Source organism: Bos taurus, chromosome 10 (genome assembly GCF_002263795.3).
Source record: "Bos taurus isolate L1 Dominette 01449 registration number 42190680 breed Hereford chromosome 10, ARS-UCD2.0, whole genome shotgun sequence".
In the NCBI taxonomy this organism is placed as follows: Eukaryota; Metazoa; Chordata; class Mammalia; order Artiodactyla; family Bovidae; genus Bos; species Bos taurus.
The window spans coordinates 17,525,676-17,669,854 of NC_037337.1; the positions used below are offsets into that span (position 1 = coordinate 17,525,676).

Here is a 144,179-nt window from a genome sequence, read left to right on the forward strand (position 1 = left end):
AAGTAGCCGTCATTTTTATTTTGGCTTAACAGATTTTAGCAGGAAGATTCTGAATATGAATCGGCTTCATTTTTAAATCCTAAAGAGAATTTCTGAAGCAGCCCAGAAGGTGCCACTTTAGTTGGAGGCAATTAAAAAAAAAGCCTAGAATAGCTACCAAGAAAGAGAATCACACAATTTGTTTGGACGTTGTAGGGAAAAAAGTTACAAATTACATGAAGTCCTTTCCTCCATCCTCCCTGAGTGTATTTGCTCTTGTTTACACTCTTACATAAAATTCTTCCTCAGTGTTTGGAGGTGGGGATGGGACAGGAGGTATAATGTAAATAGTAAGAAGAGTTTATATTATTTAAGATACAGCTTGTCGCGTTTTAACTGCAACAAAGTCAAGTGTTGCGGGCACTTAACAAAAGGGCCAGTGCAGTGACTTTCCCGGTGATCCAGGGGCTAAGGCTCCACACTCCCAATGCAGGTTTCATCTCTAGTCCGGGAAACAGATCCACGTGCTGTAACCAAGAGTTCACGGGCTGCAACTCAAGGTTCCCCCATGCTGCAACAAAGACCCTGTGTGCCATAACTGAGACCCAGTGCAACCAGTTAATTAATTATAAAAGGGGGGGATGGTACACTTTTGGATGGTACAGAATCTCTTCCCATAGGGGAGTTGTTTTTCTCGAGTTGAATTCCAGCCTTTAGAAGGTAATGTGGGCATCAGTAGAGAAAAGTAGAAGCTGATTAAGTCATTTCTCTCTAGGTTCCCCCCGCCCCCCCACAGTTCTTAAGGACCACCAGAGAATGCATTTTCAAACTTAAATTCTTTATAATGTTGAGCTACCTGAAACTACTAGACATATGGTTCCTCAAAGTGAAATGTCTACAGAGAGTACCCAGCTCCTGGGATTCCCTGCAGGTACCACTTTTAAAGTGGCCTGTACCATGTTCCTTCAGTTTGTGAGAAAGCTACTTAATGATGCATAAAACTAATTATTATAAAATAAGACTGAATCTGTATGGTAGCTGTTCACAATGTGGAAAATCACACTTTTTCATGGCTTATTTTCTTTTAAAATGTATGTCCTTTTCCCATCCTTAATGTGTTCTGTATATGTAAAATAAATACTCTTCGCAGCAGGACCTGGGCTTGGAGGCCTTAAAACCCAATAAAAGAATCCTGTAGTTTAATGGTCCTTAAATGCTCGACATCTTTTTCACTTAATGTAAAATCCATCTGATCTAATAGCCGTGACTGAATTATAGATATATAATTTTTTTCTATTAAATGTTAATCTTCTGACTTGGCAGAGCAATAGAGGCTCTAAATTATTAAGAAGGCAATAACCTCTCTAAACTCTTTCCTGAATTCAGAATATTCCCAGGACTGCTATCTTGAAAAAAAAAGAAACTGCAAACCTATTTAAAATATAAAATAAAAATTGGGCCTATTAAGTACAATTTGATGCTAAATATCAGTTATAAGGAACATTATTTTTATAGATGTTTATCTCCTTTACTATTTCACTATATATGTGTTTGTAGGTATGTGTACACAGATACACACTTATAACTGGAGAAGCAACCCTCACAAGTCCTGGCTCTTTTTCATTTACATATGACATTTTTGTAACCTTGCCTTTTTGGTGGAATTCATTCATCATCGATGTTTGTTCATGCAGGCATAAATAATGAAAGTGCCCTCTAATGCGTAAGTGATGCCACGCGTCCAATTATGCTAAACACAGTCTTAATGCCCAGAGAATCTTACTGGAGTGCCATCTTTGCTGAAGTTTTTTTCTTTAAATCTCTACATTTATGATTCTCATGAGCCAAAGATCCATACATGCAGTAGGAAACAGAGCCACATTAAGAAGCAGGTTAGTATGTACCTGGAGAGGCTAGTATAGACACTCTTGTTTCAAATAGTCAAGCCCAAAACATAAGGAAGAATTTAATTTCCAACAACAAAGTCTTAAATCCAGTTTAGTTGGGAACAACACTGAATGAAGTGGGAGCTGAAATATCTATTTAGCATTTTGTGCACGACATATCTTCTGGTGCCGTTTGCTTTTTTTGTTTTTCTGAAAATTACTCACAGTAATTGTTTTTCCTCTCTGAAATTTATTCACAACATTCAGCAGCCAGGAGCAAGGTCCAGGTTCTTCTTCCCTTGCCATACGTGTGCAACCATAATTTGCACAATTATCACAGGCAATTCTCTTTCAATCCTTATTTTGGTGCCTTTACTTTGATATACAGAACTTGTAGGATGAAAAGGATCACCACAAGGTTGTAGAATACAGTGATGAGGAAGATAAAGACACTGCAAGAAAGTTTTCTTCACCATGGGGAAGCAGATGTCAAAAGAAGTCTGTAATCACTACTGTCAATACTGCCCACTTGCATTAGTGTAAGCAGGCACTGATGTATCTGGTCATCATGGACACCAAAAATTAATTGGAAACTCTTCCCTTTTCTGCTTTGAAACAAGCAAACTGAAAATATGAACCATGTTCTCTGTAGGTAAGAAGCGCGTGTATGAGACCAATATTCAGGTCTTTGTTAGAAGAACGGTGGTAACACTGGGGGAAGAAAAAGTGCTCATGTTCTAAAGCCGCAAGCTTTTTAAAGCACCAATGATCCAATGCATTCAGAATTACAGAAAAATTTAAACTGTATAATATTGGTTAGGGACAAGAGGAAAGGTTTAAATAAAAAACAAGCTATAAGAAAGATTAACCTTAATTCCAAGTGGTGCTAGTGTAAGGAATCCACCTGCAAATTAAAGAGATGCAAGAGGCCCAGGTTCAATCCTTCAGTTGGGAAGATCCCCTGGAGTAGGAATAGCAACCTACTCCAGGAATCTTGCCTTGAAAATCCCATGGACAGAGGAGCCTGGGGGGCTGCAATTCATGGGGTCACAAAGAGTCGGGCAAGACTGAGCACACGCGCGCACACACACACACACACGCACACGCACACACACACACACACACGCACACACACACACACACACACGCACACACACACACACACACACACACACCTGAAGTTTCACAATAGCACAGGTGTAGCTAGTGCTTGATGCTGCAAAAGTGCTGCATTCAATATGACTACCCCAAAGCCTTATGTTCTTTGCAGCCAAAGATGGAGAAGCTCTATATTGTCAACAAAAACAAGACCAGGAGCTGACTGTGGCTCAGATCATGAACTCCTTATTGCCAAATTCAGACTGAAATTGAAGAAAGTAGGGAAAACCACTAGACCATTCAGGTACGACCTAAATCAAATCCCTTATGATTATACAGTGGAACTGAGAAATAGATTTAAGGGCCTAGATCTGATAGATAGAGTGCCTGATGAACTATGAAATGAGGTTCATGACACTGTACAGGAGACAGGGATCAAGACCATCCCCATGAAAAAGAAATGCAAAAAAGCAAAATTGCTGTCTGGGGAGGCCTTACAAATAGCTGTGAAAAGAAGAGAAGCAAAAAGCAAAGGAGAAAAGGAAAGATATAAGCATCTGAATGCAGAGTTCCAAAGAGTAGCAAGAAGAGATAAGAAAGCCTTCCTCAGCGATCAATGCAAAGAAATAGAGGAAAACAACAGAATGGGAAAGACTAGAGATCTCTTCAAGAAAATTAGAGATACCAAGGGAACATTTCATGCAAAGATGGGCTCGATAAAGGACAGAAATGGTATGGACCTAACAGAAGCAGAAGATATTAAGAAGAGGTGGCAAGAATACACAGAACTGTACAAAAAAGATCTTCACGACCCAGATAATCACGATGATGTGATCACTGACCTAGAGCCAGACATCCTGGAATGTGAAGTCAAGTGGGCCTTAGAAAGCATCACTACGAACAAAGCTAGTGGAGGTGATGGAATTCCAGTTGAGCTACTTCAAATCCTGAAAGATGATGCTGTGAAAGTGCCGCACTCAATATGCCAGCAAATTTGGAAAACTCAGCAGTGGCCACAGGACTGGAAAAGATCAGTTTTCATTCCAATCCCAAAGAAAGGCAATGCCAAAAAATGCTCAAACTACCGCACAATTGCATTCATCTCACACACTAGTTAAGTAATGCTCAAAATTCTCCAAGCCAGGCTTCAGCAATACGTGAACCATGAACTTCCTGATGTTCAAGCTGGTTTTAGAAAAGGCAGAGGAACCAGAGATCAAATTGCCAACATCCAATGGATCATGGAAAAAGCAAGAGAGTTCCAGAAAAACATCTATTTCTGCTTTATTGACTATGCCAAAGCCTTTGACTGTGTGGATCACAAGAAACTGTGGAAAATTCTTAGAGATGGGAATACCAGACCACCTGACCTGCCTCTTGAGAAATTTGTATGCAGGTCAGGAAGCAACAGTTAGAACTGGACATGGAACAACAGACTGGTTCCAAATAGGAAAAGGAGTATGTCAAGGCTGTATATTGTCACCCTGCTTATTTAACTTATATGCAGAGTACATCATGAGAAACGCTGGGCTAGAAGAAGCACAAGCTGGAATCAAGATCGCCGGGAGAAATATCAATAACCTCAGATATGCAGATGACATCACCCTTATGGCAGAAAGTGAAGAGAAACTAAAAAGCCTCTTGATGAAAGTGAAAGTGGAGAATGAAAAAGTTGGCTTAAAGCTCAACATTCAGAAAATGAAGATCATGGCATCTGGTCCCATCACTTCATGGGAAATAGATGGGGAAACAGTGCAAACAGTGTCAGACTTTACTTTTTTGGGCTCCAAAATCACTGCAGATGGTGACTGCAGCCATGAAATAAAAAGACGCTTACTCCTTGGAAGGAAAGTTATGACCAACCTAGATAGCATATTCAAAAGCAGAGACATTACTTTGCCAACAAAGGTTCGTCTAGTCAAGGCTATGGTTTTTCCTGTGGTCATGTATGGATGTGAGAGTTGGGAGTGTGAAGAAAGCTGAGCGCCGAAGAATTGATGCTTTTGAACTGTGGTTGGAGAAGACTCTTGAGAGTCCCTTGGACTGCAAGGAGATCCAACCAGTCCATTCTGAAGGAGATCAGCCCTGGGATTGCTTTGGAAGGAATGATGCTAAAGCTGAAACTCCAGTACTTTGGCCACCTCATGCGAAGAGTTGACTCATTGGAAAAGACTCTGATGCTGGGAGGGATTGGGGGCAGGAGGAAAAGGGGACGCCAGAGGATGAGATGGCTGGATGGCATCACTGACTCGATGGACATTGAGTCTGAGTGAACTCCAGGAGTTGGAGATGGACAGGGAGGCTTGGCGTGCTGTGATTCATGGGGTCGCAAAGAGTCGGACACGACTGAGTGACTGAACTGAACTGAATCAAAGCTATAGTTCTTCCAATAGTCATGTATGGATGTGAGAGCTGGACTATAAAGAGAGCTGAACACCAAAAAATTGGTGCTTTTGAACTGTGGTGTTGGAGAAGACTCTTGAGAGTCCCTTGGACTGCAAGGAGATCCAACCAGTCAATCCTAAAGGAAGTCAGTCCTGAATATTCATTGGAAAGACTGATGCCGAAGCTGAAACTCCAATACTTTGGCCATCTGAGGCGACGAATTGACTCATTGGAAAAGACCAATGCTGGGATAGATTGAAGGCAGGAAGAGAAGGCCGATGCGATGGACATGAGTTTGAGTAGGGTCCAGGAGTTGGTGATGGACAGGGAAGCCTGGTGTGCTTCAGTCCATGGGGTCGCAAAGAGTCGGACATGACTGAGCAACTGAACTGAACTGAAACTGAGCCAGTGCTTAGAGTCACTGGATTATTAAATTTTAAGATGTTCATTGCATTAATATTTTATTTTAAAGGTTCTTTATAATACTAACCCTCTGTTAAAAGGAATGAGCTTTTCTGATGAAGTAAGAGTGATTTAAAAAAAAAAAACAACAAGCAACAAACAGTAATAAAGCTTTCAACGAAGGGCTGCACTCCCATAGGGATTCAGTGATTCTTTCAGAGAGCACTCGTATCTTAGACAACTGACATTCCTCTTGGCCTAAGTTCAGACTTCAGTCTTTCTGAATACAGAACAGCAAAGAGACCAGCATCACACATTGTATGTTTCATTTGTTAAGGCTTGTACGAGCTCTGCATTTGACATCCAGAGGTGAGTGAATGAGAAAATGAGGTTAATTCAAGGAGGTTACTTGATATTGCATTCTACATAGCTAAATGAAAATAGGTGTCATGTGATGAACATGGGTTTGAGTGAACTCCAGAAGTTGGTGATGGACAGGGGGGCCTGGCGTGCTGCGGTTCATGGGGTTGCAAAGAGTCAGATACAACTGAGCGACTGAACTGAAATGATCTGATCTGTACTTTGCACCCCATCATTCTCTACCCAAAATTCTCCAAAAATAGCAAATGGACTTGATCACCTTGTAAATCTCTTACAAGGATGTTCAAAACAATATTCCACAGAAAAAAAATTTTTTTTGATGGCTGAAGACAAAATAAAACATATATAAACCCATACAGGGGTTCCCTTACCATCCCTAATAAGGAAAGTATAACACTGAAAATTATTCAGTTAAGAACTTCTCTATTCCAGAGCTTCAATAGGTGACTTAAAACTCATGAAATAGAGCTCATGCTGAAGGACAACATTTAACATAAAATTTAAAGAATCTAAATATTGCTTATGAAAACTGTGTATACTTAACTAAAGAATTAAAAATAAATCCATTTCTGACTTTTCGCTGTTGTTTCTATATTGAAGAACTATGATAGTTTATCCTTTGGTGGGATAAGTTATTCTGATGGTCCTTTGTCCTTGTAATTGATAAAAATGGGATCAAAAACCTGGTTCAGGATGCTCAAAGATTATTGCTAAGGCACATTTTGCAATTTAAAAAAAAACTTGCATTGAAATGATTCATTTGTGTAGTTTATTTGCTAATAGTCAAATTAGTAATTTTTAATCTGAATTGTAAATAAAATATTAATAAAATAACAAAACATATAAACTTTCCTTAAGGAGACAGAAATAATAAAAATGGTTGGTTATAATATTTACTATAAACATGTCCAATTGCATTATTTTCTTGCTATCTATATTCTTAGAGTTTACTATGTTACTGCACTTTGTCTAAATCCTTAAAGATCTGTCCTCTAAAATCCATTCTCAAATGCTAATTTTGCAAGAAAACTGCCTTTTACATTATTAATCTCATTAGTGCAATTTTCCTATAAATAAGTACAAAACATTTGGAGGATGCATACATAATGAGTGCTTGGTTACTATAGTAGCAAATGTCAGAGTAATTACTAAAAAAAAAAGTCTAAAACTTTTGACACTTTGAAAAATCTAGTATACCATTAATCACAGTTTTCTACATACTCTGGCAAGAAAAGTCACCACAAGTGAAAATCAAGATACCATTATGGAGATTATGAGGCAATTTTATTATGAATTCCTGATATATTCCACCCTTGCCTGTTCTTAACCTAAATGTAATTTAGCACTGCAAACCATCTGTGAAATGAAATTTACTTTAAAAGGCATAAATGTTACTAGTGTAAAAAGAAAAAAAATGTGTATCTCCAAAAGAAGTCAAAGGCACTCATTAAGTTACTTGAATAAAAATGGAACTTGGCCAAATTACCATGTGTTCCTTGAAACTTCATGAGGTCTCATGGCTTGACTGAAGACCTGAAAGATCTTCTGATGCACTTAAAAGAATCTCCCAACCCAATTAATTTCTCTGGAAGAAACCTTTAAATAATTATTTCCGCCTAACCCCTCTTCAAATGGACCCACTCAGTTGGCTCAGGTTTTACTGGGTACTCAATCAATTCAAACAATCCAAGGCAAAGTGTTAATGTTGTTTGTCTAATTGTAAAATTAACATACACAGAATATAAGATTTGAACTCATATTGAAGAACTCAGCAACATATCTGTCTAAATTAAAAACCTACTGATGGATCAAAATACACTTTATTTTAATTATACTAGCACAGCGAGGCCCAGAAAGGCCATGAAGTTGCGCACAGAATGCTCAGCACCAGCAGGGAAAGCCACTGTGGGCTGGGGGGTGCCGACTAGCACACGAGCCCCTGCCGCATCTGTATGATCTGCAGTAAGGCGGCCTGCACATCCTCATCCATGTGACCCTGGGAGAAAGAGGAGAGGGGAGAAGTATTTTATGTCATCTTCATTCACACACAAATTCTTAAGACACAGGGCTTTATAACAGGACCTTATTGGTTGTGATTCACCAAATGCTAAATCCTCACCATCGTGGTGACATTTTAAACATTTTATTGGAAAACAGAGTAGAGCTCTATCATAGAAAGGACAGTCAATGTAAAAGTAGTGCACACCATCAGAGAACAGATGGACAAACTTCTTTCTCTCTTTTTATTAATGGCTCAGGTGATAGAGGCAGCGTAAGTTACAGATGAGCAAAGTAAACTACTACAAGGAAAAGTTTCTTTTGCTTCTGCCAAGTTTTTTTAACCAGAAAAGTAATTAATGAAAATTCCTATATTTATATTTTTTACACAAGTAGGATCATATATATTATTTTGCAATTTGCCTTTCCACCTAGTGTTACAGAAATCTTTTTCAAGTTACTGCTTATTTTTATTCATTTATTTATTGGACACACCACATGGCTTGTAGGATCCTAGTTCCCCAACCAGGAATCGAACCTGGGTCCATGGAAGTGAAAGCCAGAGTCTTAACCACTAGAATTCCCTGCCTTAATTATTTTAAATTATTGTATAATATTCTACTGTGTGTATGATAATTTCTTTATTCATTCTCTCAAAAATAGACATTTATGGAGTTTCCAATCTTTCACAGCAGATTCCTAGAGAAGAAATTGCTGGGTCAAAAAAGCAGCCTCAATTTTTAAATTTTGCCAAGTACTACAAAATTTCCCTCTACAGAGATAATGACAAGCTACACTCCTACCAACAGGGTATAAGTGTCCATTTCCCACAATGCCCTGGCCAGTGCTACAGATTATCCTTTTGTTTAATATTTGCCAATCCCAGCAGTGAAAAATGGTTACCTCCTTGTTTATTTCCCCTTTTACTAGTTATGTTGAGGTCTTTTAACATGAATGTTATCTGCTTATATTTAGAAAGAGCACTTTAAAGTTAAAATGATGGCAAGAGGTTGATTAAATGCAAGTCAATATGGTGGGCTTATAACAGCCACCCCCCTTCCCTTTTCCTTTGCTTGAGCACTTGAATGGATTTCAGCATAACACTTCCTATTAATATAAAAAGTTTAGCTTCCAAAATCTGTTTCTATAACAGCAGGATGTTTAAATTCCAAACATTAGCCATAGTTGACTAAACTGAATTTCTTAGTTAACTTTATGATGCCAGAAGGCAAGACTATTTCATATGCCAATTGCTTTTGTTATGTTTCATTAGGAGTCAGTAGAAAAAAATTTCGAATTTCTGAAGCATACATGATAAAAAGTTGATAGGCTTGTTAGGTTTGCTGTCTTTCAGTATGTTGCTCCCCGCCTTGGCCAGAAGCAGAGCCAAGCAAGTTCCCCCTCACTAACACAGAGCTTCCATACTTTTCTACTATTTTCCCTCCAAAGAACTCCCCACCCTGCTACCCATTAACAGTCTTCTCTAGTAATTACAATAATAACTTTCAAACCCCAGCTCATCTTCTATCTACTCAAAAGAAAGCAGCCAAAGAGACTTTTCCATATTATTCGTCCTTTTCCATTGGTTTCCCCTTTATCTCCTACAGAAAAGGCAGGCCTTTTTAAGAAATTGATACTGTAAAAATCTTTTTATTTTACCTAGTTCTTTTTCTAAAAATGACCTTCTTTTTTTTTTCCCCAGTGTGAACACTTCAAATCCTAAACAATTTCTATTACATCTCACCTCCTATTGCTATTCTAACATTGTCTTGACTGTCTTCCCAAAAAATCTACCCTGAGAATTTTGGAGATGCTGATGGTGTTTCTACAGAGTATTAAGTATAAAACACTTCATATGTTAAACATATTTCTTAGTGTGATTTTTTAAATAGTGTTCTCATTACACCCCTCAAGAAGGCAATCTGTGGTCTTCACTGAGATTAAGGCTCAAAAAATAACTACTACTGATATTCTAACAGAACCTCTCTTTCTTGTATTATTACAATTCTGTGCACACTTGTCACTTTTTTGGTATTCTCTACATTTCAAAGAAACACTTCTGAGCTACCAAGAAACAGTGAAGTTCTTCCTCCTCTCCTCTTTCAGCAACAGCCATGTGTGGATGTCAGGCACTCTCTCTAGCTAGCGATACTAGAACTGTGTGCTGCCGTCACATGTTGCCAAACTGTCTGCAAAATGAGTGACAAGCAGATGGAGACAACACTAAATTTAAGATGCTGTGTTGCCACACAGCTTTGTAAATTTCTCCGGAAGACATGCAACCCATGATTAAAAGAAACAATTATTTTAAAATAAGCATATGGGGGTACAACTACTTTAAACATCAGTGACTTTCACATAAATTTACTGGAAAATAAAGAATTATTTTCTCTAAAATGATATCCTATCCAAAGGAGTAGTTCTACTTTACCTGTGCAGCACTAAGAAGGTGTGTCCGATAAATTGCAATTACTTCTTGGTGCTGTCTGTCGGCATCCTACAAGTGTGGAAAGATGGGGAGGTCAGACTATCAGCATTCATGTTTTCAACACATGGAGGTTTGTAACAATGCTGTCCTCAGGCCTGATGCTTCTAAGCAGTAGTATTATTAAAGTGCTCCTGCTATATTCTGATAACAAACCACCTTGGACCCACCAGATGCAAAATTCCATACCAAAACAACAGTATAAACTTTTCTAAAGAAAGTGTGGGAACATTCACAGTGAAAGCAATGCCACTCATCCTAGGTAATATGAAATTATTGCCTTAGATTACATCTAATGCCAGGAAATTATCCAGACACTTACTAACGTATGCTTTAGATTATTGCAAAAACTTCCCGTCTCATCACCTGTCTCTAGACTTTATTCCTTTCATGCTACTGAGACTCAAGTAACTCTGTCCTCACATCACTTTTCACTCAAAAATCTTGGGTGATACCTCATCAGCTAATACCTAATATTTCATATCTGTAAGAGGGAACTGGAATGCATCAGCTTGATTCTCAACAGCCTCCACAACTGGGCCTCAGACGCAGCTCCCAGGACTGGCCAACCTAGAGGCCTTTCATTGCCCTGAGGCACGCACACCACTTGATTCCATTTCCAGGCCCTGCTTCACTCTGTTTCCTCTGCCTGAGGGAGGCTCTGCTTTCCTTTCACCTACCAAGATACCATCCGTATACAAGTGCAGCCCAGGTACTCCCTCCCTCGTTCAAACCAGCTCCACCACATCAGTAACCTTTCCTTCCTGGGAGTTCATATCCCTTAGATCCCGGGACTGTAGACTCAATTCTACATCTGATATTTTTGTCTCATTATTTTATTTTTTATGGAGATACACTTTGCCTAACTACCCGGAACCCTTGGGGACAGGGACTGTCTACTCTCTTTATCCCTGACAGTGCTTAGCACAGTGTCATGAACATAATAAATAATAAACAAATATTTCCGAATACTGAAAAATCTACCACATCCTTTTGGTAAGATCCAAATCAGCAATATGTCATCATTAATCTATAGGCCAAGAGTGTTATAAAATGAACACTTGAAAAAATAACTTTCTTCTATTCAAAAACAACTCACAACAAATTCCTATAGATTAGAAAAATAGTACCCAACAATTTACATTTGATTGGGCTACATTTTACTTAGCCTCACAGCTCATTCAACTAAAAAAAGGAAACAAGCAAGCAATCAGTTCATATTATCCTATTCTAAGGATGAGGAAGCCAAGGATTAAGGGGAATGTATCATGTCACTCTCTTTTAAGTGGCAGGGTTTGGAACTGAGCTCCCAACTTTACCTTCTTAATCCAGATGTTTTCTTTTAATATATAAAGGAGATACATAACCACACAGGTATTTATGAATGTATGTGTGTGTATATATATATATATATATATATACACACACATACAAACAGATATTTTCTTTTAATATATAAGGATATAATGTATAAAAACCATAAGAATGCCTACCTTTATTCATAAGGATAAAAGATTATTTTAAAAAGTGTGCCCTGTCATGTCTAACTTTTGTGATTCCATGAACTGTAGCCTGCCAGGCACCTCTGTCCCTGGAATTTTCCAGGCAAGAATACTACCGTAGGTTGCCATTTCCTACTCCAGAGGATCTCCCTGACCCGGGGATCAAACCCAGGTCTCCTGCATCTCCTGCATCGGCAGGCAGGTTCTTTGCCATTGTGCCACCTGGGAAGCTTCCTTTAGTTTGAAAGTGAAAGTCGCTCAGTCATGTCTGACTCTGTGACCCCATGGACTATACCATCCATGGAATTCTCCAGGCCAGAATACTGGAGTGGGTAGCCTTTCCCTTCTCCAGGAAATCTTCCCAACCCAAGGGTCAAACCCAGGTCTCCCACATTGCAGGCAGATTCTTTACCAGCTGAGCCACAAGGAAAGCCTAAGAATACTGGAGTAGGCAGCCTATCCCTTCTCCAGCGGATCTTCCTGACCCAAGAATTGAACAGGGGTCTCCTGCATTGCAGGCGGATTCTTTACCAATTGGGCTATCAGGGAAGAAGTGGACCAGTATTTTAGAGTCTGCAACAGTTGGAAAGCTATCAGATTTGGAGTAAATCCCAGGATTAAATCCTAGCTGTATGACCTCAGGCATATTTTCATCTTTGTTTCCTTAAGAATTAAATGGGGGGCTAAATGAAACCTTGTAGGACTGTGAAGAAGATCAAGTTTACAGATCCAGTACACAAAACGCTTAGTATAGTGCCTGGTACACAACAAGCACACCGAAATGATATCGCAGCACTGGTAGAAATAACTTCTGGCAAAAATGATTATATTCTTGGATCTGAACACAGCCACAAATTAATCTGATTTCTAAATAAGATTTTACAAACAAGCAAAGGTGACCCTGCACATCCCAGCATGAAGCCCTGCAGGTCCCAGGTACTCACCGCCAGCTGCTGCTGCAGGGACCTGACCTGCTGCTGCAGGCTGTCAATCAGCTGACTCTGCCTCTTGCTGGGACTCCCACTTCCATAGGTGAGCTGGGAAAGGCCATTGAGGGCCTGTTTTAATCTCTCCACATCATTGAGCAGTTCAGTTATCTTATGGAAAAAAAAAAAAGATTGTGGGAAAAACACGTATTAGTCATCTATTCACTTATAAGGAACATCTTTACACAGAGCTCATTCTCTGAGACACAAAATTTACCTTTATATACCAGAAAACTGAGGAATGAATACTGTTAAGATTGTTTCAACAGTATGTGCAGTATATGATTTCCTCCCAGTACGGGGAAAATCTTTCATAGTTAAGAAAATCAAGTAAAATCCTAATATATGTTTGGTGTATGGGTGTGCGTGCTAAGTCACTTCAGTCATGTCCGACACTATGAACAGTAGCCCGCCAGGCTCCTCTGTCCATGGGATTCTCCAGGCAAGAATACTGGAGTTGGTTGTGATGCCCTCCTCCAGGGGATCTTCCCAATCCAGGGATTGAAGCTATGTCTCTTACGTCTCTTGCATTGGCAGACAAGTTCTTTACCACTAGTGCCACCTGGGAAGCTCCTTGGTATGTAGAATGTGCTTAATAAGTGGCAACAATTATAAGTGGAAATTAATAATTTGTTATTATATTCATAACTGATTTCCAAACAAGGTGAGGGCACTAAAGTTCTAGGTCATATGAGCAGACATGTCAGAAGGTCAGGACTTGTACCACTCGACTGGGCTGAAGCTGTGGCTGTGTCCCTGTATTCCCAGCACTGAACACAGCACCTGGCAGGTAGAAGGCATTTAATAATTATTGAAATGGGTAAAATAAAACTGCATCCAATCTCCCTGATTTCTCATCTTCCTAGTACATACTTTATTCAACTACCAGTTTTGAAAATGTTATTGAGCACCTGTTCTGTAAATTGTACAATGAGGATGAACAGTAAGAAGGAAAGAAAAGTTATGAATCTGCTCTTAAAAACTGGCTGGAAGACCACCCATATCATTCTGACATGGTAATATATATGCTGTAAATAGATGTCAAACCCAAAACACAACATACATTTTAGGAGATGAACCGTTTACTGTAGGCTAGATTGGCCAATGAAGGCTTTAGGAAGGAGAGTTAAGTGATGATGTGGGCATTAGGGAATGTAGAGAATTTAAGCAGGTAGAAAGGAGGCACAAAGACATTCTGTCTAAAGGAAGATAAAATGTACAGTGAGTTGGAGGGCTCAATTTACTGGTATGAGTGAGTTTCAAGATTCTGGGAGGCTTCAAATTCTGGGAGGCTGTGCAGTGTCTTCAGCTTCTTGCAGCCCAGAAACATAGTTTAATTTTTTTTCCTTTCCCATTCTTTAGGTAGCCTAAAACTCCCTGGGTTTTGATAATTCATTTTTGAGGCAAGTGAATCTTGAGTCTCCCTATCCGTCCTGGTTCAGTTCTTGGCTGAACCAGATGAGAAAACAAAAAGAAAACTGCTTTTGATTTCTGTTTGTGTAACTTTACCTTCTTCTCAACTCTGTTTTGTTTTTGGCATATTCATAGCCAGACTAAAAAGGTGGCATTTAATGATCACTTTGTCAATGCTTTGGTAAACCTGTCTTGTGGAGGGCTACAGTAAAGAGTCCTATCGTACCCTGGCAGTTCTGCCCTAGGGTTGCCAACACCAAGCCACGCTTCCCTAAAGTATTATTATTACCTTATTATCTTTTGCTTCGATTTGTTTGGCAGATTCCTGTATTCTTCTCTGTAGCTCCGTGATGGTTGTTAAGGATTTGTCACATCGTTCCTGCTGATCTTTGATTTCTTGCTCTATGCTGAAATGGAGCAATTCCTTCTCATCTTTAGCAGACAGTTCCTTCTTTTTGGCATGCAAAACCTCCTCACATACTTCCTCATACTTCCTATTCAGATTGGCCAATTTTTCGTTTAAGTCGGAAATCTGTGTCTCCAAATCGCTTTTCGTTGCTTTATATTTCGACAAATCAACCACCTCCCGAGTCTCTAATTTTTTTAACGCTTGTTTAGTATTCTGAATCTCAGACTGGAGTTTGGAGACCTCTTCAGTTTTGTTTTGGCTTTCTTCTTCCTTTTCTCTCAAGCTAGCTTTTATGATTCCAACTTCTTTCTCAAATGCTTCCTTAACCTGCAAATGCTCAGCCAGGGGCACAGAGGAGTTCTTCTGATTCTCCAGCATCTGCCGCAGTTGGGTCACTGTCTGCTGCTCTTTCTCATAACATCTCTGCTTAGTTTTCAGTTCTTCCTTGAGTGTCTCGATTGTACCACTAAGAGATTTTTTCAGGGACTCAACCTGCTCCAGCGGAACATGCTGCTTCTGCAAAAGAGTTTGTGCTGCAAGGATCTCAGAAGTCTGCTTGGCATTTTCCTCCACGAGCTTCTCTTTCTCCTTCTTTGCCTCTGTGTATTTCTGCAACAGGTCTTTTAACTGTCTGTTCAGCTCTTCTGTTTTTCTGCTTAATGCTCTTTCTGTTTCATAAGAATTCTCAATGTGAACATTCTTATCCTTTAGATCCTTCTGAAGAGTGAGGATCTCCTTCTTTAACTTGTCATTCTCTTGCTTGCACTTCTTGGCCTCTTCTTCACTGGTATTATACTTCTGTGTCTGCTGGGATAGCTGTTCTTTTAGTTCTTTCTCAGTGGCTTTAAATTTTCTCTCACACTCTTCCAAGCTGATGATCGGAGCATATTTTAGCTTGATGCATTCCTGTATCGTGTCGAGTTCTCTCTTCTGGGCTGCAATCTCCTCATGCAGGGTGACAATCTCCTCCTGGCTTTTTTTGTAGTTAGCCAGTATTTCAGCGCTGTTGTCCTGGACCTTCTTCATGCTCTTCCTTAGGCCACTCATCTTTTCTTCATGCTCTCTTAGGCTGATGTACTCAGCTTTTACTTGGTTCTGAGTGTTCTCCAGATTTCTTTTTAATATTTCGTTCTCATCTTTTATTTTCACAAATTCTTGATTTATATCTTCACACTTCTTCTTCACATCTACTAATTCTCTATTGGTTTTATCCAATGTGCTACTCAAGGCAGTTTTAATCTCTTCATGGGTTTTCACGGGCACATACTGATGACTCATGGTCTTTTTCAAATCATTGTTTTCAGACATGAGTGAATATATTTTCTCTTGGTCTTCACCACATTTTTTATTAAGTTCAGACAGCTGCTTCTTAAGTTCAGTGATATTGGATTTCAGAGCCATCATTTCTTTTTCGTGTCTCTCGGGAGGTATGAACACAGTTTCCAGGCGGCTGACATTTTTACTTAAACTGGCATTTTCCATAAGCAACTTCTCCATTTCCAACTTCTTTTCTGTATATTTGTGTGTCACATCTGAAAGCTTTTTATTCAAATCATCAACAATTACATCATGTGACTTTTTCATTTCTTCACTTACTTTTAAAGGGACGTAATGATTTTTCATTTCAGTTGTTAAGTTATTTACTTGTTGTGTAAGGAGCTTATTATCCAGGCAGACCTTTTCGATTTCCTTTTGTAACGTCTGATTTTTCGATGTTAACTCAGTGATCCTCTTCCCAAGTTCTCCTGACTTCTGCTCTAATCTGCTCTTGAGCTGCTCATGTTCCTCTGGTTTGACGTGCTGAGCCAGTTTGGCCTTCAAATTCTCAAGTTCTCTCTTTAATGGTCTAGTTTCATTAAGTGATCTTTCATATTCTCTTTCCACATCTATTAATTTTTTTGCCTTCTCGTTCAGTTCATTTGATAACAAGCTCTTCATGTTTTCAAATTTCTCTGCTGGAATAGAAAGGGCCAGCTTGGCTGACAAGTCCTTTAACTGGCCTTCCATCTCAGTGAGCTTCCTTCCTCTCTTCTCTCGCTCCAGTTCACACATGCTCAACTCCTTCTGCAGTCGCTTATTCTCTTCCATCAGCTTGCCCTCATCTCTCTTAAACTCTTCAACTAACATTTCATTTTGTTTGATTTGGTTTCTCAATTTCCCCACTTCTGCGGACGCACCTTCGTATTTCACTTTCATGTCTTTCAACTGATCCTTCAGTTCCTCCATCAGCCTGTGGTTCCCAGTGGCCGCATCACTTGTCAGGTGCTCTTTCAAGGCAAGAAAATGTGTCTGCATTTGTTTCACTTTACCTTCCGACTCATACATTCTCTTCTGCACGTCTTTCAAGGCATCTTCTAGTTGCTTTATCTGCTCATCTGAATCCTCTTTCACCCTTTCACATTCCAATGCTAAGGCCTTGCACTCCGCCACCTTGTGAGCCAGTTCATTTTGGAGTTTGAGTCTGTCTTGTTTTGCTGAATCACAGAAAGTTCTCATTGCTTCTAATTCTTTCTTTAAAATTTCGTTTTCCGAATATGAGGCTTGATTAGGTAAGGCTAGCTCCAGTGGTCTTAACATAGATCGGCTTTGCATATGGACTGGCATGCCTGTGGAAGTACACTGCAAAAATAATAGTAACACAATAAAATATCAATCCCAAAAGCCTAAAGAAGACACTTATTTACCAAACTTTAAAGTTGCCACATCATCAGTAGCCAAAGGGTTTCCAGGCTAGTATATTAGAAAAATATAGTAGTACTGATTTTTGAGGTAAGAAAAACAGTTCTAGGTATGATTTCCTTGATGCAGTGACATTTTGAAAGCCTGTTCACTTTACATGTATTTCTGGCAGACTAAAGAAGGAAACAGTTGTGGCCTCTGGGGACTTTTTTCTCTTTCTCTTTTCATAATATCTACCAATGAATGTCAACTGATCAAAATACATTTACTATTTCTATGTTTTACAGAACATGATGTGCTTAGAACTTCAAATTCTGAAGAAAGTCATCAGAGCCCTTGAGTAAAAACAAGGGTTTTGCAATTTTAAATCTGCAAATAACTTTATACAATGATATATTATTATCTAATAACATATATTGACCTCTGAGTTCCCTCAATGATAACTCAAGTGTAATGTTTAAATTATAAAAATAATACCAAAATAAACCTAGCTAGTATAAGAATCAAGAGAATGATATTAATCAATTCACAAAATATAATCATGTTTTCTTCTTTCAAACAGAATGATAAATTAGAATTTAGCATACGCTCTTACTACAAAATTGAATCAACATCTTGTTTCTTCTATTAAATGCTGACAAAAAGAAGTATAATTTAAGTTCTCACTGAAATATTTCATAAGTACCAGAATACAGAACATATAACCATGAAATATTAAATTTAACTATTTCTATTTTTCCCTATCCACCATATTACAGCAAGGGCTCTTTTAAAGTACTGATAAAAGCCATGTGCTATGAGTGTGTCCCACTATTTTAATAGGCAGGTTTTACTGTTGTTCATTTCAATTAACACTGCCTTCCCATTGATGAAGAAGAAAACCATGCTGTGCTTAGTCACTCAGTCGTGTCTGATTCTTTGCAATTCTATGGACTATGACTTGCCAAGCTCTTCTATCTATGGGATTCTCCAGGCAAAAATACTAGAGTGGGTTGCCATTTCCTCCTGCAGGGGCTCTTCCCAACCCAGGGATCGAATCCATGTCTCCTGCGTTGGCAGGTGGATTCTTTACTACTGAGCCACCTGGGAAACCCAAAGAAGAAAATTAACAACATGGAATAATTTCTCAGCCTCAGTCTGCTTTCAACTTACCAGTTATCTTTAGACTAAGACTACTATAATTTACCAACTAATTACTTACACAGGTTCACAATTTCCATACTTATTTTACTATAATCAAATATTTATCTTATCTTCTTAAATATTATTCAGTTAATTGACATCCATTCTCTCAACTTAGAATCTTAGAAATTTCCAACTTAGAGTGATCCTAGACATCATAAAGGCTAACTCACTCTGCCCATGGATGATGAAGGTATATATATAAAACCTTTAAAAGACCAAATATTTATCAGTCCTGCAGTCCATAGAGGGTGCTAGGAAGGCAAACCTTGTATCCACTGGAAACTAAAAGTGAAGAGCAGTTAAGTAATAGAATCAGACAACACTCCCTCTCGGAAGCTTTATTTTGAGATAAATTTCCCAAATATAGAATACACATTTGAATTCAAGGAACAATACCTCTCAAAGTCAAAAGAATGCTTTTTGAATTGTTCATACCTGTCTCCCCTGTAAATGGGCAAATACTTAGAGTTGGCCAACTGCTGTTAAAGAATAGAGGCCTACTATCAAAGACAATGAAACTGTAATTCAAATCTTTTAAGTCACTGTCACCAAAAATACTCTAGAGGGCACTAAACACAGCGTATCTGCTTTTATTAAACTCAAGACCACAAAACCAATTTTTCTTTGATAATGAAAACTTAATTCAATGTATATACAGATGATAAATAAACAATGTGGCTTTCCTCTTTTTAAAAAGGCACAAATATTTTTATAAATATTTTCTAAAACAAAACATTACCTGTGAGTCTGTCATGTACATTTGACCTTGTTTAAGAAGCATATCTTCTTTCCCTAAATAAATCCAAATAAAGGATACCTTAAATATCCATACCAAAGAAGGCTAAGCATTAATTTGGTGTTATTATCTCCTTTATTATTCAAACAAAAAAGAAGCATGACTTACAAAATAAAATTATCCTGTTATAAAATGGCCATATTTTTACTTATTTTTCTATATACATAAGGAAAGTATGTATAGTCTTTTGACTAGATACAAAGTTGGCTTTTAGAATTATGTAAAACTGTTAGACTAAATAAGTTAAATGATTATAAAACATGTATATTATAGTCAAAATAAAAATGGTATCATTTGCAATTTATAGGATGAATATTACAACTGTACTTAGCTAAGGAATAATTTAATATTCAATAGGAAGCAAAAAATTAGATTTTATAGAGAAACTTTAAAATTGGAGAATAAACACAGTGAAGATTAATTATGTAAAGTCTTAAAATAATAAAGAAGTATTTATGGAACATCTAAACAATTCTAAAATGCTTACCTGCGTGAGGCTATATCCAAAGATTTTTCCAAATCAGAAAACTACGTTTATGTCTCTTTCAATAAAGAGCAAATCCCAAATATCACAGGTTAAATGTCTTAACAATCAATATGCAAATTTGGTAATTTGTACAATACACAATTTAAAAATTTAGGTCCTAAGGAAAATCAGAGCCTTAGTGATTACCAGATTTTCTGCTAAGAGACTATAGGAGTCATTTTAACCTCTTCCCTGTGCCATGCTGAGGTATAAGATACAAGCAGTTGATGAAGTTTTACAGCAGGAGTATCATATAGTCAGACAAAATAAAGAGGCATAAACATTCTTTTTTGCTTCAACTGGGTGAACTGTAATGATAATCTATACTTTCATACTTACTGAAATGACTTCCTGATCCTAAATGATCACTCTGAAACCAGAAGAATACATTAAAACATTTTAGATGAATCAATTTTGTTAAATTCTGTATCTATTTCAGCTCTAAATGATCCAGCCATAAAACCATATTTTCAACATTCCTTGTTTCTCCTGGGCATTATTCTACTCAAACTCACAAAAAGGCAAAGCACAATTAGCGAGATCAGTTGGGAATAAACTACTTCACTAAGCATTTTAATAAAAGCAGACAAGTATTTCAAGAAAAAACTTTGACTGTTCAAAAGAAAAGCAAGCTCCAAATGAACTGAAACAACTCTGAATACGTACTCTCTGCTGCTTCTTTACCTCAAAAGGAAGGAAATGCCACAATCGCACCAAGAAATCAATTGCTATATCACGGTTGGGGAGCAGAAACCTTACCTCATCAACTATGAAACATTAGCCTAACCCTTTCTTTCAGATTTATAAAACACCAAAGAGCTGAGGCAAAGAGCTGCATACAGTTTATAATAAGCCCACCAATGCATCAGTTAGGAAAAGGAGAATAATAGAGAAAATTTAGATACTCTGAGTTAAAGTATACTTGGATTGCTCCCTATCCCAAGTAAGCCAAGTACAAAGAACCTAACAGAAAGTAAAATACTATACTGTCAAGAGTAAAGATATGCAGATGTACATCATGTTTCTATATTTTTCTATATTCATACTAATGGCTGTGTGTCAAACTCTGATAAGTGACCATGATAAAAACGGCCCACAGTTCAATAACTAAATTAATGTCCCACTAATACTTATTGCCCCAAGGGTATGGAAAAAGATCTGTAAACTAAGGTAAGCTCTGTGTTCTAAATAATATTTAATACTAGAATCTGCAATAGGTAGTAAATGGACTTACACATGCATGGGTGAAGGGAGGCCATGGCACATAAGAAATTCAAAAAACTTAGTTTGGACATATTACCTTGCCTTGATGACTCAAATGACAACAAATGCATGAGTTACAACATAAAATTAGCATTGTTCTAAAATATCCATGTTTCCCAAACTTGTTCTATAAAAATAAGGAAAATGCCTACATAAAGTACCACACAATTGCACTCATCTCACATGCTAGTAAAGTAATGCTCAAAATTCTCCAAGCCAGGCTTCAACAATACATGAACCATGAACTTCCAGATGTTCAGGCTGGTTTTAGAAAAGGCAGAGGAACCAGAGATCAAATTGCCAACAGCCGTTGGATCATGGAAAAAGCAAGAGAGTTCCAGAAAAACATCTATTTCTGCTTTATTGACTACGCCAAAGTGTTTGACTGTGTGGATCACAACAAACTGTGGAAAATTCTGAAAGAGATGGGAATACCAGACCACCTGACCTGCCTTTTGAGAAATCTGTATGCAGGACAAGAAGAAACAGTCAGAACTGGACATGGAACAACAGGCTGGTTCCAAATAGGAAAACGAGTACGTCAAGGCTGTATATTGTTACTCTACTTATTTAACTTATATGCAGAGTACATCATGAGAAATGCTGGACTGCATGAAGCACAAGCTGGAATCAAGATTGCCGGGAGAAATATCAATAACCTCAGATTGCAGATGACACCACCCTTATGGCAGAAAGCGAAGAAGAACTAAAGAGCCTCTTGATGAAAGTGAAGGAGGAGAATGAAACAGTTGGCTTGAAGCTCAACATTCAGAAAACTAAGATCATGGCATCTGGTCCCATCACTTTATGGTAAATAGATGGGGAAACAATGGAAAGAGTATCAGACTTTATTTTGGGGGGCTCCAAAATCACTGCAGATGGTGACTGCAGCCATGAAATTAGAAAACACTTGCTCCTTGGAAGAAAAGCTATGACTAACCTAGATAGCATATTAAAAAGCAGAGACATTACTTTGCCAACAAACTTCTGTCTAGTCAAGGCTATGGCTTTTCCAGTAGTCATGTATGGATGACAGAATTGGACTATAAAGAAAGCTGAGTGCCGAAGAATTGATGCTTTTGAACTGTGGTGTTGGAAAAGACTCTTGAGAGTCCCTTGGACTGCAAGGAGATCCAACCAGTCCATCCTAAAGGAGATCGATCAGTCCTGGGTATTCATTGGAAGGACTGATGTTGAAGCTGAAACTCCAATACTTTGGCCACCTGATGCGAAGAGCCAACTCATTTGAAAAGACCCTGATGCTGGGAAAGATTGAAGGCTGGAGGAGAAGGGGATGACAGAGGATGAGATGGCTGGATAGCATCACTGACTCAATGGATATGAGTTTGGGTAAACTCCGGGAGTTGGTGATGGACAGGGAGGCCTGGGGTGCTGTAAACCATGGGGTCGCAAAGAGTCGGACATGACTGAGCAACTGAACTGAACTGAACTAAGTATTACACATAATACAGCAATGCTGGTGGCAGTTAATGAAGACTTTCAAGCGAGATGAGATAGCAGTGGATATTCCATACAAATTATGATTCCTTAGTTTTTAATAACGGCTTTCATAAACACTTTATAATTTTCTCTTGGATGGTTAAAAATCATTTCTAGCATAAAAATTCATTTGATTGGGGAAAATGTCCCCATTATACTGAATGCAAAAACTTATAAAATAGGATGTATAATAAGAATCCATCTGAAAAAAAAAAAAAAAAGAATCCATCTGATGAATTCATGTGTATAACACAAGTTATGTACAAAGAAGGGGCTTCCCAGGTGGCTCAGTGGTAGAGAATCCTCCAGTCAATGCTAGAGACACAGGACATACGGGTTTAACCCCTGGGTTGGAAAGATCCCCTGGAGGTGGAAATGGTACCTCACTCCAATATTCTTGCCTGGAAAACCCCATGAACAGGGGAGTCTGGTGGGTTGCAGTCCATGGGAGTCACAGAGTCAGACCCTACTTAGAGACTGAGCGCACACACACACACACACGTACAAAGAAAGGTTTGAAAGGATGGTCAGGTGCTAAGAATGCCGGATCAGCATAGATGAGCCTTGTATCAGCATAGATGGGCCTTGTATCGGCATAGATGAGCCTTGTGTCGGCATAGATGAGCCATGTGTTGGCATAGATGAGCCTTGTGTCGGCATAGATGAGCTGTGCCTAGTTCTGCACTTCATAAAAAAGGAATGATGCAGTATGTGCTCTTTGCGTCTGATTTCTTTCATGCAACATTATATCTGTGAGTTTCATCCCTGTCTTTATATTCTTCATAGCAAGTACCCGTTCTTTTTTTTATTTATTTACAAAGAAAAAACTGACTTTTGTTATGTATTTTGGAGTTGTATCTCACAATAAAAAGACTCACATCGAATCGGCTACTCTCTTCAGTGACCCCAGTGCTGAACAACATTTATAAAAATATGTATTATGGCCTCGAAAAATACATCTATACAGTTGCAGGTGTGGAGAGTGGTCACCCTTGGTGCAGGGAGCATGAGGAGGCTTCTGGATAAAGGTGATGTGCTATTTCCTGATCTGGGAGGTTTGATTTGTGAAATTTGTGAAAATCCTTCAACTTATCCATTTTAACATGTACTTTTTAACGTATATTGTATTTTGATTAAAAGTTTTTAGAAAAACATAGTCTTGGAAAAACTAAGAGCTAACTGAGTCAACAAAAGATAAGTATATGATCTGAACCTTATTAACACACTACCCTCACCAAACAAGTTTGTATATGCACAAGGCTCTTTCTGAGATAATCCTGGAATTACCACTATTCATTTAAATGATGCTTTTTATTAATACCATCAGAATCACTGTAATTTTACAGGTAAAAGTATGATGTTTTGAAATGGTAAAAATGGACAAAGAGGAAGGTTGGGGAAGAGAAACTGGAACTGAACTAAATGTTGGTTTAATCAATTTCAATTATTTCATTTAACCTTTACGACAACTCCCTGGGAAAAGGAACAATCACCCCAATTTTGCCAAAGCAGCAAAAAGCTCAGAGACTTTAAATGAATCACCTGAGGTCACACTATAAAAGAGAGAGTGATAATTCAAATTCAAGTCTGACTTCAAGCCCTTTACCACTTCCATTGTAAGTTACACAAAATACTTAAGCTTTCTGTACCTCAAAATACTTAAATCTACTTTTCAGAGCCTCAATAGTTCTTAGGCTTTCTTCATGCTGCTTTTCTTTGGCTGCCAAAAGGGACTTCAGCTTTTCTTTCTGAAATGAAAAGGAATAAACACAGCACAAAATCATACTGTGCTTGAAATACATGTGCGTGAAATGTATTACAGAAAATGTGCATTAGAATTACTTTGAGGACTATCATTAATGAATTCTCTAACCTGGTAGATTTTTTAACTATTAGTCAAACTTCATACCAATATACTAATAATATACAAAATATATAAACAACATTATGAAAAACTCAAATTTCTGTGGTTTGTTTTAAGTCATATTATTTTCAGACATTTTCTTTATAATGCTTAGAATTTTATATCTTTTCATGACAAGTCTCACGGAAAATGAGACAGAACAAAATGCCTATAATAACCCATGCCACTATTCTCAAAACATGATTTTACAGTGACACATAGGTTTTGTTTTTCCCTTTGAACAATTAACCAAAAGATAAATTCTGTCTCCATCTCAATTTAGGACTTAAAACTTCTACTGCAATATTCTCTTCAATTTACATAATATTTTATAGCTTTAAAGTAAAACTTAATCATCCTACCTCACTTTCCAGATCATCAGCCACCATTACTTCCTAAATTTAAAAAGAAGAAGAAATATATTTTCACTCTTGAAAGTTTAAGAAGCATGAGCTTAGCAAATATCTTCTAAAAAGATGTGCATGTCATTAAGCGTGGGGTCAAGGATGTGAGAAGAAAATGCCTGTGCCACCACGTCTGTGCTCTCCACTGTCATTCATTCATCTCACTAACCTTGTTCACAAGCACTTTACACTCGTCTGACAACCTATCAATTCCTTACAACTCTTACTTGCTCTTCCTCCTCACTTCTGCCCATTCCTTCCTCTCCAATCCCACAACTCCAGTGTTACGACCATAGACCAACAGTGTTCTCTGTTCTTAGATTTGACATTAAGTTTCACACAAAGGTCTCAATAAGATATAAGTTTCCTCAAGGGCAATGACCTGATTTTACCTCCTTTAGCATCTGGCACCGTGACTTGCTGGGAGGGTTTGATCGTTAACAATTTGTTATTGACAATGATGAACACTCACAGTAAAATAGTTCTGGATGTTTTTGGTATCATGCAGATTATTTACCTCATTCAGCTGTAGCTGTAAACCATTGACTTTATCCAATAATATTCTCTGTTCTTGCTGAATTTTTCTCAATCTCTCTTTCAGATCTTCATTTTCAATCTCCAGATCCTTCAACAGTAAAGATAACAGGCGCTAGACCAACTTTAAAGGAGCAACTCTTAAGGAAGAAATTTCTAAAAGCAGCTCACTATCATATACATATACAAACAGCTTTAAGTATAAAGATACAATAATTTCAATGACATTTAAATAACAAAATCTATACATGAGAAATAATGTAGAAAATTACAGTCCTATGATAACTAATAAACACAACTATATATATAAGATAGCAAATCATGATTCTAATAAATAAGAAATAAAAGCATCATCTAGAAATAGAAAATAGAAGAAGAATATGTCATTTTAACTTTTCTATAAAATCCTCCCAAATTGTTTTTGTTTCATTGTACAGAAATGGTTATTCAACTTATATTTTAATGGTATTTGTCACAAAGTAAACCATTTAATTATGGCTCATCTTCCAATGCAACCCAAATAATAATTATTTTCTGAACACTTTAATGAACATAAAAGGTAAAATTACTGTGTGGATAACAAAAAATTTTTTTAGTCAAAATTTTAAAATTTAAGAAAATGTTCAGATTTTGTTTTATTCACAGTGATAATCATTTTGTCATTACAATTAATTTTCTGAAATACAAATGTATGATTTATGGCCTAAAACAGACATATTTATATCAACAAAAAGTTATATAAAGTTATTTACTTCCTAATGTATATTAAAACAATACTTACTGTAAGATAATACTGACACAAACATTCATATCAAAAGTCAATTCATTTAGAAGGAATTATGCAAGAAACAGAATCACAAAACATAACAAGCTTTTCTTTCTGCCCTTACTTATCCACACCACTTCCCATTTTTGCTTCCTTTCTTGTCCCAAACCTCACTACAAACAACACTGGAATTCTCTGCAAAGGAAGATACCAATGTTTTTCTTTTTACCTGAATGTTTTGATGCTCCCTCTGATTTGACTTCGTATTTACTTCATCTAGCATCTGAGACAAATTTCGCTTTGGTAAAACATATGAAAACACAGGTTAGCAAGTGTGAGAATAAAGAAAAGTACATTTTCCTCAATAGGAAATATACCCAATTAGTGATTTTCAGCTTATCCAAGTTCTAATTTTCCTGTGCAAAACACAAGGTGGCAGTGTTTCCACTTAAACTCCAAATGGAAAAGATTTAACACAGGTTTTAAATGAATCAAATGTAGTCTGTTTTTAAATACTAAAAAATAACAGAATTTAGAAATCTCTATTATTAACTATTTATTTTCACCAAAGTCACAAAATTTTAAAAAGAAGACTTTATACTAGAGGCAAAACTCAAGTTATACTAAAAAGCATCAGCTACTATTCCCAAAACAAGGGAACTGGTATTTAAAAAGAGAAGGGAGAGTTATATTAATATTGAAAGAAAATATGGAAATTATTTCTTTGAGTACTGATGAAATAAAATATCAAAGGGTGTGATAAGAAAGAGACAGACAATGCACTGACGAAAGCTACATGAAAGACTTCTAAATGACGTGGCTGGTACATGATCTGTTTCTGTACACTTACTGCTTTGAAACTTTATTCCAGCTTAGAGACTTGCTTTAATAAAAACACAACACAATCATTAAACAAGAGAGAAAATAACCTTTTTTTGCCCAAATTGATCTGTAAATCTACACAATAATTTGAGAGCTAAAAAACCAAATACAAAAGTAAATGCGTTAATTCTCTAAAGTAATTATGTTTTGCATTATTTGTTGAGTTTTGTTTAATCAAGTGTTTAAACTATCATTCAAATGAACTTGGATTTGGAATTAGAGTGAAAAAAAGTTCCCATTAAGATGATACTTCGTATCCACCGTTTGGCCCAAACTACATTTCTAGCTTCATTGCTTCTACCAAAGGTCCGTTCTCATGTGGAATCTGACCAGTCTCATCATACCATGTCCTGCCCTCGCCTTCCCTTCTGGTCCCTAGTTCCTGTCCCTCTGTCCCTCTACTGCCCCTTGGATGTGTTAGACACGTTCCCTCGTCAGAGGCTTGGTACTTGCCATTCCCTCTGCCCTTGAGGCTTCACCCACAGAGCTCCTGGCTCCCTCTTCACTTCCTTCAGACCTCTGCTGGAATGTCACTTCCTGACCACACCATCTAAAATAGCTTCCTGCCCTCTGTCTCTGCCTCCCTTCATCCTGTTCTGCTGGTCTTCAAAGCATCTCCTAGGATACTAAATACCTATTTGTTTATTATTCATCTCTCTCACTAGGCTAGGAGCTCCATGAGAGCAGGACTTTGAACACTGATATTCCCAGCACTTAGAACAGTAATGGGCATAAAGTCAGTAACTGAATACATCTTATTTTTAAACTATAGGCTTCTTAATAACAAGGATTACATACCCTTTAGTTCAGAAACAAATCCTATTTATAACAGCTATTATAAAATGTATTGAATAAATAACTGAAATAAGTTTCGTTGTTCTTAGAATATTAATTCCATGAATTCATTTAGATAACTTATTCATTAAGATACCATTCCCATATTAATATTCAATAATTCTTTCTTTTAAATACCTGTATATTTCAGAATCATTTTTCTCTGAATCTGGGTGAGATGACTGGTACAGTTATAAGAGTATACATTTTATTTCCCTCTACCCCAACTTAGGTTATCTAAGGAGACAGCTGCTCCAGATGGAAAAAAAGTGACAGCAGACATGACCCATGCATGGACATATCACTTAATTCTGATGGACTGAAAGGGCAGCATGCTTTCATATAGCTTTCAGATTCAGGTGCAGGCTAGAGAAATGATGCAGAATGATGACAGGATGGCTGAGAAGGTACCTGATTACTTTCTCTTCAGGGTTTGGAAGTGTTCAGGTCCTTCTCACTAGAGAAAAGCTGAAAGCCTGGAAGGGAACAGCCAGCAGAAGAGGAGAGTTGCCTACACTAGCTTTGGGCAAGATGGTTAGAGTGCGTAAAGCAACCCCATTCGTTTTAACTCAGAGATCAGGGGAAATAATCAGACATCTACTGAGACACAAAACCAGGGTTAAGTAGTGATCTGATAATTAAGTTAGTGCAAGGGATGAATTACTTCATGTACTGTGTTTTTTTAAAAGTCAGTGTGAAAGTCGCTCAGTTGTGTCCGACTCTTTGCGACCCCATGGACTATACAGTCCATGGAATTCTCCAGGCCAGAATACTGGAGTGGGTAGCCTTTCCCTTCTCCAGGGGATCTTCCAATCCCAGGGATCAAACCCAGGTTTCCCACATCGCTGGCGGATTCTTTATCAGCTGAGCCACAAGGGAAGCCCCTTTTAAAGTCAAGTCCTCATTAAATTAAATACACACAGCAAAAAAGAAAACCAAAATGTTAACAGTGGCATTGAAATCACATACATAATCTTTGTTGAATTGTTTTCTTCACTTCTTGTTGCACTGACAGAATTTTCCCACATCAGGATATATTTGGTTCTGTTACTAAGCGAGAATAGGAAGCTGTCTACAGTCTGCCAGCCTAACATTCATCATCAAAGAATCTCAACAAGGCGCAACATTTCACACTTGAAAGTGCTGGATGTTCAGCGATCAGGAGGTTGCTTATTGCCCACTGGATATATTCACTGTAATTCAGACCCACTGTCTCAAGCTGAGTGACAGTATCTGTATAAAGCCTCAGGATCTCATGACCTAGGTTCTACATGGGCATGATTAACTGAGAAGAGAGAACAACATTAATTTAAACTCAAAACAGTTAAACATAACTATTAACCAGGTTTGCTAAGCACTTCACTTAAATTGTACAATATACATAATTTTTAACCTGTTGTAAAGATGGTCCTTTCTTCCAAAGTTCTCTCCCTGAAGATTTAAAGAGAGGGAAAGAGAGGAGAAAGAGGAACAGTGAGACAGAAGGTTAACTCAGGTAGATTTCCATTCCCTAATTATATAATTAAGTCAATATTAAAGAAATAAATTTCTAAGTTTCTTTATAGCTTACTACCTTACAGTTAAACAACAGTGAAACATCACTTTTGCCTATCTAATTGGTACAGTATTTTTTTCCTATGATAACATCCATGTAGATAATATGCAATGCTAGGGAGGGGAGGGAGGTGAAAAATGAAAAATTGAAAACACTCCTAAATGAGAAGGCAACTTGTTGATATATATCAAAAGCTTAAAGAAATGTGCATAACCTGAAACCACCTGACTCAATTTCTAGGAAGTGATTCTGCTGCTGCTGCTAAGTCACTTCAGTCATGTCCAACTCTGTGCGACCCCATAGACGGCAGCCTACCAGGCTCCCCCGTCCCTAGGATTCTCTAGGCAAGAATACTGGAGTGGGTTGCCATTTCCTTCTCCAAGAGATCTTCCCAACCCAGGGATTGAACCCGGGTCTCCCATATTGTAGGCAGGCGCTTTACCATCTGAGCTACCAGGCCAGTGGCAGAATGAGTGGCTAATTTTACTTGCTGTGTTTTTCTGTAATTTCCAATTTCTCTTTAATAAGCATAGAAATGTACTTGACACAAGTATTCAATAAATCTTGGTTGAATATTTTATATACACGTTTAAACAATGATTCTTTAAAACTTTTTAAGTATAAGACCTTAAATCCCTCACCCCTCATCAAAAAATATGTATTAGTAAAACCCTTTATTTGGGTCTTTCTTTTCAGTTCTTTAATTACTCCACAGTAGAGTAGGGTTGACTGGATAAGCTAGACAGTAAATGTAACACACACTGCCTCAAAATGAGTGACTAAAGTGTAAACCCGCACAGCTCAGGCAGAGAGGGAGATGAACCAGTACTGCTTAAGGTAAGGAGTGTTTTGCCCCTTACAAATACTGTAGCTCTACCATGTAAATCTTAAAAAGCTATTCTTTATTAGCACGCTTTATTAACTAGCACTTTTCTAATGACAGAAAACTGCTGGTACCTTTGTTGGAATTTTCTGATGCAGTCTTCAGTAAGGTTAGAATGTCCAGATTGTCACCAATTCTTGCATAGTAAGAACTGTCATGGCCAAGGGCGTCCAGCAAGGTCACGTCAGCGCCGTTTTTGATTAAGACTTCTACTGCATCTTTGCAACCATACTCGCATCCTAGCATGAGAGCAGTCCTACAAGGGAAGACGGAAGAATAAAAGACCATAAGGAGGATCCAAAAAACATTTCAGAAATCTCTTTCAGAGGCCCCATTCTTAAAGAACAGATATGACTTTAAAAAGCTATATTGTTACACACACAGATTTGACTTCATATTTTATATTTTAACTCCATTGCATTTATAAAAACATGTGCTTGTGTCTTAGTTTGCAGGGCTTCTCTTAGTTTACAGTGGCTCAGATGGTAAAGAATCCTCCTGCAATGCAGGAGACCCAGGTTCAATCCTTGGGGATCTTCCTGACCCCCTGAGAAGGGAATGGCTGCCCACTCCAGTGTTCTTGCCTGGAGAATTCCATGGACAGAGGAGCTCGGCGGGAGACAGTCCATCAGGTCACATAGAGTCGGACGTGACTAAGCACAACACAGCAATGAAAAAGAGACAAACATACTTGGAAAAACATCAGATCTATTAAATAAGACATTATATACATCGATCAGCCAGATCACACCTCTCTGATCTAAAGTTTATTTTTATATCAAATTTTATTAATCATGCTTGGAGCCAGATTATAGTATCACAAAAACAAAGTAATATAAATAAAGTCACTTTCTTAAAAATCACACTAATGATTTAACTGCTTAAGAATTTCCTCCTTTGGGATGCCTGAACAGTAAAAACGATCAGAGCTATAAAATCTGACATCCAAAGACTATTATACTTATCTACTTCCAGGGAACTGCAAACAATAGAATACATGTTTAAAAGAATAAAATTAACTGAAAAGAAACCAATAATTTTACTAGTAATCATCTATAAAAGTCTCAGAAACTTGTCATAAATTATTATAATGCTTCACCTGGTGAAATGGGCATATTTTAGATACTTTGTTGTCAGAAACTCTGTGACTGTAAACATCAGAATTACAATATAGCAAGTAGCATGATACACTAAGCCCAGAAAAGAAGACAGGGAGAAATACAGACAGAAATTGTTTGTGTACATCAATTAAAATAACATCAAATACAGATGCAGAAGTAAATGAATGGAATCTGTACTGGGGTACAGAAATGAACTCAGTTTCAGAGACGGAGGTGGCATGGTGCCCAGGTAGAAAGGAGAGAAAACAGCTTGAGAAAATCTACACTGAAACATGTCCATCTCCAGGACAGCCGAGAACTCCTTTACTCTCAAAAGATTCACTAATGAAGAAGTAGATTGTAGATGTAGCTTTTTATTCTTCTTCCTTATTTGAGCCCATTTCACTAAAGGTTATTTTAAAAGTTAAAAATAACTAGGATATAATTCCTCTTTCTTCAGTTCTTTGACTCAAACACAGGCCATAGTCACTGCATATATTTTGAGTTCATCCTCTCATCATCCCCTATTTCCCTCTCCCCTCTTCTTCAGCCAATTCTGAAGAAAAATAAGTAGTGAATGCTAATTCCAAGGAAGGGAGAACCACAGGGAGTGGAAAGGCCAGGTCACAGGATCACTGGGCATCCAGCTCGTGTCTAGGGAACCTTGATAAAACAATTACCTGTTTTGTTTGTCTCTGGAATTAATATCCGCCCCTCTATCTATCAGCAGTTGACATATTGTTGGCCTACACATCTGGGTAGCCAGAACAAGTGGTGTCCGCCCATCCTAAGCAACAAAAAAATAAGACAGCATTAAGACAACAGATCTCCCAAAATGTGAAAGTTAGAGCCCATGAGTTGAAATGACAATAAACATAAAGTGACTTACTACATCTTTGGCATTCACCGAGGCCCCATGGTCGCAGAGCAGCTGTATGCTAGAAGGACAGTCTGCCATAGCTTTGAGGGACAAAGGAAGATGATAAATGGTGAACATCTGCTGCTAACACGTGGTGTTTTGCAAGACCCTATAATATAAGGCCTAAATTCTTCAATCCCTAGAATACCAAGCTTTACATCCTCCACTCTCAGTTTAGCACTATAAGCATCGATTTTTCTATCTGAAAATGGATTAGACAAGATCATTTTGTAAGTTTTGTATAATTTATTAGAACCAAGGAATACTGTCATTCTTATAGAAGATAAGAATATACTGCTGTTCTAAGGGTAAACACTGACAATGAAAATCTAACTTAAATTTTCTATTTAGAGTATATTTTAAAATATGGCTATGACTGACTGGACCCTTGAAGTATTAGCTGAGGTTTCTTTTTTTTTTTTAAAGAATCATATCCTTTCTTTTTTTTTTTTAAATAGAAGAGCTACAGTTAATAGAGTATGACTCATACAGTTCACATGCCCTTTTCAAAGCAGAAACTGCAATGTCTGACCTTAATTATGCAAAAAGCAGGGTCATTTTGCTAAAAATTATATTACAAAGTCACATCATGCTTCTCTGATTGACACTGGAGTTCATTTTTGTATCAGGAAAAAATGGTCAAATTCATAAAATGTGTTTATACTTCCCATGAGTTTTTACAAATTTCTATGAGTTGATATTAGGTTATCTGTACAAAACAACTAAGTTAATTTTCTTTTTTTTTTTTGGTAAAATTCAATAAAGTAAAACCAAACATACATTAAAAAGATCAAGTAAATTTTTCATGTCTGATGTCTTTAATCCAGCAATCTTTTATATAAAATATACCATCAACCTTTTAAAAAAGATAAAACTGAAATCAAATACATTAATTCCAGAATTATGAAATGAACAACCATTCAGGTTCAAATAAAAATGAACAAATGTAATGGATAAAAAATTTGAGAGTTATACCATACTGCATAAGTCAAGTCAGTATTAGAGGTGCTATGATGGAGAATGTTAGCTGTTCTCCCTTCTTCCGTGGTAATAACTGTGCCGGTCACAGCGTGGTTCACCTAGACCATAGGTCCCAGTCTCCTCTGCATGTAGGCAAGACTACATGAGTTAGGTAGTGCCAGTTGAGTCTGACTGGAGGGATGTGTGCTACCTTCTGAGGCTAGGGCTGCAAAATGTGGTTATACATTCCTCCATAATCTTTCTCTTTCCTGTTAGCAGGAAAACAGATACCTGCAGTCAGCTTCAGCCTTAAAAGAGGACAACACCCCAGGCAATGGCAGAACTGCAAAATGGAAGAAATCTGGGTCCCTGCAGGACCATAAGGAGCAGAGGAACAAGCCAATCTGATCATCAGGGCTGGGACATGAAAGAAACTGTGTTTTTTTTAAAGCCAATGTTATTTTGTCACAGTGGTAGAATCTTGTCCCTAATAAAGACAAAAATTGCTACTGGGAGTCAGGTGCTGCTAATAACTAAACAAATAACTAAATTATATGTCACCGGTTTACTGGATGGATACTAGGTAGTCAGTAAAATGTATTTCAGGCTAGGAACCTTGTGATTTTTCTCATGCTGTAGCAAAACATTTGCTAGATTTATCTTGTGTTCCAATTTAAAAGGTACACCATGCGACTATGGAACCTTTCTAGGTGAAGCAAAAGAAAAGAGCCAAAATTTTAGTACATCTTGACAGCTGCTTACTGCTTTTAGTAAGGGATTTTAAGAAAGTGATGAGGTTAAGCAAGAATTAGTTATGCACACTGTTGGAAGCAAACAGAGTGCCTAGATATTTGGGACCTCACAGGTATAGGAAGCCAATTATTTCTCTATACCAAACAGCAAGATCTAAAATTATTGCTGGGCACAACTTTTCTCAAAGACTGCACAATAAGGAAAATAAAGAAAGGGGGGGAAAAAAAGGTCCAGTCCTGGAATAAAGATCAAATTGAGGATACTATATTCCTATACAAGACTGTTATTTCAGATGACTTTGAGACAGCAGTATTAAAATGAAGTAGAGAACAAATGAACTTATTTTCAAAACAGAAGCAGAGACACAGACATAGAGGACAAACTGACCGTTACCAGGGGACGGAGGAGAGGGATAAACTGAGGTTGGAATCAACATATACACACCGCTCTACACAAAATAGATAACTAATAAGAACCTACTCTATAGCACAGGGAACTCTACTTAATACTCCACAGTGGACTATATGGGAAAAAGTCTGAAAAAAAAAAAAAGAGTGGCAATATACATAACTGATTCACTCTGCTGTACACTTGTACACTATAAATCAACTATACTCCAATAACAATTTTTTAAAACCTTGTGAATTAATCTAATGTTCTACACTATATGGAACATTTGATAAATAAATAAATGTTCTAAATTTTGGCCAAAAAAATAAAATGAGGTAGAGAATCATGACTCTAGAAATAAAGACAAGAAATAAAGGAGGGTTAAAATTTTTATGTCTAGAAAATAAATGGTTTCTGGTATATGAAAGTGGCTGGCAACAAACAGGCGAGAAACTTACCAAGGTTTTGAGGGAATGAATATACTATCCCCAAATCCAAAAGCCCAGGCAGCTAAACCAATAACTCTTCCTGCACTTAAGCTACCTTTATAGAAGGCATACCTTCCAGCATTTATTTGTTTATCTGTGTCTTAGAGGACAATAGACAAGTAAGAACCTCCGAGATGGCAGCCCTAGGGCCCACAGATGACAATGACAAGGGATTTCTCACAGGAAACAGAACCAGGGGGGCACATGGAGCAGTTAACCAAGAAATTTACTCCAAGACCTCAGCTGAAAGCCTTTGCAAGTTTTGCTCAGCAGCATTTGATACCTGCTATTGATTAGTGATTGCTGTGTATTTCCCAGTTCTCCCTTTTCTGAAAGACACTTTAGTTTATTTATCCTGCTCTTGTTTCATCACTATATATTATGAAGAGTAGATTTCTTTTCTTTGAGTTTACAAATTGTTGGACCAGGAAGAGCCATTTCAGAGCCAACAAAAGCACAGCACCCAGAAGCCCGACGTTGAGGTGGCCTCAGTAACTGGATTGGTTATGTATCCTCTCCTTGGGGAGGGGGCAAAGGTTCTATATGTGGGAAGTAGGGCTGAGGGAATATTTGGAAGGCCAGAAGGCTGGACTGTGGCGACTGTTACCAATCTGTTCTCCCCTTCTTCTACAGTGGAGCAGCTGGGCCGTGACTAGTTATCTAGAGATTACATTTCCGGGCCTCCTTTGCAGGCCACCAACTGACTTTTCTCTTGTTGATGGATTATGAATAAAGGGCTATTTACCACTTCCAAATCTGGGCCTTAGATCACGGGCATTTGCTCCCCCAGTTCTCCTTCCCTTTGCTGCTAGCTGGAACATGGGTATGACTACAATCCAGCTGCAATGACGTAGCTGAGAAAGATACCAGAGGAAAGTGCAGCAACAAGATGGAAAGAATTCAGTGCATGAAAGACCTCAAACCACGTGCTAACCTATATACCAGTCAACATTTTTTTAATAAGCAGCTGGTACTGAAGTTCTTTTATTACATCAACTCAGTCTTCATTCTAACTTCATCAATATACCTAATGAATAAATATTTAGATTTCAATTGGTTAAGTTGTACCAGTTTTTTTTTTAATTTTATTTTATTTTTATACTTTACATAATTGTATAAGTTTTGCCAAATATCAAAATGAATCCGCCACAGGTATACACGTGCTCCCCACCCTGAACCCTCCTCCCTCCTCCCTTCCCAGACCATCCCTCTGGGTGGTCCCAGTGCACTAGCCCCAAGCATCCAGTATCGTGCATCGAACCTGGACTGGCATCTCGTTTCATACATGATATTTTACATGTTTCAATGCCATTCTCCCAAATCTTCCCACCCTCTCCCTCTCCCACAGAGTCCACAAGACTGTTCTATACATCAGTGTCTCTTTTGCTGTCTCATACACAGGGTTATTGTTACCATCTTTCTAAATTCCATATATATGCGTTAGTATACTGTATTGGCACAAAAATAAACTCAAAATGGATTAAAGATCTAAACGTAAGACCAGAAACTATAAAACTCCTAGAGGAGAACATAGGCAAAACACTCTCTGACATACATCACAGCAGGATCCTCTATGACCCACCTCCCAGAATATTGGAAATAAAAGCAAAAATAAACAAATGGGACCTAATTAACCTTAAAAGCTTCTGCACATCAAAGGAAACTATTAGCAAGGTGAAAAGACAGCCTTCAGAATGGGAGAAAATAATAGCAAATGAAGCAACTGACAAACAACTAATCTCAAAAATATACAAGCAACTCCTACAGCTCAACTTCAGAAAAATAAATGACCCAATCAAAAAATGGGCCAAAGAACTAAATAGACATTTCTCCAAAGAAGACATACAGATGGCTAACAAACACATGAAAAGATGCTCAACATCACTCATTATCAGAGAAATGCAAATCAAAACCACTATGAGGTACCATTTCACACCAGTCAGAATGGCTGCGATCCAAAAGTCTACAAGTAATAAATGCTGGAGAGGGTGTGGAGAAAAGGGAACCCTCTTACACTGTTGGTGGGAATGCAAACTAGTACAGCCACTATGGAGAACAGTGTGGAGATTCCTTAAAAAACTGGAAACAGAACTGCCTTATGATCCAGCAATCCCACTGCTAGGCATACACACTGAGGAAACCAGAAGGGAAAGAGACACGTGTACCCCAATGTTCATCACAGCACGGTTTATAATAGCCAGGACATGGAAGCAACCTAGATGTCCATCAGCAAATGAATGGATAAGAAAACTATGGTACATATACACAATGGAGTATTACTCAGCCATTAAAAAGAATACATTTGTACCAGTTTTAAAAACAGGATAATAAAATCTATAATATACACAAAATTATACACACTTAATGTATACATTTTGATGAGTTGGGACTAAAGCATACATTGTAATACCATCACCACAATCAAGATACTAAACATATGGATCACTTCCACAAGTTTCCTTGTGTCGTTTTGTGTGTATGTGTTTTTGGGGCTTGAGGGGCTTTTTTTTGGTGAGAATATTTATCAAAATATTCTGCCCTCTTAATATATTTTAAATTATACAATATTATGTCATTAATAATATGCAATACATTATTATAGTATATAATTATCTAAATTCTTGTATAATAATTATACCTCAGGTATTTAAAAAAGTAAAAATAACTGGGGAAAGCTGAACATTGAGATGATATTGAAACTATTTTCAAACACACCAAGTGTGATAATGATATTATATTTAGGTTACAAAATAGAATCATTATCTTTCAAAGATAAAAACTGAATTGTTTATGTTTTGGATTTGATTTAAAATATGTCAGGACAGTAGAATAATGGGTGGTGGTATAAATAAATCAAGATTGGCCACATGATCACAACTGTCTAAAGTGGATGAACAGTATAAGGTATTTTAATATGATAGTTAAACATTATGTTTGAAATTTTCCATAATAAAAATTTTTTAATAATTTAAAAAACATGATTATTAATAAGGTTGGATGGATTAAAAAATAACTATGAAAAGGTGGTAGAAGAAGACAAATATCACATGACACAAATTCATACTTCATTAAGCAGCAAAATCATTTTAATATTTCTATCAAGCACAATAAATTAGTGCTACAGAAATGAAGTGTATTTATTTTATGGTGTCAAATTTAAACAAATCTGGTGACTCCATTACTACACAAGCTGATAAGTATATTACATACGAATCTAGGCTTATTTTTTTTAATTACTTAATTATTTTTATACAAGTAGCAATACAAAATTATCATAAAAATAAAAAACTACAGAAACTCACAAGGGTCATTGTGAGGCTCAAATGATAATGTATGTAAAAATTCTTTGCAAATAATAGTACTCTGTTCCAAAATTTTTAAAAATGCACTGTGTAAGAGATTAAACTATCATAAAAATACATATTTTTTTAAAGGAAGAAAATCAAGTTATGAAAGTTTGAAGGAAATTTGAAGTATAATACATTTTTCAAGGGACCACTCTACCTACCACATTATTCCATATACATGAAAGGAAACAGTGTGGTTTTTTTTTTTCCTCCTTTTCTTTGAACTTCTATTTAACTAGGAATTTCAGTCTTAGAAGAGTCCAGCCAGGGGTCAGACTATCTTACATTCCAAAACTCCTTAAATATTTAACTTTTTCTATTCATTTTCTTTAAGACACCTAAAGAATAATGCAGATAAACTTTGATATTAATAAAATCCTTGAAATTACTAATATAAATCTCTCTTAAAATAGAGTACACTGCAATGATATCAGATTCAGCACTGATACCTCTAAACCAAAACAAGCACCACCACCATTAATTGAGAAGTTACTACACGCCAGGCACTATTCATGATTCAGTTATAACCACTACTGGGCTTCCCTAGTGGCTCAGACAGTAAAGAATCCGCCTGCAATGCGGGAGACCTGGGTTCGACCCCTGGGTTGGGAAGATCGCCTGGAGGAGGGCTTGGCAACCCACTCCGGTATTCTTGCCTGGAGAATCCCCATGGACAGAGGAGCCTGGTGGGCTAGTCCATGGGGTCACAAAGGGTCAGACACGACTGAGCGACTAAACACACAAGGCAGTAGCATTATTAACTTCATTCAGTAGATGAGGAAAATGAGGCACAGACATGTTCATGAGGTGAATACAGTTTTTAAGAAAGAGAAAAGTCTTCCTTCTTCCATTTCTCCTACCAGTCCCCAAGCACACACATGGTATTTACAGCTCCTTGAGAACAAGGTTATGGTTTGTTCATCTTTGGACTCTCAGTATCTAGCATCTTGGCCCGTAAATACTGTCTGAATGAATCTTTTTAAGCTGTACAATCTACCCAATTTCAAACTTGAGTAAATAAAAAATTCATAACATTCTGTTTCTCCATGGATTACAAAAACATATGTATGTTAAACTCTGAAGTCAGTTTAAATGCCCAGCCATTTTAACAAAGATTTATGTCCAACCGAAACCTTTGCTTACCTGCATCATGAAGTGCAGTTCTTCCCTGCAGGTCTACATGTTCAGTGGGACAATTGTACTGTTAAAACACAGAAATTTAGTCATGTAAGAAGTTTTATTTTCAAATTAAATATCGTGATTCAAATGAACAGCTGTTATTGCATCTCAAAAATACTGCATTTATCAAAAACTCTAAAGAGTACTAGACAAGTCATAAATAATTTGACATGTGACAAATACAATAACATTATACTATAAATTTAACAGTATTCCAGCAAACAGGAAAACATATGGTACATTACAATAGCATGGAATATAGAAACGGCTATTGTTTGGGTTTTGCTTTTTTTTCCTGTAACGGTTAAAACTTGAACAATTGAATCAGAAAAAAACAAATGAGCTCTGCTGTGAAACTCAATAGCAAACATGTTAAAGGAAACGTGTGACTAGACTCTTCAACTAAAAACTTAATCTAGCCCACTAGTTCATAGAACTTTGTGGTTGCCCAATTACAAGCTTAGCTAATGATGCTATTATACAGTCTGACTTACTGGTGTTTATACAGAAACATATAGATCCTACGCTGTGCCACTTCATCTCAAGTCATATACCAGACCACAGAAAATTCCAATCTCTAGCTAATGTCAACAGGAAGGTCAAGTCTTTGTTGTTTATTTTTAATACACTGAGTTATGCAATTCACTTCCCTCAGAGTTTTTGCTCTTTATTGTTCACATTCTTTCACAAACGATGGAAAAAATATTATGTAAGCTAACAGTCAAAGCTAGCCTACTATTTTCTTTGATCTCAAGTCCCAAAAATGCCTTGAAAACACATCTACTATTTGCAGTCCAAGTAATAAAGTCAAAGTATTAACCACTTTTACTACCTGTAGAAGTTTTTGTAGACACAGTGCATGCCCATACTTTGCAGCCAGGTGAAGAGCATTCCTTCCTAGAAAAGAGATCATTTTAAATATACGATAAGGGTTATTTTCTTCACATGTGAATTCCCCTTAAAAATGTGATTGATTTTTCCAAAATCAGTTGACAGACGACTTCATTTATAGGCATGCTTTGGGTTTGTGCTTTATTTGCACTGAAGGAAGGACGGCAAAAATCACTCAGAGTGTTCACTAGGCAAAACATCCAAAGCAGAAAGAACACAGACAAAAACAAGAAAGACATATGTCGGAGTTGGAATCAGCACAATACACATATAAAGTTTTATGAGTTCTGAAAAGGTATGGTTAGTCCAAAATTTCTAAAAATGAATATTCTGCATCAATGGAAAACACACACGTGTGTGTGTGTGTGTGTGTGTGTGTGTGTGCGTCTGTGTGTAATAAACAGTTTTTTCTTCATTCAAAGGTGGCAAGTAAATAAAGTTTGGTCTTCAATTAAGAGTTTGATGTACCTTTAGGTAAAGATTTACCTCACTAACTCATCTGTGATGTCTCTCTTTCTCTCCCTCCCTGCATTCCATTTCCAAACAGAGCTTTATTGTCCACATATGAAGTCACAGGATAAAACATTAAAGTTGTTAAGGAAACTCTCTGCTCTAGGTCAACTCCCATATTTCACTGAGTAACAAAGTATAAGTTCTAGTGATTGTCTATGTGAATGGAAAATTAAAACATTCACTAAAGAAAAGTGATAGCTATATTCAAACACTTAAAGTCTTCCTGTGATATGCAAACAAACTTATGCTATAGTATTTTAAAAGACAGACATAGGTATGACTAAGTTTAAGCAAGCGGCCTGTCTAAAAGAAATAATTTTTTATAAACATAGCTAGCTAAACAGACCAGGTCTCCTCATGAGACCTGATGGTTAAGAACACCGACTCTGACTGTGACTCATACACAGAAGGACCCTGGCATGTGACTTAACAACTCAGTGCCTTGCAGACTCATTGGCTTGATGTGAGGATAAAATGAATTAGTACATGTAAAGTGCTTAGCAGAATAGCATCATCTATTATCATGTTAAAAAAGCATCATCTATTCTTGTTATGATCACTATTGGTGATGCTGTTATGAGGCAATTAGTTCCCCAACAAGTCTAACCAAAGGCCTTAGGACAGCAAGAATTTATATACTGAATAGTACATGCATGTGTGGTGAGTTGCTTCAGTCATGCATGACTCTTTGTGACCCCATGGACTGTAGCCCGCCAGGCTCCTCTGTCCATAGAATCCTCCAGGCAAGAAAACTGGAGTGAGTCACCATGCCCTCCTCCAGGGGATCTTCCTGACCCAGGGATCGAACCCACATCTCCTACGGCTCCTGGGATTGCAGGTAGATTCTTTACCACTGAGCCATGAATAGTACATAAGTATAAATTAAATGGCCCCTATAGATTCTTTTAGAATCCTATAACACTACCAAGACAAACCCTAGACTTCAGGTCTCCATCTGCTAATCTGTTCAGTCATGCTTTCTGCTACACTGCCCTCTCCCCCACAATACCTAAACTAATTAGAAACAAAGTTACGGCCTTCGCTCGGTAAATCACATTTAAGTCTGACTGAGAGCGTTACCAGTGGACAGCGCTTGTCTTCTCTGTACTATGGAGGCAAACATACCTGCGGTGTCACTGGTTGTAATATCAACTCCATGTATGAGGATGGCATTCAAACACTCAAGATTTCCCTTTGAGGCCACAACATGAAAGCTAAACAAAAAGAAAATTTTGTTACGCCATGGAAACTACCCAAGGTCAACTTTAATGTTACATTCATGCCATCTTATATTCAATGCTCCTACATACACACACGTACACACATGCATTTTAAAGGCTGCACTAAACACCTACATATTTAATACAAGAAAAAAAGAAACTTATTTCACATTACTGAAAAACTCATTTTAATCCATATTTATATCACTACCCCTATAGTTTATCATTTCAATAGCAGAGGCACTGGTATTTAAACCTTAAATGCACTGAAAATTTTCTATCAGATTATTTTACTTAATTTCAAATATACGGAAACTGCCAAAACAAATGAAGATACCACAGAATGCTAAGGCCAAAGAGAGATCAAAACACTTATCCATCTCTTTAGAATTATTATATTAAAGCTGGCATAGAAAAGTTTTCAAAACAAGCTAAGCTATACTTGAAAGCCACAAAAGATCTGGCATCATCTTCTTCCCCCAAAGTACTACCACATAATTCCTCCTTTCACTCAAGAGATCTGTGTGACTGGTTGAAATTTCACACAAACAGGCAGAATTGAACACTTTTTCTAATAAGGCAAGGAAAGCCTACTTAAAAACATAACTTTAAGTCATCAAGTATTCAAGATACAGGATAAAATATCCCAGTGTTTCTTTGATCATCTAATACTTTTTCTTAATGAACAAACACAGAAATACTTTGTGTGCATTAAGAACTGATACTGTATGTAAATACAATAAGACTTATTGGCAAAGGACGTTGAACTCAGGCCATAAACAAGTACAGTAACCACTGTGAAGATGCCAGGAGGTAAAGGCTCAGCAAGGTGCCTGGATACAGACACACTCGGCACCATACCCTGCAGTAGGGGTCTTCCCTCACCATACCACTTAAAAATTTTATACTTTCCCACTCCCTAAAACCTTAGTACTCCTAGCTCCCTCATCCCTGCTTTCATTATTTTAAATGTAACTATGCATTTCCTAATATATATAAATTCAAATTTTATTTTCTTTATGGTCTATTAATCTCCTCTAAGAAAGCAGGGATTCTTGGCTGTTCTGCTTCCTATTATATTCCCAGAACCAATTAAAGTACCAAACAGATGTATTGTTTTTTATTCACTAAGTCGTGTCCGACTCTTTTGAATCCCCATGGACCACGTAGCCCACCAGGCTCCTCTGTCCATGGGATTTACCAGGCAAGAATACTGGAGTAGGTTGTCAATTTCTTCTCTAGGGGATCTTTCCAACCAAGGGATCAAACCCGTGTCTTCTGCATTGGCAGGTGGGTTCTTTACCACTGAGCCACTTGGGAAGCCCACCAGACAGATGATAGACCCTCAAATATTTGAATAACTGAATGCTTAGAGACAAAATGTAGAGATACCTTGCAAATTCATTTTCAGATATTCAATTATGCCTCCATTAGCATTATGATGAATATAAATGCAAACTAGAGACCAAGCACTAAGTAAAGTAAACCAGGTTTGTGTACAGTTTGAATGAGAGAGAGATACTTCTGATAAAAAGAATATACTGTTCTTAAAAGTCAGATAAGTTCTCCTTATAGTAGAATTAAACTGCAATAAGGCTGAGGGTATCAATTCTTTCTGCAGCACTGAAGTGGGGAATTATATTATGCAACGCACTGAGAGAACTTTTTGAGGAATGGTAATTTCCTTCAAGCAAAGGTTTTTCATCTTCAAACAACTTTGGAGATCTCATTCTTTGTCTACCTGTTTTCACTTCTTAGCTCACAAAATTGGAAAGACTTCTTTTTGCCAAAATAACTTCGCATTATACCAATGATGCACTACAAGGGCGGAAATCAGCAAATCTACAATGCATTATTAATATGGGTGTGCTATGAATAGTAGATGTGCTTCAGAAAGAAGATACATCAACCATTACACTGTATGCAGAGTTGCAAAGGAGATCTGGAAAACTGCTTTATAGAAATATGCTTTTTCAATTAAAAAATCAACTTTTTCTTTTTAAAAACAAGACAAGTATTACTACTATAATAGGAGAGCCCCGTAATTTGGACAGTCCCCAAATCTGAAGACAACCAGAAAAGCATACAAAATAAGAAATCTGCCTGAAGGTATCAGTGAGCTAACATGATAGTGAAAAATTACTAAGACAGTATGCAGGGAAGCACAGAGGCCCAGAGAGCTGAACCTGGAATACGGGGCTACTTTTTCTCTAGGAGCATTTGCTGGTTAGAGAGAAAAGAACTAAGAGGTTGAACAGTCCTTTGACAGCCTGAGGGGAAGGCGAGTCAGGAACTGGAACCCACAGCTCTCCAAGAGCCAATAGGGATTCTAGGTGAACTTGCCCCATTTTGTATTGGCAAAGGGCTACATCCCTGGGAAAGAGGTGACCAGGAATAAAATAGATTCTTGTAATGACTATCGCAAAGCCTCAAATATTTCATTTTTGAAACTGTATAGAGATCAAGAGCGGCTTTGCTGATGGCTCAGACGGTAAAGAATCTGTCTGCAATGCAGGAGACTGGGTTTTATCCCTGAGTCGGAAAGATCCCCTAGAGAAGAGATTGGCTACTCACTCCCATGTTCTTGCCTGGAGAATCCCACACACAGATGAGCCTCGAGGGCTGCAGTCCATGGGGTTGCAAAGAGTCAGACATGATGGAGTGACTTACACTTTCACTTCAGAGATCAAGAAGGACTTGTTAATTTTGCCTTACCTTTCAAAAATTAAAAACCAAAAAAAAAAAAAAAAAAAAATTCAAAATTAAACTATTTTTATAACTATAGAAAATATATTTGTAGTATGTCCTGTACTTAACTAAATATGAAATGCTTTAATTAAGAAACTCTTTGTGTATGAATAACAAAAGGAAAATATTTTATCCTGTGAATCCTAGAAAGACTTCTAATTCTATAGAGAATACCTCAAAAATTTACACTACTCAAGTATGTCATAAACTAAAGCTCACAGTTCATCATAAACTAAAGTTCACAGTTCATCATATTACACCAGATTTGCACAACTATGCAGGTCAGGAAGCAACAGTTAGAACTGGACATGGAACAACACACTGGTTCCAAATAGGAAAAGGAGTTCGTCAAGGCTGTATATTGTCACCCTGCTTATTTAACCTATATGCAGAGTACATCATGAGAAACGCTGGACTGGAAGAAACACAAGCTGGAATCAAGATTGCCGGGAGAAATATCAATAACCTCAGATATGCAGATGACACCACCCTTATGCCAGAAAGTGAAGAGGAACTCAAAAGCCTCTTGATGAAAGTGAAAGTGGAGAGAGAAAAAGTTGGCTTAAGGCTCAACATTCAGAAAACGAAGATCATGGCATCCGGTCCCATCAGTTCATGGGAAATAGATGGGGAAACAGTGGAAAAAGTGTCAGACTTTATTTTTTTGGGCTCCAATATCACTGCAGATGGTGACTGCAGCCATAAAATTAAAAGACACTTACTCCTTGGAAGGAAAGTTATGACCAACCTAGATAGCATATTGAAAAGCAGAGACATTACTTTGCCAACAAAGGTCCGTCTAGTCAAGGCTATGGTTTTTCCTGTGGTCATTTATGGATGTGAGAGTTGGACTGTGAAGAAGGCTGAGCGCCGAAGAATTGATGCTTTTGAACTGTGGTGTTGGAGAAGACTCTTGAGAGTCCCTTGGACTGCAAGGAGATCCAACCAGTCCATTCTGAAGGAGATCAGCCCTGGGATTTCTTTGGAAGGAATGATGCTAAAGCTGAAACTCCAGTACTATGGCCACCTCATGCGAAGAGTTGACTCATTGGAAAAGACTCTGATGCTGGGAGGGATTGGGGCAAGAGGAGAAGGGGACGACAGAGGATGAGATGGCTGGATGGCATCACTGACTCGATGGACGTGAGTCTGAGTGAACTCCGGGAGTTGGTGATGGACAGGGAGGCCTGGTGTGCTGTGATTCATGGGCTCGCAAAGAGTCGGACACGACTGAGCGACTGATCTGATCTGATCTGATCTGATTAATATAAGTAATTTCCCTCAAAACTGAACCTTCGATCAAAAAAGTCTGAACAAAATCTCAAGTAACCATTCATTCAAAACATGCAAAGCATGGGCAGACAAAACTGTAGAAATAAGGTTTCACTGAAGATTTTCATCACAAAGAAGATCCTTTGAACTCTTAACATCATGGCACTTGGGGGAAAAAATACAAAAAACAGTTTTGATATTAAATTTTTACTATTTATACTGTGAGCCCTATAAATGGCTTAAAATTTAGCAAAAATAGAAGCAGGACTCAAAATAACCAGTTTCTGCAGCCATCAAATTGCCTACTTTACAAAACTGAAACAGTACAAAAAATTGGGACTTCTCAAACTTCAATGCTCTTATAAGTAACTTAAAGTCATGCTCTGCTATTTTTATTATATTTATGTATCTAAGCATTCTACATCAAACATTAACTATTCACTTCCTAATATTCATTTCTATATTTAGTATCTGGTTTCTAGAATTCTAAAAAAAAAAAAAAAAAAACTCTCTAAAAAAAAAACTCATGCAAGTATAAGGCAGAGAGGAATTTAAGGAAATGAGACTTTTCACCTCTAACTTTGGAAGGTTTCCCAGATAAGGTTTGAATTGCTGTATTTATAGAGGATAGGAACAGAATCTAGATCTACCCTTTAACCCAACCGCTCCCTATCCTCAACATCAAGGGAAATAATGAAGACTAGGAAGCGGTGGGAGAAAAGATACCTGGTTTATAAGCATATAGACAAGCCAGCAGCCTTCAGTAACACAAAAGGGCAGGATCACTGCCTGTATCTCCCTAAGTCACACCAGTTATTCTGCCTCTCTATTGTCCTAGACGTCTTCATTTAAATTAATTACCCCAATAGAAAAATGGATTGGGGTTAAGGGGGAAAGGCAAAGTAATTTATAGAACTCTTCCAAAATAGAAAACTTGGGTTTATACCCCAGGCTGTGAATTTTAATGAGACTAGACACCAAGTTATTTAGCCTCTGTAAACTTCTTTCAGAAGACCACTGTGAGGATCAAACATGATAAGGAATATTAAAAAAAAGCTTATAAACAAAACTGCACCAAATAACCCAAGCTGTGATTTGCCATAGGGCCCGAACAACTAGACCGCTGGGTAGTATTCTAGTAGTCTCTCTCTCACTTTGAAAATCTTTCATATTGAGGACAATTATTAGTCCAAATTGATGAAAGTCATGTCTGAAAGATTTTAGAGTGTGGGTTTTGATAAAGACTTTTTAAACTGCATGTTGATAACCGTAATCCACAAATTTCATTTGTATGCCAAGGGTGTCCCCTGGAGAGAATTACCACCAGTAATACTCACGCAGATCTGCCTTCTACATCTAGCTTGCCTGGATTGACTCCCTTTTTAGCAAGGATTGAGGACACTTTTTCTACATCTCCCCTTTCTGCTGCTTTCATCAATCGGTCATCGTATTTGTTCCAATCTGCTGCTTGCTACAACAAAGGAGAAAAAAGTAAACATAGCACACTACATACTGTATTAGAAAGGCTCTCCAAAGAGGGAACGAGAAGGGAAACAGTGCTGTCTAATGCATCATTCGGTTGTCAAATGTGTCTCAAATTCCTTTCTCCTCGCTATTCTAACTTGATGAAAAGAGCCTTTCCAAAACACACAATATACAAGAAATATTTTATATATTATATATTTGAGAAAAAGGGGGTTTCTCATGTTTTCTGCCCTGTTTTCTTTGCCTTCGGAGCAAAGAAAGGAAAGGAATTAACTGTTGAATACCTACCATGTGCCAGGTATAAATTACTGGAACAACCCTAGTCAACTCGATTTATCACCTCCATTTAACAGGTGAGAAAAATCAAGGCTCCAGGGATATTAAACGACTTAAGAGGCCAAGCCCAATTCTGACTTCTCATGACTTCCCAAAGCAGTGCGCTTGTTTCCTACTCTGTAATTCATGCTTTTGAAACTGGCCCTGGTTACCTATCGCCCAAGACCTTTAGCGGCAGTGGAATTCTGTACACATTTAAGAACACTCACCCCTCTCCCCTCAGCATCAGTTGCTTAAAAGGTACTACTGCAAATATAATTATAGAAGCAAACTGTACACACATACATGCAATTAGAAAAGCAATCCATTATGCTTATATATTAGGATAAAAAGAAACATATACACAGATTATTTTTTAAAAAGCTCTAAAAATATTAACTACTTAAAAACCCTAAAATTATAGGATCAGAGATGACTTTCATTTTCTTGCTTCTTTACATTCAACATATACTGCTTTTTATTAAAAAAAAAAAGTTTGATTTCAACCAAAACAGTGCATATGTATTTCAAAGGAACATTAAAGGCAATTTTTTTAAAAATAGAAAAACATATCAAATGATATATATTTTAATTATATCAAAGTTATCAAGTTTTAATTGAAGAAAATACATTCAAGATATTAGATATTCTGAAGCCAATAACTTTAACCTTTTCTTAGTAAGTAGAAATGTATTACTCAGAACTAAAATATACATTATTTAAACAAGTAAGGTTTTAGCCTTTTAAAATTCTGTACAGTAAACTTATTGCTAAATTCTTCTTTGCTAAGTTCAATATCATTTTTAGAACAAAAAACAATGTACACATCTTTCACTTAACTTACAAAGCAATTCCTATGTCCACAAATACAATAACAAATCTCTGGAGGAAAAAAATGAATCACCTTATATAAAGCAAATGTTTGATCAACAGGATTATTTTATATCCACTCTTCTCTAAAACAAAACAAAAAAGTAACCAATCTTCTAGCTAAATAAGTAATGTATTCATTAAATACTTGAAGTGAAAAATATAAAAACTGAATATGAAAAAAGACAGATATATTAAAATTTTAACCCACCAATGAAATGTAACATTTCAATGGAATCTGGTTCAAGTATCTACACAGACTTCAGAATTGTTGTCTGCAGTCAAATTTGGAGATGAACTACTTCCTTCTAACTTGAAAAGTTCAAACTATCAACTATGATATGAGTCCTAGGAGCCCTACTTACTGCCTCAGTCTAAACAACATTTTCAGCTTCCCCTTTCTTTAGCTTTAAAACAAAACGATCAGTGTACTGGCTCTAATTTGGGGAGTGGTAGTAGATGCAGGCTTTTGTGTTTTCAAATGCCTAAGGGATTAAGTCACGTTTAGCAAACAAACCCTTGCTCTAAATTGATTAGTTTACCCTTGCAGTTAGAACAATCCCAATTTTATTTCCAAGTAAACTAGTCGGTGGAGAAAGGAGCTATCTAAAACACTAGAGCAATTGCAAAATCCCAAGGTAAGGCTCTTTAAAAGATAACTAAATGAGATTAAAGTCTGGTATTAATCCTGTGATTTTCAGTTCTTCTCTACCAAGCACTTTGGTCCACTGTCAGTTAACAGAAATACTGCTCAATTACTAAAATTCTATTATGAGCTTTTTCAATCCAGAAAAAGAAACAAGCACTTTTGTTTTCGATCACTAGCCCCAGCCTGCTAATCAAATAAACTAGAGAGAACAGAGTAAGACAAAGAAACCAAATTTTTAAAAAAGTAGTACGTTTTAAAAGAATACAGTTCAGAAAGCCTGGCCAAGACGCTTTTGTTTCACTGACTACAGGGATACCTACTCTGTTCTTAGGAGCACAAGAAAACCAACAGCTCATCATAGACAGGATTTAGTTTCTTGTTGCTAACAGCAAATTAGTTCGCATTAAGTTACAAATCACTGTGGCTCACAAAGCCAGCCCTCAGAGAGACTCCTAACTAGTGACTCAGTCCTTCTTCTTAGAACTCTTCCTGTTCTGCAATCTTCATGCTGCACTACACTTAGCTTGGATCTCTAAGGATATTTTCTTCGTCTTCGGAATCCTTCTCCGCCTTCATAACGCTTGAAAATTATCTTCCTTGCAGCGGCAGCACTTGATTAAGAGCAGCCCCAAGTCAGGTACTGTAACTCCTCCTATTTGTTATTTAGAAGATGTCTTTCTCTGCCTTCCCTTTTCGGGGACTCCACTGGAAAGCTTGAACAGCACTCTACATCCTGCCGCCTCAACACTGCGGCACAGACCAGCGTCTGTGCACAATAAAGCTGTCCACATCCGAATCATCCCGTAAACAGCGTGTAGACTGTCTCCCATTGGTCAGGATCTATTTTAGATTCCATAGGCCTTGACAGCTGAGTGATGGATAGAGAAGAGCAGCTAAGAATATACTGTAAATGCATGCTTCTCCTCTGAGTAATAAACCTAAGGTCTGCGAGGGAAAAATGACTCAAACACATTGTAAAACATGCTTTTTATATCAAAGCAACTTGCGTGACATTACAACAATATTGTTAACAGACAAATTTGGTTATTCCCACAAAAAAACATTTTAAACCCGTTTCAGTCTTAGGATTGTCTAAACAGAAGTTATAATAACCTTGATAAACAGAATATAAAATTCTATTTTTGGCAAATAGAATCACACTTTAAGGAAACACACACACAAAGAAACATTTTCAGATTTTTCTCCATTTTCCTTGTACCCCCTCAGTCTCATTCTGCATGCAACCAGGTTTCAGCTTACAACTGCTGCCAGTCTGTCTCCTAACATGTTAAATGAGAAGAGCGAGGCACTGCCAAGACATTAAATAGTCTGCATTATGATGAATACTTTTCAACAAATTTTAAATTTAACTCACTGCTCTTAATTTCCAAGTTTAGCACCCTGCCTGATATAGCAAGTAAATATTTTATCAGTGGAAAATCAAATTATCAGGATTCAGGGATTTTAAAAAACAAGTAAGATGATTAAATATTAAAGGAAGCAAATGCATATTAACCACTGAGCTAGACTGTAAATAAAACTCCACTTGGGGACAAAGTAACCCACCTCTTCACGTCCTCCTCCTGCTGTTTTACCTGCTTGTACTACAACATCCCTTACATTATCAAGGACGGTGACAAATCCCCACAAGCTCCAGGGATTGCTTCTGGTCTAGTTCCCGCACTGGCACAAGAGTAATTTACACTTCCTCCAAAAAGTCAGATTTGGGAAAACCACTCCACGGGAATGAAAACCCGCCCAATACAACTGTGTACAGGAAGGAGGCAAGGGCTACACTGCAGAGCATGCCGCCAGCTAAACTCTGTTACGGATATCATCAAGAAAGCCATTTTCTACCATGCGAAATATTAGGCACATATTCTGAGATACATAAGATCATATGCCATCATGTATTATTTTTGAAACAACTTTTTTTTCCCCCCAAATCACGTTAGACATCACAACGGATTCTTGGCTGGACCCAGAGACTCTGCCCACTCCATTTCACCCTTCTTCAGAGGAAATCTGGGTGGGATAGAACTCAGGCCCCATCCTTTGGTTAACAAAGCAAGCACATCCTTTCTAGAAATAGGACAGCAAAGGCAAAGCAAATAGAAAGAAAGGGGGAAATCTGCAAGGAGTAATAACAGCTATATATGGAGCTGTCTTCTGTAATAACTAAGGCTCAGGAGACAGGATGATGGACCCTCCTACACTGTGGATATCCTGAACCTCCTCTGTTTCTCAATCTCCTTTTCCTACTCTCTCTCTCTCCTTCTCAGCTATTTCCCAAGAGCTCAAGACAAATTCCCACCTCTGCTGTCCCCTGTGCCAATAAGGTTCTTCCCTTACCGTCATTCTAGTTCTTAAACATCACTTCCTCAGAGAACTTCTCAAATACTGTATCTACAGCACTAGCCCCATGCTACCCTTGCCCTCTTTATCTTTCGGCCCTGGTTCATCCATCTTCATAATACTTATCAGTGTCTGCCAGCATATCATATGTTTACCCATTTATTAGCCTACTTCCTATTTCTGGTATTTACTTCAAAAATAATCAAAATAATCAGGGGGACAGACTGAATTCAACAGCACATGGAAAGGATTATACACCATGACACCACATATACCAATGCAGGAGACATGGATTCAATCCCTGGTCTGGGAAAATCCCACATGGCCATGAAGCAACTAAGCCTATACGCCACAACTATTGAGCCCATGCTCTAGAGCCCAGGAGCCACAACTACTGAATCCTGCATGCCCGTGCTCACAAGAGAAGCCATGGCGATGAGAAGCCCTTGCACTGCAACTAGAGAAAAGCCCATACAGCAATGAAGACCCAGCAAAGCCAAAGATAACTAAATCATAAAAAAAGAAGGAAATTACCTCAACATAATAATAGTTATATGTGAAAAGCACATAGGTATCATCATATCCAATGATGAAACACTTCCTCTACCATCAGGAACAAAATAAGGATGCTCACTCTCACTATTTTTATTCAACAAAGTATTAGAAGTTCTACCCAGAACAATTAGACAAAAAAAGGAAACAAAAGGCATTCAAATTGGAAAGGGAGAAGTAAAATTATTCTGTTTGCAGACGACATGATGGTATATGTTGTTGTTGTTTAGTTGTTAAGTTATATCTGACTCTTTTGCAACCCCATGGACTGTAGCCCGCCAGGCTCCTCTGTCCATGGGATTTCCCAGGAATGAACCCTGGAGTGGGTTGCCATTTCCTTCTCCAGGGGATCTTCCTGACCAAGGATTGAACCCAGGTCTCCTGTATTGGCAGGCAGATTCTTTATCATTGAGCCACCTGGGAACTTGATGTTATACGCAGAAAATCCTAAAAATTCCACAAGAATAAAAAATTTAGACCTAATCAATGAATTCAGCACAATTACAGGATAAAAAAGCAACACACAACAATTATGCTTCTGTATACACTAACAAGGAGTAATCCAGAAATGAAACTAAGAAAACAATTCCACTTACAATAGCATCAAAAATAATACAATAATTAGGACTAAACCAATAAAGTGAAAGACTTGTATACCAAAAACTACAAAACATTGCTGAAAGAAATTAGAGAAGATAACAAATAAATGAAAAGACAGTTCATGTTAGACTGGAAGATTCACTATCATTAATGTCAATACTACTGAAAGCAATTCACAGATTCAATATAATCTCTATCAAAATTCCAAAGGCATTTTTTTTTTCAGAAATAGAAAAATTTATCTTAAAATTCATATTGACTTTCAAGGGAACCAAAATAGCCAAATAATCTTGAAAAAGTTTGAGGTCTCACATGTTCTGATTTCAAAGCATGCTACAAGGTTACAGTAATCAAAACAGTATGGTACTGTCATGAGAACAGATACATAGCTCATTGGGCTTCCCTGGGGGTTCAGACAGTAAAGAATCCGCCTGCAATGCAGGAGACCTGGGTTTGATCCCTGGGTTGGGAAGATCCCCTGGAGGAGGACATGGCAACCCACTCCAGTATTCTTGCCTGCAGATCCCCATGAACAGAGGAGCCTGGTGGGCTACAGTCCATGGGGTCGCTAAGAGTCAGACACAACTGAGCGACTAAGAACGCACACAGCACAGATCTATGAAGTAGAATAAAGGACCAGAAATAAACCCTAATATATAAGGTCAAATGATCTTCAACAAGGGTGTAAGACCAGTTGACGGTGAAAGGACAGTCTCTTCAACAATTTCTGTTGAGAAAACTGGATATCCACGTGCAAAAGAATGAAGATGGACCCTTACCTTACACCATATAGAAAACTTAATTCAAAATGATTAAAGACTAAATTTAAAGACCTAAATTTAACATTCAAACATAAAACTCCTAAAAGAAAATACAGGGAAAAGCTTTATGACTCTGGATTTAACAGTAATTTCTTATACATGACAACAAAAGCAAAACTGGAACTAGATCCAACTTAGAAACTCCCGTATGAAAGACAAAGAATGAGAGACTATTTCCAAATCATGTATCTGATAAACAGTTAATAAGGAGACTATATAAAGAACTGTAACTCAATTATAAAGAAACAAATAACCCAATTAAAAATGGGCAAAGGAGTTAAATTAGACCTTTCTCCAAAGATGATATATGAATGACCAATAAGCATATAAAAAGATGTTAAACATCCTTAAATTAGAAATACAAATCAAATCGTAATAAGATATCACTTCACGCCCATTGGAATGGCTACGATAAAAAAATTAGAAAATGATAAGTTCTGCTAAGAATGTGGAGAAATCTGAACCCTTCCCATAGATGGTAGAGAAATCTGAACCCTTCCCACAGTTGGTGGGAATGAACACAGAGTAACCACTACAGAAAACGAGATGAAGATTCCTCAAAAAATTAAAAATAGAACCACACAATCCACTAATCCTTTTTCTGGGTATATATCTGAATGGATTGAAAGTAGAGTCTCAAAGAGGTATCTGCACGCCCATGTTCACTGCAGCATTATTCACAATAGCCAAGAGGTGGAAGCAACCCAAATGTCCATTGATGGATGAACTGATAAACAAAATGTGGTATATACATGCAATGGAATAGGAATCAGGCATAAAAAGGAAGGAAATTCTTCACATATTACACCACAGATGAATCTTGACATTATGCTAAGTGAAATAAACTTCAGCCCTCCAAAGACAAATACTCTATGATTCCACTTATGAGGTATCCAAAGTGGTCAAATTCAGAGAAACAAAACATAGAATGGATCTGGGGAAAGAGGGAAATGGGGAGTTGTTATTTAATGGATGTATTTTAGATTTATAAGGTGAAAATTTTCTGATGATAATTTGCACAACAGTGTGAATATACTTAATATGACTGACATGTTCACTTAAAAATGGTTAAGATGGTAAACTGTCTGTGCTTTTTACCACAATTCAAAAGAAAACAAAAGGAATGCAGTCTCACAATATCATTAGCATGATTTACATTAATTAATAAACTTTTAAAAACAAAATTAAGAGGGTGAAGATAGAGATGAAATGAGATTGACCACAGGTCAATAATTGTTAAAGCTGAGTTACAGGTTCATCAGGGGTTCACTAGGCTAAACTATTCTCTCAACTTCTGGTTCATGCACTTTTGACACTTGGTCCAATAAATGTGGTTGATGTATAAATTTTTTAACATGCCTCTCACCAAGGCCCTTCACTGATTCATTAATTTGGCAGGAAACACAGTATATCCTTTCCACTCAGTCCTCTCTGGATTAAAATGAAGCCATTTTCATTCACAGCCATATACTTACAAGATGAGTCCTGTGCTACTGAATGAAAGGATTCTGAAAAGAAGCAGTTTTTTTTTTAAAGCATTAAGTATTTACCACATATATAATAAATATGTTTCTGTACTTCAGTACTGTACTGTTTGAAAAGAAGCTATTCATTAAACTCAGAATGTACCAAGCCAACACATCTATGGTAAAAATCAAAATACAGTTGTTTCTAGAGAATAAATAAAACATTCTAACACAAAGATTCTAGGTAGACCTAAATAGATGATACCTTTAAACACTAAATCACCATAAAGAAAATCACTTAAAAGTTTCAACAGTGATTTCCTCATACTAGCATCAACTGCAAATTCATAACTTTTCAGAAATTAAATGAAATTTTAAAAATGTTTACATAATACATATCTAATGTAGAAAATTTGTAATACATTTAACTTTACATATAAAAATAGAAATTCCACCACACAGAAAAAAAATTACTAAAAATTTTGTATACTAACCTCTAATTTCTTCTCTGTTAAAAGGTCTGGTTAAGATTTTTAAATATAAATGAGTCCAACAGTTGCTTCATTTATTCAATATTTAGGAAAGAAGGTCTCTTGAGAAGAACTTTATAGAAGCAAATAAGCAAGTAGACTTTAAAATATATGCAAATTCATATAAAGTATTTATATATTTAAGGGATAGACTCAATAGGTCACAGGTAATATTATTTAAAGACCAGTTTTAGCCTAAAGGCCATTTTAGATGCATTATCCAAAAGAGAAACATACAGAAAACTTTCACAGATTACCACAAAACTTTCATAGAAACTGCTTAAAACCAAGAAAAAGACATGCTAAACTAATTCACAGTTGTTGATCATTCTAGTGTCGCAGACCCCTTCAAGAATGAGATGAAAGGAATGGACACTCTTTTTAAATGTATATATAAGCACATAATCAAAATAATTTACATTTATTTTTGGAGGATCACTGATCTCTCTACAAATATGGAATCCAAGAACTCCAAGTCAAAAACCGCTAACACAGATAAGGAGAAGCAGCAAAGGAGTTTTGTCTTTCGTTTCTAAAATACTGAATAACTGTCAGAAGATGGGATAATTTATTTTGTTCAGTAAAAATTTACCAAGCATTATGTGTAAAGGGATATATTTAAATACTCGACTCAGGATTTAAATACACATTATCATTTGGTATGTGCTATGCCACAAGTCAGGTGCAGGATATAAAATAGGGAACAAAATATACATGAGACCTGGCCTCAGGCAATTCACAGGAATAAAACCCAGTTATTTTCTTCAATTGCTCTCACAATATGAAAAAGACAGATACATATGTAAACATGCAAATAATCATAATACACTGCCATCTATGTTCTATGCTCAGATGCTCAGTTGTGTCTGACTCTTTATGACCCCATGGACTGTTGCCTGCCAGGTTCCTCTGTCTATGGGATTCTCCCTGCTGTAATACTACATTAATTACATGGAAGGTATAGAAATAGTTCCAAAGAGAGAAAATCAGAAAAAAAAAATTGTAGGAAAAAAAGTAGATAGTTTAGTAAACTACCTACTAAAAGATGAGTAGGGAGACAAGATCAGAGGCCGAACTCAGGATCTAACAAGATGGCCGGGCTGCCCCACAAGATTATCAAGGAAACCCAGCACCTGCTGGCAGAACCAGTTCCTGGCATAAAGCAGAACCAGAGAAAAGCAATGCCTGTTATTTTCATGTGGTCGCTGCTGGCCCACAGGATTCCCCCTTTGAGGGAGGGACTTTTAAACTTGAACTATTCCTTCCAGAAGAGTACCCAATGACAGCCCCTAAAGTACATTTTATAACCAAAATTTATCATCCTAATGTAGACAAGCTGGGAAGAATATGTTTAGATATTTTGAATAGGTGGTCCCCAGCACTGCCATATGAACAGTTCTGCCATGGATCCTGGCTTTGTTAAGTGCTTCCAAACCAGATAATCCATTAGCAAACAGTATAAGAGCACTGGAAGGCCAACGAAGCCCAAGCCATAGAAACAGCTAGAGCATGGACTAGGCTATATGCCATGAATAATATTTACATTGATCCGATCATCAAGTCTGCATGACTTCTGTTCTGCCAAGACGTCTTCCTTTTTTGTTTGCATTTAATGGACACAGTCTTAAAAACATTACAGAATAAAAGCCTAGACAGGTTCAGTCCTTTGGTGATTAAATACACATTAGCAAGTCTATGTCTTGCCCTGATTCACTGTTGTAAAGCCTGAGTAGAGGCTTCAAGTATTATCTGGATGTTGTGAAACATTCAAAAGCAGTGACCCCTCTCTGCTTTTACTCATTTCCCCCATCACGGTTTAAATAGAAAGCACTGTGAATAAAGGTGGTGGTCAGGGTTAGCAGCAGGGGTGCGGGTGTTATACTTTTTTTTGGTGAGGGAGAAGGTAGTTTTAGTTTATTTAATGAGTTCCTTTCTCCCGTCTTATGGTGATCTAACTGCATTGGGTAAAAACAGCTAGCCAGTTTTTTAGAATATGCTCTCCAGCCAAGTCTAACTTTATTTAGACACTGTAGATGGACAAGCTCTATCATTTGAACTAAAATGGAAACATTAAACAAATATCACAGCCCTTATTAGTAACACTGTGACCTTCCTGTCAAGTGTAGAATTCTCCCTTCAAGAAAAACCTTGTGATCATTTTGTGTGGCTTGTCTGGAAACTTTTGTAAATCTTATGTTTTAGTAAAATATTTTCTGTCATTCTAAAAAAATTAAAATTAAAAAAAAAAAGATGAGTAGAAAAATCACCAGGTTTGAAATAACACCACAAATTAGAAAATTAAACACAACTTGTAGACAAAGCACTTCATCATATTGTAATTAAAAAATCTGTTCACATACGACTGCCATATACACATCTGCAACCCAGGCTTCTCTAAGCTTCAGGCCCACATATTCAAATTTCTTCTTGACAATCCCTCTTCAGTGTCTTAAAAGTACCTCAATGTTTCAAACTATAAACATGTTCTTCCTCTTGAAACTTGATCTTACTCCAACTTTCACTAACACAGTAAATGATACTATTATCCATCTAGTTGTACAAGACAGAAATATAGAGATGAGTCTTGACACCAGACCCTCCTTGTTCCCCTGGCACCAAATCTCAGAGACTTTCAGTTCAGTTCAGTCGCTCAGCCGTGTCCAACTCTTTGCGACCCCATGGATTGTAGCACGCCAGGCCTCCCTGTCCATCACCAACTCCCGGAGTTCACTCAGACTCACGTCCATCGAGTCGGTGATGCCATCCAGCCATCTCATCCTCTGTTGTCCCCTTCTCCTGCCCCCAATCCCTCCCAGCATCAGAGTCTTTTCCAATGAGTCAACTCTTCGCATGAGGTGGCCAAAGTACTGGAGTTTCAACTTTAGCATCATTCCTTCCAAAGAACACCCAGGACTGATCACCTTTAGAATGGACTGGTTGGATCTCCTTGAAGTTCAAGGGACTCTCAAGAGTCTTCTCCAACACCACAGTTCAAAAGCACCAATTCTTCGGCGCTCAGCTTTCTTCACAGTCCAACTCTCACATCCATACATGACCACTGGAAAAACCATAGCCTTGACTAGACGGACCTTTGTTGGCAAAATAACGTCTCTGCTTTTCAAAATGCTATCTAGGTTGGTCATAACTTTCCTTCCAAGGAGTAAGCGTCTTTTAATTTCATGGCTGCAGTCACCATCTGCAGTGATTTTGGAGCCCAAAAAAATAAAGTCTGACACTGTTTCCACTGTTTCCCCATCTATTTCCCATGAAGTGATGGGGCCAGATACCATGATCTTAGTTTTCTGAATGTTGAGCCTTAAGCCAACTTTTTCACTCTCTTCTTTCACTTTTATCAAGAGGCTTTTGAGTTCCTCTTCACTTTCTGCCATAAGGGTGGTGTCATCTGCATATCTGAGGTTATTGATATTTCTCCCAGCCATCTTGATTCCAGCTTGTGCTTCTTCCAGCCCAGAGTTTCTTACGATGTACTCTGCATATAAGTTAAATAAGCAGGGTGACAGTATACAGCCTTGACGTACTCCTTTTCCTGTTTGGAACCAGTCTGTTATTCCGTGTCCAGTTCTAACTGTTGCTTCCTGACCTGCATATAGGTTTCTCAAGAGGCTGGTCAGGTGGTCTGGTATTCCCATCTCTTTCAGAATTTTCCACAGTTTCTTGTGATCCACACAGTCAAAGGCTTTGGCATAGTCAATAAAGCAGAAATAGATGTTTTTCTGGAACTCTCTTGCTTTTTTGATGATCCAGGGGATGTTGGCAATTTGATCTCAGGTTTCTCTGCCTTTTCTAAAACCAGCTTGAACATCAGGAAGTTCACGATTCACGTATTGCTGAAGCCTGGCTTGGAGAATTTTGAGCATTACTTTACCAGCGTGTGAGATGAGTACCTCCCCATTATTCAAATCCAACTGCTCAGCTCCATGTCAATCAACATCACCCTACTTCAAGTCAGCACCATCCTTCACCAGGATTACTGCATTAATTTCCTAAACAGTCTGTCCAGATTCATTCCAGCCCCTTCCCTTGTATTCTCCACACTGTAGCCAAAGGGATTTTCAGAATGCACACCAAATCACACCACCACCACTCCCTTTCAAACGCCCTCTGCCACCTCACTGAAAATCTTTCAGTAGTTTCCTATTCTTGGAGGAGAAAAACAAATTCCTTCATGTCCTGTTGTTGTTCAGTTGCTTAGTCATGTCTGACTCTTTGCAACCTCATGGACTGTAGCACACCAAGCTATGCTCATGTCTACAAATCCCTGAATAGTGTTATCCCCACTACCTCCTTCAGCCTCCTCATATTGAAATGCTAACTGATTCTCATATTATATATGCAGAAACTGAGTCACTGGGAGATTATGGGATTCTGTATAAGGCAATTGCAGTTAGCTGCAGAATGATTAGAGAATTCTTTTGTTAGACCTGTCCACTGGTTTCTACTAATTAAGAAATTTCAACTTCTCAAATCATCTGAAAATAAATCTTTGATGTAAAAAGCAAGTATCTTTTAAAAATTTAAGCCTCAGAAACTTAGATGTCCTTTACATCAAAAAAATAAAAACTTCCATATTTGCATGCACAAACTTCAACGAAGCACCTAATATATGTCAGGCATGGCACCAGAGATATAGAAGTGAATAAGACAGCCAAATTCTCTCTTTTTTAAACCACTTTATTAAAGTATAATTGACATGTAAAAAGCAGTACATATTTAAAGTACATAACTCAATGAGTTTAAGGCTTCCACAGTACACTACAATTATTACCATTCTCATTACTAAACCCAAGACAAGCCCCAACTGAAAATGGAGCGAACAGCAGAAAGCAAAGCTCATGAAGCATAAACATTCCTTGAAGATTAGGCTGCACAATTAAGAACTGTTCTACAGTTCACTGGATTGATGATAGTTAGAAATATTTCCCCCATTCCATTTAGTCCAAAGGTTATTTACTCTTCTTTCTTATATAACAGCAAGTTAGATCTTACATAACAGAAAAAGAAAAAAAAAAAGAGAATGTTAAAATAAAACAGGAAAACAAAAGCTGTGCATCCACTATCTTTCTCCTAGATGCCAGGCTCTCTTCCCTTTCTGATTTTTCCTTTTCCTTATTTAATTAGGCCCCATCTTATCTACTCAAGTCTTCCACTATGTCATCTGAAAGCACTATTTAGTCAGGACTCACTGGAACAATTAGAGGAAGGGGAAAATTTATCCTGTCAACCATTTTTCTGACCAAGACATTAACAGGCTAAATCCTGCTTTCCTGAATTTCTCTACATAAAAATGTCAAGAAAAATCAACAATAATTATTATTATTACTTAAATAACAAATCTAACATCTTAAATACTGAAGATGCTATAAAATTTTAAAAATAAATAAATAAATAAAATAACTTTAAACAAACTACAGTCTAAAAGACTCAGCACTGCCTTGATAAGATTTCCTGACCACTCCGTTTGATTCTATTCTAGTCTGTCGTATAAATACCAGACTGTCTACCACGAACTATTGCAGGTATTTGCTCCTTTATTAGAGCTGTCTAGGGGCCCAAAACAGGTTGTTTAAAATAGATAGGAAATTGCCTCTCCAATTTTAATATGTATCATTTTTTTCATAATATTACATATTTCACCCTTCCTGTTTTATTTTAACATTCTTCTGGTAACAGAAGAAGCGTCAAATTCTAAAGTAAATATATACACAGATCTTGAACACAACAAATTATAAATGTGTATCATACAAGAATAGAGCTCTTAGGCTGGATATAAAAGATCTTATTTAAGATCCCCTTTAAAATGCTAAGCAACTGGTTATTTGGGAGAAAAATTTCTCCCGAGAAAATTTTAGAGAAAAATGTATTCAAATTAGTTCTAACATCTAAGTGTCATGAGTGAATTTTATTCAGTATAAAGGTAAAAACCAAGAAGGGTCTATTATGCCTCCTACCCCACCTTACACACACCAAAGAACACAGTAATACTTCTGGTAAGTTTTAACAAACATTTCTGCTAATGTCTGAAAACAGGACAGATTTAGGAAACATTCTATGTTTATTCTTGATGAAGTAAAAAGCAAAACAGATACACTTATAAAAGAGCCTCTGATGCTACTTGACTACAGTGAAAAATAAAGAGATATTTTTGTTTCTTTGGTTTTCTATTTATTCTTGGCTTTGCAGAGAAACAGCTAAATAAAAATATGTTTGCTAGAACTAAAAAGACCCTTCGAGAATTAAACTGATAATAAATCTTACCCTACTAGCCAGTATTTTTAAAATTGAAAGTTGGAAATACAAAGATATGTAGACAGAGGGTCATAAGAAAATACATGTTTTTACAAACACATTAGAAGTTAACTGCTTTTCTTTTTAACTATGAAAAAGATAATAGTTCTACACATATGCCTAACTCTTCCTGCACAGTTATTTTACACAGGATTTGTTCCCAATGAGTCTTAATATGTTTCTCTTCATTAAAAATACATGACAAAATTAATAATGAGGACGAATGACTACTCTGATGATATTTAAGCATACAATAATAAAACACAGCATTTAAAATAAAGATTCAATTTCAAAAATCTTTAAGAAATACTTCGAAGTGCTTTACAGACATAATTGTTACACTATAAGAAAAACTCTCTAAGTCACATTGTTATTTCTACTTTCCAAACGGGGCATAAAGGAACTAAGCAACTGATGGTGTTAGCTTGGGCAGCTACTATTAATTCCCTCCTCTCCTGTAAACCCATCCTTTGCAATATGACTTTGCCATGATTCTCATCAAAAGATGGCATTTATTTCCTCATCCCTTAAATCTGGGCTGGACTTGACAAGTTGAACTGTGGCAGAAGTGATCTTGTAGAACTTTGAATCTAAGTCTCAAGAGACCTTGCAGCTTCCCCTCTGGGGCTGCTGCTGACACAGTGTAAGCAAGCTAGCCTCCTAGAGCATGAGAGATCTTACGAGAGGAAGAGCCCAACCACCCAGTCATGCAATCTAGCAAAAACTGCCAGACACATTAGCGTGGCCAACTTAGACCACCCAGCCTTAGAGGCACTACCAGATGACTTGGCAGCCACATGAGTAATCCCAGACAAGACCAGTGGAACAACCAAGCAGCGGAACCCAGCCCAAACTGCTGACCTATGGAGTCAGCAGCAAGTAAAATAGCTGTTGTTTCAAACCACTACATTTAAACCAAGGGCTGTCTGAATCCAGGACCTAGACTCTCTCTACCTACTAAAGCTGCAACTTATTATTTGGCTGGCAAACAAATGTATCTTGTAGTCTGATTCCATTTTATAGATAAAGAAGCAAATTAAAAAATAGCTTACTTTTTTTTAATCCATTATCTAAAAAAAGGGGGATGAGCTGGGCATAGAAATATACCTTTTTACCATCTTAAAAGAAGGAAAATAGAGACAAACAATGAATTCTGCAACTGTAATAATATGAAGCTGACCAAATTTTGTACAAAAAGTACTTTCTCTTCATTCCCAAAGATACACAAGTGTTCATTTAAAAACTAACAGCATTCATATATATTTTATCCATAAAAACTGAATTCAGCAAGTGATCTAAGAGAAAATTTGAATGTCCATGCAAAGAAAAATTAAGAAATTATTAAATTTTATGAAACTAGTAAAATCTGTGGCTTTCAACAACAAAACATTGCTACTGTAACGTTTAGTAAGTATACATTCATACTTGAAGGGAAATATTGAACTAGGAATGAACCATAACAGAGAAGAACCACAAGCAGCATTTCTATGTACTCTTTAAGCACTGGCAAGCACTTTCTATACAGGGCTAGATGGTAAGTACTTCAGGGTTTGCAAGCCATGCAGTTTCTCTTATAACTGTTCAACTGTCACTGCAGAATGAAAACAGCCACAGACAATATACAAAAAATAAGTATTGCTGTGTTACAATAAAACTTCATTTATAAAAAAACAAGCAGTGGGCCACAGTTGCCAACCACTGTTTTAGATGCTCAAACATCTTCAGCCAAAATACATCTAGTTTATTAGTTGTGATCAAACTAATTTGTTTGCTGCCTTATCATGAGATTTATTAGAATGTACTTTCTGTATTCATATTCCACTCTCTTCAAAACAGCACATGAGTCTAGATGTTGCTATGAAGGTATTTTGTAGATGTAATTAACATCTGAAATCAGGTAAAGGAGGTAAAGGAGATAACCCTTGATAATGTGGGGTAGGGCCTCATCCAATCACTTGAAAACCTAAAGAGCAAAATCTGAAAATTTCCAGAGAATAAGCAATCCTGCCTCATGGCTGTAACACAGAAGTCCTGCCTGAGTTCCCAGTCTGCTGGCCTGCCTTACATCAGATTTTTCAATCCCATATTCACGTAGGCTAATTCCTTAAAGTAAATAAGTATCTCTCTCTTAGATACAGATATCTTTGAGATAGAGATATATAAGTATCTTCTATTCTATTTCTCTGGAGAACCCTACCTGATTCAATAATGGGGTTTTCCTGGTGGCTCAGTGGTAAAGAATCCACCTGTAATGCAGGAGACCCGGATTTGATCCCTGGGTTGAGAAGATCCCCAGGAGAAGGGAATAGCTACCCACTCCAGTATTCTTGCCTGGAGAATCCTCTGGACAGAGCCTGGCTGGCTACAGCCCATGGGTCGCAACGAGTTGAACATTACTGAGCAACTAACACTTTACTTTTACATACTCCCACTTTAGATGCCAATCACAATTCCAGTCTTTTCACTAAGTTGTCTAATATTTTACACCTAACCTTTTTGTTTACCACTACATTATGTGGTTTGCACTTACAGTTTCCTTGCTGTCCCACCCCCTGGCCTCCATGCCTACATCACATATTTTTATTATTTTTGGTGGTACTGGTACTGAAGGTAGCACCCTACTTCTGGTTCCAGTTCCTGCAGTGTTCATTTTGTTGTAATAATTACCTCCGAATTTCAGTGGTTTCTCAAAATAACAAACTTGTATATCCTATTAACATTATGTTGTAGACTGTGGGTCAGCTCTGTAGAAATAGCCTGAGACGCCCCTCCAAAACCAAGGCTGAAAGAACAACCCTTATAGGAAGGGCATTCTTTTGATAAAGTATTGAAACAAGAAGGCTGGCCCAAATTTGGCCAAAGCATATGACATGAGCAGTCCCCAAATCAATAACCGTGGGAGGTCTAGTCTTTGTGAGATATGCAAAAGTCATACACGTGGGGATATATATTATACACACACACACACAGACACATATATGATCATCTTCAAGGAAGCAGGGGATTGGATAATCTGAAATAATTATACTGTCTACCACAACTTTCTTACAGAGTTTTGGATAACATACAAAAATCAGAGTATCCTTTTTAAAATTTAAGGTCATTATTACCTTAATGTTGCTGTTGTTTAGCTGCTAAGTTGTGTCTGACTCTTCTGCGACCCCGTGAACTAACCAGAGCCACCAAGTGGGAGAGGAGCATCTATAGTTCCATGACTGATCCCTGAAACTGTGAGGTCTGAGCTAGTTCTGGGTAGTGCCAACACTGAGTTATAGTATAGGACACCCAGCTGGTATCCAGAGAGAACTGCGTGGTGTGGGAAAAACCCACACATACTTGGGAATACAAAACTATTCAGTGAGTTGTGAGTAAAGGAAACAAATGTTTTCCTTTCACCCAGTAAACTCTTTCAGTGGAACAAAATGGCTTGGAGGGTAACTCCCCACAGGAAGAGACTAAGGATGTGGTGCCAGAGAAGCCTGATAAGCTCAAGATAATTGTACTGATGTCTAGAGAAAAATGCATTTCTCAAGGAATTGAGGATTAGTTCATAGCACATGGATCTGACTGAAATCAAATAGATAAAAAGACAAAAGACAACTTCCAAAACAATCCCTAGCCTGAGTTAACAGACCTATTACTCTCCTAGATCATCATGGGTCCCCACATTTCTACAGGTGAGAAGCTGGCCAGGAAAGCTGCTCACCATTTACCCATTCCCCAGCTGAGAAGGGTATACCCTCCAACACTCTGTTCCAATATGGATGAGTATATTAAAGGAAACACTTCACAGACGGCACAGCCAACGGCCACAGAAAATGATGACCTAGGGAGCCTCACACAGGAGCACAACCAGGGCCTAGTCAAGGAGCATCCCCTAGTGTGAAGAAAAGGAGGCCTCACTGTATTTACCCAAGAATATTCTTATAACTGGGGCTGCCCAGGTGGTACAGTGGTAAAGAATCCACCTGCCAATGCAGGAGACACAAGAGATGTGGGTTCAATCCCTGGGTCAGGAAGATCCCCTAGAGAAGGAAATGGCAACCCACTCCAGTACTCTTTCTGGGAAATCCCATGGGCAGAAGAGCCCGGTGGGCTATAGTCCATGAGGTCTCAGAGAGTCAGACATGACTGAGCTACTGAGCATGCGTGACACACGCAAGCAAGCGCGCGCGCACACACACACACACACGCACACACACACACATACACACACTCACATTCTTACAATTGCTAGGATCCAGTGATTGCTGTACCCTGGCAATTCTAAGAATGTGTTGCTATGGCTTCCTGGTAGCTCAGTTGGTAAAGAATTTGCCTGCAATGCAGGAAACCCCGGTTTGATTCCTGGGTTGGGAAGATCCCTTGGAGAAGGCATAGGCTACCCACTCCAGTATTCTTGGGCTTCCCTGGTGGCTCAGACAGTAAAGAATCTGCCTGGAATGCAGGAGACCTGGGTTTGATTCCTGGATTGGGAAAATTCCCTGGAGGAGGGCATGGCAACCCACTCTAGTATTCTTGTCTGGAGAATCCCCATGGACAGAGGAGCCTGGCAGGTTGCAGTCCATGGGGTTGCAAAGAGTTGGACACAACTGAGCGACTAAGCACAGCACAGTGATTGCTGTGTGCCTCCATTCTCCCCCTTTCTTAACAAATGGGTTTACTGTGGACAGCCTATCCCTGCTCCATCATTGTACACTGGGGAGACAGAGGGTAGAAGATGACTTGTCTCTGGATCAAGAAAATCTACATACAGAAATGATGTAGAAATTTTAATGTGCTTCAAGACTTTAATATGATTGGAAGAAATTCATGAGCTATTTTTCCTGAGGAAAGGATAAATAAATCTAGTACGCAGAAAGGAAGAAAGTTAATATTTGTAATCAAGAGGCGAGATTGTGGCAGATTACATTACTGTTCACTCTTTACCATACCCATCCTTGGAAAAGGCTCTATATCCCTGCTCATTAATTCTAACTTGCCTATACCCTCCAGTGGGAACAATATTTGTCCCTGTGCCTCACTGACTTTGAACCTAATCATGTGACATGTTTTGGCAGTCATGAGGCACTCCACACCTGAACCGAAGCTTTAAGGGCTATCACAAGTTTCAGTCAGCCCTCTGAGCTCTCAATACCATGCAAATTGCAAGTCCAGACAGAGGCTGCTCCTTCAGTCTGGGTCTTAGACTGAAAACACATGGAACAGGGCCACTCTGCACAGGCAGCCCGAAGTCTTTGTGTAAGATAATTTGATTATAAGCCACCGAAATCTGGGAGTTATCTATTTCTATAGCCAAGTTGATTAACAAAGAAATCAAATGAAGCAAAAGGTAAAAAAAAAAAAAGGTGGAGGGATTCTGTGATGCGAAGCTATTACTTTAGTAGCTGAATACAGGGCAGGATACCTATGATTATAGGCTAGCACAGTTAGTGAAAGATGTGTATTTCTCTAGCAGCTGGGGGTATGAGTAAATATAGAGTCCATAAAGAATAAATCAGTTCAGTTCAGTTGTTGGAAGTGAGGTTGCAGCAAAAAAAGAATTAAAGTTGCAAACCCGATAAGTTAACATTTATTATTAATAATAAGCACTTCACATTCCCTTCACATAATCCTCAACTTGAGCAAAAAGACTTTTATTTACCATCTTCATTTTCCATGTAAAGAGAAAGAAAATTAGAGACATTCAGTAACTTGCCAACGTAAAACAGCTACCAAATGACAGAGTAAAAATTCAAATTCAAGACTCTCTAATTCTAAATTTCAATGTTTTTGTATACCAATCTGTCAAAAAAAGGGCAAAGATTATCTAGTCATCAGTCCATAGAAGAGTTATCTTGGTTTTAAACTTTTTACATTTCTACAAAATGGATGCAAGAGAAAGGTGATGCCATGAGCTCAGTTCTAAATCCAAATCATATTAAACATATTATTCAGAATGAATTTTTTCTTTTATATTCTAAGATGTCCCTATTAATATGACAACCAAGAATCTAAAATAATACATCTTTTATTTCTACTGAATATATTTTCTTAAATGTAGATTATAGTAACTCAAAATTTTGAAGATTCAGGTTAAGTAATGGCCTAAATTTACCTAGTTAATATGAAAAAGATTTCCCAAGCAAATCAACAATGCAAGAAAATGACTGGCGATGCATTTTAGATTAGAAGAGCATTTAAAACACTTGATGAACCATTTAATAGCTCTTATCTCACCCATATAAACAAAAAATGACAGCTATTTTTATCATATAACACACAAGTTATACAAAACTAATATAAACTCAAGAAAAGGGTAGACAAATTATACAAGACTGATATAAATTCAAGAAAAGCAGAAAAGACAACCTAGCAAAACCACAATTAAAGAGATAATAACAACTTTACATTTTGTTACACATCCTTCCTCATTTTCAATACATAAACATTTACTTTTAAATCAAAATACACATATTTCATTTACATGGTTATTTTTAATATGAGTTCAACAGAATTGCTTGTAAATGAATATTCCTAACTTGGAGAACTCCACTGTATTCAAATACCAGTCTTTCTGGCTCCCTCTGCTGGACACTAAGAGAAGCTTTTTATTATTATTCATTTTGTTTAAAAACTAACTCAGTCTCAGAGAAGCACTCATTTATCATTATTAAAAACATCTTTGACAACTTGTTTGAATGTATAATTTGGCCAGAAAGAGTACAATGGCCTATTACTGAGTGTGCTCCTATTAGCCAACAGGGATTTAGCATCAGAAAATCCTCGACTGAGTTCCCAGCAAGTTCCCAGCTTGATAACTTATTTGCTAATGACCTTGGTCAAATTATTTATCCCTTCAGAGTTTCAGTATCCTCATCTGTAAAATGAAGCTAATATCATTTAGCATTTATAACCACCCAATTAGTTATAAAAATTAGAATCAATAGACTAAACGCAAGATACATGGCAGTTAAGTATTACTGCTATTACCATCACCACCACCACCAAGGGGTTAAGTCGGGATTAGACAACATACCCTCTAAAGAACTATTAATACTATACAGTTATCAAATTCAAATAGATTAACTTTTAAAATGTAAACGTACTGTACTTACTCTCCGCTACTTCCCACTGCTCTCAAGATCAAATTCCTTAAAATGATCGCTAAGATTCTTCATGGTCTGGCCCCTTCTAACTTCTGGAGTGTAATCTTGAACTTGGATACTCTCCCTTCAGTCCTCCAATCTCTTTTCATAGTGAAGTTCTTCAAAAGTACCAGGTTCCTTCACAGAGTACCTAATTACAGCATTTCCTTCCTCGATGCTGCTTAACAATAACTCATTTTTTTAGATCTCAGTTCAGCTTTTGCAGAGACACTTGCTCTGCCTTCCCAGACCAAGTCAGACCTTCCCTATTATGTATTATCCCTATTACGTATTACCACACAGAGCTGTAACTGTATATTTAAATGTGTTAGCCCTGTAATACTGCCTCCTGACCCGCCCTTGTCTGTCTACAAGTTCCTCAAGATCAGGGAGTAGTATTCTGCACCCTCACAGCCTTGCCACTTGGCTGCATAGAGTAGGCACTTAAGTATCTGTTGAGTGACTGAATAAACTTAATTAACAAATACTGAAATCAAAGAATTCTTTCTCAGCCTGACTACTTCACACAGAAAGGTGGCCATATAAATGTAAAACAACATTATGGATATTTTCCTTTGTATAACTTCTCAGGCAGGCTGCTCATAAAGCCTGTTCATGAAGTTAGACAATAATACACAGAAATATCTTTAACTAAGGTGTACACTTCAAAGAGAAGAATTTTTAAGAACACAGAAACCTAAATATATGATAATCCTTTAATACTTATGATTTTTCAATTAATGTCTGTGGCTTGCTTTTGTAACAAATATTCAATTGAAAATCTGTCTAAAATTGAGTGTTTTACACTGTATTAGAGTTTTACTTTTCAAGGGGATTTGTGCTTGGCAAATTAGTTGAGCTAGCAATAACCAGCTAAAAGCTGTGCTTCATGGTTTCTTCCAGAAATATGTATATTGCTGCTGCTGCTGCTGCTGCTGCTAAGTCGCTTCAGTCATGTCCGACTCTGTGCGACCCCATAGACGGAAGCCCACCAGGCTCCCCCGTCCCTGGGGTTCTCCAGGCAAGAACACTGGAGTGGGTTGCCATTTCCTTCTCCAATGCATGAAAGTGAAAAGTGAAAGTGAGGTCGCTCAGTCGTGTCCGACTCTTAGCGACCCCATGGATGGCAGCCTACCAGGCTCCTCTGTCCGTGGGGTTTTCCAGGCAAGAATACTGGAGTGGGGTGCCATTGCCTTCTCCGAGTATGTATATTGCACTATTTTAAACCAACACCTACCTCCAATTGCCTTAAAGAGTGTGACCTTTCCATAGATTTAACTCCTTCCTTATATAGTAAACGTTCCCAAGTATATAAGTTTTGCCCCAAACGGCTTTTCCTCAACAAGGAAAGCCCCAACCAAACAAAGCAATGTTTGCAACACACCTCCTAGACTCAAATCTTATTTGACAGAATATCTGATAAACTCATTTGACAGATGTGTTGGATAGATTTTTCTCTTTATTGATGATTTTAGCAGATCCTATGACTCCAAAATAGGCTTCCCTGGTGGTTTGATCCCAGGGTTGGGAAGATCCCCTGGAGAAGGGAACAGCTACCCACTCCAGTATTCTGGCCTGGAGAATTCCATGGACTGTAAAGAGTCGCACATGACAGAGCAACTTTCACTTTTCACTTTTATGACTCCAAAGCTGCATTATGACATATAGAAAATTAAAAATTATTTCCTTGTTACGTTAGGGAAAATCAAATTTTAAAATAAGCTCATATATATAAAATAGAATCAAGCTGTTGGGGGATCATCCAGTTCAGGAATGGTAAATAATTAGCATTATATGTGGCCACTCCCATGGCAAATATAGATAAGTCAGTCTTGGCCCTCTTTCCTTTAGACCAAAGATGTCCACAGACCTCCCTGAAAATAAAGCAGTAGTCCAAAATGTGAGAAAAACATGTGATTTTAATTGTTACAGGGAACATTTGCTGCTGATGGTTGTGACAGGAGGGAGATAGCCAACAAATTCTGGTAAATCTCCCTCCTCCATGTTTGAAAAGGAAATCCTTCAACTTTCTTGATGGACTTTCAGCCTTGAGGAGGATCTCTGGTGATAGATCTCTTAATGCACCACAGTCTCCACAGAGGTGGATGGGCCGTGATCAGGCTCAACCATGCCTTTCCTATGTTGTCATTTAACCAAAAAATAGGAATCAAGAGTGAGAGGCACAACTAAAGTCACTGTGAACAAACTGGAACAAAAGGAGAGGTGCATTAAGAGGGAAAGTTTCAGAAATTCAGGTACTGACCTTGCAAGAACAAACCAGGGAAGATGACAGGACACCAAGTCATCAAAACACAATGGTGGCTTCAAACATTGGAACGGTATGACTCATTCCCACTCTTCTGATACTGCCTTCACCAAGAAAGCTTCTGATCAACTTGCTTCCCTATAGGGAAAGACTGGATGAAGTATCCAGCCCACTAGTCAGCTGCTTACTTCTTATAATACAATAAGATGACATTTAATACTTCAGTGAACTTTCAGTGTAACTCAGCATCTTCGAATCCAATCAAGATTGAGCTTCTGCTCAAACAAGCCTAATGTGAATTTATCAAGGTGACAAAAAGGCTTCCCCTGACAAGAGGAAACTGGGTCTCCCTTAACAAAACTTGAAATTCAAACTTTTACAAGACATGTATGAGCAACACTGAGGAAATCTGTAAAAACTGAAAATAGCAACGATTTTCTCACTAGCTTAGAAGCATCCTCTTTGCTGCTCTTTTAAAAATAAAACTAAATCTCTCCAAAATTCAGGTTTTAAAAGTACATACCTACTAGTCTCTCCAATTCTCGTTTCACTTGGCTTTAATTTTCATCTGAAGTAGAAATAAGATCAGAGAGCTCAGTACACTGAAAAGGCATGCAAACATTAATCTAGGTTGTAAGACCACAATTTTAAGGAATAAACATTCAGAAAAATAATGAAAGGAAATAGCAAAACAGTTAACAACTATGGAATGTGGGATTAGAGAAGACCTGAATTCTTTATATTTTCTGTATTTTCTACAATGAATATTGTTTTATTCAAGCTTCTTTACTTGCAAGAAAAAAACACCCATTCAGTAGCCTTAAGAAAAACTGGATTTATCATAAAGCTATATAAACAAAGAGCTGGAAGAGCAATCTCACAGAAAATGACAGCTGAGCTGAGCTCTACAAGTCTGGAACTAGGGTGAACCTGGCATCAATTCTGCTCCAGAAAACTCAAGAAGAGGTCTGAGTGAAGCTGCCTACCAAAGCTCTGCCACGTACATTGTTCAATTCTAGTCCATGCATGTCTTCCACTCAGTCAGCCATGGACATGCTTTCTTTGCTTCCACCTTAAAGTCCAAATTTCCTTCATTTTAAGCAGAAGACTGTGTGTTTAGGTATAAGAAGGTTAGGAAAATAAGCAGCTTTTGCTTACGGACTGAATTGTACTTTTTTAGATTATGTGTTGAATACACACACATGGTTTTTAGACAGAGCCAACATTACAACTTTCCTGGTGGCTCAGTGGTGAAGAATCCACCCGCTGATGCAGGAAACAGAAGTTCAATCCCTGGGTTGGGAAGATCCCCCTGGAGAAGGAAACAGCAACCCACTCCAGTATTCTTGCCTGGGAAATCCCATGGATAGAGCAGCCTGACAAGCTACAGTCCATGGGGTGGCGAGAGCCAGACACGACTTAGTGACTAAAGAACAACAAGCCAGTATAGAGAAAGGACTACAAAAAGAAGAGGTCTCCCTCTCCTCCCCAACGTTTGGAGGTGGGGGGGAACAACCAACAAAAGGAAAGTTAATATTTATGTTTCTAAAATGGTAAAAATACTATTTAAGAAAGCACAATATCCTTAGTTTCTCCTTTTACTACATAAACAATGATTATACAACAATTAGAAAATGCACATAATCAAAACAGATTACTTTGAAATTATCTGATACTGCATCACATATAAATAATATGAAGTACTATAAAACTGATTGGTTCCCTTTTAAATAGATATTTCTTCTGAACTTTACTGTCCACAGAGCAGATTAATTTATATTGGCAATCTATTTATAAATTATGTGAAATATTTCATCATGGTAGAAACATCTTCTTTTCTAACACACTTTCCCATCCTGCTCAGATTAAATTGATTAAAATGAAAATAACAGAAAATGTTCTCAAAAACTAAAAACTCCAAATATATGTAAGGTAGAAACATTTAAGTTTTAATTACTAAATACCCTCAAACTGTTCTAGAACTTCTACTTGATGTGGACAGCAATCTCAGATGGTGGTTCAGAAAAATTTTTCAAAGAAGTCCTGAAGTGAATCAAGAAGAGGAGTTTCTCTTTGAAAATAGGGTCCCTTTGCTGACTGTTTTTTTTCCTTTGTCCTCTACCACCTAAGATACTCACTCCATAGAGCAGTTCAGCCCTGCAAGCTGAGCTGTATGTAGCAGGTAAGCCATCAGCATCAAAATAACCTGGTACGTGAGTTTATTCAACACACAGAATGATACCAAATCTAACCCACCTCTTAAAGTGTGGTGCAGGAGTATCTTTGAGAACCCCATATTCCTGTACTCCTTAAATATAGGAAACTACTTTTAAGAGTTTAATAAAGAATTTAGTATATATTTTTCCAATTAAAAAAAAAATTCTCTACTAACCAAACTGCTGCTAAGTCGCTTCAGTCATGTCCGACTCTGTGCGACCCCATGGACTGCAGCCTACCATGCTTCTCTGTCCATGGGATTCTCCAGGCAAGAACACTGGAGTGGGTTGCCATTTCCTTCTCCAACTAACCAAACTAGGATTATACTAATAGGCTATCCTCCAACTTACTTTTTTCACAGAATAAATATATCTTGGATATCTTGACATGTCACATATATGTAAATATGATGATTTCACAATCTAAATGTTAATCTCTAAGGATTACAATTTTCTATAATCAGAGAAAACAAAGTTTTTAAAAAGGAATGAATAACAAATGCTTCCATTGGTGTTTTTGTTATTTTGAGTACTGTGAATTGATTTTAGAGTTTAACGTTAGGGATTATAACATTAATATTGTACTGGAAGGTACCTTTATGGGAAACATGCCTGGTTTGGGGTCTGGACGTTCACTGAAAGTGAAAGTGTTAGTCACGTCCGACTCTTTGTGACACCATGGACTGTAGCCTGTCAGCGTCCTCTATCCATGGGATTCTCTAGGCAAGAACACTGGGGTGAGCAGCCATTCCCTCCTCCAAGAGACCTTCCCCACACAGGGATCGAATTCAGGTCTCCTGCACTGCAGGCAGATTCTTTACCGTCTGAGCCACCATGGAAGCCCTGGCAGATTTCTAAATTGGATAATTAGTTTAATTATAGTCTTCATGTTTTGGAAATATTTAATAACTCTTACTAGCAATTTTGAATTTTTCACATATTTTACATCAGTCATGTAACTGCATATGAAGAATAATTTGAATTTAGCATGAATAAGTAGTTTTCAAATTAGTATGATTTAAGTATTATTTTATAATGAAATTATAGCAAACTATTCTAACTGTATTTCACTATACAATTGGAATTGGGATATTTTGTATTGATTTTAATAAAATAGTGGCATACTCAACAGATTTCAAATAATACTCTGTACTTATGAAATTATGGAGCTTAAAGTTCAGTATCTTTACTCTCATCTTAACAAAGGATTGTAGTTACTTCTATTGCAGTGATTATTCCAGTTGGAGTTAATAAATGTTTACGTTTATAACCTCTCAGTTGACAGTGACAAAGCTCATGACTTTGCTAACGGCAGGGCTAGGCGCTGTGAGCAGTAAGAGTTTCAGGTCACTGGTTCTCACATGTTGCCCAGTGATCCTCTCAGGCACTGTGAGAGGTACAAGGGTGGCTCATATTCATCACCATATTTTTCTGAATTTCAAGGATGTTTAATGAGGCGGAGATCTAAGATCTAGCACAGCTGCGGTGCTTTAAAATCACTACTGTTCAAAGCTGGGAAACAAATCTGAATAGGCAGCTATCAGGGCTCAGAGTGTGAGACTGAGAAGACTGTCTATCCCTTTGGAGTGCAGCAGGACCCTTTTTGGGGACCACTTTCATACTGTGAACAAATCAAGAAGAGCAAGCTATTTCATCTGAAGTCTTATATAAAACATACACATTAAAGATTAAAAAAAACCTGTATTCTCTTGAGGTAAAAATCTTAAACTTTATTACATTCTTCCTAATAAGTTTTATTCAGTTTTAAACTTGCACAGTATTTTTTTCCTATATTCAAAAACACTTGCTAAATCTACTTACTTATATGTATTTATACAATATAATTATTTTGTTAAATACGAGATGGTTCAATTCTTTTTAAGAATATCTTTTGTACTTCAATCACAGCCTTTTCCTTAAAAATGAAAGAATTTCTTTTAAAAAGAACAAGTTCAGTCATAGTACTTAAATACAAAGCAAGCCAAACTCAGAGGTTCACTCTTACAATAAAAAATTTGCTTAGACTTTTCTAACAATATAGATATAACACAGCCTCACACATTTTATAGTTTGTTATTCCATTCTCATCTTTCTCTTTAACGTTTGGAGGAAAGATGAGCTTTTAAATAAACCCATGAGTTTATTATTTTAAAAGGCCAATTTTTAAACATTTCATTATTTCTCAAGTGAGAGTATATGGAAAATACAGAAAACATTTTAAATAGCCTACAATAAAATTGATTTCTATTAATTAATGGCAATAAGAAGAACTGGCACAGTAGTAAAGAATCCACCTGCCGATGCAAGAGACACAAGAGATGCAAGTTCAATTCCTGGGTCAGGAAGATCCTGTGGCGGAGGAAATGGCAACCCACTCCAATATTCTTGCCTGGAAAATCCCACAGACAGAAGAGCCTGATGGGCTCCAGTCAATGGGGTCACCAACAGTTGGAACCAACTGAGCCACTGAGCACATGCACATGTTATGGTTTTGCTCGGGAGTTTTGTGTTTTTTTTAGTTTCTGCATCACTGTGGACTATGACGATAATCTATGAATTGGCCTCCCCACTCTATCTGTGCCCCTTGACTACTTGTAAGCTACAGTTTACACTCTACACAGTAGTCAGAATATTTTTTAAAATCGAAGTCAGATCATATCACTCCTTTGCTATTACTGGAGGCAGTAGTTAGTATTCTCAAATATTTAACCTGAAAGTGATATTAGGAAACAATCAAGACAATTCAAACTGTGGGATGTTTTGTAAAAAGCAAACAAACAAACAGAAGAATTGGCCTACTGGACTTTTTAGATTGGGATCCAAATACAATCCAAAATCCTTACCCATGATCTGTACCTGCAAGAGATCACTGACAAAATTTCCTTCCACTTTCTCCCCTTTGCTCACCTCACTTCAATTTTAATGGTCTCCCTGTTTTTAAATTACAAAGAAAACAAATACAATTGCATCTCAAGGCTTTTAAACAAGACATCTGCCTAGAATTATTAATAATTAGAAGAAAAAGCAGATACATTCATTCCCTTCAAAAAGCTTACTATGATAATTTATCAGTTTTCCACTGCTGCAAAACCAGACAGAGACTTAAAATAGCTACCATGAATTAATATTATTGCTCATGAGTCTACATGTCAGCGGGGCAGTTCTGCTGTGCTGGTGAGGCTGGGTAATCTCAGCAATGCCTGTGTCTACCGTCAAATGGCCTGGCTGGCTGGACTGGGATGGCCTCTTTCCCATGTCTGGTGATTGCTGAGATGCCTTCTGGGACAATAGGAGCAACTAGTAACCAGCAGTCTAGCCAGGCAAGTGTGGGCTTGATCACAAGAGAAAACAGAAGCCATAAAAGGCCTTTTGAGACCTAGGCACAACACTGTGCAAAGCAAGGCGCTTGTACAACCTATATTCAAGAAGCAGGGAAACAGGCCAAGTCACATTGCAAAGACTATGGATACGGGGAAGGGTAGAGAATGGAACCATTTTGTAATCAGTCTACCACACATCACGCCTGACAAGAGCACGATTTCAAAACGCTGGTTCATCTAAGATGTGGGGGTGAGGAGAATAAAATATACACAGGATGATATAAACTATGTGTTGCTATAAATCCTATAAAGCATGCTTTCTCAACCTTGGCACTATTGAAACTCTGCGCCAAGTAAGTATCTGTTGTGAAGGGTGTGTCCTATGCACTCTAGGATGCTTAGCAGCATGGCTCCCTGGCATCTACCCACTACACACCAGTGGTACACTCCCACGTTGTAGTAACCAAAAGTGTCTCTGCTGCTAAGTCGCTTCAGTCGTGTCTGACTCTGTGCAACCCCATAGACAGCAGCCCACTAGACTCCACTGTCCCTGGGATTCTCCAGGCAAGAACACTGGAGTGGGTTGCCATTTCCTTCTCCAATGCATGAAAGTGAAAAGTCAAAGTGAAGTCGCTCAGTCGTGCCCAACTCTTAGCGACCCCATGGACTGCAGCCCACTGTCCATGGGATTTTCCAGGCAAAAGTACTGGAGTGGGGTGCCATTGCCTTCTCCGAAAAGTGTCTCTAGATATTGCCAAATATCTCTCAGGGAACAGAAACCACTCATAGCTGTGAACCACTGCTAAAAAGGAATGAAATAAAGTATGGACAACTTGGTCTTATTCCTGCCAATATAACCTAATTTTACTTTAAAAGGCCATTCAAATGAGTCTAAAAGGTAAACTTTATTTACAGATATATAAAATGTATACCAAATTCTTAACAGTTTACATATTAAAAATTCAAAATTTCACTGATAATACGTAAGATTCCTGCTAATTTAACCAAAAACACAACCATATTTCGGCAATCAATATGAAAGAAGTTAATTATCAGAAGTTCAACTAAACTAATAGTACTACCTCTAGGATTTGGCAACCCACTGCAGTACTCTTGCCTGGAAAATCCCATGGACAGAGGATCCTGGTAGGCTATGGTCCATGGGGTCACAAAGAGTCGGACATGACTGACCCACTTCACTTTCACTAGGATTTAGTATGGTGCATAAATAAATCCCAGATTGGTTTATTATTTATATTTTACAACAAATAAATACCAAGAAATGGTGATATTTCTCTCCCAATCTCCAAAGGTAAAATTCTGTCTCAAAACTACAGTTCATGTCCAATCCTCTCTCTCCCCATTTCAAGGCAATGGCAATATACATCCCATTTCCACCCCTCACTCTAACAGCAATTACAAAGATGAAACACACCATGCAAACCTCTGTCATAAATTACAGGAGTACAAAGTCTCAATAAAAGAAGGAAGAAAATAACAAATCAGAACATTCCTGGGCATACTGGAAGACCTTGCAGTCACAGTCACGAAATATTTATTGATCTAAACTGTTCTCACAATATTTATGTTCTGGAAATGCTACATACAAGCCAAACTACTTCAAATGCATAAACTAAATATCTTCTAACTTATATTCATATACATATCTGTGATAGCATTGGCCAAGTGAAGTCATATATACAAGAACCAACTTAAAGACCCTCCTTTTGGATTCTCTGGGCAAAAATCTAATAATTTCTCCTTCAGAGAAAAGAAAATGGGATAACTTGCTAACCCAGTGATGCACCAATGAGCAGGGCTGGGACCAGGGTAAGGGGAGTAAAGTGCTAAGGACACCAAATTTAAGGAAGGGCTCATCCTAATGGCCAGGTAATAAGCTAAAATGTGAGGAAAGCAACTGCTGTTTTAATCTTACCTCCGGTTCAGCAGGGATTGCACTTAACAGCAGGAAACAGCACCCTGATTTCCGCATCTCCAAGTTCTGTCCTGTCCTGAGCCTTGGCACTTATACCTTTCTCCTTATTTCTGAGAGCCCTCAAAGAACCACAGGGCCTGCCTAGACTGTCAGTCTGATGGTACCAAACAAGGAACTGGGGAATCCAGCAGAAAGAGTCACCCACATGGATACAACTGGAACACCTAAATTTTGAAGGTTGGGGGAAAAAAAAGGGGCATTTCAGGAACTCCAAGATTGTCCTTTATAAAGTTGGCCTTGCGTTTATAAGTGGTTTATAATTTTTAAGCATGTGTATTCACACTTTCAATGGAAATGTTATCATTTTCAACATCTTTTCCCAATTATCACCATTTAACTGAATCAGTGTTATCAACTAGAAACACTGAAAAGCAATAGTATACCTTGTGGTTAGCAAAATTAGTTTTAATAAATCAGTTTCAATCCAAAAATAACTATAGGGTAGGAGTTCATCTTCATGATGCAATACTATTCTTTTCCTACTTATGGTCTTCAACGCTACTGAGGAGCAGACAAAGGAAATTTATCTTAAAAGTTAGAATCACTGACAAGAAAAACCCTACATGATAGTCTCATTACATAAAACGAGACACTTTTTTGTCTCAGGAGTAGACCCAAACACACCACCACGCCCAGAAGTGTTTGTCAAGGGTCCTAAGTATAGTTCCTTCCTCTTTTGTGACTCACCCTTTCCCACACTATCAAAACAGTTCAACAGCAGGAATGCTATTAGATCTAAGCAATTAGGAAAACTGCTGTTCCATTTCCTCAACTGTGCAGAGAAAGAGTTCTGATAACAAAGCTTACCTTGCCCAACCCCCTGCAATAATGCCAGTTATTAAGGCTAGATCACTTTAAGTGCCTTGGAGACCAGTAATGTTTGGTACAAGTCCTTTCACATCTTTATTTTAAAGGCCACATGTAAGCAATTTAAATCTATCTTTTCAACGGCCACCTCATGACCCCTACACAGAATCTCTTTTCCAAAACTGTGCAGGCCTATGTGTTCCCCTCAACAACACAGGACAGCAAAGGCTACTTCCTCAGCAAATCAGTGATGGGGTGAATGCTAAGGAATATAGGGGTTTTAGCTTATTGCCAATGGGCTCTTTCTACCAATTTTCTTAATTATATACATTCAATAATTAAGGCAAGGGAAACCACTCAGAAGCTTTTTACATGTAACACTTGCCAGCAAGAGTCTTTGAGGCCTATGGACTTACATGTTCCCAGTAGTAAATCCCCAAATAAAATTAAGCTGTTAGTTTTCATAAATAAGTGTATTAAAATTATATTAATATAAATCTATTTTAATTATAAAAATTAAAATCATAACAAAGAAGTGAAACATAAAACCTTCATAATCCATAACGATGATCACCTTTGTGTATTCCCCTGCTGGTCTTTTCCCATGTGAATTTTTATATGACTATTATCAAGTTGTACCTATATTTTTTATTCTGATTTCTTTCACTTATAAGATTTCCATTTCTTCCATAGAATTCATTTATATAGCAAAATAAGACTATGGCAAAAGTCTTACATTGTTCTACTGCTGTGTAAAAAAAATTACTACAAACTTAGAGGCTTAAAAACGAAACTTATTTATGAGTTCACAGGTCAAGTCCAGTGGGGTTGACTGGGTTTTTTACTTAGGGTCTCTCAAGGCCAAAATCAAGATGCCAGCCAGGCTGGGTTCTCGTCTGGGAAGAATTCACTTCCGGTTCATTCAGGTTATTGGTAGAATTCCGTTCCCTGAAGCTGTAGGTCAAGGACTCTGTTTCCTTGGTGGCTGTCAGCACAGAGCCTCTCTCTCAGCTCTTCAAGGCCTCTTGCATTCGTTCACACATGGCCCCATCCATCCTCAAGCCAGCAACAACATACCAAGTCCTTCCTGTCCTTCAGATCTCTCTGCTTTCCAATTCTGCTGTGAGCCAGAGAAAAATCTGTTTTTTAATTCTCATGTGATTAGAATAGGTCACCTGGTTAAACTCCCTATTGTCTAACTCAAAGTCCAGTTGTTAGTAACCTTAAACTACATCTGCAAAATCTCATTTGCCATGTAACAGACATAACCATGGGCATAATATCTCATCAAATTCAAAGTCCTGGGGATTAAGGTGGGAAATTAGGGAAAGCCATTTTTAGAATTCTGCCCACTACCTCTCTGTCACAATAGAAAATGTATTCTAACTGTGGATAACAGTCAAACTTTAAGGTCCTTTCTAATCCTAAAATGCTTTTTAAAAATCTAATATTTAAACAAATTACAGAGATAAAGTGAAGGGCTATTTTAAAACTCATTAAGAAAATCAAATTATATGAATTTAAAAATTAGTTACATTAAAAAGGGAACTGAACTTTCCCCTAGTTAAAAAAAAAAAAAAAGACATGTAAGACATGTTTTTGCAAAATCATCACCTTTTGGAGCCAATTTTCTACACCAAAAGGCAAAGCATGGCTATAGAAATAAAGGTTAGTGCCAAATCATAATGACTGGGTAAACCAGACGTGAAGAACCCTAACACCAGTGACAGCTTCTATAGTACAAAACTCCAGTCTGATTCTTGCTCTAAAGAGCAGAGGAGTAAACCGGCCAAATGAAAACCTGGCTCTTAGGCTATTCCACCCAAGGTTCATTAAGGAAAACGACGACTAAAGATACAACCCAGGGATCAGGGTAGCAGCGCATCTCAGAGGGATTCAGCCAACTGACTTTGGTATGAGACAGTCATGCCCACCACAGAAATCTAGCCAAAAAAAAAAAAAGCAAAGGGGAGGAAAAGCAAAGAGGAAGGGAGAAGGAAGGAACCAAACCAAACCAAACCAAATCTGGCACAAAGAAAGTACTAAATAAATATGTGTTGAATGAAAGCATAACGTAATAGACAATAAATATGTATGTTAGCCTTCAGGAACTTCACTCCTCTGAACAGAGAAGACAAGTCTTTGTAAATCTCAGCTACTAATGGGCTAACCATTACCAATAGGCTACTGATAGACTGACAGTGGGGTCCAAGGTGGGGCAATCTGCAAGGGACTGGAGAGCAGTTCCTGAGAGTGAGAGAAGAAAATGAGGGCAAACAACAGAAGTTTTAAGCCCAAGAAAGAAAGTCTGACAAATATGAGCGGAACTGAAATTTTCAGTCTCAAAGTAATTATAATTTATACAATGGCAGATATATCAATACAAGTAGATATAGTATGTTCCACAACAGAATTCCAAAGATTTGTTCCCAGCAAAATAAGCCAGATCCTGCCTATCTGTATTAACCGGTGGGAAGAGTACACTGATAGATATGAATGATATCATGGAATGATAAGCTCATACAGTGGTAAATATAAAATACTAACTATAATGTGACGCAGTGAGGCCAAAAAAAAAAAAAAATACCAACTATAGCTTCAACTCTATCAAATACAAGAGTAATGTCTTCCACGGCTAGCAAAATGCTCTAAATTGAGGGTTCTTATAATGCTTATAAGAATTATACAAATTGCTTATAATGATTATTATAAACAATGTGTGCTTATAATGTGCTTATAATGTTTTACTAACATAGCATGTTAAGCTTTCAAAAGTATTTTTCAAACAATATCATCAGAACTTTGAACTATTCATCCAAACTATGAATCAGTGTACTTTAAAACAAGGCTAAGATGTTAGGATACAGGAAGATGGAGATGGCATTCTCTCCAGCCACCCCTCCACTCCCACCTTGAGAGTTACTACCTCCAGTCTGGGACTGTACCTTCCCCACACTGCATCATCAGGGGCAGGGGGCTTAGTGGGACTTGCTCAAGGCAAGTTAACTGTATGACTGGCAAGTCACAGCTTCTCTGGTCTCAGACAACCCATGTTTCTCTAACGTATTCTCTCTTCTCTGTCCCATCCAGCACTGTTATGATTCAGGCCCTCACTAATCCTTGCCTATCCTATGGTAGTAGACTCATAGACAATCTGCCCACCTCTAAGACAGACCCCCTCAAATCCATCCTGAACACAGCTACACAGTAATCCATCTAATAAAACACCTGTGATCATATGATTCGCCACTTCTGCGTACACAGGACAAAGTCCAACACTAACAACTGGCCTATTTTAAGCCATTCCAAGATTTAGCCCCAACCGCCCTTCCTGACTAGCTCCCCTTCAATCCCTTGCTGATTATTTTGGTGGCAAAAAGCTGAGCTGACAATCCAACTGCCCCTTCCCCCAACTCCAACATTTCTTCCCTTCATGCCTCTGTTCTTGCTGTTCCCTCTGAAAGGAATGTCTTCCTTTCCTGGATCACTCCTACCCACTTCTTTTAGCTTCAGATGAAGAGGCTCATCCTGCAGACTGGTGGTTGGGGCTGCCAAGGGGTAGGTGAGAAGAGCTGGAAAGCAACTGCTTAATGGGTACAGGGTTTTCTTCTGGAGTGATGAAAAAGATAGGGAACCAGAGATGGTGCTAACACAATACTGTTACTATATTATATGCCATGGAATTGTTCACTTTAAAATGACTTCTGTTGTGTGACTCTCATCTTAATTTTAAAAAAAGCAGCAGCAGCCCAGCCTACAAAAAACACAGAAAACCTTCACCGACTCCTCAGCCCCAGACTGGTTCAGCACCTTGTAAACTCCTCTATCACAGCACTTATTACTTTGTATTATCCATTAATAGAGTTTCCACACAGTATTTTGAGCCTCTTTATCTTCCTCATCTTCTCATCTCCCTGTGCTTAGCCTAGGCCCTCAAGAATTAATTTTTAATCAATAAAAAATAGAGATACCACTTATCTCCCTGGGGGCAAAAGGCTAGGGGCAAACAATCTTTTGAAGATCTCAGTTCTATAAAAAGCCTACAAGAGCATGTATTAATTGGAAAGAAAAAGATCAGGAAGACTGCTATTTATCTAGTTATAAAGGACAAAAATGGAATGAGCTCAGGTGAGATTTTTCAGGGAGTAATGAAAAGAACCACCATTTATTGAGTTAACTGCAATTATTAACCCCACATTCCAAATAAGGAAACAAAATATATTGAAGTAACTTGCCCAAGGTCATAAAGCTGATTATTGGGAGCAGCAAGATCCAAGTTCAAGTCTACCAGACTGCAGAGCCTGACCCTAGGACACTGCCACACCAGCTGCCCCTTCACACTGCTCCAGGCAAAGTTTCAAAAACTATGCATAGTTGGGCCCACAGTGTGCCTTTTCTGAGGCTGAGAAAACACTCCACATTCCACATTTATCTACTTATCCATTGCCATGAATGTTGTTTATATTTTATAAAGTGTTTTTAAAATACAAAATGTTAATTTTTTAAAAGAATCCAACAGTCAAAAAAATAGAGGTGAATCATAAAAAAATCTCCCATTTAAAAAAAAAACTTCTCATGTGTCATTCAGCGAGTGTTTGTGAGCTATTTCTCATGTACACAGCAGAAAAGATCAGAGTGCATCAGTCTCACTAGAACCACAGGCATAAGACTCCCACACTAGAGAGGCTGCGGTATTTTCATGATACCCCAACCTCTACCAGGCTAAGTATTATGTGGATGAGAAAACCACAGAATAACCAGAACAAGCTAGAAGAAAATTTACACACACTTTTTTTTAGTTTAGAAAGCATGATTGTTTTATGTCCTTCCTCCCTTCCGCTCTTTAATAATACCAGAATCTGGTAAGAAAAAAATTAACCAGAAGTCAATGAGACTTTTTAAAATATGTTTGTGCATCCAAAAGGAAAAACTTTACTACAGAAGTAATGTCGACCTTGACAACATATCAATAAGGTCAATATTAAAAACATATCTCCCCCCACCCCAAAAAGCATATACCCTTTTAGACACACATGTACACAAGCATGCACTCACGTGCACACATATATACACACCCCTTTCCAGACAGTAAGCCAACAATTTTTAGTTCTATTGGACACTCAGGACTTACCTCACCCATACATCCTCCAACTAATGCTAAAGCCAAGGATGATGGGATAGTCTATTGGGTGAACATACACATATATACAACAGCAAAAGGCAAAGAGGATACAATATGACAGTATTAATATCAACAATTCAAGACAAAATTATAATGGGACAAATTCAAGATTTTTATAATAACTAGTTAGACTTTACAACGAATATAAAGTAGCCAGGAACCTTAAAATATCAATTAAAACAAAATTAAGTACATAAAGCAAAAACTGTTTGAAATATAAAGGGGAGAGGACAGAAACGCAACTATAGTCAAAGATACACTACTCTCAAAGCTATGATGGGCCATAAAATAGCAAAAATAGAGATATAAAGCTCTCAAAGATCAATATGAACAAGGCATCAACAGAAAGAAATGGTCAAATAACATGCAAGTGCAAGAGCCAATAATCACAAGAATATTGTCGCACTCCCTGGAAAATAAAGACACAGATTAAAGCAATAATATTTTGGCTGATAAATAAACATGTTTTAAATCATAGTATGATTATTGGAAGGGTATGGGGAATGCAACTGCTGGATAGAACACAAAATGGTTTTGAGACTTACCATAAAAGGTCTTGCTTCTGCCCAAATACCCTGCCTCCCAATATTTTAGGTCTTTGGCTTAAGACACAAATGTCATAGCTTTCAGTTTGAAATTATATCAGTTCACGATGGTTAAAAACATGGTTCCAGAGTCAGACCACCCGGCTCTCCACTTTTAGCCATAGCACCTGGGCAAGTAAATTATTTAACGTCCATCTATAAAATGATGGCAACAGTACTCACTTCTTAGGGTTAATGTGAGGAGTATGTGAGTTCATGTAAAGCACTTAAAATGATGCATGGACATCCACGTTCAATAAATACTGGCTATTGGCACTTGGACTTCTTGTATGTCATTTATTTTTAAGAAAATTCACTAGCATTTACTGAGTTCTTCTAATGGGACATTTGAATCTGCTCAAAGCATTTCAAATTATTTGTAGTTTTAAGTACAAAATGTCTTAGAATCAAATATTATTCAAAAACATACACATATCATTACTGTGGTATTAAGGTCACTAAATGCTAAGTGGATAACAAAGAGGTACTATGGAATCTTTCAATAAATATCATTACCTGTGGTTTAAAATCTGATGAACAGAACTACAATTGACTTGTTTTGTTCTTTATCTTCAATTATATTTTGTTTTCTAAAATGAGCATGTGTGACTTTTATGGGGAAAAAAAGATTTTTAAAATCTATAGCCATTTATCCTTACTGGTTCAGTCTAATATCTACTCTCTCTCAAGGGCACTGCCAGTCTGATTCCATTACATAAACACAGCTCATCAAATCCCAGCCTCGGTCAGAGCTTTAGTCACGCAACTGCACTGGTTCATGTTTTACACTTCATTTTAGAGACTACACTCTGTGGAAATAAGTTAGTCCACATCAACAATAATCAGGATTCCTGAGAATAGAAAAAAGCCCAACAGACAAAACTGTTTTTGTAACTACAAACCAGTGAGTTTACCCTTGTGTTTTTGTGTTATATTTTTAAACCTTAAAGACCTATTACTTTTTCCAACTACATAAAAACTATGTAAAGCTTTTAAATGATGTATGACTTAGGAAGAGACACAATGCATATATTAGCCTATCATTCTGCTTATAATTTCAGGAAGTACATTTCAAACATCTATTTTTAGGCAAATTCATTACAGAAATCAATTTGATTTCACTCACGCAGATAGCTCACGCAGGTAGGAATTTTCACCAGTCTGTTAGATCCCTTATGTGAGGACAGACAAATGTTTGCATGATCTGTAACAGGACGCTAAAGGTTTCCATATGATACTGATACAGAGACCACATGAGTTATGTTTAAATCTAATATTCTGGGATCTAGATTTCTTCAACAAGGATACAACCATAAGTGAAACAGGGCTGATGAGAACAAAACTTTGCTGGCTGTTAGCTAATTCTAGAGGAGAGGGGATGAGAGGGAACATGAACTTGTTATTAACAGGATAATTTCTGAAGATGAAACTTAAACTGACTCTAGTCAGAGATCCCTCTAAACAATGGTTAAAACTTGTCAAGAAATTCGAAGTTTTAATTCAAGGCAAAAAAAAAAAAAACGAAAAAAGAAAGAAAAATCTTCCTTTCACTCTCCTCGCAAGCTGTCACCCTCTAACTCCTGACTTGCACTGAAATCCTTCTCAGTAACTCATCTGCACCATCCTTTACACGAACACCAAATTTTGTTTTCAAACCTAATATGCCCACAATTGGCTATATAATTTCACGACTCCAAAACATTGTGCTCACTTCTCTTTTGCCCTCAATGCCCTTCGAACTCTGTCTGACCCATGTTCAAGCTTCACCTTTCTACCTTTACCCTTGACCCCACCCTATACATCTGTGCTCTCACAGCAATGTATACACACCTATATTACGGCTCTTAGCATACTAGAGTACTATTTTATGTCTGGCTCTCTGAAAAAACTTCATGAAAATTATGATTTTATCTTTCTTATTACAGAAGTTTTAAAACATATACAAAATAGTATCACAAAAGTAAATACAACAGTATCATTATCCAACCAGTTACAATAATTATTAACTCACAACCATTCCTATTTCAACTATATCCCCCACTTACTTCTCCCACCCACCCACAGATTATTTTGAAGCAAATTCCACACTCCACATCATTTCATCTGTAAATAGTATACTCTCAAATGTTTCTCTGAAAGACAGACCTCTTTATAAATGTAACTGTGTTGCTAGCGCTGTCACACTTAAATCTTTTAAAATAATAATATACTATCAACACAAATTCAGATGGTGTTCACATTTCTTCCACTGTCTTATAAACTTTTATTTTTACAGTTATTTAATCAGGGTCAAATGAGGTCTACCACCGTAGTTAGTTAATATGTCTCCCTAAATCTACTAATATATAGATTTCTCCCCCATTTTTTTTCTTCTTCTTAGAATATATATTTTTTAAGAAACTAGGTCACTTACTCTAGAGTTTTCCATGATTAGAATTTTGTTCATTGCACCCCCATGTTTCTCTGTCCTCTGTATTTTCTGTAAACTGGTGGTTAAGGTCTAGAGACCGATCATATTCAGGTTTGGCATTTTTGGCAAGACAATGAGTAGCAATGAACATTTCCATCAGGAGATAAACTATGTCCAACTGCCTTTCTGAGACATTAGTAGCCACTCATACATGCCTGTCGGCACTCTACAGCCATTGATTCATGAGGAGCTAAAAACTATGATATGATTCTATCATCCCATCTTAATCTATTAGCTGGGGTAAAATACCTTTAGTTACCCTGAGAAAAAGCACTAGTTTCATTCTTTCTCTTTATTTTAGTCCTGATCTTTGATGACTTCTTTGCCTTCTAGTGTGATGAAGGATGCCATGGTCATCTTGCACATTTTCTGCTCCCAGTTTGGAATTATCCATATCTTCAAAGAGGACCTAATTATTAATTCAGTCTTCTTGAGCCTAGCTTATGTGTGCCATAAATGTGCCACAAATGTAAAAAAGCAGTTGCCTTATTACTAATGAATTAAAATTTGAAAAATGTGTATGATGTGGAATAAATAAATGCACAATCATTACTCCACTGTTATTAAAAGAAGTAATTAAAATGCTTAAGTACTCATCATTTAAGTTCTTGGACTCATTATATACTAAAAGACATACCAAAGCAATTCAACCTTCCTGCTTTGGTATTATAATAAAGTTCAGCAATTAAAGTCAGCACGATGCTGAGCAAAACTGCTGCTGGGTTGAAATCCAAAAGTATAAAAAGAGGGCTTCTTTACTGCGATCTTCCTGCAAGAAATTCTTCCTGCAAGAAACCGCAAGAAATACAACACAGGAATAATCCTGGGAAACTATCTGAATAAAGTTTTAATTAAGGTAAACATTTTGACTAAAGGTTGGCATCTTTAATGAAAATGAGTAAACACTGCTCAATTAAGTATCATGAGTTTAAAAACAATTTGTGATCTTAATTTTATTACCACAAAATCATCAATACAAAAATAACAATAACATCCTTTCAAACACACCCATATCACCAAGTGGAAAACACAAATGCCTCATTCTCAAAATTACAACTAAAACAAAGTAATACTTAATCCTTTATGCTTTTCAAAACATCTCAAACTTCTGCTCTTGGTGGGAACCAAAAGAAGGTTTTTGAAGATTTTTCAGTTGCTATATTTATAACTCCAAATTCTTTTAGAAATACCAAAATGTTTTTCAGGGTACTGAGACATTAATGAGATGCTTTAGAACATATTTGGTTGCTGATTTATAAAATTGATTGCCCCATTTTAAGAGCGGCCTAAAGAAATGGCAGCGAAAATTGTCACTGTGGAACTTCCCAGGTCGGAGATTAGTAGTATAGGTACAATTTAAAGCGGAACCTCCTTCCAAAATGTGTGCTTGCAATACGGGTTTGCAGTACTCCTTTTAATTACTACTCAAATTTCCTAATCTGAACTAGGTAAAAATGGAACAAGCCTCTTCTCATTGTACATATAATTGTACACATAATTGACTGTACATATAATTGACTAGATCTGAAGTAGCATTTATAGTTATTTAATTATCCCTTTCAGAAATCTGAAACTCCAATTTAGTAATTAAAAATAAATCTGACAACAAAAATTGTCTTATGATTAAAAGATGCAGCTATCTCTAGATTTAGCTAGTAAAGGACACTTACATGTATTCTATGCACAATTTAAAATTGTGAACTATATTTATTCATGTATATAAACACACCCTCTTTTCGTGAACTCTAAACTCACTGACATATTTATAACCACGGTACTACTCAGAATATTTGAAATTCCTTATATAGCATATAATTATAATTTAGCATGTTACGTTAATATGCTGTATTTTTCATACTATAATATCATAAAATATTTACATAGTTCATTTCTAATGTGTCTCCAGATCAATACCTTAAATACTATAAATGCATGACAAAAACTATTTATGAAATACACTTTTTAAATCTTTAAAGTTGTACAAATTGTGATCATCTCCATAATGATTAAATGAATGCTTTAAGATTCAATTAGGCAGCCACAAGGGGGAAATGGAAGAGAAGGAAGAAAACAAGATGTATACCTCTTATCTTACACCAGAAAAAATTCTATATGGATTAAAGAGTTAAATATTTTTAAAAATGAAACAAAGACTACATGAAACCAGGGAGATTTTTCTTTATTTTTGTTTAATATTGCAGAGTGGAAAGGCCAAGATAGAAAAAGTCACAAAATAAAAGGCTGATAAATTCAACTGTATAAAAATAAGCCACACTCTGCATAGCAAAAGCCACCATAAACAAACTCATTAGACAAAAAACCAATTAAGAAAAAAAATTCATATTGAAAAGGCTAATTTCCCTGATATAAAGTACATACAAATGAAAGAAATTGACAACCCAATAGAAAAATGGAAAGAGTAAACTCTTCACAGAAAAGAACATGGAAGGGGCTCTTAAAAACATGAAAAGATGCTCAACTTCACCCACAGTAAAAGAAATGCAAATTCAAACTATCCTGAGGTACCATATTTACTTATCAGGCTGACAAAACTTAACAATTTGAACAAACTTTAAATAAAAGCATGGGAAATGATACTTTCTTATACACTGGGTACATGATGCACAGAGGAAATTCAACAACATTCTTTAAAATCATACATGCACATGTCCTTTAATCTAGCAATTACACTTCCAGGAATTGATCCCGCAAGTATACACACACATGCTTGCATATACACAGGCTTACTCATCATAGCATGATGTACATTATAGCAAAGATTTGAATGGGGATGCTCTAAATGGGCCTAGATTCTACAGTTTAAAAAAATATATGGAATAGCAAGTACAGTGTATTACCATTTACATAAAGGGTGAATACTTATATTAATATTTGCTTGTATATGCTAAACTCTCTCTGGTAGGATATACAAGCAATTGATAACACCAATGGCCTCTGAGGAATGGTGGGGGCAAGCAGAAGAACTGAAGTACACAGGTGGGAGAAGGGCTTTCTGCTGTAAATAATTTTGTTCCTTTTAAATATGTTACATTATCTATTTAAAAACTAATAAATTTTAAATAACTCTGAAAGCAAAAAGATTTTTTTAAATGCTCAATCATAACAATACATACACATGTGACCAAATAGAACATTAGGGTTTATGGTTTATGCACTGAAAAGCAGAATCTATTTCCCCTGTTCCTTTATTAAACTCTATCAATGTTTAGTTTGGTTTTATTACTCATCACACTTACATATTTTCATTTAAATATTTTACAAAATGTATTCGAAAATTTAGCTAAGACTGAGAGATGTTCACTTTTTCTAAGCAGGTAGGTTCTATTTTTTTATACCATGTACTCTTCTTTATTTTTTATGACATTATTTTTTAAAAAACAACAATGCCCAGTGTAACAAGTGCTAAAGATTTACACTCAGAAAGATGCATTTTCTGCAAACCGGCATGCTGGTAGTATCAGTAACAACTAAATACTCTGCATCTCTAGAAGAGAAAACAGGCTAAAATTAAGGTGTACAAACTTAGTGCAAACCAAATGGGGTAAACATTGTGAATAATGCTAGAAAAGTAACTGTTAAAGCTGAAAACAACCTGCACTACAAAGAAACTGAATCTTCAACTCAGCTGTGTACAGTGATCTGATATCACTAAATCACTAGTCTGTCAATTATTTTCTTTTAAAAAATCTGAAAGTAATCGTCCCTTCTATGGGCTACTTAAACGACTTCATGCCATATTAACCAACATCAAAGCATCAAATATCATGCTATCTGAAACTATCCCCTCTTTTTTTTTTTCAATTGCGAAGTAAAGAGCCAAGTTTCACCACAATTTCCTTTAAGCCCAAGTAAAATCATCCTAGAAGTAGTCAAGTAGAGAGAAGGGCATAATTCTGAATTCACTCAAAAACCAAAGCAGATTAATGAGTAGTCTCAAAAAATGCATTTAATCATTTGGTAAAACCTATGTTAAATTATTAAAATCTGTTTTAATGACTCCACAGGGACAACCAGGCAGTTTGAGCATTACACCTCGTAAACGTTTCTGACTCTCAAGACTTTTAAAATAACGTTTATTCCAACAACATATAATGTGGAAGATATAGCCATTCTTCTACTTGCCAAATTATCTAAATCCCAACATCTGCAGTCAGGCTGTTTCTCAACATTTCTGTTCTCCTGCCAACTGAAGAGAGGCCCTGAGAACTTCTTAGCTTGCAAAGGCCGGGCTGCGGATCAGCACCGAATGCAGGTCTGCCGGGGGTCTGTCTGTCCCACAGGTGAGACTTAATAAGACAATTTCCCAACTTCACCACCACTTTCAGGATCACCACCCATTTGGGGCTTTGTCTTTACAACTACGCCAGATGCATCTGCATCACTCAGAAATCAAACTTCTGCGTGTTTGATTCTGAGTCCCAGTGACCCAGCGACAGCGGCCAGCACACGGCGTCCACCCAGCCCAGCAGCGCTCACCCACGAAAGGTCCGGAGTCTGGACTGGGCGACGCCGGGTCCACTGCTCTGCCCACCTGGACTGTGGGGCGCCAAGCCCCCCGCCGGACCCGCAGGCCCGGGGACTGAGGGGCGCCCGCTGTGCCCAGCAGAGCCGGGACGGGCCTGAGCGCGCGTGGGGTGCGGGGGTCAGCCGGGGAGAGGGCAGGGACTAGGGTCACCGGAGAAGGGCCGAGGTGGTGGACAACCCCGAAACACCGACTTGAGTAAGAGCGAACAATTCGATCCTAAAGGCCAGGAGCTGGGAGACCTAAGGGTGAGGGGTGGGGAAAGGGGCCCGGAGAGCCCCGGAGGCAGCGGCGGGGAGGGTCCCCGGGGTCTCCGGGCCAACGCGGAGCCTTGGTCTGAGGAGGGAGGAGGAGTCGCCGGGGCCGACCCAGCGGGACACTGTGAAGGAAAGCCGAGCAGAGACGGGCTCTGCGGTTCGCCGGAGGGCAGCGCCGGGCGCTCGGGCGCGCACTGGCCATGGAACTCACCGCGCTGACGGCGGCGGCGGCGGCGCCGGACGGCGCGGGGCCGGGCGCGTCCTGCCTCCTCAGGCGGGACTTCAGGCTCTTCATGGCCAAGACCTGGCAGTCCCACTCCCGCCGAGCGCGGCGCCCCCGACCTGCGCGCGAACCTTAAAGTCCGCCGGCTGGAAACGCACGGAGGCGGCGGCGGCGAGGGCGGTCCCGGCCCCACCTGCCACCTGGGGGCCGCCGGGCGGCCGTCGGCTCCGGGCCTGCGGCGGGACTCCCCTCTCACAGCCAATCCGCCCATGATCCTGGTGGGGATGGGGCTGGCTCTGACCAATAGGAATCCGGGAAGGGGAGGGACTTCCCTTTCAAACTTAATAACACCCTTCCTCTCCCCTCAGGAAAAAGTTTGGAACTTCAGCTGGGGAAGCGGTGGAGGTGAGCAGCCAGCGATGTGGAGTGACTCTAGACGCTCAAGGCCGTGGGCGCCACGACTACCTGGATGATGGAGCGTCACATCTAGAGAGAGCATGGAGTCTATCCGACACCAGCTCTCATCTACCCGGACTCCCCTCCTCTTCCCACCCACGTGCTCTTTCCCAAGTAAATTTCTCTTTCTTCCGTCTGATCCCAGAAAAGACTCTTGGTCACCTGCACACTCACCGGCTTCCAAGCACAACTTCCCTTACATCGGTTGATGTTTCGCTAGACAGATCCCAGTATCTGGAAACAATTACTCGCATCCAAAACTCCTGGAAAAAAAGAAAAGGAAAAAACAGACTTTGAAGAATAAGGTAATAAGGTTGTACAGAAGGATTAGGAACAGACTGAAAACGTTATAGAAAATCAAAGCACGTGTCATGTGCTCAATAATTATTTGTTGAGTCCAGAATCTACTGCTTTGGAGGGTAAGAGTTGAAAGTTGGAGGGGGAGAGCTTTAATCAAAAATGACCCACATGGCCAAAGTGATACATAAAAAGCTGTCAAAGAAAAAAACATTGTCTTTTTTCCCAAAAAATGATGGTGTTTCCTGTAGAAACACGTTACAGGTGAAAGTATACAATGAAATTAATTCATCCTGTCCAGAAATCTGGATGGATAAACAGGCAGGTGAGCAACACCCAATAATTTGCTGTTATAGTGACATCTTAAGAAGTCTTCCTGGGAGTCAGTTTTTCCCAGGAAAATATTTATTCTAGCATTCACCCATTTGAAAAGATAAACAGTCCACATTTCCCACTAACAAAGGACTCTTTTTGTCTGAAAGGTCAGTTGCTTCTTTGGAGTTTCCTTAGAATAACTAAAGATTTCATTCAAATAGTGTAAGAAGGTTTTCAGAACTGTTTTGGAGAGACAACACCCCTGTGTTTACCCTTAACAAAACACTAAGTAACAGTTAACTTCTTTACTTTAAGAGAAAGTTATTAAATTTTCTCTTGATTAGTTCTATGGAAGTAAGTTTTCTTCCACCTCCTTCCTCAAGATCTGCAGTCATTCAGTTTTGTTGGCTCTTTATAGTGTCTGTGGATGGCTAGTTACTCTCTGTCCTCATCTGCCACTGCAGATCCAAAATAATCTCACACCTGGATGTTATAGAAGCTTTCCAACAGAGGTTGCTGACCTCTGAACTACCAATCATCACAAAATTTTACAAAATAGTCCTTCTTCATTCAAACAGCTTCAGGGCTAATAAAATTTAACTCTTTTACTTGGCATTTAAGGCCGTATAATATGTACCCAATCCTGTTCTCCAGCTGATACTCCAAGCAAACTCTTCAGCCCATTCCTCAAACATGGATCTTGCCTTTTAATTTTCACATCTTTATGCATGCTAATCCTTCCTCCAGTAATTTCTCTCTGTCTACATTCATCTAACAAAATTCTACTGCCCCCCGCCAAGAATGATCAGAAGAGAGCACAATGGGAACTTCTGGAGTATTGTACTAGTCTATCTGGTAAAGTGTGCGGATTACATAACTAATGTGTTCAGTTTGTATAGAATCAGTTAGCTTGTAGTCTTTATGATATGTGCACTTTTATATATACTTGAATTTAAAAAGTTTTTTAAACTCATACATCCATTTCAAGTGTCCTCCCCTGTAATAGAGCATTTTCTGATCGCTCAACTGAAAGTGATTTCTCCAACTTCAGAATGATTAAATTGAACTACTCAGATGATACTAACATATGTTAACATGTAACATGTAACATATGTTAACATATAACATATGTTCTGAACAAGCATTATTTCACTGCTGCTGCTGCTAAGTCACTTCAATCGTGTCCGATTCTGTGCAACCCCATAGACAGCAACCTACCAGGCTCCCCCATCCCTGGGATTCTCCAGGCAAGAACGCTGGAGTGGGTTGCCATTTCCTTCTCTAATGCATGAAAGTGAAAAGTGAAAGTGAAGTCACTCAGTCGTGCCCGACTCTTAGCAACCCCATGGACTGCAGCCTACCAGCCTCCTCCATCCTTGGGGTTTTCCAGACAAGAGTACTGGAGTGGGGTGCCATTGCCTTATTTCACTACTAGACTTCAAACTCTTCAAACCCAGGGAGTAACTGATACATGTTTGAATTCCCTAGAGTGCTCAGCTGGAGAATCCCAGGGACGGGGGAGCCTGTTGGACTTCCGTCTATGGGGTCGCACAGAGTTGGACACTACTGAAGCGACTTAGCAGCAGCAGCAGAGTGCTCAGCATGTGTCAGGTGCTTGATAAATATTTCTGAATAGATTGATGCATTTTTTTTTTTTTGTTACTAACTGCATTACAGTTTGTTGTGTGTATTCATGTAACACAGGATTGGTACTTGCCCTGTGGTGAATGCTGGGTGTCTCTTGAGCATCCAAGTTCTCGGAGTCCTAGTAACTGGTCTCTTTTCAGTTGTTACTGGATAAAGCAAAGGAAGCAGACAGAGCCACAAGTACAGCTTACATCAGTTTCCAAAAATGCGTGGGCAAGTTATTTTTATAAACTGTCTGCATGATGTCCCCATGGTGTCTGTGTTCAGTGGCCTTTGTGGATTTTTCCAGGCTAGAAACTTGATAGCTGTTGTCTGCGAATTCCCATTCGAGAGCTGCTAAGTAAATAGCACTGGTTTGAATGTGCAGTACATCTTTTTTGTATTGATCTGGAAGCTCCCCACATGAAGTAAAGGCACTTTTATTAGTATTCAGCCAGATAGGTTTTGTGTTTTTTTTTAACCATTATCACTATTATTTATTTTTTATCTCCCCTTCAGAGCAAAAGACACTTATCAAATCTAGATGGAATTTATTTGGTACCATGCTGAATCTATGTGATTTTTTGGTTGTTGTTTTGCTTCTTATAATATGTGAGATCTGGAAGGGAAATGCGTTTAAAATTATTTTAATAGGTTATACATTCATAATATAAAGACATCTCAAGTAATACAGAAGGGGGAAAGTGAGTCTCCTTACCACCTCTACTCTGGCTCCTGCAATCAAGGAACTTGTATTCTAGTCTGCGGGACAAAGCTAACATACACAGCTCAACTGGAGAGCAACTACTTCCTAAACTATGGTAGAGTGCAGATGTGGGTGGTATTTAGGGAAGGAAAGATCAGGAGAAAGATCGGGAGAATAGCCAAGGTTGGGAGAAGATTCAGTGAGTGTACTGAGAAGGAACACCAAGAAGGCAAAGGATTCCCTGGGGACCAGCCAGAGCAGATAAGAGAGTTCCGTTGGGAGATGCTCGTTGATAACCATGTGATGATAATGGCAACATGATGACAAAGACAAATTAAGCACAGAGAAACAAAAATTTACAGTTAAAATGATCTACTTTTAATCGCGAATTTTATGAATTTTATGCCCAACAACTTCCCTCTTCATTTTCAGAACTTCCTGTCTCCCCTGGTAACCCCGGGGAACCCTGCCAACAAAGTCAGTCAGTAATTCCGTGGAGAATCCCAGGACATCAGTAATTCTCTCCCAGCTCAGATACCAAAGCAGATTAGTGGCAGACCCACGTGTGGCCACAGGGTCATGAGGAAAGGCATCTGCACCCACAACTTACAGGGCAGCCCCAGGAATGAGAGACCTGAGGCAGTTCTCACACCCTCTTCTCTTGCCACAGTCAAGACTATAAAACACATTGCATAAGACAGCTTTAAAAAAAATAAATAGGTCATCTTTGGCACTAATTTTAAACCCATCTGCATTTCTAGTAAGCTCTCCAATGACTCCATCCTGGAAAACTAGAGTGGGAAGAAGAAAAGTAGGGAGAGGCGGTAGCTGCTCCCCTCTTCAGAGACGCTTTAATCTCCTGCTGAGGGCTGTTTTGCGTTCTGCTGTAGCAAGCTTGAGCCTACCAATTATCTCCTGAAGAGGACTGCTTTCCATCTCCCTGTCCTCCTTGGCGTTTACAGACTGTCATTCATGTATGACACATCAAATGTGTCATGAGCTTCAATACTGAAAGAGGGAGCGAAAGAGCAGGGAGAGGCGTTGTCAGGAACAAAACCAGACTTCCCTGCCATAACTGAGCTTACACTTAAAAACAGCCATAACTTTTTCTCTGAACTCAGTCAGAGTTAAAGTCAGAAAATCCAACCCATCTCCTTTGGTGAAAAGTAGCCTTTATTATCGAGTCTTGATTACACAAAGCTCCAGAAATACCACTGGCCTCTCTCTGTGAGACTGATGGCCCTCAGTGTGAGTGGTAGAAGGTCTGGATTGCCTTTTTTAAAACAGGCTACTCAACCTGGAACCCAGATAAATGCAAGGCATTTGGTTCAGGAACCAGTAATCATCCGACTTCCATGATAAACTTTCCTGGATTCCAGACCCTGGATTTTTCTTATCTTGGCCAGCACACCAGGATATTCACAATGAGCCAAAAAACTCTCAAGACTTCAGCACTGTTGAAGAGGAATAGAAAGGTTTCTTGCTTTTAAATTGAAAATATGGTAAATAAAGAATATCTCTATAGAGTTTAAATGATATTTTTGATTGAATAATTACTAGTAAATTATGTTACTTGTATACCATAAGTTGTTCCATGCCAATCTTTGCTACTTAAGCTAATGAAAGAACATCCCAGACAATAAGTCAAGGTGAATCTCACATTCAAATATGCTTGGTAAAGGTCCCAGGCTTTATGATACATATTTAACAATGATCTTACAGTCATTTGAATTAAAACTATAGTGGTTTAGGTTATGCTGAAAGAAAGGTCACAGCAAAATGCTGGATAAATAGATGTTCTAAAAAAGTTATATGTAAACGCAGCCTATTATGTATATTAGATACTATATCATTATATTTCACATTATACAAGATTATATTATATTATTATTTTTAAGCATTATTTAGGACCCATTTTTTTGAGGCAAGTAATAGTGACTTTATTCAGAAAGTCAGCAAACTGAAAATGGAATTCTTCATAAAATAGCTTCACAAATTAACAAATCTTGATGTAAGTCCTAATTTTCGTATAAAAAACTGAACCATATTAGTGTGGGTAAATTTGTATTTCAAAAGGTTAATCTTCAAAATCAGTTACTTGCACAGTATCATACAGGATTTATGTATTATGTGTGTTTGGATTTGGTTACCAAATGACTCAGACTTTTGCTTCCTGTATGAGAAAAGCTTGCAAAAAATTTTTGTCTGTACCCTTTTTTCAAAACTACTTGCATCAATGTTTAAATTACTATCAAAAACTAAACTTTAATTTTGTATCAAATTTCTAAGTAATGCTTAATTACAATGCTTATTTGAGAGAAAAGTTTAAGTTAAGATACAGTTCTTGTGTACAGTGGCACTATCCCACCCTGCACATAAGCAGTAAGGGCAGTTTTAAAAGCATTCTTTAACTATTCAAAGAGATTTGTCCACCCTCATGCCCTCATGAATTAACCACGTATATATTCTTTACATCAGTGATATCAATTTACTATAAGCATCAAGATATTCAATAATAATGGATCAATTTATCCTTTACTTACATAATTGCTGTTTTATGAATGCTGTTGCTACAAGCAAAATACATAAAATAATTAATCAATTAAAATATCAACACACTCTGGACTTCAAAGAGTTACATTCTAATTTTGTAATACTAAGGAGAAGCATTACATATTATCTTCCATAAACTTCAAGACCATCCCTAGACCTAAATAACAATTAAGAACTATTCCTTTGAATCTTAGGAGGGTGTAGTTCATAAATTACCCTAAGTTCAAGGCATAGCATTTTAAGGCTAAACTGAAAGGCATCTTTCTTCCGCTCCTGAGACATGAAGAGAATAATAAACTCTCAAGTGCATCAGCTTTTTGGCTCATAACCCTGAAGTGACATTCATTGAGTCAACAAATACAAATAAGCCTGACTACCCTAATACCTGAAGGGTTGGGCTCTGATTAGCCAAGTAAATCCTAATTAAAGTGACCTTGGGGAATCCCCAAATATGAATCACAGCAAACCCCTAACAATAACAAAGTTCACACTGCCACATGAGCCCTTATGGCCAGAAAGCTCCCATCCAATATCTCATTGCTCCAAGTAAACACTAGATGTCCACGCTTTCAAAGCTGTCGTTTAAATCACACTTCTCTCCAAAAAGAAACTAAGGTGACATAAAAGCCTTCCCTGATGGTTCAAACAGTAAAGAATCTGCCAGCAATGCAAGAGACCCAGGTTCCATTCCTGGGTCAGGAAGATCCCCTGGAAAAGGGAATGGTTATCCACTCCAGTATTCTTGCCTGAAGAATTCCATGGACAGAGGCTGTTGGCTGACTACAGTCCATGGGGTCACAAAGAGTCAGACATGACTGAAAGGCTAATACTCACTTTTTCAACAAATCTCACTACCGTACTTTCCTTAAGAAAAGTAGGAAATAAACCAGAGGAAGGGACTGTTAAAACAACTATTATTGCTGGCCTGTTTTTTTTAATTCTTCTTCTTCTTCTTCTTCTTAATTTATTTGACTGTACTGGGTCTTCACTGCAGCATAAGGATCTTTAGTCATTGCATGCAAACTCTTAATTGTGATATGCGGGCTCTACTTCCCTGACCAGGGATCAAACCCAGGCCCCTTGCACTGGGAGCATGGAGTCTTAGCTAGCCACTGGACCACGAGGGAAGTCCCACTGTTCTGGGTCCACAGCTAGGGCAAAACAAAAATGGAAACAATCAGTGACAGCTTTAATATGAGGAAAGAAAGAGGCACAGCAGGTTCTTCCCAGAAGTCAAGTTTCCCAGATGCTGCATTCTAGAATATATTTCTCATATGGGTGTGGTGTCGCATACAGAACAGTGAGCGGTGTGGTGGACAATCTCCTCACTTATGTCTACCCTCGCAGTATTTAGAAATACCTTTGTTAAGCATCCAGGATGTTCAATCATTCACTCAGCAAGTGTTAGTTAGTCACCGATGACATGTAAGACAGTGCTGAGGAAACAAAGGGGAGCAAAGTGGACAAGGGACTTGCTCTCATGGAGCTTAATTCTCGCAAGAGTGGTGGAAGGGAGGAGAAAATGTAAACACACAAATAAGTGACCAAGATAAATTCAGATAGTGGTACATGAGGAAAATAGGAAGAGTCATGTGCTAGAGAATAAGGGAGGAGGGGGTTACTGCAGATTGGGTACTCAAGAAGGTCTCTTGGAGAAGTGAATTTGACCTCAAGTTTGCATGAGATCAAATTAAGCCTCCTCAAACAGGCTTAAAGGAGCCTGCCAAGTATAGATATGGACAGGACTTCCCTGGCAGCCTAGTGGTTAAGACTTCGCCTTTCGATGCAGGGGGTGTGGGTTCCACCCCTGGTTGGGGATCAAATATCCCACATGCCTTGTGGCGAAAAAAAAAAAAAAAAAAACACCATAAAACAGAATGTTGTAACAAATTCAATAAAGGCTTTTAAAATGGTCCACATCAAAAGATCTTAACTAAAAAAAAAAAAGTGTAACTGTGGAGGCAGAGGGAACAGCAAATGCAAAGGCGGAGGTCCAGGTTAGTCTGCTGAAGGAACACACTGAAGGCCAGCATGACTGGCACATAATGGGGAAAGAATATGAGCAAGATGAGTGTGGAGATGCAGGCTGAAGCCAACACAAGTAAGGCCTCTCGGGCCAATGTAAGGTTTTGGATTGTTTTCTAACAGGAAGCTAATTAAGCAAGAGATGATGGGATCTTTTTTATATACTAAAAATATCTTTCTATTTATGGGGAAAGAACTGATCATAAATGAGCAAGAAGGAAAGCAGGAGGGTATGAACAGGACTGGAACACAGTCTAGAGTTAGAACTAACTTGCTAGTAGACTGGATACAGAGAGGAGACATTAAGCGACTAGGTGGATGGTGGTGCCATTTACTGGGTGGGAATGACTACAGGAGTTCTGTTTCAAAGGGAAACTTTGAATGTTATTTGAGTGTTATTTTTTGGTCATGCTGTTTGAACTTCCCATTGGGCATCCCAGTGGGGATATATTAGTTTGGCCAAAAAGTTCATTTGGAGTTTTCCCATAAGATGTTATGGAAAAACCATGAATGAACTATGTTATGGAAAAACACCAAAAGAACTCTAACTAGACAATCTAAACAGCAGTATTTAACTAGATAATCTAAACAGCAGTATTTAACTAGACAATCTAAACAGCAGTATTTAACTAGACAATCTAAACAGCCAGAGTGAAACTCACTGGAGAGATGGGGCTGGAGACACAGATTTGGAAATTAAAAGCTAATAAATGAAATGTAAGGCCATGGGACCAGATGAGCTCTATTATGGAAGAAGAGGGCCAAAGGCCAAGAACATGGATACTGCAGCACTTAGAAAACAAGAGAGGAGAGGGTGAGGAGGAGGAGACTGAGAAACAATGGCTAGAGAGCAGGCAGAGCCCCAGAGGGTGGCGATGCAGCAGCCAGGAGAGGATGGATTTCCAAAGGTCAGCTCTGCCAAACAGTGCTGAAAGATGGAGAAGCGTGAAGACAGATGAGAGACCACTGGACTTGGCATCAAGTACAGTAAGAATAGCCTTGGCAAAACAATTTCCATCAGATTTGGCTAAAATAGGTTCAAGACAGAATGGAAAGTAATGGGGTGGAGATTATGACCAACATGGTGTAAAAGGGAGCAGAGAAATGGGAATAATAGCTAGAGGGCAACAAGAGGTCAGTAGAAGTCTTTTTAGGTGGGAGCTATTGCTACTGAAGCTTTTCTGTAAGCTGGGAGGAGAATGATCCAGGAGAGGGGCAAGGACTCATGAAACAGAGAAGGGAGCTGTTCATAGGGATTACGTCCTTGAGAAGGTGAAAAGGGGGTCTGATTCCTCAGACAGAAGCCTGAACTCATCATCTGTATTAACGGGAAGGAAGGTAAAAAAAAAAAAAATACAGGCACAGGTACACAGAGGTTGGTATATTTGGAGGAAAGAAAAATAGAAGGTCTCAAGTGGGTTACATCTATTTTCTTATGAATCATCATCAGTTAAAGGGAAGATGAGCAGTGAGGAAATGGGGTTTTTGGAAGTCTGAGGAGAAATGAGAAGGTGTGAAAGAGCCAATATCTTTCAGTCTTACAACTCCAAAATATCAATTTTCTCTGCCTGACCTGAGATCCTCAATGTTATTCTGGGAGCATGAAATAACTATTCAACTGATAAATTTCTACTAGTAAAGGGACCCACTCAGACACGGTCCCCCAGTATCTAAAGCACCAAGCAGCACATATTGGTTAATTTGGGTTCCCAGGCTGTAAAGCAGGGATGGGTTAAAATACTGAGCCACCAAAGGACCACATCTCACCTTTTTGTGTATGTACCCCACCGCACAAAGTGCTACTAATGAGTACTACTATTACTGTGCTCGTGTTTAGTTGCTCAGTCGGTCCGATGCTTTGCAACCCATTGGACCATAGCCCACCAGGCTCTTCTCTCCATGGGATTTTTCAGGCAAGAATACTGGAGTGGTTGCCATTTCCTTCTCCAGGGGATCTTCCTGACTCAGGGATCTAACCTGCATCTCCTGTGTCTCCTGCACTGCAGGCAGATTCTTTACCTGCTAAGTCATCAGGGAAGTCCAAGTGGCTTTACTACCTGAGTCAAATGTATTGAGGTACCACCACGTACCAAGCACAGTGCTAAGTTCCTTACCTATGTTGTTTCTTTTAATACTCCCAACAACTAAATGAGCAGCACATACTATTATTATCTCAGTTTTATAAGTAATGCATATGAAGCTTACAAAGGCTAAATTGTATCAACATGAGAGACGGTGAAGTTGTCCATGAGATGGGAGAGACAGAGAGTCAACCATTATTAATCATGCCATATAATTAGAAAAGATGTGTAAATGAATGCAAAACCAAATCTATTAGTAAATAAGGTATTCATGCTTGTTAATAATTTGCCCACGGCGGGGGGGGGGGGGGGGGGGGGGGGACTATAAAGCCAAAACTGAAATAAAAGACCTATACCTATAAAGGTATACAATTCGCTATAGAAAGTTAAAATCCTTCAGAAAGTCCAACATGGATAAATGGGAATTTAGAAACCCCAGTTGATTCTACAAAGTCTGTCAAGTGACTTTGTAGAAGTGATTCAACTGGTGGTGCAGAATTGGTAAAATGTTTAACAGTTGGCTTTTTAATTTTTCTTGTGGGGTTAATGGGTTTGCAGTAATTGCTCAATCCCATAGTGTAAATAATCCCACTTTGGAGTTCAAGTAGCATGGAGTTCAGCTTGTAAAAATTCCTTAAAATTTAAGAATCAGCTCTTATAGCACACCATTGGAAAAAGTTAGTAAGAGACCTTCTGGGACCATCAGACCTCATGCTTCCTTGGGTATGTTTAGCAAGGATGACTTTGAGATCTCAAAAGTTCAGTTGTTCTGAGATTATAGCACCCCTTCTATGGGCTAAATGAATAAAATGAAATCTCTCACTATAAGAGCACTGATTCTAATATACTTTTGATACTAGGATTAGGAATAGGTGTAAGAGATTATCTTGTTCCAGTGTTTGCATTTTGTTCAGATCTTCTGTCTTTTTTCCCAAAATATTGAAATAATGAAATGAATAAGGTATAATCACATATAGAGAGTAAGAGTGGTCACTTTCTGTGTTTTAATATATCTGTATAATTTGAGGCCTATAGCTTCCTCAAATAAGCGCTGAGAAGTTGGTGTTGACATTGGGTAATGTAAGCAACTGCGTTTTCTGTCTGAAAACAACTCACACACAAAGATTTAGGTTAATGTCACCTTAAACAAAGGATTCATTGACCATCTTGTCTCAGGTTTAAGATTATGAATACTCACCAAAGTGGTGCATTTATAAAGTCACAGGTGATTGGTGATTGGTATGTGAAATTCCAAAATTATGTCTTCCCACTTTCATTCCTGATTCATGTCAGAACAAGCAGGACTTAGAGTGTAGGGTTGAAAAAGACTGTTCCTGGTATTGTAGGAGCCCTGCATTCTCTTGTCCACTTGAAGCAAAAATCTAGCCAATGCTGTCTAAAATTGAGATTCTACATAAACATTTCAAAAAACAATTGAAATAGCAAAGAGCATCATTAAAAACAGGAAAAATTAAGCAATATGAGAGTTTGTGATTGAGAAAATGGATTCACTCATTCATTCATTCAATACTTGCTGAGTACTTTTCAAGTGCCAGGCACTCTTCAGACTCCTTGAGATTAATCATTGTTCCTGAAGGACAAAGAACAGAAAGTGAAACGTGCCCATGTGACTGGAACAACATGAAAAAGGGCAAGAGATGGATATGAACTGAGAGAAGTAAGGTGGAGTAAAAAGTTACATCATGTAGTTCCCAGCAGGATATTGTAAGGGCTCAAGACTTTTCTCTGGTGCTGAGCTAGAGTTGCCTATAACGCATCCTTATCTAGCAGCACAGAGGCCATTCTGGTCTGGAACTAAAGATAAAAATCTCAGGTGTTGTCAGCAAATATAAATGACAATCTGAACCACAGGAATAGATAAGAAGGCCCAGGAGGTATGTAGAGTAAACCATAGGACAGAGCCTAAGGAATGGTAGTCTTTAGAGAATGGATTCAGAAATGCAGGCCAGCAAACTTTAGGGTCGAGAGGCCAAATGCCAGTAAATACTAAGTGCAAGTGATACAGACAGAAGTCAACAGCTACTTTTCTACTGTCATTCTCACAGAGCACAGCTTGTCAAACACTCAGAACACTTCTGAGCCACACCCTATCTTCAGTCCTGAGAGAACAGAGAAACCTAAGGCACCCAACATGGCCTGACATGGCAAGACTGAATTTGCAGTTGATCACAATTATTTGGGACATCTGTTTGCTTTACTTCTTGGTATTTCAATTAAACAATGTGCAGAGAAGTTATTAGAACAGTAAATCCTCTATTCTAGCAAACGCTCAACCCATTGACATGAGAACCACAGGTGTATCTACATGATGGAGGAGGTCCGTGTAATGATGTTTCCTCAAAGAGGCCACAGGAGATTCAGTGACTCTTGGAGGTCCTGCATGCTGGTGTCCCTGCTCTCTGTCCTACACGCATGACACATCCATTGCCAATGGACTGGCTCAGTTCAAAGCTGACGCTAGCCAATTCGGGGTCGAGGGACCATTAGTCTGTTTCTCACCTGTAGCCACATCTTGGACTATTTCCTTTGCACTTTATGTGCAACTTCTGTCCATGGTTCAACATTCGTCTCAAGTCCAGCTGCCATCACAAACCTTTGCTTGACCATTTCAGTCTTTGGATCTTTTTCCTTCCTATGAACTTTTATCACTGTTTCTGTTGTTCACCTGGTTCTTGATAATATCTGGTCTGAGATTAACTTCACTCTTAATCAAATAACTCTGAGTTATTTGCTGTCACCAGGAAGGATATGGAAGGCCTTGATAGCTTCTAGTCATTCTCCTGGAAGCTCACAGATCCACCTCTGTCCTTGGCATAGATATAACTAATATCGAATGACCAATTATATATATATATATATATGTATATATATATTTAGAATCATATGTAAATTTATTCTAGATCTTACATGATTGTGGCATGTTTAGAGTGTTAAGGTCAAAGGTCATCTCACTCAGAAGTAGTTTCAGTCTGAAACAATTTGTTAACTATTGAGGAAGGCATAGAAAAATAAGCTGAGATCATGTCTAGGCTCGGTACAATACAGCTGATTCGCTTTTTCTCTTACATTTTAATGTAAAAACTGAACAAATCAAAGAGTCACACATTATATACTGATGATGTGTCAGTTATTGACTTATTGCTTCTCATCTCCAAATTCACCCTTCATTACCCAGCAAACTGGGCCCTCTAAAACATGCCTCTTTATCTGACAGCATGATGGAAGCTTTGACCGCAGAGGGTTCTGGAGAGAGACTGTGGGAAAGTAGGGGAAAGGGACTTCTTTTCCTGGTTCTAGTGTGATTTCTTTCCTTTTTTAAATTTTCTTTTTTTAATCCTACTTTAGATCTTCGTTCCCCAACCTGGGATCAAACTTGAGCTCCCTGCAGTGGAAAGCTCGGAGTCCTAACCACTGGACCACCAGGGAATTCCCGGGTGTGTTTTCTTTTCTACTTACTCCTGAGGCTTTCTTGTGGAGACAAGGGGCTGGGGGCATGTTCACCTCAGGTGAGTATCAGGAGCGCCCCACAGGCACATCTGTGGAATTCCACCAGCACCCAAGCTGACTTCTCCGTGAGACAGGCAGCTCCTCGATGAGTTTTTCTAGTACCCCTCACCTGTCAGCCCCATTCTATAATACCCCAGTGAATCTCTGTGCCATTGGTCGGGATACAGCTAAAGGTCTTTATTTCAGCCTTGGAAGTGGGTATTCTCCAAATGTGTTCCTTCCTTGGGCACTCTGCCTCAGCCCCTGGGGCAGGCCCTAAGCTGTTCCTTCTGTCTGTGGTTCCAGTATTCTTAGAAGTTTGCTTTACCCCTGAGTTGCTAGTTCCTTGTTATTAGCCAATAAATCCTTATACGAAACCTTCCCTGTTCCTAGTATGGTGTGGTTTCTGTCTCCTACCTTGAATGACAAAGATAGAATGAAAAAGAATCATTTTATATAACTCCCTCACTTTATATGTAAGGAGATTAGAGCAGAGGGACCAGAAAAGTAAATGCCTTGCCCAAGTCACAGTGAGCAGTAGAATCAGAGGAAGTCACATCTCCCAGGGGTCTTTAAGTAGTGACTTCACTGTACTAAGCCAGCGAAGTAGATACATTTTGTGAGTGGATTCATGGATTCAGGCTCTGAGAATAAGGCTTCATTGGGGTAGATCAGGAAAGAGAAAGTATGAAGCCCAGGAGTCTTTGATAGTAATAAAGGAAGTTATCACTGAAATAAGAGAAGTGTACAGTTAGGAGAAGCCAAGAATTTGCTAGATACTTCACAATGGAACAAGCTAAACCAATGGCTTGACTTCAGGCCACAGATGCCCAGGGGATTGGAGGTAATTTCTTAAAGGTATTTGTCTTCCAGGTTCCTGAGCCTGGAGCATCCTTGGCCGTAAGTCCTGTCTGTGTATCCCAGTGACCACCCACTGTCTTTTCAGATCACCCAAGCTGCCTGAATATTCAGCAGATGGTGACAGTTTCCTTGGAAGGGTCCCAAACTAATTGGTTTGTGGTATCCTAAAGGAGGCAACCCTCTCTGTTGTGGGTGAAACCTAATGGCAGTGGAGAGGGCCCCTCCAGAAACACCCCCATCTCCCACCATGCTCATGAGATCCCCACAATCCACAAAGCAATGGTTTGGTTTTTGTATTAATAGTTTGTATTTTACAAGATGGCTTTGGCATAGTGGATGCCAATACACAGTCCCTTTGAAGCATTGGCCAAGGCCCAGAAGTTGCTTCTAATTTATAATTGGGGCATGTTCGGATAGCAAGAGAAGAAACGCATGTCTAGCACTGAGATTAGAAAAAGGAGGAGGTGTGAATGGTTAGCCTCAGGGAAACTTATACATATTGTTCTGAAAAGTTTGATAAAAGGGAGGGAATTCTATGGGTAACAGGATACAGTAGAAAGTACACTAACCTTGAAGTCCAGCTCCCAGGTGTCAAGTCCCAACTGTGTTACTAACTGGTTATATGATCCTGGATGAGTCACTGCACCATTCAGTTCAGTTCAGTTGCTCAGTCGTGTCCGACTCTTTGAGACCCCATGAATCGCAGCACGCCAGGCCTCCCTGTCCATCACCAACTCCCAGAGTTCACTCAGACTCACGTTCATCAAGTCAGTGATGCCATCCAGCCATCTCATCCTGTGTCGTCCCCTTCTCCTCCTGCCCCCAATCCCTCCCAGCATCAGAGTCTTTTCCAATGAGTCAACTCTTCACATGAGGTGGCCAAAGTACTGGAGTTTTAGCTTCAGCATCATTCCTTCCAAAGAAATCCCAGGAAGGAAGTTCTGATCTCCTTCAGAATGGACTGGTTGGATCTCCTTGCAATCCAAGGGACTCTCAAGAGTCTTCTCCAACACCACAGTTCAAAAGCATCAATTCTTTGGTGCTCAGCCTTCTTCACAGTCCAACTCTCACATCCATACATGACCACAGGAAAAACCATAGTCTTGACTAGACAAACCTTTGTTGGCAAAGTAATGTCTCTGCTTTTGAATATGCTATCTAGGTTGGTCATAACTTTCCTTCCAAGGAGTAAGCGTCTTTTAATTTCATGGCTGCAGTCACCATCTGCAGTGATTTTGGAGCCCAAAAAAATAAAGTCTGACACTGTTACCACTGTTTCCCCATCTATTTCCCATGAACTGATGGGACCAGATGCCATGATCTTAGTTTTCTGAATGTTGAGCTTTAAGCCAACTTTTTCACTCTCCACTTTCACTTTCATCAAGAGGCTTTTGAGTTCCTCTTCACTTTCTGCCATAAGGGTGATGTCATCTGCATATCTGAGGTTATTGATATTTCTCCTGGCAATCTTGATTCCAGCTTGTGTTTCTTCCAGTCCAGCGTTTCTCATGATGTACTCTGCATATAAGTTAAATAAGCAGGGTGACAGTATACAGCCTTGATGTGCTCCTTTTCCTATTTGGAACCAGTCTGTTGTTCCATGTCCAGTTCTAACTGTTGCTTCCTGACCTGCATACAAATTTCTCAAGAGGCAGGTCAGGTGGTCTGGTATTCCCATCTCTTTCAGAATTTTCCACAGTTTATTGTGATCCACACAGTCAAAGGCTTTGGCATAGTCAATAAAGCAGAAATAGATGTTTTTCTGGAACTCTCTTGCTTTTTCTATGATCCAGCGGATGTTGTCAATTTGATCTCTAGTTCCTCTGCCTTTTCTAAAACCAGCTTGAATGTCAGGAAGTTCACGGTTCACATATTGCTGAAACCTGGCTTGGAGAATTTTGAGCATTACTTTACTAGCATGTGAGATGAGTGCAATTGTGCGGTAGTTTGAGCATTCTTTGGCATTGCCTTTCTTTGGGATTGGAATGAAAACTGACCTTTTCCAGTCCTGTGGCCACTGCTGAGTTTTCCAGATTTGCTGGCATATTGAGTGCAGCACTTTCACAGCATCATCTTAGAACAAGGACTTCACTTGTATCTATAGAGGTATAAATGACCCAAAATGCTTTTTGTGCACATTCATTAAATTATTCTCTGAGCACCTTCCAGGCCTGAGGGAAGCAGTCAAGTTCTGATTACTTGAAGATTCATACTCAGAGCTCTCCTCTATAAAGCCTTCCTGCTCACTGGCACACTTTCCTTCTTTTCTGTGCTCTTACCTTTTAGTGTCTGTTCAACTCATTTCATAATTCGTCCTATAGGCCTGTGGAGTTTAGCAATCCAATTGTTACTTTATATCTCAAGCCTTTCTCTTAGAGCCTTCATTCATTAATCCATTTATAGAGACATATGTCCTGTCTCTACTAACTGTGAGACCTCACAGGTAGGAACTGGATCTTACACTTCGTATCTCCCACAGGATCAAGTTCAGTGTCCTGGATATGGTTAGTGCTCAATTAAAGATCCTTGATTAATTGGTCCATTTAGCATGGTGGATGTACAAAGGCATGTTAGAGGAAGTTCTTGTCCTCAGGGAGGATTCAGTCTAAATGAAGAATACAGTCCAACCTGAAGAGCTGTGCGACAATGCAAGCAGTACCCTTGACCTGTGATTCATTGCAAATGAATCCATAGACCAGTGATTCACAAACTTTGGACCTCAAATCTCTTGTAATTTATGGGTTGAACGAAGCCTCAGAAATCCACATATCTATAAGATGACTTAGACACATCTCAAAAAGTACACATATTTACTTTTCAAATACATATTATGATTGGTGAAATACATAGCTATTTGCCATGCTATCCTTTGGTCATCATGAATTTTTATAATAGGTACTAAAAGAACAATTATTGTGATGTAGGTTATGCAAAGATTTTTTGAAGTTAAAAAAGAGAGATGATCATACCCAAATAGGATTGTTCAAACCACTGGTATAGACAGACCAAGTTTAGAAAAGAAAGTGAACATGTTAGCCTAGGTGGGTCAAAGGATTTTTTTTTTCCTACCTGAAAGAGATAGGATTTGAATTTATCTTTGAATAATGATTAAGTTTTTAACGGCAAGAGCATATCTGAGGTTCAACCCACTTCAGGAGTCCTGGTGTATGTGAAGGACTTTCGTGGTGGCTCAGTGATAAAGAATCTGCCTGCCAATTCAGGAGATACTGGTTTGATTCCTGGGTGGGGAAGATCCCCTGGAGAAGGAAATTGGAACCCATCCCAGGGTTCTTACCTGAGAAGTCCCATGGACAGAGGAACCTGGCCAGCTATAGTCCACAGGGTCACAAAAGAGTCAGACATGACTTCTGACTAAACAACAACAATGCATGTGAAAGGAGAAAGGCCACAAGAAGCGCCCATACCTACATGCTGCAACTCCCTCCCTGACAGGTCATGATACATCAAGAGCAGGAAGCACACACGTGGATTGGAGCATGGGTGGATGTAGACCTCAGGGTAACTTAAAGAGCATCCAGACAAGTTGCAAAGACATAAGAAATCATTCACCTTAGTAATGTATGCCAATCAGTCGGGAGGCTTTAAAATTTAACTTCTTTCAGATTTTCTTAAGTGCACCTTCTAAGAACTGTAGACAGCTACATACATCCTCAAAACTTAATGAGGGAAATGTATACAAGGAATCACGTATACAAAGATTGTGCTGAACTGTTACACAATGACTTTTATTTATCATCAACTATGGATGGAAATATGGGTACTAGTCCAACATTTTCCAACAAACTAGCTGTGAGTCACTTCTTGGGTAAATCACATCATTTGTCTAGACTTTGATCTGACAAAATGAAGGATTGGACCAAAGAATTTTTCAGATCTCTTTCTTTTGGCAAGTTTCTGCCTTTTGGAAGGTGACTGTGGTAGGAAGAGCCATCTGTCCACAGGGGAGCTGACTGCTGTGCCACTGTCCTAAGAGAAGTGGACAAGGGCGTTATCCATAACGCTGAGGGGAGGAATAGCAGATGACTTTCCAAACTGATCTGGAAAAAGTCCCAAGAGTCTCATTCCTATGACTTTTTTTGTGAAAATTCTTCTCTCTGTGGGCTTTTCTGGTGGCTCAGACAGTAAAAAATCTGCCTGCAGTGCAGGAGACCCAGGTTTGATCCTTGGGTCAGGAAGATCCCCTGGATCTTCTCCGGGATTGTTGCCTGGAGAATTCCACGGACAGAAAAGCCCGGAGAGCCACAGTCCAAAGGGTTGCAAAGAATTGGACATAACTGAACAATTAACACACTGCAAAGATAATGCTTCACTTTCTCCCTTTCTGACTTTTTCCTTTAAGTTACTATTTGCCAAAGAATTTAATTTCTTTTTCTTTTTCTTTGAACTTGGTTTCACGCACATCAAAATGCTGACTGCACTACTGGGAGCAGATCACGAAAGATGACCCAGGTCTTTTGGAAAGCTTTTTGGCAGGAAGGCTCACAATGTTTAAGAATATTCATAGCCTTTTATCTTATAATCCTAAGATACCAATCTTAAGGATGTAATTCTAAATGTCATTAAACATTTAGGCATCAAGATGTTCATCATCAACTTGTATAATTTATAGTTGCAAAATATCAGAAACAACCTCAAAAGAGGGAGATGGAAGGAAGTCAAGATGGTTAAGGAAATCATAGTTTATTGAAGCAATGAAATACTGTGTTGACAAATGATTTTAAAGAGTTTGAAATAAAAACTTGGAGACTGCTTATTTTGCAAAGTGATAAGTGGAGAGGGTGGGAGACAAAATTGATCGTATGGTATGATTTTAACTCTGTAAGCCAAAAAAAGAAAAATTTTTAAATACCTTAAAAAATTATCGGGTTGACCAAAATGTTCATTCTAGTTGTTTTGTACCATTTTACATAAACCAAAATGAACTTTTTTGCCAACCTAATATGTCAAAATATTAGCAGTGGTATTTCTGGGGGCTAGGATTCTTCCTTGCTCATAATCATCTTTTTTTATCAATAAGTTTTATTATTATCAAAATAAAAATATGATTTAAATATAAAGAAGCAAACCTGAACAAAATATTAACAACAAAACCTAACAAAGGGAATGAATTGTTATTTTTTTCTTTATATTTTTCTGCATTTTCCAAGCTATATATCATTTGTATAATCAAAGGAAAACAATGCAAGAAAGCCCTTAGCTCAGGAGACCCTCTCGGGATGATTATCAGGAGGCTCCCACATACTCCCCACCCCGTTGGTGCTGAGAGATGGTGCAGTACAGCTCATCAGCAGCTCAGGGGCCTGCCAGAGTGACCCAGGCCGGAAGGTGCTCTACTGTGCTTGTCTCTAAATTTAGACTACAGGTGGCAGGAAGGACACAGGAGGAAGGATAAAGATCCAAGGGGGTGGCTGCTTAGCAGGTCTCAGAAACCTAAATCTGGGTTGTGCTGTTGAATGGAAACGGCGCTTGCAAACATCTTGGCCAACCAGTGCAGCTTGTTTATCCTGAGAACTGGAGGTGGACTCACTGATCCCCACAAATGCCCAGCCCAAACACCACCAGCAAGAGTCAGCTGAGGCCAGCTGCCAGCTGGACAGGTGACTCCACTAGAGATTGTCCCTTCCCTCTGCTGCTCCAAAGACTGTCAGACTCCAGCTGCAGGGAGGTCAGATTCCCAGCAGATTCCAGGCTGAACAAAACCCAGGAAACGCTCAAGGCTTCTGCTCTTCATCTCAAACATCTGGCCCTGAGGCGAAACACAGGGGCTCTGCAATGGGAGTCACGCTTGTCCTCTAGCTCTTCCATTGCCTAGCTGGGAGCCCTCAGACAAGCGGCTTGATTGGTGCCTGAGTTTCCCCATTTAACCTTGAGATAGGACCTGGCAGGTAGTTAGTTAAAGTGTTAGTCGATCAATTGTATCTAACTCTTTGTGACCCCATGGACTACAGCCCACCAGGCTCCTCTGTCCGTGGAATTCTCCACGCAAGAATACTGGAGTGGGTAGCCATTCCCTTCTCCAGGGGGTCTTCCCAACCCAGGGATCAAACCCAGGTCTTCTGCATTGCAGGCAGATTCTTTACCATCTGAGCCACTAGGGAAGTAGTTGATGCTTGATAAATGGTGTTGAATGAATGACAAGAGTAAGGTAGGGTAGTCTCATCCAACAGGCCCTTGGGGAAGGCTATGGGAACCTCTCCCCTTTGAGAAGAGGCATATGGGATGGTGCTCCCTTCCTTACCATACCCATACGCCACTTACTGTAGACCAGTTCTCTTCCATCCATGAAGGCACTTTTCTGGATTTCCTCTTGGTGGGCGGGCACAAAATGGACAACCTAGCCTACAAATAGGCATTATTCAGTCTTGTCTCCAGTGTCACCAGCACAACTTCACTCAATACCTGCTCAAATGCATGTTAAAGACATAGGTCATAAGCAGAGCTGGAAGCATAGATGAAAGACCCAGTCCTTGTCTTTACCAAGCTCATTTTTCAGTCCAAGGAGAGAAAACTAGTTATGATTCAAAATCCTAGGTATAAAGCAGAAGCCTGGGGACTTCCTTTGATGATTAAGAATACATCTCCCAATGCAGGGGACATGGGTTTGATCCCTGGTCAGGGAGCTAAGACCCCACAAGCCACAGGGCATCTAAGCCCACTCACTCTGCTGCTGCTGCTACTGCTGCTGCTAAGTCGCTTCAGTCGTGTCCGACTCTGTGCGACCCCATAGACAGCAGCCCACCAGGCTCCCCCGTCCCTGGGATTCTCCAGGCAAGAACACTGGAGTGGGTTGCCATTTCCTTCTCAATGCATGAAAGTGAAAAGTGAAAGGGAAGTCGCTCAGTCATGTCCGACTCTTAGCGACCCCATGGACTACAGCCTACCAGGCTCCTCCATCCATGGGATTTTCCAGGCAAGAGTACTGGAGTGGGGTGCCAATTGCCTTCTCCAACTCACTCTAGAGCCCAAGAAATGCAACTAGAGAGAAGCCTGTGCCCTGCAACAAAAGATCCCTCACGCTACAACTAAGGTTTGACACAGCCAAATAAATAAAATAGTGTTCATTTTAAAATAATAATCAGTTCAGTTAAGTCACTCAGTCATGTCCAACTCTTTGCGACCTCATGGACTGCAGCACACCAGGCTTCCCCATCCATAACCAACTTTCAGAGCTTGCTCAAACTCATGTCCATTGAGATGGTGATGCCGTCCAACCATCTCATCCTCTAATGTCCTTCCCCTTCTCCTCCTACCTTCAATCTTTCCCAGCATCAGTTTTTTCCATCAGACTCTTTTCCAATGAGTCAGTTCTTCAAATCAGATGGCCAAAGTATTGGAGCTTCAGCTTTTAGCATCAGTCCTTCCAATGACTATTCAGGACTGATTTCCTTTAGGATGGACTGGTTGGATCTCCTTGCAGTCCAAGGGACTCTCAAGAGTCTTCTCCAACACCACAGTTCAAAAGCATCAATTCTTTGGTGCTCAGCTGTCTTTATAGTCCAACTCTCACATCCATATATGACTACTGGAAAAACTATAGCTTTGACTAGACGAACCTTTGTTAGCAAAGTAATGTCTCTGCTTTTTAATATGCTGTCTAGGTTGGTCATAACTTTTCTTCCAGACACTTGCTCCTTAGAAGAAAAATAATAATAAGCTTAAAAAAAAAAAAAAGCAGAAGTTGGCACCAAGTAGTCCCTGGAAACCTCGAATTGGGAGGGTGGGGGAGGAGGATGGGAAGGCTGAGGCCAATCTTCACCTTTGAACAGACACTGGCAGAGAAGCGATTTTCCTGACAAATGATTCACAGTTAAATGAGAACTAAAGGAAGAGGACCTGGTGCCTCATGGCAGAAAAGGGGTAAGTCTGATGCTGAGAAAGGGAGAAAGTGCCAGGGATAGAGTGAAGGGATGCAGGGGCAAGGAGTGGAGACCCTAAGTGTCAGCAAGAGAGTGTGCTGGATCAGGAAGAGAAGCTGGAGCACCTGTCCAGGAGGCCAGGCATGGGAGATGGAGATGGTGCGGAGATGCTGTTGGGAAACCACTGCAGGGCTGAGGTGAGCCTCTGTTGTTGTCATGGGGCTAAACAAAGACATGCTGCAAGAAGGACTGCAGACATAGAGAATGGACTTGTGGGCACAGTGGGGGAAGGAGAGGGTGGGACAAATTGAGAGAGTAGCATTGAGAGTGTGTGTGTGTATATATATACATATATACATGTGTGTGTGTGTATATATACATACATACACTGCTGCTGCTGCTGCTAAGTCACTTCAGTCGTGTCTGACTCTGTGCGACCCCATAGACGGCAGCCCCATGTGTAAAACACATAGCTAGTGGGACACTGCTCTACAACACAGGGAGCTCAGCTTGGTGCTCTGTGATGACCTAGAGGGTTAGGATGGGGTGGAGGTGGGAGGGAGGCATAAGAATGTGGGGGCATATGTTTACTTATAGCTAATTCACATTGCTGTATGGTCGAAACGAACACATTATAAAGCAATCATTCTCCAATTAAAAATAAATTGAAAACAAAAATTAAAAGAAAGAAAGACTGCAGATGCAGGGAGCAGAGGAATCTTGGGAAATAAGCCCCAGGACTCTTAAGAAATCCCAAGGAGAGCTTTGTTGTCACAGGCAGAGGGGAGGTCAAGACCTAAGCTGGTAGAGTTGGGGCTGCAGAGCCTCCACCACTGGTGGGTCAGGTAGCTTTTCCCCATCTGTCTCACAATCTTGCTTTCTCTTATATACTGAGCGACTGAACTGAACTGAACATATTTCCATTCTCATCTTAAGCATGATGTTATTATATTATCTTTAAAGATGTGGAAAAGTCCCCCACCCCCATTTCCCACCAGCCCTACCCTGCTACACTGCTTCTGGTCACACACACAGTGGGGTCCAGTCTTGAGCCAAGTGTAACCAGCCCACAAGAGTCAAGGGGACCCCAGGGGACCTTAACATTAAAGGAAAAATAACAGCACATCAAGGCCTTCCCAAAGAGCCAGCCAAGAAAATGCTGAAGCCCACGCACATTTCTTGAAGCACACTGAGAGGTATGGAAGAGCTTCCTTGGGTGGGCCTGAGGGGAAAAATAAACCGAAAGGAAAATCAGCATTCGGGCGAGCCAAATGCAGGGAAAATGGCAGGGTTCCCTGTGAGGTGGAACAGTGCGTCCACAGCTCGCAAAGTCACTCTGGATCCAAGGCTACAAGTGCCCCTGGTGCCACAGGGGCTTCCCTTCAACCGCTGGAGTAGAGACAGGGGCGCATCAGGAGCCAGCCCTGGCGACCGGTCCATGCTGGGAATTCAAGAACGAAGGGCACGTTGTCAACCGATGCCTGGACTTTGTGGATGTAGGGGGCGAGGGTGTGTGTATAAAATGGAGTTTGCCCGTCTGCTGATCAGGCCCATGAGCAACAACTGCAGCATCACTTTCTCTGAGTCCACTGCAGCTTATTTTAGTCATCTGTCTGCTGGAATTTAGTTAAAATAAAATTTTAGTAGAATTCTTCATGTGGGCGCTGTGGTTAAACAGAAATTCCTTTTAGATGAAGTCTGAGGAGTGAGGCAAAATAAGCAGAAAGCCAGGGATGAGTAACTCCAGGATGGTGCATGAGCTAGGTGGGGAGGATATCCACGTGGGAGAGTACAGGCCAAAGTCAAGGTGATGGTGGCTCCCCCAGCCTCAGCCCAGGGCGAGGCATCCTTCCCTCTCACCATCCCACCACTGTTCTATCGGCATTGGGTCTTCCTTCCAGAATTCTTGGGCATGACTGAACTTCAGCAGTCATAGTCAAGCGATCCTTTCTGTCAAAATAAAATTTCTTTTACTGGCTTTTTCTTTTTGAATGTTTTTATTTGTTGGCTGCGCTGCGTCTTCGTACCGGCTTGTGCTCTTCTCTGGTTGTGGCCCAGCAGTTGTCTGGAGAGGGTTTAGTTGCTCCGCAGCATGTATGAATAGCATCTTAGTTGCCTGACCAGCAATATAACCCAAGTCTCCTGCCTTGGAAGGTGAATTCTTACCTTAGCAACCAGGGACGTCCTGTTGTTTTCTTTTTAAACAGCACCACTGCTCATTAGAAATAAGTGAGAAAATACAGACAAGTGAAAAGAAGAAATGGTCAAATATCCATAATCTCACCTGTTTTAAACAATTACCATGTAGTAACACCATGTTAGATAGCTAAAATATCCCCCTATATAAATAATGATATTGATTTTTTTTATAATTGGTATAACATTTTACACTATTAACACCATGTTAGATAATTAGAATACCCTCCTCAGTAAATATATATATGTATATATGTATGCTGCTAAGTCACTTCAGTCGTGTCCAACTCTGTGCGACCCCATAGATAGCAGCCCACCAGGCTCCCCCGTCCCTGGGATTCTCCAGGCAAGAACACTGGAGTGGGTTGCCATTTCCTTCTCCAATGCATGAAAGTGAGAAGTGAAAGTGAAGTCTCTCAGTCTTGTCTGACTCTTAGTGACCCCATGGACTGCAGCCTACCAGGCTCCTCCATCCATGGGATTTTCCAGGCAAGAGTACTGGAATGGGGTGCCATTGCCTTCTCCATATATATGTATACATGTTATTATATATAAGGAATATATTGTACTATATAAAATACATAATGTACTATATATTATATATAATATAATTATATACACACACACCCCAAATGTACTTTTTTCAAGCAAAAATGGGTTCATCCTGTTTATACTGTTTTTGTAATTTTTTTCCCTGCCCCTTACCTAACATTTTATGAGGCTATAGATATATTTCTCAACATCATTTTAATGCCTGCATACATTCCTACTACCTAAATTACTCAGTTTATTTAGCCAGTTCCTCATTGCTAAACGCTTACGTTATTCCAACTTTTTCTCTATTCATAAGAGTGTTGTAATGAACATTCATGCAGCTAAATATTTGCATAAATGCTTAATGCGTTTTTGGAATCCATTCCCAGAAGTCAAATTGCTTGCAACTTTTTGATCTCCATATGTTGGGAAAATGAAACCCAGAGATTGGCCAAAAGTGCTACAAAAGGAATAAAACCGGGGGGTGGTGGCAGAATAGACCGCCCAGGCCCAGAGCCCAGACCTGCTGGCTTCAGGTAGAGTGCTGTCTGTGCTGTGTGAGATGAGGAAGGGACGCACCAGATTCCTCCGACTGTTAGTGTCAGAGGAAGGGGGCCAGCTGTGCACATAGGGGACACGATTGCACTATAGCTTCTTGTAAAAGCAAAGGCTCTTAATTTCGTGTTATCTATGGGACTTACTCACCTTCTAGAGCCCCAGGTCCTGGGTACTCTTGGGCTACTCGGTTACTTCTCACTTCACACCTCTACCCTGAGAGGGCTCAGAACAGAAACACAAATTGTCGGATTTGTTAGAAAGCAGGACAGCAAGGAGATCAAACCAGTCAAGCCTGAAGAAAATCAACCTTGAATATTTATTGGAAAGACTGATGCTGAAGCTGAAGCGCCATCTGATGCTCTGGCCATCTGATGCGAAGAGCTGACTCATTGGAAAAGACCCTGATGCTGGGAAAGACTGAAGGCATGAGGAGAAGGGGACCACAGAGGATGAGATGGTTGGATGGCATCACCGACTCAATGGACATGAGTTTTGTAAGCTCTAGGAGTTGGTGATGGACAGGTAAGCCTGGCGTGCTGCAGTCCATGGGGTTGCAAAGAGTCAGACATGACTGAGTGACTGAACAACAACAGGGTAAGATTCTTCCCACTCACCGTCCCCCACCCCCAACTTCCTAGTATAATTTATTTATTTTTCACAATTAAAAAAAATATATTTATTTTTGGTTGTGCTGGGTCTTCATTGCCGCACTCAGGCTTTCTCTAGCTGTAGTGAGCCAGAGCTACTCTAGTTGCAGTGCCCAGGCTTCTCAATGTGGTGGCTTCTCCTGTTGCAAAGCACCAGCTTTAGGGCGCACACGCTTCAGTCATTGGGACGTGTGGGCTCTGTAGTTGCAGCTCATGGGCTTAGATGCTCCTCGGTATGTGGGATCTTCCAAACCAGGGGTAGAACCCATGTTCCCTGCATTGGCAGGTGGACTCTTAACCACTGGTCCACCAGGGAAGTTTCCCTAGTACAATTTAAATCGAGCTGACTCTTTAAACTAATAATCTTCCCCACCAAGGAGGGAGGTGGCTGGATAGGGAATGGGTGCTGGTGCCGGCAACAGGTTTATAAAGGAATACTGGTGTGGGGAGGGCTTCCCAGGTGACTCAGTAGTAAAGAATCAACCTGTCAAGCCGGAGATGCAGGTTCGACCCCTGGGATGGGAAGATCCCCTGGAGAAGGAAATGGCAACCCAGTCCAGTTTTCTTGCCTAGGAAATCCCACGGACAGAGGAGCCTGGCAGGCTATAGCCTGCAGGGTCACAAAAGAGTCAGATGTGACTTATTAACAAAACAACAAAAGGTGAGGGGTATAGAAGAAAGGAGAGGGTATGCAGTGAATCCACAGCGTGTTACGCTAGGAGTGAGGAGACAGGGTTCCAGTTCTGTCAATGTGCTGTGTGGCTTTGAAGAAGTTGCTTTCCTACTCTGGTCCCGTTCCTTCATCAGTTAACCAGGGGCACCAGACCAAATGAGCTCTGCTATCCTTTTCTCCCTTAGCTGCTCCGCTGTTTTCTTCCCTCATGTGATGTTTATTTAGTAACATGGTTTGGAACACTCCTTTTGTGACTACTCACAACCTTTTGTGCTTTCTGAATCTTACAGCTGAGTACTGATCCTACACTAATGGCCTGGAGAGACTGCAAGGCAAACTTTGATGTTCTGATGTTGAGTGTCAAAATCCTGCAGTCACCTCTTCTATAGCCACAAGCTCTGCTTTCTAACTGATCACGCCCCCTGAATTTAAAACCTAGCACATGGGAGCCTTTAGGAGAGAGGAGTGTCCACCTCACATGTACCTGAATACTTTCCCACTTCTTCCTTTCTGCAAGGCCTTTGGGTCACAGGGAACTAGGGAATTAACAGAGGGATTTCATTCAGCATGGCAGCCTAATCAAGGGTTATACCGAGAAGGATGCTAAGCCGCTCCCATTCTCAGCCATAGAGATTGCCATGTCTGCCCCAAAGAAGGAATGTGGGAAGCAGCAGTACCACGATCTCTCTCCCTCCCTGACCTTCTGTACGAGAATCAGTATATTTGTTCCAGTTCCAGCTTTCCAAAGGGTTCCTGTGCTCTAGGATGGTGATACAGAAAACCAGTTCTCTCAAGAAAAATGAGTTTAGGAAGAAGGAGCTGACTGGTGCTAAGGAGCAGACCTGCACAGCACCAAAGCCTTCTAGCAGCATGGAGGCAAGGACTTCGTCAACTCGCTTTTTACTCTTGGATGTGACTTATCCTCTCCAAGCCTTCTCTTGATGTTAATTTAAAATTTTCTTCTGTATCACATTTTGTTTTGAGGAGGCTCAGTGGGTAATCATAGAGCCATTGGCTCCAGGCCCCTATTTTTCCACCAGGAAGATGCTGCCTGGATCATTTATGGCTCGGAAATTGGAACTTCAAAGAGAATCCTCTATCTTCTGGTGACAAAAGATTTAGAAACTGGTGCACAGGGAAATGTTTGATATTTCCCTTCAATCTTTCCATGGAAATGAAAGTAAAGCAACTTTTAAATGGCTATTGGGGCTTCCCTCGTGGCTCAGTGGTGAAGAATCTGCCTGCCAATGCAGGAACCGTGGGTTTGACCCCTGATCTGGGAAGATTCCACCTGCAGTGAAGCAACTAAGCCTGTGCGCCACAACTGTTGAGCCCGTGCTCTAGAGCATGGGAGCTTCAACTACTGAACTCACCTGGTGGAACTACTGAAGCCCCTGCCCCAGAGCCCGTGCTCCACAAGAGAAGCCACCATGATGAGAAGGGCACACACCACAAATAAACAGTAGCCTCTGCTTGCTGCAACTGCAGAAAAGCTTGAGCTGCAATGAAGACCCAGCACAGCTGAAAATAAAAATAAATTAATAAATACTTTTTAAAAAAAATAAATGGCTATTAGTAGTGTTACTGAAAGAGTGTGTAGGGTCCAATTGCTTGCCACTCAAACGTCAATAAACAGGCTAGGTTGGTGGAAAGGAAAGTTTGCTTTATTTCAGATGCCAGCAACTGGGGGGGGGGATGGGATGGGGAGGGCAGATGTCTGTCCAAAGGCTGATGGCCCCCAAGAAACCAGTGGGAAACCAGTGGGGCAAGAGCTTTTATAGACAGAAGGAAGGGGCTACATGGAGAAATAGCACAATCAGCTCTGACTGTCATCTTCAGATTGGTCATCGGTGGTCTGACCAGAGTCATCTTAATTGTTTTAGGTAGTTAATTTTCAGTTTCAGGGTCTTTTGTTCATTCTAGGGTCGATTTGTTCTTTGAGGCCAGTTCTCAGAATTGTGGCACCTCATGTCCTGGGTACAGTCTGATCATCATGTAGTTAACTTTGCCACCTGTGTGTTTTAGTATAAGACAGCTCACAGGATATGGCTCAGAATATTGTCTATAGCCCTTGAGAAAGAACTAAAGGTTCTTGACTATGCTAAATGATTACATTTTTATTATCTAGTCTCCTTTGATTGTTTTCCCTTGTTTCTACATTTCTCACTGCTCTGATTAAACTTGTTCTTTGACCAAAGTTGCCCACAGACAAAAGGCAGGCAGAGGACATGGGTGGGGAACAAGGACCATAGGACCCTGCTCCGTTTCAGTAGAACTATTAAGGTATGGAGTAGAAAACCCCAGCAGGATTTCAAAGCAGGGTTCCTAGACCTGGGAGGAGGATGCAGCTCAGTTCATGGCTGAGTAACATATTGGACATGTGGAGATCTAGAGTGGGAAAGCTGGAGCTCTACTTTCAGCCTTGTCATTCACTGAGAAAGTCACTTCCCCTCTCTGGTCCTCAGTTTCCCCATCTGTTATCTGCCCTGCCCACCTCAAAGGGTTTTGGGGATGATCTAATGAGAGGAAGGATGTGAATATGCATTGGAAAGCAGGCTCAAGAGCTATATAAGTGGAAGGGGTGATTGTTTGTTTTCCTAAGTGGAGTTGTCTCTTTGCCATCACCGCTGGAGAGCTATTTGGACAGTAAGTATTTGGCCTCTGAACTTTCACTCTGCACTGGAGCAGCTGTGGGTGGCAGGAATGTGGGGAGGGAGGAGAGATCAGAGTTAGCAAGCCTGGGCCTCAGCCTAGGACTTGGCCAGGTTTCTAGAGGAAAAAAAAAAGCCTGAAGTAGCTCTTTGTAATCATGAAGACCACACTTCTGTGATTGTTTTGAACGTTTTAGAGTCTGAAGAAAAGCTTTAGAGCACAGATCACAATGGACAACAATAGCGTTACTCATTCAACCAAGGCTGCATAGATCACATGAAATGGAGAATAGAAAAAAATTTCTGAATGGTTCAACACTCTTCTTCCTTCTAGTATGTACACACATGTGGGCATAGAGGCAAATGCATCCATCAGGATTCAAATAGCAGTTTGGGGACTTCCTTGGTGGTCCAGTGGCTAAGAGTCTGCCTTGCAATGCAGAGGACTCAGGTTCAATCCCCGGCCAGGGAACTAAGATCCCACGTGCCACAGAGCAACTAAGACTGTGCAAAGCAAGAAAGATCCCACATGATGCAATGAAGTGCTGCAAGTAAGATCCAAAGCAGCCAAATAAATAAATATTTTAAAAAACAGCAGTTTGAATTCTTCCCTCTTTGCACCTAGTCAGAGCCTTTCCAGTCTTTAAAGTTCTTCCAGATTTCTTTGTCATTTTATACGCTGTGCCAAGCATAGTATCTGCCAATCAGTAAGTTCCTGATCAATGAAGTACCAACCAATCTGGGGTGTATGGTTACAGAAATGATCCACAATGAATCATGTCTCTCCGAGTCCATGTCCTTGTATGTCTTCTACATTGACTCTGGGCTTGGCCACATAATTTGCTTTGGCACCGATGGGACCTTAGCAAACATGATACAACACGGGCTTGAAAAGCACATCAGAACATGCACACCACATGAAGAAGCCTGAGCCAGGCTGCTAGAGATGCACAGTCCACAGCCAGCTCTAACCACTGTTCATGTGAGTGAGGCCGTTTTAGAACCTCCTGTCCCTACCAAGCCACCAGATGGCTGCAGTCAGACAAAGTCGGAAGAAGACTTGTCCTGCTGAGCTGAGTTCAAGTTGCTGACTGACCCACAGAATCAAAAGAAAATATAATTGTAGTTTTAAGCCACTGATTTTTGGGTTGGCGTGTTATACAATAAGAGATAATTGAGATACTACTTCTTTGTAAATATATATATATAACTTAGATCAGCAATGATAAACAAGTTACATCCCATCTATCAATTTTATTGATTGGTAGTGTCTTTCTGGAGGCTGTGTTGAGAAGAATTTGAGGACAACTTGGTGGAAAAGAAAGCCAAGATTCTAGCAATGTGTACAAAGAACATGGGTGGGCATAGAGGCAATATGTCTGCCTTAGATGTGCCATCCTTGTTCCATATTATCAGTCAGTGGTCAGTGAGTAAGGAAAGCAGAATCATCAAAGTTAAATGTTAATGGGTCAATTGGAAAGGGAATTTTCCAATGAATTAGGTAACATTTCCTGGGAACAGCGATGGTGAAGGCAGAACCTGAGTGAACTCAACCAGACATTATTCAGGGCCAGCCTCCGGGCCACAGACTGGTACCTCCTGTCAGATTAGTGGTGGCATTAGATTAGAAATAAAGTGCACAATAGAAGTAATGCTCTTGAATCATCCTGAAACCATCCTTCCACCTCCACCCCCCATCCATGGAAAATTGTCTTCCATTAAACATATCCCTGGTGCCAAAAAGGTTGGGGACCGCTGACATCACCAGGGAACACAATTCTGTGACTAAGGAAACCCAAGATTTGGGACTCTAGCTGGCAATCCAGGTTTGCCTGGGGCAGTCCCAAGTGACTTTACTAGAGCCACAGATCTCTTCACCAGCTTCACAGGTCCAGAAGTTCATTGTTGGTAGTGCATCTGGAGCTGCTTGGTCTCTTGGGAGGAAACCAACAAGAACCACATTTGTGAGATACTGACAGCAAAATAAAACGTGAGGACTCTCTGAGGGTATAATGAATCTTATCTGCTCCCGAGACTAAATTGGTCATCACAAAGACTCAGTCCCATGAAGAGGGTGGAATGAGAGGAAAGTAAGTGGGAAGGCTCAGAGCGACTATTTCACACGAGTCAGAAAAGGAGGATGAAATGCCTCTGTCTGACAACAGTGCCCTCTCCCCGACAGTGGGAAAACCGCAGACTCTCCGGTCCAGTGCCTGTCTCCCTTGAGAATAACAGGAGGCACACTGACAGCTTGTAGACAGGGATTCCTCTTCCAACATCTCTGCAGATCCATTCCTTTTGGGAGACATGTTTCCCCAGACTGGTGAAGCTCTTGCTACTGTTTTACTCAGAAGCACCTTATGGGAATTCAACTTTAAAACATAAACAAACAATTACTTACTTCTTTCTTTTTGGCTGTGCTGGGTCTTCGTTGCTGTGCCTGGGCTTTCTCTAGCTGCAGGCAGCGGGGGCTACTCTTCTTTGCGGTGCACGGGCTTCTTTTGTTGTGGAGCAAGGGCTCCAGGTGTGCAGGCCCCAGTACTTGTGGCCCACGGACTTAGTTGCCTTGGGGCATGGGGATCTTCCCTGACCAAGTTTTAAACCCCTGTCCCCTGCAATGGCAGGTAGATTCTTAACCACTGGACCACCAGGGAAACCCTGGGAATTCAACCTTATTTAGAGTTTGTTTTCTCAAGTTTCTAAATATCATTGCCACCTTGATTTATAAGGCATCTTACCATCTTCAAAGATTTCTACGTAATGCATTGATTTTGTCCATCCACCCATCCATTCATCCACTATTTCACCTATTTATCCTGTAAATACTTAAAATACACTCAGGTGCTAGGAGACCCAAAGAGAAATGAAGCATGAGCCCTTCAGGGGGTCACAAAGGTGGGAAAGGAGATGAGAATTCAGGAGCGAGATCATTCTTAGACAAGTCCAGGAAAGACATGAGGGTACTCTGACCGAGACTGAGCAGAGGTGACTGGGAAGCTGGGGCAGACGTCAGAGAGAGGAAGTGTTAGAGATGGAAACCGGAAGGTGACTGTCTAGTGGGTGGGAGTGAGGGGAAGGAGGAGGAGACCAGAACAATAAAAATGTTTGATAACTACTATGTAGTGTTAGTCTCATCACCATTATTATCAATCAGTTCAGTTCAGTTGCTCAGTCGTGTCCGACTCTTTGCGACCCCATGAATTGCAGCACGCCAGGCCTCCCTGTCCATCACCAACTCCCGGAGTTCACTCAAACTCAGGTCCATTGAGTCAGTGATGCCATCTCATCCTCTGTCGTCCCCTTCTCCTCCTGCCCCCCATCCCTCCCAGCATCAGAGTCTTTTCCAATGATGCCCTGGACACACAAAAAGCTCCTAAATAGCAGTAAGAAAAAGACAAAGAACCCAATAATAAGAAGTAATTCAGAGAAGAAGCATAAATAATCAAAAAGGGCAAAGAGGTGATTGATTCTGTTAACAATAAAGTAATGAAAATCACAATAAAATAGGACCTCTTGTTTTTATGAGATCCCTAGAAACAAACAAACCAAAGCCTAGTCAAGGCTATGGTTTTTCCAGTGGTCAAGTATGGATGTGAGAGTTGGACTGTGAAGAAAGCTGAGTGCCGAAGAATTGATGCTTTTGAACTGTGGTGTTGGAGAAGACTCTTGAGGGTCCCTTGGACTGCAAAGAGATCCAACCAGTCCATTCTAAAGGAGATCAGTCCTGGGTGTTCTTTGGAAAGACTGATGCTAAAGCTGAAACTCCAATACTTTGGCCACCTCACACGAAGAGTTGACCCATTATTATTAATAGCTGGTGTTTATTGAGCATGTGCACCATGCCCGCTACTATTCTGAGCCCTTTATAGGCACAAATTCAATTAATCCTCACAATCCATCAAGACAGGAACTATCATGATGCCCATATTTCAGAAATGAGGAGGTGGAGGCACAGAAAGATAGGTCACTTGTCCAAGGTGACACTCAGAGGTGGAATGACCCTTAGATGTCCAGCTCAGGGTCCACAGAGAGAAGAAATATAAGAGGAAGATGCACAGAAAGGTCTTGGAAATGTGCAATGTGGGAGGCCTGGACCATTTCAGTGGACCCTCCCATAAGGAGGTATGTGTATAGGACAGAATCTGGGGAGAGCGTCGGTGCTGGAAACATAAACTTGGCCACCGTCAGTGTCCACAGTCATCGGAGGAAGCCACGGGTGTGGTGTGGAGTGTCAAGGACAGGGCTGAGGTCAAAACCTGAGAGAGGCCCCAGGAGTGAGGGAGCATTTGGAGGAAGAGGAGACAGGTGGGGACTATGGAAAAGAATGAGTCAAGAGTCAGGATATGAACCGGGAACAGAGGGCTTCACAGAACATGAGGGAGTGAAGAGATTCAAAAAAGAGGCCATGCTCCTCCGAGTCCCAAACCACCAAGAGCTGGAGAATGAGGCCTGGGAGCAGCTAGTAGACTGAACATTCAGAAGGTGTGACAACGAGTGACCTTGACAAGCACAGGTTTCAGTAGCATGCACTCCAGCTCCCAAAACACCTGGATCAGTGGTTCTCAAAGGCTGGTGCAGATAAACCTCCCAGCAGTTTATTAAAAGGCAGATTCCTGGGAACTACCCCCAGAGAGCTAGATTCAAAAGGCTTGAATTTGAGCCCTGGAGTCTGAATTTTTAACAAGTCCCACCTCCCGACCCCCATCCCCAGGTGATTTTGATATGGTTGGATCACAAGCTGTATTTTGATAAGCACTGCCCTGAAGACATAAGAATTTCCTTTCCCACCTGCCACAGGTTCTGGCTTCCTGTTAAATGAACCATAATCTCCTCTGAGACCAACGCTGAGAGTGACCAACCTTTTCAGTTCACGCCTTCCCATGAGGGATTGCCCCACAGACCTTTGTGGCATAAATCATATTTCAACACTGTAATCAGTAAAACTTTCATACATACCACAAACTTTCACACACACATTCCTAGGCATACACAGAATAAAGAGAAACATTTGTCTCAGAGACTTACAAGCAAATAAATATAAACACACAGGACTAATTCAATAAAGGAGAGGAGGAAACTATTATACAATAACAAAAAAGGCAATGCTCAAGAGACTCAAATACCACCAAAGAGAGCACCTAAATGAGGTTGAATTGTGTGTGTTTGTCGCTCAGTCCTGTCCAGCTCTATGCGACCCCATGGACTGGAATCCATCAGGTTCCTCTGTCCATGGGATTTCCCAGGTAAGAATACTGGAGTGGGCTTCCATTCCCTTCTCCAAGGGATCTTCCTGTTCCAGGGGTTGAACCTGGGTCTTCTGCATTGCAGGCAGATTCTTTACCATCTGAGCCACGAGGGAAGTGATGAATGAGGTTATAAACATTTATATTTACTCCTGTTTTTTTTCTTTTTGGCTGTGCTGGGTCTTTGTTGTGGCATGGGGGCCACAGGTATGTGGCATCTTAGTTCCCTGACCAGGGAGCGAACCTATGCATTGCAAGCAAGATTCTTAACCACTGGGCTTCCCTATATTTACTTTTATAATACATTTATATTTCCTCTTAGGAAAAAGGAGCCAAAGGAACACAGAAGAAGGGGTAACAAATTCAGCTTGGAGGACACGGTTAAGTCATCCTTGAGAAGGTGACGTTTTAGTTAGGCTTTGAAGGGTAAATAAGAATTCCCAAGGAAGAAAGGGAAGAGAATTCCAGGCAGAGGAACAGCAAGCGTGAAAGTGGGGAGGTAAGAAGGAGCACAGTGTTTCCAGGAAAGGTAAGGAGATTAGCGTGGCTGGAATAGAGAAAAGAGGGTGGAAGGAGGGAGAAGCAGATGCAGTAACAACGGACTAGGGTGGAAAGCGACCCTGGGCCGCCCACCCTTTGGAGGCTCTTTGATGCGTGCTACGGAATTTGCCCTTGATCTTGGAAGAAATGGAGAAGCGTGTGTTTTTTTCCGTAGGGGCTCTGTCTGCAGTTTCCTGGAGCTGAGGATATGACAGTGGGGAAGCTGGCAGATCTCTTCCCTTCCATCTAGTACAGCATCCAATTGAAGGAAGATCTCTAGTAGAAGCAGAATCCTGAAGTCACATGGTCCTTGCAGACACAGTTTCTGAGTTTGCTTCTCATGGGCTGTGGAACCTGAAGAACGTCATTTGGGAGATAAACCATGGGGAATGAGGAGAGAGAAAAAGGGGTGGGGTGGGGTGGGGGGCAATTACCCTCAACTCCAATTCCCCAAATGGACAGAAGAGAAGTATGAGATCTCTTTGTCTAAACACGGATTTTAAATAATCACAAAAAATCAAGTTTAGTTTCTGCAGAATGGCCGGGGGGTGGAGAACCAAAAATGATCAAAGAACAACAAAGCAGAAAAAACAAGCAGAGGAGGAAAGAATATAAAAACAGGAAGTCAGTGGGCAGCAGTTCCCCATGAGGTCATTGGCACAGCCCCCAGGGGCTGATTCTCTGGAGGTCACGGGGTGGTGGCTGGGAGAAAGCGGGGGTACAACCCTTTCTCACAGCTGTGGGCACTAGAGCAGGCCAGAACATGGGGTCAATGCCAGACACACCTGGGAAATTTCATAAATTATTTCTGTGTGGGCTGGAGGAGGGGTCGCTCCAAGCTGCCCAGCTGAGCCTTGGGTGAAGTAGGAGGCAGAGGCTGAATTCAGGTCAGAAGCTGAGCCCTGTGTCTGGCAGGTCTCTGTGACTCTGGGCAAGGGCGTCTACCTCTGTAGGCCTGTTTCCTCATCCAGGATTTACTGTGGTTGGCCAAGCCTCTGTGCCCGGTGGCCAGAGGACACTTGAAAATCCAGCTGTACACTCTGGTGTGAGCTGTGACCAGGAAGAGTGTTTTATTTTTCTAATTTACACCCAAACACCATTCTGCCAGCCAGAGCCAGAGCCACAGGGCTGTGACCACTTAGAGAGGTGCCTTTTTCTTATTCATATGTAGGTGCTTCATGGGCTGATGGTGGCCCTGCCTGGGGTGTGGATGGAGGTGCTGTGGACTAGCTTGAAACAATAGGCTAGGGCCACCCCATGCAAGGTCCTGGATGCATGCCGAGGAAATTGGATGTAGACTTAAAGGGAATGGAAAGTAAATTTGCTCCAGCCCACAGGCCTCCCACCAAGCTCTTTTCCTGTCCCTGCTCATTGGAGAAGCTGTGCTGTGACTGTCCCTTACCTCCTAACACAACAGACTGCCTCAGCCATCCTCGGGTCATTTTCGGGTTTGGGCATGACCTTTATTATGTCCCCCATGATCGGAGGAACTGAAACAACCCCTGGACACATGTCCATCCAGACCTGGACTCACTGAGTCTGGCCTCAAAGCTGCCCAGGGGGCCCAGCTACACAACCCATAAGTTCAGTTCAGTCGCTCAGTCACGTCTGACTCTTTGCGACCCATAAGTACAACAGAGTTAATGCCCCACAGGCTGAATTTTGACCAACAAGAGACCCAAGACAGGGAGGAAGCAACAGAGATTCCTAAGTCTTCTCCCGAGCAGATTGTTCCTGGGTACAGTGACTTCACATGGTCTTCCAGAGACATTCAGCATGGCTGAGCCATTCGTTCAGTTTCTCGTGGCACCGCAGTCAGTTCAGTAATGGACCGCTTTGCATGTGCTTTGCTCTTTGTCTGCCCTGTCCTAGTTCCCTCAGTATCTGGCCTGGGATTAACTCACTCCCCATAAAGCTTTGGCATATCAGTTTGCCTCTTGTTTTCAATTGGAAAAATGAGCTTAGGTGAGAGCTCCCGGTAACAGCTGGTACTAGCATCTTGCTGTTAGTATATGACTTCTCCTGCGCCTGCGCGTGTTGAAACAAACTCATCCTTGTTATAGCCATTTGGGCTATAGAATCAGAAGGGCATGGAGCCAAACAGCTGTGCTGCGCTCAGTCGCTCAGTTGTGTCCGACTCTTTGTGATCCCCTGGACTGTAGCCCTCCAGGCTCCTCTGTCCATGGGGGTTCTCCAGGCATGAATGCTGGAGTGGGTTGCCATGCCAGGAGATCTTCCCAACCCAGGGATCGAACCCAGGTCTCCCGAACTTCAGGCAGATTCTTAACCATCTGAGCCACCAGGGAAGTCCAAGAATACTGGAGTGGGTAGTCTATCCCTTCCCCAGGGGATCTTCCCAACCCAGGAATTGAACCAAGGTCTCCTGCATTGCAGGCAGATTCTTGACCAGCTGAGCTACCAGGGAAGCCCAGAGTCAAACAGAGTGGGGCTCAAATTCTGGCTCCATTGCTCATTAGTCTCACACATAAACTTGGGTGGTGACTTGACATCTTTATATCTCAACTTCCTCTTTTATGAGCTGGAGATCATAAAACTTACTTCATAGTGTTGGGGATGATTAAATGCACTGAGATGAGGTATGCAGAATATTTAGCATATTGCTGGACACATAGAATGAGCTCAGACAATGCTGTTTTTGTTACAATGATTAGGGCAATTGAAGAGCAGGCACCCAGGAGGCCTTCGAGTCAGTGCCCAGCAACAGCATCTCAGAGGGGGACACACTCAGCCCGAGGCAGGGGCATGACTGTGACGCCAAGGCCAGCCTGAAGACTTCCTGGACAAGATTCTGAGCATGAGGATTCTCTGCTCTTCGAACTTGGAGAGCGACTTGAACATTACTCCAAGCCCCCTCTCGCAATTCATTTCATCTCCAGGCAGCACCTGCCCATTGGCTACCCACTCTGGCCTCGGCCCGGAGCACACCCACCCATCCCTCACCCTGAGTGCTCCTGCCTCCGTTTGATCTCAGAAAGGACAGGCTTCTTGCCTGGCTCGTGTCCACTTGGGCCTCGGTCTTGGAGACTGAAGGCGAGATTTGGCAGGAGGCGAGGCCAGGGGAAACCTAGGACAGAGGCTTTCACTGCCCACAGAAGCCTCCGATGCCAGCTCGGATGTCAACAGCTCAACCTCAAGGTCACTGTCACATTTGCTCAGCAGTGCTGCTGCTGGGGCCCTGCGTCTCCTTTCTCTGCTCCACCGCTGAGTGGTAACAGACCACTGATAGGGTGGGGAGAAGAAGGGGAAGGGGCTTCTCCCCCTCCCTCACCCACTGTGTCTCTACACCTGCGCCCCATCTGAAGCTGAGTGCTTAGGAGTGAGGGACCTGAGACAGACTTGAGAAAGGGCTACAGTAGGTTTTATTTTGTTTTGTTTCATTTTATTTATTCATCTGGGCATGTCAGGTCTTAGTTGTGTCATTTGGGATCTTTTGATGTGGCCCACAGGCTACCTAGTTGCAGCATGCAGCTTCAGGAGCTATAGCGCTCGGGCTCTCTAGTTGTGCTTTGGACTCTGGAGGGCGAAGGCTCAGTATTTGTGTTGTGTGTGCTTAACTGCTCCGAAGCATATGGGATCCTAGTTCCCCAACCAGAGATCGAACCCCTGTCCCCTGCAGTGAATTCTTTACCACTGGACCACCAGGGAAGTCCCTGTTTCATTTTTTTTTAAGATGGGGGAGTTTGCACGTGGAAAGAGCCAGAAAAGCAGAGAGAGATGAAAGCTGGTAGAGCGAAGCCCCAGAGGAAGCCTGGGAGGAGCTGAAGGCTCTGGAAGCCAGAACATAGGCAGAGAGAATCTGGTCTCCATAGAGTGAGACACCTCTGCTCTCTGACGTCACTGGGAGGGTGTGGGGGGCCACAGACATAAATACCTTTGTAGGAGGGAAGCTGGAAGTTGAGGGATTTCGTGGTGCACAGTCTCAGCTTTCTCTGGGAACTAGGCAGCAAAGCCATCTGCTGACAAGGGGAGTCAGGACAGAATGAGAGCATAGTGGTGAGGATCTAGAACAGTCAACCTGGAGAAGGGGCAGGATACTTCCTAGAGACATAGCGAAGGAGGGCTCAGATGCCCTGAAGACTGCATTTATGATTTCCTCTCCAGAGCATCCAGCAGTAGAAAGATTTTAGTCACCAGTAGGCCATCCCCACGTGCCATCTCTGCCTCCTCTCCCCTCCAGGGTCAAGTGACTGGCTCCCTGGTCAGCTTGAGTGCTGCAGGAGCAGATGGCAAGGGAGGCAGTCCTGCCCCTCTGGCCATGATGGATCTCCTGGGGCCCAGTGTTCCAGAAGCAGCACGCAGCCGAGGCAGGGTGGAACCGCCCATCGCCTGGAGTACACACTCTTTAGATACTAAGATGTAGATCTCAGCCTGTCAATCAAACACTGCTCATGAGATGTCACTCCCCTGCCTCTCCAAGCACCAACATGTGGACAAGAAATCCTACCAAGCTTCCCCAATGCCAAGGCCAACTTCATTAAAGGGGCTTGCCCAGAGGTTTTATTAACTGATGTATGTACTTAGTTACTCAGTCGTGTCTGACTCTGTAACCCCATGGACTATAGCCCCCCAGGCCCCTCTGTCCATGGGATTCTCCAGGCAAGAATACTGGAGTGGGTTGCTGTTTCCTCCTCCAGGGGATCTTCCCTATCCAGGGACTGAATCCATATCTTGTATTTCTCCTGCATTGGCAGGCAGATTCTTTTACATAACTGACTGTATCTTTGTTTCCACAGATTAGCTGTTTCCCAAAATTCCCCAGGTGGTGAAGAGAGCGAGAGACCAGCGTAACTTGAAAACATGTTTTCTGGCAGAGGATTATTGGCAGAGCAACCAAACTGGGGCCACTTATTGTCCTTACATGTAAAGTAGCTTAGTGCTTGGCCCTGGCCTACCTTCTGGAAATGCCATGAGCTCACAGATGTCAACCAAGGAGCTTAGCCTCCTAGGAGAGAGATGAGCCATGTGAATTCACTGCATTCTCTTTTTTTTTTTAAACCACTTTGAATTTTGTTGATCCACTTTTTTGAAGGGATAAATAGAGACTTCCCTGGTGGTCCAGTGTTTAAGCATCTGCCTTTTAATGCAGGGGGCACGGGGTTCGATCCCTGATCCAAGAACTAAGATCCCACATGCCGCGAGGCAACCGAGGCAACTGAGCCCTCGAGCCACAACTACTGAGCCCTAGAGCCTGCACTCCGCAACAAGAGAAGCCACCGCAGGAAGAAGCCTGCTCTCTACAATTAGAGATAGCCTGCGCAGAGCAACAAAGACCCAGTGCAGCCAAAAATGATAAATAAATAAAAAGGATAAAGAGCGGAAAACAAAAGCCATGGCTCCCCTCCCCACCATACACCCATACATCCAAAATATGCTGTTTTTTATCTTCAGCTTCTGCTGTTCATCCCTTTTTCTGTTTTGGCGGAGTTGAAACACTGTTCTACACTGATCTTTTGTAAGGTCGCCATCTCGTGGTAGAAGAGGGAAACGGCCCATTAATGCTCTGCTGAAATAATTCATTATTTCAACAAGTACTGTATCTGTTGAGAGTCCACTCTCTATCAGGCGCTGTATAGTAACTGCAGCCATTTCCTTATATTAAAAATAAGAGTCTGCTAATGCGGTGGGAAACTTTCACTGGGACGGATGATAGCAGTCATTCCAGACCCTCCATAAGGGCTGCATCATAGGAACCCAATAACCTCCCTCTTCACTCTATTTGAAATCTCACTGAGACTCTTGGAAGCTGAAAGGAGCCTGATGGAACTAGACTGCCTGGGGCTGCAGAATTCATTCCAGGGGCAACAAACGTGACCTTTTCCAGCTGTGATCATTTCCCACCCCCCACACATCCGTGATTCTCAGCCCTGCTGCCCAGCAGAATCACCTACAGGCTTTTAAAAACAGCAATGCCCAGATCTCACTCCCAGAGATTCTGATTTAATAGTTCAAGGGTGAGGCCTTGGTATTTTTAAAGCTCTCCAGGTGATTCTAGTGTGCAGTCAGGGTTGAAAGATGCTGTAAAAATTGGTGAGCACAGGTCAGACATCACCCTTTTTATTGCTATTATAACTGGGAGAATTACTCCCTTACATACACATGCTTTCCTCACTACCCCCTTTCATACAGGAATTGAGAGCAGCATGGGCCCATCAGCTAAGAATTTCATCCATCTCTCACATTGCAAGGAATATGTTCCAGGTCTCCAGAGGGGGTGGTCTTTGAGAAGCCCCACAAGCTACTAATAAAAAAGTATATGGCCAGTCGGCCCCTTTTCTTATTCTTAGCCAGACTAAGGGAGTACAATTGGAAAGAAGAAAGGGTGGAGAAAGCATTAAGCATGGAAGTATATTCTGGTCACCAAAAGAATGCTAAGTGAAATTTCAAGGGGGCAGCCTTGCAAAGTACAGGAAGTTAGGGGGAAAGTGTTTCTTTTCTCCTTAAGGGTCTATAGGTACTCTATGCTATCCTAGGAACTGGGCTTCTCTTGTGGCTCAGCTGGTAAAGAATCTGCCAGAAATGTGGGAGACCTGGGTTCGATTCCTGGGTTGGGAAGATCTCCTGGAGAAGGAAAGGGCTACCCACTCTAGTATTTTGGCCTGGAGAATTCCATGGACTGTATAGTCCGTGGGGTCGCAAAGAGTCAGACACAACTGAGCGACTTTCGCTCACTCACTCATGGTGTCCCCACATCCCCCACAGCTTATCTGGCTCTGAAGGACTTGGAGGGTCCAAGTGCATCCTGTATGACTTGGCTGGGCCATTCTGGATGGAATAACTAAAGCCTTGGCTTAATGAACTCCTGGGGAGTTGCATGGGGGTGGGTGGAGATCCCTGTGTCAGACCAGTGCCTATAGGTGGGAGGTGGTATTTCTTAAACATGGGAAGGCATGCACACCCCAGAGCTGAGATGTTTTGAAGAGGAAACTGCCTCTCCAAAAGGAAGGCAGATCTAAGATCAAAGGAGCAAAATCAGGTTCTAGAGAGCCCCCACCAAAAGAATTTCCTCCTATAAAACATTTAACTTCTTGGATGTTTTTCCAGGAAAAATGGTGTTAATGGCTGCTTAAAATTCTGTCTAATTTGTTGTAACTTTAATTCTTAAAACCTTTAGTAAAGTCTGTAAGTGTGAAAGTGAAAGTGTTAGTCACTCAATCGTGTCCAACTCTGTGACCCCATGGACTGTAGCCTCCAGGCTTCTCTGTCCATGGGATTACTCAGACAAGAATACTGGAGTGGGTTACCATTCCCTTCTCCAGAGGATCTTCCCAACCCAGGAATCTAATCCAGGTCTGATGCATTGCAGGCAGATTCTTTACCATCTGAGCCAACAGGGAAATGTGAAACATTTATTTATTCGTGATTGTGTGATAATATTGTGGAGAGAGAAGAGACACATATCTATGCCTTTCCCTGCAGGTAGACCATTATTCAGTAAGCAACAGGATGTTGGGGGTGATCGCTGACCTGAGTCGTGACCCACACAGAACCCAGAGCCAGGAAGAGAGCCAGACTCAGAGGGACAGAGGGCAGGGAAACTCAGACATGGGACAAGGGAAACAATGCTTACTCTCCCAAATATAGAGGGAGGAAGGGAACACTTACGAAGGAAAGGAGGGCTATCATTTAGGTTGTACCATAAATTCCTTCATCACTGAGATAAAAGGCGGGGAGAAGGATGGTTGACTGAGAGGGCTGATCCAGAGGTGTGATTTTTAACTTGATTGTTTTGGTTTAACAGCAGGACATTCAGGAAGAGACTTCCCATAGATACAAGGATATATATGGTGAGTAGAAAGTCAACAATTTAAGACCAAAATAAACATTTGAGCGTCTAAGCAGGTATGGGGCTTCCTTCATATCTCAGTCGGTAAAGAATCTGCTTGCAATGCAGGAGACCTGCAATTTCTGGGTTGGGAAGATCCTCTGGAGAAGGACATAGCTACCCACTCCAGTATTCTTGCCTGGAGAATCCCATGGACAAAGGAGCCTGGCGGGCTACAGTCCACGGGGATTGCAAGAGTTGGACACGACTGAGCGACTAAATCACCACCAAGCCAGTATAGGAATTTTTGGAGATACAGATCACGTTCTAGTTGTTAATTTTCCATAAGAGGAAACTGAGAAGCCTGGGGGGCAAGGGTCACTGACATCTGAGATCTGTGTCTAGAGCCCACCTCTCCTGACATCCAGATCAGGTCTTGTATTTTTTTTGTTTTTGATTAATTTATTTATTCGGTTGTGCCAGGTCTTGGTGGTGGCATGTGGGGTCTTTGATTTTCTTTGAGGCATGCAGGATTTTTTTAATTGCTGCATTCAGGATCTAGTTCCCTGACTAAGGAATCTAGTCCTGGGGGGACCCCTGCATTGGGAGCCCAGAGGCTTAGCCATTGGACCATCAGGTAAGTCCCCAAGTCTTATTTTTGTTCGCTATTTTCCTAGGTGTATCTTGGTCCTGTTTCCACTTTAAAATTGACTCTGATGAACACATTGAAAGGCAATGCATTAGATGTTCTGGGGAACTCACCAACCAAGACTCCTGCACTGGGTTTTCTGGTGCTAATTAAAGGAAATTTTTATTTTCAGTTTTTAAAGTCTATTTTTGCCTTGTTTTGTTTTTAGCAGAGTGATTACCAATGTTTGTGTAGGCAGAGAATTAAATCCCTGAGTCAGAGACTCCACTTTGTTTTCAGTAAACTCAGTGACTAGGATCTCATGGGCAAAGTGTGTCCAGTGGTTCCATTTAAAAGGGAACTTGAAATTGAGCCACGGAGCTTGGCTGCAGTCCTCATGCTAAGTGATTCCAAGAGGAGACATTCGCTCATGACCAAGGTGACCAGGGCTTTGAAGAGGAGAAACAAAGCAGGAAAGAGGTACAGAAACAATTCAGGGACTAAATGAAATGCCCCCTTTGAATGGGAATTGGCTACATGGGGGAGACAAAAAGGAAGGAATCCGTGATGTGCAGGCTTAAACCTCTCTCTCTCTCCTCTCTCTCTCCCCCTCTCTTTCTCTCTCTGTCTCTCTCTCACAGGATTAATATCTGTATAGCCATTTTGTTGGTATTTGAGTTGGCATTTTTGCTACCAGCCACAGGGTCCAGCAAATAGACACTTCTATTGGTGCCTAAGCATCATCTCTTTTCTGCATTAAATGAGAAGACACTAAAGTGGTGACTCATGGGCCTTCCAATAGTCTCATTTTCCAGTGCTTTCTGAGGTCAGAGGTGCAGGCCCTTCCTGTGATGCTCTGTGCTCCATGGTTGAGCCTCCTTTATCCAGGGGGAGTCAGGATGACATAGAAACAAGTTCCAGTAGGTGTTCAAACTTGCCCGGGGCCTCCTGAGTGGTGTGTTTATAGCAACAGGACCCACACTGTAAACTGGCTGTAAGGCTCCTGTGGTCTGGGTTGGATCACCCTGTACCTGGGACCCTCAAGAAAGCTTGGAGACACCACGTTTGTTTATTCTGAGACAGAAAGCCAAGAAAAGACATCGAGAGGAGCCCTGACCCTTCATCCTCAGAGTTAGCTAGACATGGAAATTCTCTCTAACCGCAAGACAAAACCACATTTTAAATGCAGACTGTTTTTTGTCCCTCCCAGTCCTCAGTCCCAGTTCAATGTTCCAATTATTTGGACCTCTCTTCTCAAGCTATGATAACATTTCTTTTTAATCAATCTTTTTTTTGTAATGAAAAATCCCTTTTCCCATAATTCACTGTTACAGATTCATTTTCCACATCGCGGCACGAACAGATTCCTTTCCAACTCTTTCTATGGCTCTCCATGGGCTCGCCCTGCCCTTCTGTCTGAAGTCACTGTATCTCCTCCCATCCCCTAGCTCCAGCCACACTGGCCTTGGTACCAAGCGCTTCAGGTCTGGGGGACTGATGAGGATGGGCTTCCCAGGTGGTAAAGAATCTGTCTGCCATTGCAGGAGATGCAGGTTCATCCCTGGGTGGGGAAGACCCCCCCAGGAGAAGGAAATGGCAACCCACTCTAGTATTCTTGCCTGGAGAATTCCACAGACAGAGGAGCCTGGAGAGCTACAGTCCATAGGATCACAAGGAGCTGGACATGACTGAGCATAGCACAGCTAGCCAGCTAAGGATGGATTAGGTGGCATATACTCATCAACCATTTTCATTACTTTTTTTAAAAATTTACATACAGTAAACTCCATTTTTGTTGTTGTTCAGTCCTATGAGGTTTTATACATGCATAGATTTTTGTAATCACTGCCATAAACAGGATACAAAACAACATGTACACCCAAAAGAATCTCCTCATGCTGCCCTCGTATAGTCAGTTTCTGGCCCCTCCCCATGGCAACCATTCATCTGTTCTTACAGTTTTGCCTTTTCCAGACTGCGATATGAAGGGTGTCAAACAGTATATTATCTTTTGAGGCTGATTTCTTTTACCTAGAATAATGCATTTGAGAGTTATGCAAGTTGTTGTGTGGTAGCAATAGCCCATTCCTTTTTTTTTTTTCCTGACTAGTGGATATATTGGAGAAGGCAATGGCACCCCACTCCAGTATTCTTGCCTGGAAAATCCCATGGATGGAGGAGCCTGGTAGGCTGCAGTCCATGGGGTCACTAAGGGTCGGACACGACTGAGTGACTTCACTTTGACTTTTCACTTTCATGCACTGGAGAAGGAAATGGCAACCCACTCCACTGTTCTTGCCTGGAGAATCCCAGGGACGGGGGAGCCTGGTGGGCTGCCATCTATGGGGTCGCACAGAGTCAGACACGACTGAAGTGACTTAGGAGCAGCAGCAGTGGATATATTTCTATATTCTATATATATTTCTATATATCCACAAATATATTTCTATTTGTGGACAGATCACCATTTTTTTTTCCAATCCATTTACTCACAGGAGAATATTTGAGTCATTTCCAGTTTGGGAAAATTATGAGTAAGGCTGCTGTTAAAAATTAATACACAGGTTTTTGTGTGGATATAAGTTTTCACTTCTCTGTAATAGATGAATACCTACAGAGGAGATAGCTCAGTCAAAAGGTAAAATATATGTTTTTAAGTATATTTTTATCTTTATAAGAAAATACCACACTATTATCTAGAGGCCTGTCCTGTATCATATTGCATTCTCGCCAGCCATGTATGAGAGTTCCACTTGCTCCATATCCTTGTGGACATTTTGTATTATCAGAATTTTTATATTAGTTGTTCTGATAGGTACGTAATGGAACATCACTGTGGTTTTTAATCTACATTTTTGTGATGATGACTGATGTGGATATCTGTTCATATATTTACTTGCCATCTGTATATCTTCTTTGGTGAAGTACATGTTCAATTCTTTGGTCTGTTTAAAAAATTGGGTTGTTGGTTTACTTACTGTTGAGTTTTGAGAGTTCTTTATATACTCTGGATGCCAGTCTGTGGCTTATCTTTTCATTCCCTTAACAGTGTCTTTTGTAGAGCAAAAGTTTAAGGTGTTAGTTGCTCAGTCATGTCCGACTCTTTGTGACCCCATAGACTGTAGCCCTCCAGGCTCCTCTGTCCATGGGATTTTCCAAGCAAGAATACTGGAGTGGGTTGCCATTTCCTTCTCCAGGGGATCTTCCTGACCCAGGGATTGAACCTGGGTCTCCCATATTGCAGGCAGATTTTTTTACTGTCTGAGCCACCAGGGAAGCCCCTTTAATTCAATAAACTCAATTATTTAAAGGATCTTTTGTGATCCAAGAATCCAAGTATTTTCTCATATATTTTGAATCTAAGAGTTTCATAACTTTTAAAATTTTACGTTTATATTTATGATGCATTTTCAGTAATGTTTGTATATAATTTGAGGAATAGTTGAGGCTCAAATTTACATATGAATATCCAGTTGTTCTAGCACTATCTGTTGATAGACATCTATTGAATTGCTTTCAAACTGTGAACAGATACTTCACAAAAGAAGATATACCGATGGTAAATAAGCATGTGAAAAGACATTCAATTTCCACGTTAGGAACATTCAGATTAAAACCACAACAAATAATCATCATGCACTTTTTAGGCTAGCAAGAGTGTCACAGAGCTGGAACTCTGCTGGTAGAAATGTAAAATGGTATAACAACTTAGGAAAACAGTTTGTTAGTTTCTTTGAAAGTTAAACACACAGTTCCCATATAATCCAGCCATTATACTCCAAGATATTTACTCAAGAGAAATAAAAGCATATTTCCATACAAACACTCATACAGGGTATTCTTAGCATCTTTATCCCTAAAAAGGAGACTAGGTAAGCCCTGAATGCCCATCAACAAGAGAATGGATAAGCATGGTTACAACGGGGTACTGCATAGCAATAAAAAGAATGAACTATTGATAGATGCTACAACACGGATAATTCTCAAAGTGATTATATCACATTCAAGAGGCAAGACAAAAAAGTACATTCTGTGTGATTCCATTGATATAAAATTTTGAGAACTGTAAGCAAATGTAAATGACAGAAAGCATATTGGTGATTGCCAGGAGATAAGATGGGGAGGTGGAGAGGAGAAGACATAAGGCAACCTTTGGAGATAAGAGATATGTTCATTACCTTGATAGATGTGATGGTATTACAGATGTATATGTATGTCAGATTTATCAAATTGGACACTTTAAGTATGTGCAATTTGTTATGTCAATTGTACCTCAATAAAACTACTTAAAATTGACCATATTTTATGAATCTATTTTTGAAGTCTCTATTCTGTTTCACTTTTAGTCAATACCAAGGTATTTTGATCACTGTAGTTTTATTATATATATATTAATTAAATATATATATATTATATAATATATTCAGTTCAGTTCAGTCACTCAGTCGTGTCCGACTCTTTGCGACCAGGCCTCCCTGTCCATCACCAACTCCCGGAGTTCACTCAAACTCATGTCCATCAAGTCGGTGATGCCATCCAGCCATCTCATCCTCCGTTGTCCCCTTCTCCTCCTGCCCCCAATCCCTCCCAGCATCAGAGTCTTTTCCAATGAGTCAACTCTTCGCATAAGGTGGCCAAAGTATTGGAGTTTCAGCCTCAGCATCGGTCCTTCCAATGAACACCCAGGACCGATCTCCTTTAGAATGGACCGGTTAGATCTCCTTGCAGTCCAAGGGACTCTCAAGAGTCTTCTCCAACACCACAGTTCAAGAGCATTAATTCTTCAGCGCTCAGCTTTCTTCACAGTCCAACTTTCACATCCATACATGACCACTGGAAAAATCATAGCCTTGACTAGACAGACCTTGGTTGGCAAAGTAATGTCTCTGCTTTTTAATATGCTATCTAGGTTGGTCATAACTTTTCTTCCAAGGAGTAAGCATCTTTTAATTTCATGGCTGCAATCACCATCTGCAGTGATTAAATTATATATATAATATATATTATAGAAAGCCTTCCTCAGCGATCAATGCAAAGAAATAGAGGGAAACAACAGAATGGGAAAGACTAGAGATCTCTTCAAGAAAATTAGAGATACCAAGGGAACATTTCATGCAAAGATGGGCTCGATAAAGGACAAAAATGGTATGGACCTAACAGAAGCAGAAGATATTAAGAAGAGGTGGCAAGAATACACAGAAGAACTGTACAAAAAAGATCTTCATGGCCCAGATAATCATGATGGTGTAATCACTCACCTAGAGCCAGAGATCCTGGAATGTGAAGTCAAGTGGGCCTTAGAAAGCATCACTACGAACAAAGCTAGTGGAGGTGATGGAATTCCAGTTGAGCTATTTCAAATCCTAAAAGATGATGCTGTGAAAGTGCTGCACTCAATACGCCAGCAAATCTGGAAACTCAGCAGTGGCCACAAGACTGGAAAAGGTCAGTTTTCATTCCAATCCCAAAGAAAAGCAATGCCAAAGAATGCTCAAACTACCGCACAATTGCACTCATCTCACACGCTAGTAAAGTTAATGCTCAAAATTCTCCAAGCCAGGCTTCAGCAATACTTCCAGATGTTCAAGCTGGCTTTAGAAAAGGCAGAGGAACCAGAGACCAAATTGCCAACATCTGCTGGATCGTCGAAAAAAGCAAGAGAGTTCCAGAAAAACATCTATTTCTGCTTTATTGACTATGCCAAAGCCTTTGACTGTGTGGATCACAATAAACTGTGGAAAATTCTGAAAGAGATGGGAATACCAGACCACCTGACCTGCCTCTTGAGAAATCTGTATGCAGGTCAGGAAGCAACAGTTAAAACTGGACATGGAACAACAGACTGGTTCCAAGTAGGAAAAGGAGTACATCAAGGCTGTATATTGTCACCCTGCTTATTTAACTTATATGCAGAGTACATCATGAGAAACGCTGGGCTGGAAGAAACACAGGCTGGAATCAAGATTTCCGGGAGAAATATCAATAACCTCAGATATGCAGATGACACCACCCTTATGGCAGAAAGTGAAGAGGAACTAAAAAGCCTCTTGATGAAGGTGAAAGAGGAGAGTGAAAAAGTTGGCTTAAAACTCAACATTCAGAAAACGAAGATCATGACATCTGGTCCCATCAGTTCATGGGAAATAGATGGGGAAACAGTGGAAACAGTGTCAGACTTTATTTTTGGGGGCTCCAAAATCACTGCAGATGGTGACTGCAGCCATGAAATTAAAAGACGCTTACTCCTTGGAAGGAAAGTTATGACCAACCTAGATAGCATATTCAAAAGCAGAGACATTACTTTGCCAACAAAAGTCCGTCTAGTCAAGGCTATGGTTTTTCCTGTGGTCATGTATGGATGTCAGAGTTGGACCGTGAAGAAGGTTGAGTGCCGAAGAATTGATGCTTTTGAACTGTGGTGTTGGAGAAGACTCTTGAGAGTCCCTTGGACTGCAAGGAGATCCAACCAGTCCATTCTGAAGGAGATCAGCCCTGGGATTTCTTTGGAAGGAATGATGCTGAAGCTGAAACTCCAGTACTTTGGCCACCTCATGCGAAGAGTTGACTCATTGGAAAAGACTCTGATGCTGGGAGGGATTGGGGGCAGGAGGAGAAGGGGACGACAGGATGAGATGGCTGGATGGCATCACTGACTCGATGGACGTGAGTCTCTGGGAGTTGATGATGGGCAGGGAGGCCTGGCGTGCTACGATTCATGGGGTCGCAAAGAGTTGGACACGACTGAGCAACTGAACTGAACTGAACTGCACTGAATATATATTAAATTATGTATAAACATATATATTATATTTATATATAATATATATTATAATATACAATATATATTAAAATCAGGTAGTAGAGTCTCAACTTCTTTTTCAACTTTGTTTTGGGTATTTTAGTGCTATAAACAGCTTACCTATATCTATAAATAATCATACTGGGATTTGTTTAAGATGATCTTAAATTTATGGATCCATTGGTTGAGTGTGACATATTAGCTATAACGAACCTTCTAATACATGAACAGAATATGTCTTCCCATTTATTAAGGTTTTCTTTGATTTC

The 144,179-nt window shown here is 39.7% G+C and overlaps 1 protein-coding gene, 1 long non-coding RNA gene and 1 pseudogene across 3 annotated transcripts; 2 read left to right on the forward strand and 1 right to left on the reverse strand.

The window, feature by feature from the left end:
- Positions 1-7,932: 7,932 nt before the first annotated feature.
- On the reverse strand, positions 7,933-93,603 carry UACA (uveal autoantigen with coiled-coil domains and ankyrin repeats). Of its 2 annotated transcripts, none has more exons than XM_010808862.4 (19): positions 93,343-93,603; positions 47,752-47,885; positions 42,300-42,388; positions 40,603-40,667; positions 39,735-39,792; positions 32,624-32,694; positions 32,415-32,521; positions 30,709-30,890; positions 29,590-29,627; positions 26,710-26,778; positions 25,698-25,805; positions 25,139-25,171; positions 24,523-24,621; positions 20,450-20,480; positions 19,528-19,580; positions 14,805-17,543; positions 13,061-13,213; positions 10,561-10,626; positions 7,933-8,127 (listed from the first exon to the last, which is right to left on the reverse strand). In XM_010808862.4, the coding sequence occupies exons 1-19, from the start codon at positions 93,424-93,426 to the stop codon at positions 8,056-8,058; spliced, it is 4,251 nt and encodes a 1,416-aa protein (XP_010807164.1). In that variant the 5' UTR covers positions 93,427-93,603; the 3' UTR covers positions 7,933-8,055.
- Positions 56,748-57,854, forward strand: LOC101903602 (ubiquitin-conjugating enzyme E2 N-like; annotated as a pseudogene).
- On the forward strand, positions 92,534-96,429 carry LOC132346338 (uncharacterized). Its single transcript, XR_009496141.1, has 2 exons — positions 92,534-92,632; positions 93,723-96,429. It is a non-coding gene; the product is annotated as an uncharacterized lncRNA (long non-coding RNA).
- The last annotated feature ends 47,750 nt before the right edge of the window (positions 96,430-144,179 follow it).

Coding starts and splice junctions, on each gene's coding strand:
- UACA (XM_010808862.4), bottom strand. CDS start 93,426: ATGAAGAGCCTGAAGTCCCGCCTGAGGAGGCAGGACGCGCCCGGCCCC. Junction 32,695..39,734: donor AACTGCACTTCATGATGCAG/GTAAGCAAAGGT, acceptor TGTCCCTCAAAG/CTATGGCAGACTGTCCTTCT. Junction 32,522..32,623: donor CGGTGAATGCCAAAGATGTA/GTAAGTCACTTT, acceptor TTTGTTGCTTAG/GATGGGCGGACACCACTTGT.